The sequence below is a fragment of the Ostrinia nubilalis genome, chromosome 4, assembly GCF_963855985.1.
Source record: "Ostrinia nubilalis chromosome 4, ilOstNubi1.1, whole genome shotgun sequence".
Taxonomy (NCBI): Eukaryota; Metazoa; Arthropoda; class Insecta; order Lepidoptera; family Crambidae; genus Ostrinia; species Ostrinia nubilalis.
Genome location: NC_087091.1, coordinates 12,867,942 through 13,012,120, shown reverse-complemented (window position 1 = coordinate 13,012,120; position 144,179 = coordinate 12,867,942). Strand labels below are relative to the sequence as shown.

Genomic DNA, 144,179 nt, shown 5'->3' with positions numbered 1-144,179 from the left:
CAGTAGGTTTGTAACTTTTGCCTATCTCTTTTATATTATTACATCACTCCTACTCTCCTCTTCTTCTAAGTACTTACAGTTTCTGTTATGTTTTGTTATGTCGTCATCCGTTATCTAATTACAATAAGATACAATATTCAATTAAATTTTTAGTTTCCAGGCCGAAAGGAAATTCGAACTGGATCATGTTTTGCACTTTACGATGCTACGGATAGCATTGACATATTAATTATTTATAACGAAACTTGTTTTTTTTTTCATGCTTGTATTTTCCAGATCTTTGAAGCTAAGTTTCAGTCTAACCCTTGGTTTGTTCGTAATTAAAACACCGGCCACTATTAGTATGCAAATGGCTCGTGTAATGGGACCCTAGCACGACCGGCTTGGCCCTGGGTCCTCAGTTCTATTCTCGGTCGTGTTCCAACGTATCACTTACGAGTATGTTGGTAGAATGTCGTAAAGAGGGTGCCGAACTGTTCGCTTGATTTATGTCTCAATTTATTAGTTTTTTATACAGAAGTTTTTGGAAATTGTATTATTAATTATGTTTTACTGTCCATTATATTTTCTCTCTCTTCCCACATCGCACTTGTAAGATAATATAAATTTTCTGGGGTTTGGCTTCTTTTTTAAGATGGGAAAATATGTAAAATGACAAAAGCTTAAAAAAGCTTTCCTATTGGGCAACAACAATCAACATTTCAAGGCCTATCAAAGTTTAAAGATTTTCCTCTTTATTTTTATTCAGTGCAGCGCATTGGTGTAGTATAAATTTAACAGATGGCGCTGTATAACCTAATATTGTTTTTTTTCTTTAATGCAAAGCGTAGATTTAAATATTAACATTTGAACCGTTTTGTTTTATTACACTGTGTATAACATAACATTTGAGAATGTAATCGGACAGGCCTCAAACGTGATATTTTTTATCATCGTATCACCGAAATCGCAGGGCTACCCTCGTCTCTACAATTTTCACCAATTGACGTAGTCCAGTTAGAGCATTCACAACACAGCAGCCTAGTTAGTGGGCTGCTAATGTATCCAAAAGTACCAGGGCAACAATATTTTAACCTCACAAGAGCTATTTCAATGTTTTTTGGGACTATTTTTTTTTTAGACCAATTTTCAAAAATAGCTGCAGTAAAACCTTACCGACATAACCATGTTGAAAAATTTCATTTAATAACGTCATAAAGAACCAACACATTAATACATTGGCAGCCAGCACTAGACTGCTGTACTATGGATGCTGTTCGTAGACTAGGCTAGGTACTATTCATGCAGGTGCTATTTGGAAGGGTGTTGTAACCAAATAACCTCCTTTACTAACACTTAGTACTAACTCATTATTAAACTACTTACTATGACTAATTGTTGAATGTTTGCAAATTGATCGCTTGCTAGTACAGTCCAACAATGGTCCCTTTCACCGCGTGATTGGACGAGCCGACCTTTGACATGTGGGGAATAAAGAACCATGTGTCCATTGGCCTTCGAATACCGACATGCAGTATTTAAAGCATTGTCTATGGTAGTTTAGGTAGTCCGTTCAAGATGTGGACCAAAGATGGGCTATTAAATTAAATACTCAATATTTGTTGAACTTACCTAAGCTGTGCCTTGCTGCTTGCATTCATCTTTAAGTATTACTAAATTCCTTCGTAGCTTTTGATCTTGAAAAATGGTAAAAGTGCGCTGCGTACTGTAAAGCTACTTTCAATTGACAAGAAATATCGTAAGAAATTAATATTTTTTATCAACTGTTAATTTGTCAACTGATTCAGTTAGGTATCAACCTCCTTTAGGATCAGAGATTATCTTTTATACCTTGATATCTATCTAGAAGATACAATCTTTTCTAGAGCGTGTGACATAGGTTTTAGGCAATTATGCAGTGTCCACCTAAACTGACCTAAAGCATCTTAAAGTAAATAAATAATACTTGATCAAATGAATTAAGTAGGCACACAGACGGTGGTTAATTAAAATCGATAGGTAGAAAATGTGTCATTTTATTTAATTTATTTGGCTCACTAACAGATAATTACACCAATACAATTGTAACATCTTAACAAAAATAGGCTATGTTCAGTGTATTAACTTATTACAGGCAAACACAGCATGCATTTAACGTGAAGACATTAATACAATAGACTTATGTGCTAAGTTTTAACAGAAACAAAGTTGTAGAGTTTTCTTATTTTCGAATCCTTCAGTTATTATTTTCTTATGGAATTACAGTTACAGACAGTACATCAAACTATAGTGTCCGACCGAAACTAGTTTTACGACCGAAACCGAAACCGAAAACGAATTTCGGCAACGGTGTCTATTTCGGCCGAAACCGAAACCGAAACCGAAACTTCCTTACAAGGCTCATATTTTGAGGGAAAAATAAAGAAAACGTTATTATAATCAGACAGTCTTTATTGTTTTCTCTTTAACCTTTAACTATGGACGTCGGGTCTCAGAGGCCCACCACCCTTTTCAATTTCTCGGTTTAAATACCTTCCCACCACGTGCTGCTCTCGACCATCTCAGTAGCTTCAGTTTTAACTGTGTTAGGACCGAGGAGGCATAAAATCGCGTCTTTCGGCACTTATTACGTGAGTAATAACCATTCAAACTTTTATCGGGGTCTGGGAGACCCGATGACTATAATTTCCATATAAACATACTTGTATGGATGTGACTTGTCAACTATAATTTTTTTATAGTATATCATTATAATATGTTGTAAATTGTTTTAGTTTAAGAATACATAATGGTAGAAAGTATCTGAGTACATCAGCTATATTATTAGCCCAACTATCTAAGTAAGATTCCAGAAGTAAGGTTTTACTTGTAGACGATCCTTCTTTTGAGTTTAGATGTCTTAGAAGGTACCATTGCTGCAGATTCCGATTCTGAATGGTGTATATTTTGCCTATCAAAGCTCTCAAAGAAAGATGACACATGCCTGTAGAGATAATTTGTCTTTAGTGTTCTAGGCCACTGTTTATAATTTTTGTAAGTTTAACCCTTGTCAAAATCTTTATTTTATGTCTTTCAGAAATTCTGTTTATGTTTTTATGTTACACGGTTATTAATTAGCAAGGAAAAATATATTTGTTTGATTTATTATTAATCGACTGTAATTAAGGAGCCTATATGTGATGCTAAGTCAATTAACACTGAAAAATGTCTATGTTTTTTAAATTTGCCAAAAAATAAATTAAATAATGATTAAAAATTGATTACATTTACTACTAGATCCTTTATTAATAGTTATTAGATATATATCAACTCTTTGATAAATTCAAATTGGTTCAGATATGAAATTATGAAGAATTTTAGATAGGGGTCTGTGAGACCCGACGTCCATGGGAGTGTGATTATTTTTTCACGACTATAGTTAAAGGTTAAAATGCATTAAAATTGAACTTATAAAGCGCCTTTTTACTCTAAAAGGTATCAAATCGCACCCCCCCTGGAATAAGTATGCAAGTCCACTTGTGCGATATTTTTTTTATTGCACTAAAAAATCAAGAAGGAGGTAATATATATTGTCAATTTTTTTCATAATTTTTCTCTTAAAAATGAAGAAATTATGTACAAATATGTAAAATATTGCAACATTAAAATATCTAAATTTCCATAGCAAAAACGAAGTAAATACATTTGCACTTAATTGTTTAATAAAGTTCCGTATGAATAATAGCATATTAATAGTTACGTACATCTTCCACGAAGACTTTAAAAAATATTTTCGCGTATCTATTGTTGCATACTTATTCTAGGATATTATTTGGTGGGTATCGTGGTGCAAGTTTAGTTGCTTAGTTTTTCCACGAAACTTTTGGGCACATTATGCTGGTAATTTTGTGCAAGTCTAGATGCGTAATTCTTCCACGAAACTTTTATTCGAATAATAATATCTATCAATTGATACGTAATTTTCTACGTACATTATCTTTGTGTAAGTCTAGTTGCCTAATTATTTTACGAAAGTTTTGGCGATGTTGTGTTTTATACCGATATTGATACATTTATTTAGATGTAATTTAGTCATTAACAAAGCACAAATTAACTTAGTTTCAGTCATTTAAGTATCCGAACCACTACTTCTTGCACTAAATACCCTTGTAAGACTATCAGATCCTGTGTGTTTATCAAAAATTCGTACCAATCATGGTGGTAAAACGTGGTAAAATGATCGGTCTTTATGAGTACAAGACACATTTTAAATTCTGTCTCTCTCTTCAGTGAACCGTTATCGTAGTAATCGTGATAAATATTCATCTTTCCAGAGCCGCATGAGTCCATTTATAAGCTTCTGCGTGTATTGCCAGTGTGACAAGGTATGTATCTTTACGTCTTTCAAAGCAGTAAGCAACAATCGGTGCGTCCCTAATTATAAAATGACACAAATTTGTATGTATTTTAAGGAATATTGTCATCAAAAGGACATAATGGTCAGACGTTTAAAAATGCAACAACCTGATACAAAACTATTGCCATCTTTTCGTATGTATGATGAGCAGTCAGTATTCTTTTCAGGTGGTACTTGATCGACCGGACGCCAGCTTTCCGCAGACCTCCACAGATTGGACTTGCCACTGGAATGTAGTGCCATTAAGTGCCTTCTATATCCTAGTGTTGACCCTATTTGTCCAGTAAATTGCATTATTATTCCAGACCTTATGGAACTCCTGGCTCAGACACAGTTTCTATCCTGGTTGCTTCACAGGTCCGGTCACTCTTCAACAAAGCGTATAAAAGCACCTATAAGTTTTGGACCAAATAAAAATAGTTCTTTCTTTCTTTAAAGGTTCAGCCAAACCAACGCAATCACACGCGATCAGCCGGCGTGCAGTGATGGCGATCAGACAAAATGCATCGATCGCCATCTTCATCATCGCAATCGCTGCACGCCGGCTGATCGAGTGTGAAGTGAACCTTATAGGATTCGGAAGTGATGTCACCAACGAGTTCAATGTGGGTAACTTTTGTAGTCATGCAGACAATAAATATCACTATATTATAGGTTTCTATAGTTTTGTTCCCTTGGACATCAACATTTGAAAGGGTCCTTCAAAATCGTCTCCCTTGTTCATGAATTGTCTAGATTGAGTAACTTGCTGTTCTGGTAAATCTCCCATTAGGTACTTACTTTAGCAGTAGCATTCAATTTAGCACAATTGAAATATCTGTGTACTTATTTTCTCACCAATGGTTTCGCCTTGATAATCCAAAATGTGGAGCTGAGTCAGCTTTCTTGTGAATTAACATGATGTCACTATTAATATAAACGTTTTCGACATCTCCACGACGCGGTTTGCAATAATAGATTTCCACCTATTCGTCTCTCCAGACAGCTAGGCGATCACAATAGAAAAATCTGTTCATAGTGTGCGAACATCTGTGAGGTTGGTATTCTTCACATTATTCCTTGTCATTTGATTCATCCAGTTTACTCAAAGCAGCACATAGCTCAAGACGAAGTAAAAGAAAAACAGGTTTCAGAGTCCACTTGAGTTTTTTAGCAATTAATTTCGTTTCAAACCCTTCATCTAGTTCAAGGCTGCTCAACCTTTTGAAGAGTCAGGCCAAACGGTGGATTCAGTCGTTAACGACGGGTCACCGACATTTTTGACAGCTAACTTAAAGTTTGTACTGTGCTCGGCAGGATTTTTTATTTGGTGCTTTTTTTTCAAACTGTACATGCACGGGCCACTTAAAATTCTTTTGGGGGCCACGCTGTGTCCCGCTAGCCTGGAGTTGAGCAGCCTTGATCTAGTTGATCTTATGTGAACGGCTGCAGTATAATGCACTCACAGAGGCATCGCTAAATTTATTATAATTATTGTATTTTTACTCGGCCTGCATCTGGCCTTCCAGCTACCTTTATCAGGTCGTCGGACCACCTTGTCGGTGGATGTCCCAACGCTGCGTTTTACGATACCTGGCCTCCGCTTCATAACCTTGCTGGCCCATCGGCCGTAAGTTCTGCGTACTATGTGCTTCCAACCGTGCGATGTGGAAGTCATTGGGGGAGGCCTATGTTCAGCAGTGGACGTCCTGTAGCTGAAATGATGATGCTGACGTATTTTTTTTCTCTACCCATACCAATCTATATCTGTATTTTATCAATATGAATCAAATCCTGCCGTATCTTAATCCAATCTTTTTTAATGAGTTACTTATCTTTCTATCCTTATTATTTTTTTATCAGCCTAAGTTTTTGTTTTGAAACAAATAAATACTTTCTATTCTATTTCCATTAGAATCTTAGCCATGACTGTACTTGGAGCTAAGCTCCAGCCAAGGGGATCAAAAAGTTTGATCAGATGTATCAGATAAAATATTACGTTTCATGATTGGTTTTGCAATTTGTGGTATATTCACATTGTATTTAAATCTGTAAGGTCTTATCCTATAAGGTCTGGATTATAGTGTTCAGAAGAGAGCAGCAGGCAGCGACCTGTTCGCATTATAGTATTGAAGTGTAACCTGGTGGATGGTCATATCAGATGTATTATTATCTGCTTTGTAAGTTCTCATTAAATTATAGCATTATAGCTTCAATTGACCAGTCCGCTCCTGATAAAAGGGCGTTGATATAAAAATGTTGTTTTATTATTTTATAGAAATCGGTACCCTCGGTAATTCGGTCTCCAAATAATGCACTGATAATCCGAATCATTTTTTGTCACATAAATCTGAAGATCATATTCATAATGTCATCTATGAAGCAAACACGTTTCATCTCATTATAATATTTCTCGGGTCTTCTTGCAGCTGAGAACTACTTGTGGGTTGGTTCACAAGCAGTTCGTTATTCAGTGAAATATAAATCGAACCTTAACACGAAGCATCAAATACAATCGTGCGCGAGTTGTCACCGTATTATTCCAGACAACCGCATGATAAGGTAAGTATTACTGTCATTCTTTTCCTTTTTCTTTTTCAGGTAGGTACCTTGTTTTATAAAAAAAATCTGTGTGTTCGTTAATCTTTTTCAGGTCTGGTGATTTCTGCAACTTTCTTTCTAACTGAACGGACCTCTGTGTGGTTATGTTTTTGGGTTTTTTTAAGGGAAAGGAGGCAAACGAGCAGACGAATCACCTGATGGTAAGTGATTACCCGCCGCCCATAGACACCCGCTCCTCGGTGAGTTACAGGTGCGTTGATTGTCTCTAAGGTGTTAGTCTCCTCTTGAAAGATTGTAGATCGTATTGGTCCGCAAATACTGCAAACGGCAGTTCATTCCTCGGTTTGGTATCTGCAAATGGTGATTGTGGATTTTCTGTTTTAAATGGTAACTTTACAAAATATCTATCTACCGCTTCCGTAAAAAAAAATGTCCTGAAGCAGTGGTTGGGTTAATACTGGGGAGTGTTTAACTATAAAAGTGCTTTATAAAAGCCTACTTGCAAAAATAAAATGAGTTTTATGCCCGTTTTCACCATTAATCCCAAATTTTTAAGTGACCCCTATAAAAACAAAATTCCTGCTATGTATCACCATAGAGGTCACTTACAAATTAGGGATTGATGGTGAAAACGGGCATTAGTCCTTTTGATAGCTTGTCTCTCCCTAAAAATGCAATTTCCGAAAATTTTAATATAGTTATGGAAAAATATTGTAACTTTTTGATTTTGAATAAAGCTATAATTTTAAATACTACCATAAGTAATGTAATTTTTCACAAGGTAAAAGTACGTTATCCTTTTTACGAATTTATTTCAATACAAATAGTTCGAGGAAAAACTACGTAAACTACACTTACACGTTGAATGCACGACTAAATCTGAACGCCAATAAGTGGTTATCTGCAATAATACCAAACAGCATGTATTCCTTTACATGTCAACAATGCAATATTCATAATTACAACAACAAGTGTTAAAATATGTTTCGCGGAATAAGTACGCAACGCTCTTTTTTAAGTTTTTCTGAAAACCTATTAAGTGTATTTTAAATATAAATACATAGGCCCCTCACAGACATTTTTAGCTATCTTTTGATGTATAACACATATTTTTAATAATGGTAATAAATTTTTAGGACAGTTTTTTTACGCTCCTGAAAAGTTGGCATTTTTCACTTGCGTACTTATTCCAGGAAGGGTGCGAAATTATGTTTAAAAAAAGAAAAAGAAGGATTTATAGTCTAGATTTTTTTTAATTACCCGCAATATTCAGGACATCTACATAACCCATCCCATGGTATTGGTCGGGTCTTTTACCTTAATAATTTCTCAAAACAAAATTAATAGTACGTAAGTTAGTATCTACTGTACTTGGCACTTGGATACCTCGGTGATAAATACTAAAATGAACTTTGAAACTCTGAATCCATAATATTATCACCATGAAATGCACTATAGTCATTACTAACTACCTAACTAATGTTTGTTTACGTATAGCATTTGCGAACCAAAAAAAAATTGTAGGTTAGATTAAACTTGATTAAACTTTTATCAGTCATATTGATATTTTTTTTATGTTTACTACCCGCTCTTATGTTATAACGACATAAAACGAGATAAAACTTACCAAATTCAAAATAAATCACTCGAAAACTCGCCACCACAACAAAACTAACAGCAAACAAACAAGCGAGCGAATCACGACATTGGCTCTGATCGAATTTATTCACTCATTCAACGCGCCGAACATGACCGATAACAGTGCGGAAACTCCCGAATGCACATTCGGTTTCGGTCGTAGTTTCGGCAAGTTTACCGCCGAAAACGAAACTAAACCGAAACTCGTGTTTTTACCGAAACTCAACCGAAAACGAAACCGAAACCGAACATTCGGTCGGACACTATCAAACTATTAATATTATTGCAAAATAGCTTCTACTACAACTATAAAAGATGCCAGGGACTTTCTTGTGACCCGTCGTCCTACTCCAAATACCTCCAAGATCCGGACCGCAAACAAATTGTGAAACATGAACCAATCAAATTCCATACATAAAAAGCACAATAAATTTCACAATGCCAACTAACTACGGCCGCGGTTATTGTCTAATGAAAAGTAATTAACTGCAGGGGGCGAGGTGAACATGGGGGGAGGGGGAGGGGGTAGGGTTGCCAGGTGTCCGGCTTTGGCCGGACATGTTTGGCCAAATATTCTCTTGTCCGGCTTTTGTTAGTGCTTTTATGTGGCTGCCGCGCCAGTCGAATAATATTGAGCACACATGCGCATATCAAAATGTTGGGCTACCGATCGAATAGTTGATAGTACTCACTCATGAGCTATGATACTAATTGCACCCCCCCTTCTCCAGACATGGCATGTTAGTAAAAAAGGTATGTCCGACTTTAAGTGGAAAATGTCCGGCCAAATTAAGCACCGAGTCCGGCTTTTGTGTTTCTAGACCTGGCAACCCTAGGGGGATATTGACAGACAATGCCGCACGGAACAATCAGTGGGAAGAGTTAAAGAGACTGCGCTGACTCAGCAAGAATCTGCCGGGACATGCTTCGTAACTAGCCGAGCGCGTGCGAACGTGGAGTAAGAAAATTAGGTGTCTTATAAACAACGTTAGTCTATTGTTATATGAGTATGGATTTTTTATTAAAGGATTTGTTATAATATTGTATACCCTAATAATGTATAGTACCTACCTACTTACGAGTAGCAATGTATTATACTTACGAGTAGCGTAGCACGACCACGATGTCATTGCGTGTTGAAAATATATATTTTTAATCGATTTTCCTAGAATAGGTCATAAATACACAAAAAACAAAAAAACTGCTTATTTTTAAGTCATAACATAATAACTTGCTACTGTTTAATATTTATTTAAGCAATGTTTTGACACAAAACCATTTAATTTCAAGCCTCGTACTCCAATCCCCAAGAGACAGGTGTAATCTAGTTTGGGGACCACTAGCAATACTAAGTTGTAATCTTTGCTAAATAAAGGATTAATTTATTTATTTAAAAACTATTATCTTCACGAATTCATAATATTTTAACGTGATTTAACACGAATATCAATTCCCTGTAGTTTAATAAGCCTCAACATCGGCCAGTTCGATTCCTGCTAGAGCCAAAATAATGAAAAACTTACACAGAATCATTTAAGCGGATGTTTAAGTAAGCTTACATTGCTTATGAATTTCAGCATAATATTATTTTTATCTGTTTTATTTTGCCACAATAAAATAATTGCTTATTTTGTTAAACTATGTTACTTATTGGTCTGAAAGTTCACTAACATTGAAAAAGCTTTTTAGTTTTCTGCGTAGCATAACATTAAGAACCCATGGATCCTCTAGTACATACCTAGATGGTTATATCTAGTATGATAGTTTTTGTCACATCCATAATTCTTCGTAGTTTACGGATTTGTTCGGTTAGTTAAATCGCAAAGACGCCGACATAACTTCATTGATTAAAGTTCATGTTAATCGAATGCTCAGTCTAAGTTCTGTGATTTGTGCATTTCCCTTTTTAATGTCATTTAGGTGCATGCAGTATTTGAAATCAAGCTATAGCTTTTCCTCGGGTATTCATATTAACATTTTCCATTTCTATTGCCGTCAGTACATAGAAAATGGGAATTAGGTACGTATGAAGTTTTCATAGAGTTTTCAGTTTTCTTGCATCAGTCAGTGGGATTATTACTAAACTGCTTACTTATTTACCTACCTACGAATTGGGTAACCGGTCGGTAGTGTAGTGTAGGTTATATGCTGCTGTTACGTTGAAAGATTTGAACGGCGCAAAGTAAAATACATAAGGTGTGGCTGATTCAGTAATTTATAAATGCAAAACAGGTAGTGCGAATGTAGTGGTAACTGCCCAAAAACCGCAAAGCCAGCCAATTTAGCGGTTATAAAAAACACATCAATATTAAAACTGAATAACAAACGCTTGCCGATTTTTAATTCCACAAAAATGGTCATAAAACTGAGTGCAAAAAGCAAATTACATTCCAGGTGTTGTTGCGTGCGCCCGCGCCGGCCAATCGCCGCGATTGCGTCGCTGCGCCGAGGCGTGAAGATCCGCGATACCAACCGCCCCGCCACATGACGCGTACGCACGGGGAGTGTGGTTACCTCCGGAATAGGGGTGCAACCGCAAAAGTTAAGTACGAGTAGGTTTAGGCACATCATCACATCAGAGTGAAAAAGCTTCCAAAAAGTGACTTTCAGGGTGAGGCGTACTCCTTAGAGGTGCCAGCGTTCAAAAAGCTACTTTAAGGGTGGGAAGCGTACTCCTTGGAGGTACCACGTTATGTTCAGCAAGCGTTTGCACATTTTTGCACTAAAACTTACGCCCGTTGTTGTTGTTGCTTGCGTAGTGTCCCTTAGAGCTGTAATTCCCCAAAATCTTTGCGTTTGCGTTGATAGTCAGTCAGGATGAACGATTTTTTTACTCCTTGCTGATAAATCCGTTTCTTTATGATACAATCTATGGCCGTGACCTTGCTTTATAATGCCAAATGCCAATTAATCGTATTATTAGTTATATTCGAGAAAACGGACTGAATATTTATTTATTTTCGCCAAATATAATTACCGTGCTCATGACAGAATGACCGATAGGTACACGTGCCGTCATAAGCATAACTGACCGCGCTCTATAATAGCTAACACAAAAGGCAGTTAAATCTTTTGTTATATAATAGGGTCAATTTAAAGTCAGTTAAGCGACGAGGTTAAACCTAAATCGATTCAAAGGTCACGACCTAGCCCTGCCAGACAAAACACGGTTAGTCTACAGACTGACTTTATATCGCTACTTGAGTCAACTAACAGATTTATAAAGTCGTCTGAACTGCAACCGGGCTTCTAGGAATCTTGTATACCCTTGCACTTTAACATCAGAAGATTTAACTTAATTTTAGTTATATCTAAGTCACTATTAGACTTTCGTAAGTTTACAACCTGCACAAAGGCCAGCCAATACTTCTTCTTCATACGACTCAGTAACATGAATAGCTATATCGATACGACCAAATAAAAACAAGTATCATTATGTTTTAGCGACCGGAGCATCCATCGATAAGCACGTAAACATGGCAGCGATCAAATAAGCCCCGTAAGATATTTTAAATTAATTTAATAACGTAACATCGTCCAACAATCACACGTAGGCGGACGCAGCGCAGAAACGATTCATCGCTTACAGGCACTTACGAAACTTCACCGTTAGAATACAAACTAAAAATTAAAATAGTTAAACGGTGGTGAGACGGCTAAGCAGGGCAATTGTGGCTCGCAGCGGGCGGCTCGACTTTCATTATTTTATAATAACTCGCATAGAGGGATCGAAATACCGCGTCATGGTGCGGCTGCGGCCGAATAGGCGACTCTTACCGATTTAATTGCCCGTTGGGCGGCGACTCGTCAGCGCTCAGTCTCATTGTCGTTTACGCGACCGCCGATATCGTGATCGCGATAAGATTGCCGACTAACACCGGGTTCTGCTGATTGTTTCTTGCAACCAATTTGCGTTATCGTGCCGTGATCCAGCATCGTTCACGGAGCATTGTAGATTTTTATTAAAGTTACTGTGCCCAAAATGATATTTGGTTTTGCCTGAGATTGTTAAAATTATCATCGTTACCAGGTAATTTCTCTAAACCAAATCCAAATTCTTCCGCTGCCTTGGAAATATTGAACCAGCACCTTTAAAGCTAGCTCATTACACTTTTTCTTAATGAACAACAATTTGTATCTCCTACATCCGATCTTAAAGGATATCGCAAGTAAACCGGGCGCCGTATTCCGTCCGAAACATCTGTACTGATCGATATAGCACTCGATCCAAACCCGAGATTATGCTAAAGCGATGTTGAGACGTGTCGAACGGACCTATCTCGCGTCGATATAAATCATCCTATTAACTATTGTTTTGGGAGGTGTGGTGTGAACGAGCTGCGATCTTATCGCGTTCTGATGTGTTTTAAATTAACATAATAGGTTTTGTGAATGGGTATTGCTTTTCTGTGTTTGTTGTTTTTGGTCTTCACGGTGTGAAACGGCTACAGCGTTTCATGCCACTCCTGAGGGATGATAATTAGTATGGTCATGATCTTCGATCGATAAACTTTTTTTAGTTACACTATATTATAATTCATCAACATTTTAAATTGGTTACTCTAGTTGCTACGAGTAGAATGCGCCTCTGTGTCTAGTAACTTTTGATAACCTATGTAAGAAGGGTTTTCCAGAATGCTGAAACTTTTTTCTGAATATTTCAGGTATTGCAACGATGACATTATACCTTGCTTGATTGATTTCTTTCTTTCGTCTTAGCATTATTATTTTTCGGTATATTAGTAATTACTTGTAACTTTCAATACAGATTGACAACATTTTTACATCGAACTCTACCCGAGTTGAATCAACAGTTTATTTTCTAAGGTACTTTCCGGGAAATAAAAAATGTGACCTATTCTTTTTTGTTCCTCAGTCCTCAACCATATCAAGTTTATTAGGATTAAAAGTATTAATAATAGAGGTGAAAACTTAAAGTATACATATAGCCTTTGAGCAACTATGTTGTATCTATGCAATTTGTGTAGGTATTTGTAAGCCGTTTGTTTTCCGAACCCAGAATAATAACTTTATGAGTTCATGGGAAATAAAACAGGAAAATTGCCCCGAAAAGAAAAGGTACAGACGACAGCACATCAAGCTACGCACTGTGGCATCTTATGTACTTGTAATAAGCCTTACTTTGCAATAATAAAGTCTGAAGTACTAGTGACTCTACACCGTATTAGTACGTATAGCAACCGCTGCTGACTCACTGTGACTTACGTTTGGAGATACCAGTTTTAATTTGGGTAATACAGTAATGTTGCAAAAGAAATAGGTACTTAGAATATGTATTCACACAGTTAAGGAAAAAGTAAAACATTTAGTTAGTTTGCTCAACAATTAAGTAATATTCCTCTTAATCATTCTTTACAGAATATCACAACTTTTATATTGACGCAAACTAACCAGAGTTTGTGCTTTGCATCTACTTATAATTTATTTAAGTAAAGGAACGAAATTATTGCTTGGAGGCGTTAGCTTCAGCACAAAACATGCTAGCCGAGTTTAACAACAGAAACTATAAAATAAGTAATCGAATTCTATAAAACGTGCGCTGTCTATAATGAAAATGCACAAAGCTTAAAAAACTGTTTCGTGTATTAATTTAACCGACACGATCTCATGCCCAAGTAAATCCTAAAGTTACGCTTCCAATAACTTTATACATATTAAATTAAACCATATCGTGTGCATTGATCATTCTATTTGAAACGTGAAATATCGCTTGTCGGAAAAAAAACATCCACACTACACTATAGTCTTTTTCACTTAGGATGATCCGTATGACGTTTCGAGTTTGAAAGATTTAGAGATGTCACATAACTAAACCATAGCGATTTATCTATCGATTTTTTTCGAAGAGTTAGTAAAACCTACTTTTAGAAAAATATTTTGTATAGGTGTTATTTAACAAAAAACATGTTTTTTTTAATTACAAATATTATTGTAACAATTTTCAATTCAAATTTCTTGGTTCGTGTTAAAAAAAACGATTCCTAAAAAGTACTGGTTCTGTTTCTTTAAATTAAAAACTATTAATTTATTTTTAATGCGTTTATTAAAGTCAATAATCGAAAAATATAGTTGATTTTTGTGATGTTTTTAATAACTAAGTATTCACTGTGCAATCGATTAATGAACCGCGGAAATAATCGATTTTATTATACAAGAAATACCCCAGCACTAAATCTATTCCGTTTCACACATTGCGTATATTAAATAAAAAATATTTTTATATCGTATTAAATTAAAATATAATCAATAGACTCAGATTTTACTATATATTTCAAGACAAGTAGTTAATTTTTTTTAAATTATATTGCTAATAACATACAAATATTTTTTCAAAAATATTCTGCATATGTAGTATGCGTAATATGGATAACCTTGAAGTGTCATACGGATCATCTTACGTGAAAAAGACTATAACTGCGAGTGAACAGCTTTCTTTACAGCATTGCTATGGTTATAAAATAAGTTATAAACAATAATTAGTGAATTGATTACACAGCCAATAGTAGACGGTGTATTTATAAGTTATAACTTAATTAAAGTTTCTACTCCTATAGCATGTTCAGCAATAAATACAATAGCGCTAATGTTTTTCAGTTCGTTTTTAATTGGCTCAATTTAATTTCTATGTTACCCTGCGGTTGGTTTTTGTGGCAATGCTGATGTGGCCGTTTTGTTTTTTATAACAGTTGCTGTAGAGTTCGCTGGATGAGTCATATATGATTCGTTAATGTGATGTGATGATAGAATATAAAATGTTAATGAGTTTATTGACTAGGTACTAATAGGGGCGTTATTTAAAATTGAAAAAAAAATCTGTAGGTAACCACCATTTAAAAATCCCGAATCTGTATTTACCACTTATATAAGTCACTTGTTTTTTTTTTTAAGTTGGTAGATTCATTAATTTTGTGCTTATAAATTGTCAAATTAATTTCGAACAGTTGAACACATAAATATAAACAGTTTTAATACTTTTTTTTGTAAAAAAACGTATTTATTACTAAAAGATGTCACATGTACAATTTTATTCTAGGGCGGTCTCTACACTAAGCAAGAATATTTTAAGGGCCTGTTTCACAAATTGTTGAATAAACCTACCAGAATAAACCTCAATATTAGATAGGTTTGTAACAGGTTAAGAAGCTGGAATTTTATCAAGAGCCCTTGAAAAAGCTTAAAAAGATTTTTGGTGGGGCACTTCTAGCGCACCATTCTTATGTCCATGTATATTCTTAGCCTTATTAGGGCCCTCCCGCACCGCGTTATGGCGGGAAGTGATTGTCGTAAATATGATTGAACTTAGCCAAGTTACTTGCAAAAACTAGCCCATAAACTACATGTATACAACGCGGGTAAAATATTACCGCGTGCTGTCGTAAAATTAAACATTTTACGCTTAGACATGCGATAGAACAGATGTATAGAAAATGAACTTGCCGGAACCGCAATTTCGCGTAATCGTAACAACTCGTAAAAGTCAACATATTCAAATGCATGACACTTAGGCTGGGTTGCACCACCTTACTTTAACTTTGACAAACGCCAAAAATCTGTGTGTGTATAAGTGCCCTGGAAAGGGCCTATGTACTGAATAAAATATTTGAATTTGTCAAACTCCATATAAAATAGACCGGTTATCGTCATAGTTACGGTTAAAGTTAGGTGGTGCAACTCAGCCATAATGTACACTGGACCGCAAAAAATAGAGTGACCTAGCTTAATGAATTAAAGGCTACATTAATTTAGCTTTTTTTTTATTTTTATTAAATGTAAAATAAATAAAAATGTGTAGTTTTTCAGTATGTTTTGTACGGACCCTTTTTTGCAGTCTAGTGTATTCGTAGACTAGCGGTTAGAAAGTGAGTCTCTCATGGTGCAAAACCTCTTCGATGCCTTGGTTTTTCATTCACTGTATTAGAAGCTTTCCGTGCTTTGGAGGGTAAAGCTCGATTCACACATATCAGTGAAGTCACAGTTCCGTCACAGTGTCCGCTCAGTTCAGTATCAGTGCTACAGTGTTGCGTCAGTGAAATATTTTGAATATTTTAAAATGTCAGAGAGCTGTTTCAATATTCTTATTCAGAAACTATGAAGTAAATTATTTTGTTTTTGATGCCGCGGCGGCGTCCGTGATCCGACAAAAAATATCGTCGTCAACGAATATGTCCGTGATTGCCGGTGTCGGCACTGACATTAAGAGCACTGTGTCGTCACTGACACTGACAAGTCGGAATGCGTTCATAGAAACTGTATGAAAGAATATTTCGCACTGTGCATGCCGGTACTGAGCCTGAACTGTGACTTCACTGATATGTGTGAATCGGCCTTAAGTCAAAAGGCTCACAAAGTCTTGTCTCTGCTTCACCAAAATTTATAAAAACCTGTTTCAGTGGTTCAGAGTTAGATTCTCTCCACTTGAAGATTCTGCTTCTGTTACCAGGTACAACACACAGTTAAATTATTATTTTTTGTATTTTTTCCTAGATTAGTTGCAACTTGACAATGATAACATTAAATATGACCATTTATTAAATATGACCATCCGAAGAACACAATCTATGACTAGAGGGTATGGTGGTAGATAGTGTGATGATAAATACTCCCTTTATTGACCTAACCTTATTTGAAGTAGGTTAATGTTAAATTTATGTCAGAATTATTGAAAGAAAACTAAACCTAATTACTAAATGCGAAGAGTCCAAAACATAATTCAAGTTGCAACTATGTAAGTATTTTGTCATCCATAATGCAGCTGGCTTCTTGGCATTTACTAATTGTTTCGTAATTTATTTGTTCTGCTAATAACTTTGCATTGAATCGTTTTGATGATATTGCTAACTGTTCAAGTAGTTTATTATCTTTGACGTGTATTAAGCAGTCATTGGGAATGTCAGATGTCTCATTATGAACGTTGTCAGTTATCTGCCAATAGATTTTTATCTACTCGTGTTCATTACATTGAGTAAAGTTATATAATTTTGTAGAATTATTTGCCAATCTGACAAAACAGATATGTCTTTCGCGGATCCAGACTTTGGCGGAGCAGAGTATTGTAGTTCTTCAAGCACCAGCAAATCGAATCACAATAGAAATTTTTATCATTTTTACCGCGGTCCCATGCGACCGCGTTCCACGAGATTGTTTTTCCTTTTCAGGGTTTTCTTAATCCTTATCATGTACTATGTAAAAATATACATGAACACATAAATTATAACTTCCTCGTTAAACTACAATCTTTCTTCTTCTATCAACGCTCGTAAGCTTATTTTACAGAATCATATGCCAAGTCTTGCCAATAATGATGGCCAATAAAATATTATACTATACGAGGGAAAAAAAGATTACACATTAAGGGTGGGTTGCACCATCTTACTTTAACTTTGACAAACGTCAAAATTTTGTGAAATTTAATACAAAAAACACCGGTTATCGTCATAGTTACCGTCAAAGTTAGGTAGTGCAACTCAGCCTAAATCTATGATGATTTCTACTTTAATCGTTCAATAATTTCAGCCATCAAACCTCACCAAACCATCGCCATTTCAAAAACAAAAGAGCATTAATTCCGACTGCAGTTCCTCGCTATACGAGATGCTTTCGCTGTTTTGTTCCTTTTTAATAACACGCACTTTAACACTTGCATATAAATTATGGGCGAGCGTTGCTTGGCTGCATATTGCGATGGCTGGATAACCACTCTCGTTAGTCCGCCGTTGGGCGGCGCCGGCGCCGAGCCGGTTGGAGTGCGGATCGCTGGGAATTGAAGATGCTGAAGATTTTATAGAATCCTAAGTGATCCGCCACGAATTTGCTGTCTTTAAATTGTTTGCTGGAGGCGGGGAAAAATGGTCGTGGAATACTCTATACCACTTTTTGACATCGTCATGAGAGAAAGGAAAATTATTTTATACTACCTTCTGCTGTCAAACCATTTCGTAAGAAGTATGTGTACGTGCAGTTTTTCCAAAAATTTAATTTGATAAAAAACCTTATGATTTTGTCCGTGACCGTTAGACGTCTGAATTCTGAATTCCTGAAACCTGTACGAAAATCAAAGTCGCGAACACCACAGCTAATGTACCTACTGGATATTACGATATTCTATTTGTTCTATCCCCATAATTGCATTTAAGTATTACAACCATTTATTAAATCTGCATGTCAAAATGCTACAATCTGACATAACTTCATTTACAACTGTACGATAAGGCATTAGCACTCAACGCCCGTGATATGCCTTGGATAATTTCTCCCAATCAGCCAATGACAGTCTAATAACCGATTGTCCAAAACAATAAGCACTCAAGAGCAAAACAATTGCTTATTAGGCCCACTGTCCAAACTCCTTAGAGATAGCACGTGATGCGTGACAATATCGCAGCACCGGTATGACAACACGCATAATCTTATTGTTATGTCGTGCGATGGTGTTTAATGGGGTCGTATTATCTGGTTTTGGAGAACAACATTGCGTAGAGCGTTAGTTGAAGTGACGCATCCAGTTATGGATTGACTAGCTTAGACTCGTGGCTTCGGCTGCGTAAAATTTGGTCAGTAATTCTTGATGAAAACGTTTGACCCTTTTTTTTATCCAAAACGTAAATACCAAATTTGAAATAAACAACTTGAAAAATCGAATCGAACCCGCGACATTTTGCCTGCCGGGCGACTGATCTTCCAACTGAGGAGAAGAATAAAAGCAAGTTATAATCGCTAAGAAATTTTTATAACATAAATACCTACCTACCAAGATCTTGATAAGTTAGGTTTTCGTGCCAGCCCAGCATGTGTATAGGTACCCATTTCATATTGAACAATCCTACGACAAAACGATATAGCCTAATTACTATTCAAAAGGACATTGTCAGAAACCGCCTTAGATTCCTGGGCACAGCAGTAAAGTATCAAAATTAATCTCTTACTTTTTGAATACTTAAATATTAATTAGATTGTAACGGACACTTGAGGATTAGAAAATGAAATAATAAAAGTCTTTTATATGTATTCCATAATACTATGACGACATCCGGACATTTTAGGGCGTGGCCTGCTCCATATCCTATGAAGTTCCATAATTTGTGTCGATAAAATCTATGTAAAATCGGCACAAGGCAATGCCGTACTTCATTGTTAGGAATCCATGTAATAGTGATGTTGACTGCGGTCATCATAGACAATAAGATACCGATCTTGTAAATAAAATAAATCGTCCATATTGCTACAGTATGACTAGATTTTAATTAAAAGTTAAAAATATATTGCACGATACTACAAGAAGCTATCTAATGTGTCCAACTGGTCGAAGGTTATGAATAAAATAAAAAGAATTGTGATCATAACACTGATATAGACAATGACAACAATATGGGATCATCTTTAATATATCTGTAACAGTTTCAAAATCCGATGAAAAATCCAATGCCGCTTAAAGTGAGAGAAATGTCTAAAGTTCTAATAGAATTGAAAGTTTTATTCGCTCAAAATGCTTATAACAATAATTGGTAATACATTTCAAATATTAAGTACCTTTATAATGTATCGATAGAACCAAAATGATGTCCTCTCAGCTTGGAAAGGGAAAACCCAGGATTGGGGGAGCGCTCCAGGCAATGTTCAGAACATTTCATAGGTAGTAGTAAATAATATTTATTTTATTATTAAAATTGAATATTTTGATATTGATAAAATTGAATATATCTTTCGATTCAAATACCGAATAGTAAATAATATTTATTTTATTATTAAAATTGAATATTTTGATATTGATAAAATTGAATATATCTTTCGATTCAAATACCGAATATTTTTCAATCGATAATAATTATCGAGAATTGTTAATAATATTCAATTAAAAGTTGTTCAATCCCTAGTCATGCATAGACTAAGACGGTAACCATGGAGATAGTTAGTTTGGTAAGTCACGTGTTAAATGTCAAGAGTGGAAAGTAAACATAGGATTCATGTTATTTATTTACGTGCAAAATGTAAGTAATAAATCATAAAAGTGGAACGCCGAGCTATTTCCAAAACCCGTCCAATATTACAATACAATTTGGCTGCGACAACTACAATACAGAACATCTCCCAAATCGATGTGCATAAAATAATATAATACAATACTAGTAAGTAAGAGGTTATGATAACAATATTGCTATCAATAAGTTTATAGAATTGGTCCGCCAGGTATAATTGTTCTTACATAAAGATTTGTGTCATTTAGAACCTAGAAAGTATTTTTTCGGCACTGTTGATCTAACGGCGAACAATGTATGGAGAACGAACATTGTCCTTTAAGAACATTGATTCAGCGGTTTAGCCATGAAAATGTACTGATAGGCTGAAAAATAAGCAAGTTGCTAAGTACATAACATCAATGGTCAGTCAGGCAGTAATAAAGAGGTTTTTTTTTTATCCAGAAGTATAAAATGTTTAAGCCAACTAGGTACCATTTAATGCCTCCACTAAGGCATTAAATGCATTAAATTTACAATAATAAATGTGTTATGCAACTTTATCGTGCTTCAAGAATACTAGTCTAATTTACAGGCGATAGTTACAGGCTCGTTTATCTGGAGCCAGGTGATTAGTGGCAGGATTGTTCAATAAATAACATCTCATTACAATGGCGCTGGCAATGGGATCGCACAGTATTTCACGCGCCCTCCGCGGAGAAGGGGCGCGTGCGCAGGCACGGATTGGAACGGCGGAAAATAATATTTTTAATGGTTTCACTATGCCTATGCCTTTTAAAAAAGAAAAACCAAGATTAGGATTAGTTGAAGTTTGAATTTAAATTAATTATATTATTTTTCATTTCTGCAAATCCCAGCTATTATTATTCTCTTTTCTTAGGTTGAGTTGCACCACCTAGCTTTAAACGTAACCATATTGATAACCGGTGCTTTTGTATAGAGTTTGACAGGTTTTTGACGTTTATTAAAGTTAAAGTAAGATGGTGCAACCCATCCTTACTAGTGAAGTTTTGGTAATTGCAACGAATGGAAAGTATGTTTAGTTTTAGATACAAGTTTTTTTTCTACGATGTGAACTATCTTGCTCTGCCTTTATGCTATTTGCCCCTAATCATTCATTACTCGATAAAGTCAGAATCTTTTAAACACAAAATTAATGTAGGTTAAGATTGATGACGATGCTATATAAACCTACTTTCATTTATTTCAAACCTCTGTTATTAAAGTCAGTCACATAATATTGCGCTACAGCAGTCCGAAACCAACCGCTGAAAAAATTAAATCCAAAATTACCTGCTTATTGTCTCGCCATCTAATCCAAGGTTCACTCGTTTTATCATGTTTAGCAAAATTTCAAGTGGAGCACATTCCCGATCCGTTCCTCAAGGCGTGGCGGGCCGCGGGGTGCGGCGCGATAAACGCCGTGCGAGCCTCCGCCGCCGGCGCAGCGAGCGAACGGTGAGTTTCCATTGCACGACGGGTTTTTGAAGTACGAGTAACTCAAGCTATTATTTAAGTTATACGTTTTCTTAATTTTTTTTTCTTAAAAAATGTGGATTTTGCAATAGTTTGTTACCAAAAGACGACGACGACCTTCCCGTTTGTTAAGGTGTGGCGGCGCTTCCATTGCACGGCGGGTTTTTGAAGTGACGTCTACTGCTAGACAAAGGGGGAGCCCTTGGATGCCAAGGAGCCAAGGATTTTCACAACGACCGATCCTGGGCTGCCCACATTCAGTTTTTGAAGTAGGTGCGTGAAGGTTCTATTTTTGCTTAAAAAGTGTGGATTTTGCAATAATTTGTTACCAAAAGACACTGCTGGATTAAAGACCTTTCCGTTTCTTAAGGTGTGGCGTTGCCTCGGGATGCAGCGCGATAAACGCCGTCCGAGCCTCCGCCGCCGGCGCAGACCGAGCTGGTGAGTTTCCACTGCACGAGCGAGTTTTGAGGTAAGTGATTTTTTAAAATGTTTTTGTTCGTTTCATTCAACCAAACCAAAAAGAGGATTTCCACAATGATCTGCGTTGCATTTAGGTGCCTCTTACGACGTGCAATACGAAACTTTAGAACGAATGGTTTCAGTCTTTTAACTAGAAAGTTTAAAATTAAATACTCAGAATTAACGTGGACAACGGATCCGGACGGATAGAAAAATTTTTGATTTTGAAATTACGTTTTGCACCAGGTAAAGTTTTTGTAGTTCTAGAGTACTTACTTCTATTTCGAAGACCCAGCCTGAACGTGAAGCATGCGTTCTAGTTTTTCCATTTTAATCGTAGGTTTATTTTAAAATATATAAAACACAATTTTTCCGATAAGTCAATATGAAATAAATTATTACAGTGGACACAAGCAACATTTTTTCGTGGCCATTTGAGGGATGGAGGATATCTGTCTTGAAAGTACTGACCATGTTAGATTTAATAAAATGATTTGTTAACCGCATAATATTTTATTGTGGGAGTGCAGTTACGTTGCACTAGTCTTCGGACATTGAACAATGTATATCTAATTCATTGCAATATACCGTAGAATGGGGTTACTTTGAATCACGGGATGACTTTGATCGAAACTTCGATTTTGTATAAAATCACGAATTGCGTAAAACGAAACGCAATTTGGTAGTTTTTTTTTAGATTAGCAACACTGAAGAACTGTCAATTCCTTTTTTGAGAACACGCGGGAAATTCGCCTTTGATTTTAATTAAAAAAGGTTAATAGAATGTTATTCTCTATTTATAGCTAAATAATTGTGTTGCAAAACTTCATGTGTACTTATTTATGTGATAGTAAAATGAAATTTCTAGATATACTCCATCATGTGGCCTATGATCGATTATCTCATACAGTGCTTAATGTTTTTCTAACTTCAAAGATAATGGAATGACTTGAGTTTGTTTGATGCGGGGTGTCATTGATAGGGTATATGGTGTGAGATTGATCAAAAATGAACAAATTATCTCCAGAGACTATACTCCTCTTTAAATGGTAATATCCACTGGTAGTCGAAGGTTTCAAAATTTTGGAATTTAAATAAAGAATTCAAATTGGTTCGCGATGATATATCTGAAATTAGGACAAGTGAAATAATTAATCTACCAGCCAAAACCAAAGCCTTTTGCAATTCTGGATAGTAACGTTGAATGTGTCCAATTTTTTTTATATTGATATTGCAGAACTTGTATGACTTAAGTGAATTTATATGACTTTTCTTATTGTTTTGATGCATAAATTTAATATTATTGATTTTTTTAAGACAAATTATTTTTATAATTATTTTTAAAATTTTATTTTGTAAAGTTTAACTATTTCTAAGTTCTTTTCGTTCGTAAAATCAATAAATAATACTGATTGAATGCTAAAATTTTAATACCAACATTTTAGTAACGAAATACAGTTAATTATTTGATGACTTTTACTAGATCAAAGTTACCCCATATGACAAAAATGTCAATAACTATTTATCCCGTTGGCAGATTTTGATTTTTTAAAATCTATTGGTATTATAATTGTGGTTACTTTCTATTTACGCAATAAAATCTGGGGATATCAAAGTAACCCCATTCTTCTTTTAGCTTTGATCACATACTTTTTATTTTTTTTCTCAAAATTGAGCTATATTTTTTCATTTTTTATTACACGAATCGAGAGTACTATAAAAACCGATTATTAGACTTTTTTTGTATTTTTTTACACCCACAAATTTAAAAGATATGGACCTTCAAAGTTCAAAACTGGCCAAAATAACCCCATTCTACGGTACTCGTAATAACAATATAAATTGCCAATTCATTCTATATTGATGATAGACGAAAATACTTACTTATAGCAACTTACAAGTCCAATTTAGTAATTCAATCGAAAGTTCTAAACTAATTTCTAACGTTTAACCTAGTTAGTTTTTATTTCTCAATTGTAATTACTTATTATAATAACGTTTATCTAGCGGTTGTTTTCTCTTTAGTTATATAGGTAAGATATTTTTGTATTTATTAAAACACTTGCTTCTTATAAATATCTACTTATAACTTGGGAAGTTAAAATCACAATCTTCCCATGCGACTCTCTTACACATGTTTAACTTATGCTGCATATGCAAAACGGTTATAAATAAAAGAACTGAATTGATTTTAGCACCTCGAGTGCATTTTTAGCATTTTTAATACTAAGTCTAAACACACTCTGCCTTTTTTGCATTTTTGGAGTTTTCTTCGCGAAGCCGCCGTATTTTGAGTTATGGCGCGACAGTCTGCATACGCGCATTTTAATGTAAGGCCACATTCCAAAATTCCCATATTTCCACTTATAGCGAAAGAACTTTACCATAATTACTTTGAATCAAAAGTTAAAGAAAAAGGCTGCTTCGGACTATGGAACTAAATTCACGTAAAGCTCAAAACTACAATTTATGAAAAGGCATTTTGATGAAAATTTAATATCGGAATCGGGATTTGCTTTAACAAAAAAGTAGTCCCGTCAAAATACCGTTTGTGTTTTGTAGACAGTATCATTACAATAAAATCATCTCAAATGCCCAGTTGTTTCCGAATAACATTACTTACAATTATGTATTTAAAAATGGAATAATTTTGATTTTAAACTTTTTTTACCTACCCAAGAACCCCGAATTCCCTCCACACACTGCATCATATTTGCTCAGCCTCAGCATTGTCAGTAGGTGTTAATGTATTTTTTGTTGTCGATTATATCTGGCCGGTATACGTGCCGGTTTAATAAAGAGCAATAATTAAATGTTGTAGGTGAGTGGTTTATACGGCACCGCCCCGCCCCGCGCCTCGTTACAAGCGTAAGGGATTAACGACTTACACACTGGCCACTTCGAAATGTGATTGCGATTTGGAATGAAATATCTAATAAATACTGGCCGTTTTTAGGTGCGACCTATTTGAAAGTTGGGGATGGCGAGTCGATGATAAAAACTGTTCGATTTTTGAATTAATGAAATGGGATTAATACAATCACCACAGTTGGCGGGAAAGTGAAGCGTGTTTTGTTTTTATCAATTTTCTTTTGTTTATAGCCGATTATGAATGTAAATGGCAAGCATTGAAATGAAACAAAACTTGCAATATCATTTCTCTCAAAGAGTCCCTGTGAGTTGTCAAAAGTGTCACATCTTTATTAAAACTCAGGAGGAGTGAGGATGCATATTATCTACTTATTTTAATTATTATTTAAATTTTGTACTTAACACTGGCTCAAAATAAAATATATTTAATTTCAAACACCTTTTCGATGTTCTTCTCACCTACATGGTGCTCAAGAGTGCCTATTATTAAAAATACGCTGGTCATGCTATGGTGCAATTTTTTTGTCTTCTAGTATAATTATTTTAGTAATACAAAGTATCATTCAATAGTTATTTATTGGTGGACATGTGGACCTAATGAATGTGCACAAACGTTTCTTATTCTTTGATGATGAGTTTGATTGAGGATTGTTTTATTTATACCTACCTGTATAACCTTTATAAAAAATGTGTTTTGCGTGTCTATATTTTAATAAATTTCATATTTTATGTTTAATTTAGGAACAAAATTAGGTATTTAATGAGACAAAGATGAATTTACGACTGTGATTCTATCACGACTCACGAGACTCGTTTTAAAAATCTTCTTGGAACTTTTCGATGTAAAATCTGTGAATCTGTAGGTATACGCTAGTTACATTAAATTATATCTACGAGAACCATAAAAATAACAAATGAAATAAACTCCACAAGATTAACCGGGACCTTTTGTAATTTAAGTTCTTAATGGATCTACCTTACGCAAAGCAAACGATTTTCAAAACGAATTTCAGAGGCATTCCTGTACCAGATTTCAAGCATATTGCTAACAAATCACAGGCGAATGGGTCGTTTAGCCGCCATTTGTTGCCCCCAGAGACGCGGGTGGGGGGTAATTGTGTTTACAATATACCCCCGCTCCCCTTCCGCTCATTTCTCATCCTCAGCCATCAAGAAGACGCTTAGCGAACCCACCTCGGGAAATCTGCCGAAAACTGGAAAATACCGGTTGTTGTGAATGTCGAAATGGCTAATGTTCAGTGTCAGAGATTTGTGGGGTTAAGTGGCGCGATACGCCGCGCGCTTTGCATTTTTGAGAGCATTATCTTTATGGCTTTGTTAGTTTTAGTGCCTATTAATGTACTTTTTATAGTAAAATTTTTAAACGAAGCTGATGATTTTAATTTATTCAATTAATCATTTGCCAGACTGCAGTTAATTAGATACCTATCGTCATTGATACGGCTTTAAAAAAAAATACAACACGAAATCTGTGCTTAAATTCTAATGATGGTTTCATTTCCTTTAGTTAAGTTAGAAAGCATCTAATTATGCTTTCTTTGCCGTTTCGTGACAAACTTACAATATTAATTGTAGATAACGAAATATTATTATCATTCACAAATCTAAACCACTTAAACAAAACCGTGTACCATGATGTCCATGATTCAAAGGTTGACATTAAGTACTTGCACCGTCTCATGGTAGAGGTGTCTAACGAGCTCTCGCGGAAATCCCATAAAAAATAATAAACAATTTGCGTTCAGTGACACGCGCTCGCTCCATCTTGGTATTAGCCATCAGATTTTTTGCAACACCTTTTAGAAGAAAATCTCCAAGCACTTTTTATGAGAATTTTCACCCTTCACGTATTACGTTGATGGAAAGTGGAGGGATATGGTCCGTTCATAATCTATTTCAAATTACTTTGAAGTATCAATATTTCCGTAGTTAATAGTAATAGTGACACCTTTTTTGCCCTGTGGGCCTATGGTACATTTACTCATATCTCTATGGTTATTACGAGTCTAATGTGTACACGTTTTGAAAAGAAAAAAATTAAAACGTTCTTATAAGTAGAATGACTAAGTATCTGATCCATCATTGTAATATTTTTTTGACATTCTTCTTATTCCAAAAAATGCATCAACAAAATCGGTCAAACTTTTTGTAAGAATGCTCTGGCAACAGAACTTAGGTGTAATTGATTTAAATATACAGGGTGTTTGGCGCATCGTGTGCCAAAATGATTTGACGGATAGAATGGGTCATTTCCTATATTTTCAGCCCCCATTACACGTTCCATGCCAGGCGGCTACTTTTTTAATAATTTTTAGTAATTTCACTAAAATACCCAAATCGCATCATTTAATTTCAATTTAAAAAAAAACTACTAGGCGTAGCCTCAAAGTAAATATTTTGTGAAGTTTTTACCTGCTTTGAACTTATTGTAAAGTAAAAAAAAAAGGTTCAAAATTCAAAATTTGAATATCAGTCCGAGTAGAGTCAATGCACTAATTTAAGGAATTTGTGAAGTTGTTGTTATTATTTAAACAAGATTAGTATACCGTTTGAATGGGGATAGACTAGAGAAGTTTTCATAAAATCCGAAGATCGCTATCTCTTTTAATTTTTTTATTATAGCCATGTAAACTTAATTGTTCAGTTCATTTTTAACTTTTTGGAAAACTTCAAAGCTGAATTAAAAAAAAACTAGATGATATTTGCCAGTAAATTTAGATTTGATGCAACCCTACATCAATGCACGTCAAAACAAAATATTTACTGTGAGGCTACGCCTAGTAGTTTTTTTTTAAATCGAAATTAAATGATGCGATTTGGGTATTTTGGTGAAATTACTAAAAAAATTCATATAAAAGTAGCCGCCTGGCATGGAACGTGTTATGGGGGCTGAAAATATAGGAAATGACCCATTCTATCCGCCAAATAATTTTGGCACACGATGCGCCAAACACCCTGTATATATGAGATAGAGAAAATATTTTAAGGGTGCACGACTTTCAATATAATTTCAGCTACAATAAAAGTAACTGAACAATAAATACCGATCGAGAACCGAACCGTGGCCGTGATAGAAAGCAACAAGTGTACAATTCTCGGAATACCTAACAAATGTAAAGTTTTTTCTGTCGGGGACATGGCCCAATTAAGGGGGACACAGTCTGGTTCTTATAATTTATTCGCCAGCGTTTTAGTTTTGTGCCACGTTTTTCTCCGATCGGAATCTGTATCGTAAACACCTTGTTTAGTCGGGCGGCCGCGATGGCGCGATAAGCCCGTATCATGCGTGAGATATTGGTAATAACGGCCCGCTCAGGTGGGGACGGCCACTCATAATGCACAGAGGAAGTCGGTCCGCATGAAAATGCTGTTCCAAATTTAAAATTCAGATGAGTCAAGGAACCGATTACCGAATCTATGAGATCAATTGATGAATTGAAAATGGGAATTATTATTAACTTGTTAAACGCTCAGGATGGAAAGATTCGTTGCGATGGTAGAGCTCACTCTAATGTTTAACGATGCTAGCAAGATAACAATTTTGACATCACTACTTAACTTTTAATGTGACTATTCGGATTATAAGTAGGTATGGTTTATTAAAGTCTATGCAATTTTTATCCCATAACATCGTTCCGATCTGACCAAATCGTCGAGTGTTAGTCAGCTACATAGCCACAAATCTAACGCAGAAACCTCACACGATTCAACTTCGAGAATTATATCGCGTTATTCGCTGACAATATTGACTTCAGAACCTATTAGCCGACTGAATCGCCTCTGTTTTACGTAATAAGCTTAGATGTTTCCGCTATTTTATCCGCTCGTTATGAGAGTGCAAATATCTTGGGCGATGCCACTGCGAGCGTACTATATTCGTGCAGCGAGCATGCACTCCGGCGCATTCTCGGAACCCTTTAATTGCCCCCACTCGCAGATCGAACGTTTAAAATCGATTTTTTATTCGATTTAGTCCATGTGCGCGCGGACTCAAAATCGTGTTTTGTTTGCAGATAGCGAACGCTGTGTTTATGCAAATGCTACACACATGTATGTACTGACTACTCAATTAATTAAGCTAGTGACAGATGGTGTAATGAGCTGAACTGAGGATGCTCGGTATCGGATGTACATACAGCATTTTACATGCTGCTTTACTTAATTAGACATTTTCTAATTAAGGTAGAAAATAGATGTTGAAGCCTTTTATTAGATAAGCCTATTATTTTAACAAGATTTTATTATGTAAATACCTATTTATAGCAAAATTTTTACTAGAATTTTGCATCTAGAAAAGCTTTATAAGTTCATTTTAAACTGAAAATTAAAATTATCTAAAATAACTATCAGCAGCCTAACCTAACCTAACCTAAGTATTAACAAAACATAAATCCAATTCAACTTCCAAATCCAATTCGAAAAGACCCTTGAAGATTGAAGTTTGAAGAATATTTTAATTGGTAACAGAGAGAATAGCAAGCTAATGCGTGTTGTACTAATACAGCCCGATCCTGAATGGCGATCGCAGAAGTTGTGGCATTCCTGCAAACGATGGCCGTTCTTAACACCTCGACCGCAATAAAATCCAGCAAACCTAACCCCAACTTGTAAACCTTACGATGCAAACAATAAAGACCAATATGGATTGTCCACACCATTTAATAAGCGACGATTCGATATCAAACTATTTCGATACTTCTACATCATTGCATTGAGTCTAATTTTCTTCAAGGATAATTTTCACCTCTGAAATTAGTTGTCACCAAAAGTTACCTTTATTCTATAGTCCATATGGTTGAATTTACTCATTTTCGTATTTGCAGTATTGGTACTGGTATCGTGCGGTAATGAGGTGAAACAATTCAAAATACGAAAGGACTCAAAATAATATGTAGAGTTCTTAGTATATAGTAATTGGTTTGTTATACGTTATCGGGAGCATTTTACCAGGAAAGCCTTAATTCCTGAAATTCCACATTAGTAAATTCCCATGATGGATGATAATTGGGTATCGAACATTGAATTTTTAATATCAGCTCAGGTAGCGCTTACTTTGTTGCTTTATTAGTGGTTACGCGCATAATAAGTGAGCTTTGATGCTTGAGCTTACGAGTAAACTTGTAAAGGGCGGGATTTACATCTTTTTATGTCCTGGCATACGTATAACAACTAATTAACTACATTGTATTAGCATCACATTGATTACCCAGCTTCAAACTACTAGATATTATGATGACTAGATGTAAACTATCATAACTGAGTAATAAGGGATGAAAGATGTCCACCCACAAGGTGGACCGACGACCTGGTATAGGCGCTGGATGCAGGCCGCTACCAAACGTGCGATGTGGAGTCATTGGGGGAGGCCTATGTTCAGCAGTGGACGTGATGTGGCTGAAATGATGATGATGAGGGATGAAGGAGTTTACATTGGTTTTCAACATAGAATCTCTAAACTTACGTTTAGTTATAACCAACATAATTATCTCTTACACTAGCCTCATCGCACCTTATATTAGAAAATAGCTTACGCGTAGTTCAGCCATTCTTATGCTTTATTTTTTAATTGTGCTCGTATCTAACCCTCTTGCTAATCGCTGGCGGCTAACCTACATTTTACTTTCGTCATTAAGGTGCATCCACACCACAGTTAGTTTTTGTAGAGCAACGTTTTTAAGTGGCCCTGTAATAAGCACGTTTGACAAGGCCTAAAATATTTTCAAGACGAGAGTGAATAAGTACTTACAGGGCAGAATGTACCATCCTAGACTGCATCTCACTTAACATCAGGTGCAGAAGTTTGCAAAGATACTCACCGATGAAAGAGAATCTGTCTTTGTCAACTTCGTCTATTTACTCGTATTACGAGTAGTGACAACATTAAAATTAAAGAATATTGTTTTGCATAATACTGTTGCTCCACGAAAAGCAATAGTGTGGGTACACCATTAGACAATCCCGGACTGAGACAGCTACACGTCCCAAGAACGAGTAAGAAGGACAGGTGTACGCGACCCTCTTTATTTGGAGCAAGGTGCAACAACGAAATCGATCAGGTGTATTTGTTTAAACAAGGTGTGCTATAATGTTTCAAGGACTGCGGTAAAATTAATAACGCCCGAGCTTGGCTGACAATTAACGCCACGAGCTTAATTATTGAATGCGACTAGAATTCACAAATAAATCAGTAAATGTCTCTTTTATTTTGGCTCTAGGTAGGCATTTTCTGACAACAAAAAAAGTTTTGTTCCTAATTTCTATTTTTGTCTGTAGATTGAATTGCTCTTGATAACTTTCATAGACAAACAGTCTAAGGCTGAGTTGCTCCACCAAACTTTAACCGTAACCATTTGTATGGAATATGACGGACTTTTAACATTTGCTAAAGTTAAAGTAAGTTTGTGCGATCCAGCCTAAGTATTTTATCGAGTTTTAACAGAATAAAACCTGTCACTAAAATTAGTAATCCTTGCAAATAGAGCTATAGACAATAGTCGATGAGACATAATAATGTTTAGAGTGTTAGGTGATAGTGATAACAGTGACTCCGTCTCCTGAAGAGCTAAGTTTGCGTCATAAACTCCGATTTAATGCCCATTTTACACCCGACGTATGCTGACGTACAGTCCGCGCCATTAGAAGTAAACATGGTACAATAATAAATATCAACTGAAAGAGAGATCGGCTCTACATTTAACATTCATCATCATCATCATTTCAGCCACAGGACGTCCACTACTGAACATAGGCCTCCCCCAATGACTTCCACATCGCACGGTTGGTAGTGGCCTGCATCTAGCGGCTTCTTGCTACTTTATCAGGTCGTCGGTCCACCTTGTGGGTGGACGTCCACGCTGCGTTTTCCAGTACGCGGCCTCCATTCCAGAACCTTGCTGCCCCATCGGCCGTCAGTTCTGCGTACTATGTGCATTTAACATTATTTTATTTTAAAAGATATTTTTGGCATCAGGTTGACACTTCGCCATATTTTTATGAACTGTCCATTTCATAAATTATTCTAACATCACTTATACATGTTCTATGTATCTATCAATAATACATTTATTTCAAAGCAGCTAAAGTCAATTTTAAAAGTTCATTGAAAATTAGCATGCTTTCAGGGAAATCAAGTGGTATTCGTAAATGAAGTTGGCTTTCTGACTAAAACATAGTCACCCTAATTGATTACAGAATTAAAATTTTTAATAACGTTGACTGTACTAACTAAACGGTTTGACAAAGGTGTTACTTAGGTTTAACAAAGCTAGAACTGCTGTTAGTTTATTTTATACCTATACCCAAGCACATATTTTATAAAATTTAATTGAATTTTATTAAATGCGCAATTTATGGCGTTAGAAAAGGTTACGTTTGAAAGTAGAAAACTAGCTAGAGGCGAAATAAAATTATAAAAGATAATTATCAGTGGTGTCCTGCTCGACATAAATAAATATAATATAATATGGTCACGTAAACACTGCCATTAAAAATAGGAGGATTAAGTATTTATTGAAAAAGCTTTCCTAAGGCCTTGTTCACTGCTGAGCCTTTTCATTAGTAGGACCATTTGACTACGATTTCTACGATTAGTACTCAAGTATTTAACAGATTGTTAACCCTTAACTGGTATCGTAAATTGGACATACGTAACTGGTATCGTGGGGGCCGCGCGGCCCCCATACTATGTTTGCTTCTAGCAAGCATGTTTTACCTATTTACTTGAATAAATGCTCATACATGATATATATCAGGCTTTTTCTATGTAATCAATTAGTTTTTATTGTATTAAATCTTCTTACTTATATACTTCAAGACATTACATAATAGTGACAACTTATTACGTAATATTTTTTTAACGTTACAAATATCTATGAAACCTACGTTTAGAAAGTTATAATCAAAAATATTATTATTTTAATTAATCCATAATAATGTGAACTTAATAATAAATAACGTTTTAACGTAATGTTTAGTAAAAATAATAAGCATTTTATAAAAATAAAAATATAAATATTATGTAGACAAATATTAGCAGGTGCTGGTGGATTTTCAGACCACTTGTATTAATTTTTTCATAGTAGCTGGATTGACTAGGTCCTATAACATCTTCATTTTCACTCTCTGAAGAAAAAACTAGAAAATCAGAAGCAGTATCCTCATTATCGACCGAATATTGGTTATTGGGTCTTCACAATGACCTATAATTTTATTATCACTATATCCTTCTTCTGACATGCTACTAATCACTAATTTGGAATCAAAAACTTCGTTCTAGGTATCTTCTATTGTTTTATCACTAATAAGCCATCAATACTGCAAAAAAACTAGAAACAAATAAAAATTGCCATGAAAAAAAAACTAACGTAACTGGTATTGTGGGGGCCGCGCGGACCCCAACACGTGCATATCTTCGTCCTGGTGAATGATACAGTGCTGAAACGCCTGCACCAGACGCGAGTAGCGCCGAAATGAGAATACCAAAAATTTTGGCTGCCCACGATGCGTAGCTTCTTAGAAATCAAAGAAAACGTCATGCGTGGGGGCCGCGCGGCCCCCACGATACCAGTTAAGGGTTAAGCATAACGAGTCCATGATAAGTTAGGAGTAGACCTCATATAAGATAAGGTTATCTTCCTGAACCCTCTGCTTGCAAAGTCAAACTAATAATCTTAAAAAGAAAACGTTTTTATGAATAGTATTCAGAAGCTACAAATCAGGAACACCCTGTATATTGGATGCACCTGCGCGGCACGCGTGCGTTGACATGTCGTGTAATCTCAGACCGGAGACCGCAAGCGATGGAGTTACACCTTTTTGTCTTTCATATTTGGGTATTAATCGAATCATTGCTTACCAGATACGTGGGCGACGTGGTCAATGTTAAAAACAATGTGGATTTATTTGGAAACTACTATAAAGTTGGATAGTCATCAAATAGAAGAATATTTGTGACCTCTCTCTCAACTGGCAAATCAAATTTATGTTTTCAAAATAATTGACAGACAATTAATCAAAAGGCGACGCGGTTCTCGTCAGGCCACGGGTTTGGATTCCGCTAGAGGCAAATATTAGTGTTTACTTATTTACATTTTAAACAGTTCATTCGGGACTAGAAAGGCAACTGGTGTAAACAAAAGTTTTCTAATAAAGCTGTTACAGTAGATACAGTAAGCATCAAATCATAGCCAAAAAGTTCGCAACACGTCTTTTTTTTTTTTTTTTTATTTACGGTCTTTATTACAATTGGAATAAGGTTATATTGTGAACTTTTTAGCCATTTTGGGTGTCACGAACTATTTGACGCTGACTATACTCCAGAACCTAGTCCATACATTCTGTATCACAGTCTGCCCAATAAAAAGAATTCAACCTTATTTATCTGTACTATACTAATATTATAAAGCTGAAGAGTTTGTTTGTTTGTTTACTTGAACGCGCTAATCTCAGGAACTGCTGGTCCGATTTGAAAAATTCTTTCAGTGTTAGAAAGCTCATTTATCGAGGAAGACTATCGGTACGATACGATCACGATACGAGTAAGGGGCCGTCCACATATTACGTCATTTATTTATTTATATTGTTTATTGTTCACGTACAAAAAGATTATTTCTAAAAAGAAATTTCTTCCAGCACACCTAGTAAGTGAGACTGCAAATGTGAGAGGCGGCTAAGGCGCGTACAATACTAAAATAACTAATAATAAACATACATAATGCAACATAGATGTACACAAATACAGTAATACCCTATTTTTCTCAAATCTGCAATGTTTTAATTTTGTCAAACTGGTAATGACGTCAATTTTGGGAGAAGGGGGGGGGGGGGGGGGGGTCATTAAGAAATGACGATAGGATGATTGTAGGGGGGGGGGGGGGTCTAAAATCTGAAAAAATCGATGACGTAATTTATGGACGGCCCCTAATAAGAGCAGAGCAACAATGAAAAATGATGCAAAAACGGGTTTTCACGCGAACGCAGTCGCGGGCACAGCTAGTACCAGTATAACCAAAAGAACAACCCAATAAAATCCAGGTCAAGAACCCATTAGGGTTGAAAGGTGCGTGGCGTCGGAAGTGGAACAATCGCAGCTTTAAGCTTTACATATTCTCGCAGTCAAAGCACCTGTATTTATTGGGGGAGTTAAACTGTATAACGATTCGCATACAGCCTTTGTTGTTGCTGTAAGAGATACCAATACCGACTACGAGTAAATGCGCATGATAATTATATTATATGTTATTGGAACAGCCTCAACAAGAATCAAAACTGTAATCACTACTGACATTTTAGTTCAGTAATCAACCACCAGTAGCCGTATTCACGTAACAAAACCTCAACGACGTACAATCGATTTGACCGCTAGTCACTTTTCGTATTTACGTGTTAATCGCCCGATTTTGTTTCGATTTCGTTTTTATGTGTATTCAATCGCAGCCTCCGCCGTATTCACCTATTTCCTATTTTGAAGTTTGGTTCAAGTGATTAAACGTCAAATGACAAATCGCTGAGTTGCGATCCTATCGAAGTAACATGTACTTAAATACGGATTTAGAACTATTTTTAAGGCTAAGTTGCACCACCTAATTTTGACAGCAACTATGACGATAACCGGTGCTTTTTTATGGGATTTGACAGATTATTGACGTTTGTCAAAGTTAAAGTAAGATGGTGCAACCCAGCCTAAAAATCAACGAGATTTTGACTGTGGAAAAATACGTGAATTAGGCCGCTGGCCAGGTAAATATTTCTCATTCTGTAATGCTTCGTAGACCTGGATGTTTGATCCTCTTAGATATTCCTTCTGTGGCTATTAATAACTAAAAACGATCAATGAAAATATATTAATAAAATAACACTCAATGTAGGTACTATGTATTCATATAAACGATACAAGCGGTATAACTTTATTGTAGGACTAAAACAAAGGCCCCTAAGACTTGTAGTTACTGCACTCATTAAAATCACTAAAAGGTGCGGCGCTAAACTTTAGCTAGGGGCGACGGAAGGCTACGGAGGTACAGTTAACTACAAAATTCCAGAAAGTAGTTAATTGATTGTAACATATCTTTTTATAAAGGCCAAAATTTTCCTGAAAAAGGTCTATAAGTAGGACTTAAACGACTTTGAATACAGTAATGATAAAATTCATACTTACTTACATTATAAAACTAGCTGACCCAGCGAACTCTGTTCCGCCTTAAAGCAATTTTTCCTTATTTGCTCACCGTTTAGACCCTGGACTATGACAAACATTTTAAAACCAAAATCAGCTCAATCGGCCCAGCCGTTCTCGAGTTTTAATCAGACTAACGAACAGCAATTCATTTTTATTTATATAGATAAATTATGTAACTATCATTTACCTATTTTAAATGTTTGATAATACTCGTATTTCTGTTTGACATTTAGAATAATTCCGCGATATTATGAAGTTTTCTGAGGGTATCTACCAGATCAAGAATTCTAGACTTGAGAAACAGACTAGACTTGAAGAGAGAGAGACTTGACCAAAAAATAATTTTATATTAGGCGTTGTCTATCATCCTTTAACAAAATGCTACCCATAACGACTGTGTTTTTTGCGCTGCTTCTTCTCAGCACTGGCCCATTTATTATCCCGGAGCAGTGGTAGGGTTAATACTGGGACGTATAAAAGTGGTTTTAAAAGCCTACTTGCAAAAATAAAATTAGTTTTATGAGTTTTTTTATAATTATAACCCTTTTGCTATCGACTGTACACGCAGTAAAAGGCAGCACACGCTCGTGGGGCTTGCATCTTACTTACGGCGGTCTCATTACATGTCTAATTTTGTTAACAGAGCCTATAAAACGCTGAAGGCATATTTAACCCTAGCATTAAATATTGAAAGCCAGATGTACAGGAAAAAACTTACTTATTGTTGGAACTTAACTGCCAACTGAACTAAAATAAGTAAAGTGCAATTCTTATAAAAATGTTCGAGAAATATTTTCTAGAATGAAATGTCTATGTATAAAAAGACACCTAGTCTTTTTACTATAAAAATATAAAAAATAAATATCCTTGGACATTTTACACTACGCTTCTAGTCCCAAACTAAGCGAATCTTTTACTAGGTATAGGCAGTAGACAACGAATATAAACATACTTAAATACTTTTTTTTTGTAAATACATATTATACATACTTAGTAACACCCAGACCCGTCACAGAAATTAAAATTCATTTTAATTTCAGCCCGGCCTCAGAATCGAACCCGGGACCTCTCGGCATAGTAGTCCGTTCTGAACACCACTACACCAAACGGCCGACTAACATGTGGCTTCATCTCACTAGTTCCACCAAATAATTATAAATCAATAATTTACTTTTAATCTTTGTATAGGATTGTCTATCACACTGGATACAGTCAGTCGTCAGAGTGCGGTCAGTGAATGCAGCCCGCATAATGTATGATTACTTTAACCTGACCGCAGACCGCATCCAGTGTGGCAAATCCTTAAACTTCTTACTTCATAAGTTGATACTTCTTCTTATTTTCCGCTATGGCTATTGTGTTTCCACGTTTGCCAATTTCACGTGAGCAAACTTGGTATAGTTCCAAAATACTGAACTCTGTACCCCCAGTGAAAAGGGATCTAACTCGACTTAGATCAAAATTGACTTTATAACATAATGTGAATCTCTGAAAAATTTGCTATTTTTGTATCTAATCGGTATGTTTCTATGACGTATAGAAAAGAAAATAACTTTGTGCCAAATGATACAAGTAAGGCTTTGTGAACCAATTTTGAGTTTTCTTTCGTGTATATTGATACATGTCTACTTTTAACAAAGTGTACCGGAGGCTTCTTTCACTTTTTTATTGTGTCAAGAGGTATGACTCGTGTTACTACTTTTTACACGATGGAAGTTGTTCAGATTGAGTTTGTGATTAACAATATAAGATGACTCATATTAATATACACAAAAAAAACTATGTATTGTTGGTTAGTGAAAAACAATGTAACTTAATTTATAGCACAAAAAGTAAAAGACAAAAGATTATTTATTTTGTGTATAATGATTCAATTAGACTAATACCATTAACCACAAAAGTTTTGTACATGTGTAAAATGCTATAAGTTACTTAGATCAAAAACATTTGAAAATCGCAACTAATAATTTGGTTAATTATTTGGTGTAAAATGATATAACTTAGCCCAAACGTCAGACTAAAGGAAAAAATAATGTCGTAGTTTTGAAATCAAAGAATTTTAGTTAATAGTTTTAATAAATAATGGTGAATATCTACTAGTAAAACATATCATTGAATTCATAGTGCCTAACGTTGTCAATAAAAGTACTTAATAAGTGCATTATCGAATTCACAAGAGCTTTAACTACCAGAACTCTTTATAAACAAAACTCATCACCTTTGACAACAAATTGAACTGGGCGAGTCATGTCGAGAACAAAATAAAAATGGCCTATATAGCATTCCAGCAGTGCAAGAGACTCATTGGTACTAGATGAGGTCTCAACCCAAAGATAAAACTTTGGCTCTACACGTCGGTTATATGGCCCTCTTACACATATTATTATGGATCACTTGTGTGGTGGCACAGAACACAACTATCCACAGCAAGATCAAAACTCCAAAGCCTGCAACGCCTAGTAAGCATAGCGGCCACTAGTTGTATAGAACCACTCCATCGACATCACTTGAGTACCTTCTGAATCTTAGATCTTTAGACCTCTTCATTCAGGAGGAAGCGCAAGCAGCCGCTCTAAGACTTAAAGGTAAGAACGGCATATAGAAGCAAAACAAGGAGACAGGATATTCCACGATCCTGCACAAAACCCTAATAAAAGAAATACCTCTCACCGAGGCACCCATCGACAGAATTCCCTGTGTTCACATCTTCGACTGGAGATATAATATCCAACTTACGGCGGAAACGCACGATTGCTCTGGAATCAATGAAGTTAGGATATACACTGACGGCTCCAAAACCCAAAAAAGTACGGGAGCTGGTGTCTTCTCGAATTACCTAAATATACTAAGAATATCAACATCACCAGATAAACACAATACAATTTTCCAAGCAGAATGCAATCAGAGCAGCAGAGGTGGTTGCAACCATAGACATCCGAGGTCTGAATATAAAAATAATCTCAGATAGTGCAAGCAATACAAAGCAACTTAATATACTACATTAAAATACTTATAATGGAATGCCATGACGCGCTCCTAAGTCATTGCAGACGCAAATGGCGTTACCCTGCACTCCTGTGGATCAAAAGGCACAGTAACTCCTTGAGCAACGACGCAGCAGATGAACTGGTCAGAAGGGGATCGTACACGACGGTATTTGGTCCGGAACAATAATAATGCCGATACCATAAGCACAGATCAAGACCTGGCTGCGCTCCAAAATAGAAAAATAACACCACACAGAATGGAAAGATTGTGAAAGATGCAGGCAAACAAAAGATGCAGTTGTGCATATATATCGAAAAAATTCTCCCACAGCCTCATAAGACTAAACAGGGACAACATCCGCAAGGTCCTAAGTGTAATAACAGGTATGTTAAATAAACACCTACACAATATAGCTGTTGCAGACAGCCTACTGTGCAGAAGATGCATGGAGGCAGAAGAAAAACCGCAGCACGTGCACAAGGAGTACACAAGCGATCAACAGGCTCAAATTCTCCAATCACCAGGGTCGCTGCAGAAGGCCTGTAGCGACTTAGATAGGCTGCTGCTACCTGGGGGATCTGGAGTGGTTGGAATAGGAAGATAAACTACAAATAGCGCACAATGGTCTAATCAAAAGGCTAAGTGCAATATTCGATTGTCCTGCAAAACTAACTACGAAAGGCCTTATGAATGGATACTATGTATACCTAAAGTGAATAATTATGTAAATGGCATGTGTGGCTGGACTTTATCTGCTTAGCTCGCAAGTATAACATGTCTTGTTATTCATGTCATTATTGATTTAAGAAGATTCCCGCCTTAGGCAGTTCGATTTTTTCAAGTTATTTATGATTTAAGAAGAGGCTGACAAGGGTGGCTAAATTTCTTGCGCTGCTTCTTCTCAGCACTGGCCCATTTATGTCCCAAAATAAAAGTAGGGTTCAAGTAATACTAGGACGTGTTGAAGGGCTTTTTAAAAGCCTCTTTGTTGAAAACAAATGCATTTTATGACTTTACTTTTATATTATCCTTCTGTAGCCAAAAGGAAATCAATATAGCTTGACATCACCATCTCCGGTCCAGAGTTTGATTCCTAATAGGTTAATTGTAGAAAACAAACTTTTCTCTGTCTCCTGTGATCCTGTCTAATTAGTTGATGTGAAACCATTGTTGTTTCTGGTCTGAACTACACAATTGCTTCAGCTATACTTTCTTTAAAATAGGAGATAATGTATGTGATTTAGGCCGATATCATTCATGGAATATGGTGTAATAATTAATAAAATAGTAGTTTCAGATCAGAATAAACATTTAAGGAGTAAATAATTAGAATTCAGTCTCAAATTCTAGCCTTATTCCTATACAATCGCCACTTATATCACTTTACACATAATTATTTGGATACTTAGATCGCTGTTATGTTAGTTAGATCAGTTTACACATTTTTTTTCTCACCAAAAAATTGGTGTATATTGATTTAAGTAACAATTTTTGGACGATTTACCCTAAATAACCTGAAATAATGATTCCTCGTAGTGTAATTACTTACGTTTGTTTTACAACTTTTTCTAAAATTGAAGAAACAAAAAATTATCAACAGATATGGCGGAAAACGTATCACTTTACACTTGATAGCGTGTGGTCAATACAGTGTGGTGTAAAATGATTTATGTCCCATTACATCACTTTACACGAATGTAAAGTTGTCGTGCATGGTGATATAACTGTGTTTTTATTTAATTACGAAAAAACCACATGCTATATTTCCCAAACTGGCACACTGCCTAATTATATCTAACATTACCTTTCACCTAAAAAATATTTCACCAAGTTATCTCTAATAGCGATGAAGCAGGATTTTTTTTAACTTCAAATGCGATTTCCCAAAAATCACCATTTTCGACTTAACTCCCTTTTCACTGGGGGTACAGAACTGTCCTATGCATGACATTGACAGTGGGGCGCCACCGTCAATACCGGATCGCTAGTTCCGATTTTTGCCATGTTGGAAACCATATAGTTGAACGATGGTAGCGCCCCCCTGTCATTGAGTTTGGTGGGACAGTTCAGCGTGAGTCATCTATAAAATAGATGTGTTGACACCACCAATCAATTGACGTACCTACTGTTTAAAACTGTCAAAACGAAACTCTCCCATAGATTTTGTATGGCACTACAAGCAAGTGACGTCACTATTTTGTCAACTCAAATAAACTACTTTTTACAATGATATTGCGACCAAAAATCGTAATTTGCAAGTAATTTAAAATTAATTAGTTTTTAAGACCAGAATGAAGAGTCTTTTTAGAAAAGTTGTGATTTCGAAAATTGTTGGGGAATGGTGTCAAATAGTCTATTAGCAGTTAAGGAAGCTAGTTTGGTAGTAGCATTTCTGTTAGGATATACTGAACTTGCGAAGAAAGCATATAAAAACTTTTTGACTCTACATAGGTTGTAGTAGTAAAGTTTCCAAATATCATACGTTCTCCTCTCCTCCTATATCCATTTCCTTGCGGGTCCAATGACAGTTTAAACCCCCGGGAAAAACTTGACCTTCACTGGTTGTGTTTTTATTGGCGGTCAAGCTGTGAATCCTGGATACACAGGAGTTGCAGCGGTGGGAACGAGAGGTGGAAATAATCCCGTTCCAAATATCATATAGTTTTGGCTGAGTCATACCTAATCAGTATGCACATCACATATGCCTGAGTGACCGAGTTGTAAGTGGCTTCATTTATTTTCGGTGCCCGCATTTGTCTAACAACCAACTTGCTAACAGAATATTTAATCAGGAACAGTTAGCAACAAGCAAATTTAGATTAAAAAAACTACTAAAAGAGTATAACGAAAAATTGGTGTCACTCTACCTACTCTTAATATAAATATTTATACTGCCTAAATCATTCACCCTGTGCGATTTCAATGTCACAGGTCACTTAACTAATACTCTGTATAACTAACTCTTAAAAATGGCTAATCAAACAGTAAACTCAAATCACTGTCCCAAACTCTTAGAATATTTTTGCCAAAGATTCATTCGTTGTATGTAAGTATTGTTCTAAATACCTATTTTCTTTTACATCATTTTCATTACCTTTCACCGCCACGCTTCCATGTACTTTAATGAGTGAAATATTTTGCAAACACTCATTTCCGGAGCACGCGATTATTCTACACAGCTCAGCATATTTATGTTTTACTTTTAATGGCCCTTAGCTTACTTCAAATTTGAATTATGGCTTCATACAGCGTACTTAATCAAAATTCCGTCAGTTTTTCCTGTGTCACCTGCCCGACCCTTGTTTCAGCGACCGTTACTCGATCGCTTTTAGCATAACTTTGGTGCCACAAAAAGATTCCCCTCTAACCGGCCATTCAATACATTTACACCAAATAATAATTACGGCAGTTCGTCTGCCGAATGCATTAAGGTTCGTTTTCTTCGTATACATTATAATTTTAATGCGAGGGCGGCCGACAGGTGCCCAACGTTATTAAGTTACGCCGAAGTCACTCAATACCCACACACTTTGTTTATTATTATGACCTAACGTACGTAAATAATGCATTATAAACTCGTGTGAATTACATATAAAGTTTCGTTTCATAATTTTGGTTTAATATGTTGGCAGCTGATTTCGTGTAATTTTAAGTTTAAGTTACCGACAGCGGTTGTTGAAGGCACATCGTATTAAATTAGCGTGGTGGATCACTAATTTTGTGTCATTATTGCCTCAAAATATTTGGTTAGTTAAAAGCTCAAGCGTCAATAGGTATTATTGATACCGGCTTATAGCTCCTACACTCCTATCGGCCTTTTCAGTTTGCTCGTACAAAATCACGAGAAAGTATTCCACTCTCTCAAAAAAAACTATCTAAGATAGTCAAAATCAACTTAAACTTTAATTAACTCTGGTAACAAACTATCAGACTGAAAATAAAACTATAAGACAGATAAATCTAACTCGGTTACTTACAAATGATATTCCAGAAATCATTCAAGTTGTTTACAAAGTATCGATGTCAACCTGTGCAACACTAGTCCGGAAACTGAAAATATCTATGAAATCTTATTAGCCTGAAACCCATTTCGGCGATTCCTATTGGTTGTCTTTACTGCCAGTTAAAACTGGTATCTCTAATTAAAGTACGAGCAAATTAAATACTAAACGCGTTTTAACGAAGTCCTCAACTGTTAACACGTCCGTCAGATGTCGCCAGCACTTTGTCGTGACTTTCTCGTTACGAGCCCGTACCTAATCGTTCCCGTTTCATTAGAATGCTCAGATCTGTTATCTAATAGGAGTGTTTCACAGAAAACTACCAAAACTTCCATCTCAAAGCAAAGGGGTCATCCATAAAGTACGTCACACGTAAAGAGGGGGGGAGGGGGTTGACAAAGTGTGACATGGTGTGACAAGGGGTGGGAGGGGTCCTAAGTTTCGTGACATCACATTTCAATTGTTTCAAATATTTGATATAATGTAGATTTCATAAAAAGAAAGTACTTAATTTAAATGGAAATAAAACTAATTTCGGAACTGCTGTTAATTTAATAATTTTTCGATGTGAAATTGCAAAACATGTGACGTCACACTAGGGAGGGGGGGGATCTCAGAAATGTGACCACCTGTGACAAGGACGGAGGGGGGGTCAAAAAATTATGAAATTCGTGTGACGTACTTTATGGATGGCCCCAAACGACATAGTACAAATTGATGAAGTAACATCACTTTTTTAATAAAAACCTCACAAATGAAGAGGACATACTAGTTAATTTCCACTTTTGCCTAATGTTATGATAAAATACGCTTGTAAAGTTAAATTGATACAGTTTGCTACTGAAATCACTTTGCTACTTACCATTATAAACACTCAGACTATGCATAATGTCAATTTTCTGTGATATTCGGCCTGATCATCACTTACCATCAGGTGACATACAGGCTAAGAGCTTCCCCGTTGGAGATAAAAAAAATTGAGTACTTAGTGTGAAATGAAAGGAGAACTTTTTTAGTCCAAAAAGAAAATAAAAACTTGAAAATACAAAATGAGACTGCTGTACTATACCTGTAGTATGTAAACAGGTTCATTTATTACTTACTTAATGATCGAGTTTTGAACCGTAAGTTTTATGCTTGTACTCTTGTCACTGAATAAACAATCGTTCTTGATATCACTGATACATATCTATGTCACTGGTTTCTGTTGAAACGGATGATGGTTTTGTAATAATTTCGTTACTTGAATTCGGATGGAGTATCTAATAAGAATCTGGGATTAACACAAATAAGTAGTTTCCAATTTGAAATGAAAGAAAGTTGTGTAACCTTAGATAGTGTAACAATTGAATGTAACAAGTAATTTGGTGTTTTACAAGCTGCAATTCTGACGGCATTTCACTTTAATATTTGTAGATGGCTATCGTTTTGCGAATAACAAGCCTTTCAAAATTTGAAGTAATAATTACAAGCGGTTAACTTAAATCGTTTTCTCGTGAAATGACTTCTTAGATATCTGTAACTTTTTTATCTGAATCTATCCTTCTTCCTAATACATTTCATTGAAGATTGTATTTTTAAAGTTAGAATTATTCGAACTAAATTGTTATATTATTAATTTATCAGCCTCTTTCATATAAATTATAATTAATTATTATGTCTGCAATGTCCAATGGAAACCAAATCCAAGCAATTATGCGTCCAAAAGTGCCTCTACCTACATTACAAAGACTACATGCAACCATCATCAAACAACATAATTCTAACGCTGTGTAAGTATAAATTAGGTACGGAAAAGTACTAAGATCCTACCAAAATCATTCCTTCTAGAAAAGCAAACACAATTTATAAACTACTAAATCTTCAATAAGGTGCAATAATAAAAGTAATCTCGTCCATTGTCATCAAAATCCAATCTCAATACAAAAGTCTTACGATGGCAATAAAGGGGCGTTCACACTTGATCGGAGCGGTCCGGTCCGGGCCTCACCTCGCGGGCAGCGGGTCGGCACTAACCGGACGAGTGATAGCCGGATCACGGGCCATCCCGGCCACTGAATCTAATAGTCTGTTTGGAAGATTTGTGGAAAACAATCTGGATTTCGCAAAGAGTTATGCTTTTATTTCAATGTCCGACGTGTTGGGATGGAAATAGTATTGAATAGTTAATTCATCCCTTCTACTCAATGAATTCCATAACGATATTGTACAAGAAAACCTTTCATTTTAAACGACTGGACATTGTCACAGAAAGCTTTACCTAGTAGAGGTATGTAACATGATTGTACGCTACTGAAAATGTTTGAAAAACTGTTTGGTATAACTTTTTATTATAAGTTCGGTATGTTATGAGCTATATGTATTTGGAGAGCTGGGATAGGTTAAGTCCTATAAAAACCATTAGCAATCATTATACTTATAACACTCATACTTACAATAATACCCAAATATGATACACTTAACTTGACAAATCTCCCAACACATTATCGTTGTAGACACGACAGCGAAAAAGGAAAAGTGAAACGCGTCGTGACACTGGCGGGTCAGCCAGATAACGCGGGCTAAGTCCCAGATTGATTCCCGGATCAACCGGATAGCGGCGCAGTGTGGACGATCCCTTACTCACGATTGACTGCGCAGTATGACTGCCTCCTTATAGGATTTGAGGGTCCGACTTTGAAATGCGATTTATTTTGGTACACGTGTGTGATTTTGAATGGAATAGAAAATGGGTATTGCTATCGGATGCAGCGGTATGGATTCGTCGTTTGTTACTTCGAGTACGTTATTTTTACTGAAGTACTAACTCCAATAGTTTATAGTGTAATAATAATTCTTGCCTTTACCGATTGCATTAGCTTCATTTATGTTTTATGATGATAAATGGAATCTCGTAACTTTTAAATTTTACTTGTTTCAGGATTTTCCATCACGTGTAGGTTGTGATAAGACTTCAGATTCAACCGGTATGTGTTCAGTTTCAGTTATTTAGTTTCTGTAATAAGTACTTTACTATAATATGTATTTAGAAAATAAAAAAGCTCTATCAAAATTAACTACACGTTTTATTTATAAAACTAGTACATAATTATTTCAACTTTGACTAACAATGCTTTTCATTAGCTAGGTGCTTTTGTTTCCTGTTATTTAATTAAAAACAAAGCTTATGCATAGAATTAAAACTGAGAAACTGAGACCAAGGAAGACTAGTGATTAGGTTGCCTAGTTTAACTCTATCACGTAGACTTCCTAGTGTTGTGGAAACCAGAAATGCTCACAATGGCCTCTATAACCGTTCTCAAGCTTAACGGCTAGTTAAAAATAAACAGGCGTCACTGTTAATTGCCTAACATTTAGTGCGACTGCTATCTGAGCTCTCATCGGACTAATTAGAAGTTTTCCAAGTTTTACAGTTTTTTAATCAAAACAAAAGTGACGGACAGACAGGTCAATGCGTCGTCACATAGACGTTGCTCGTTATAATTCCCCTTTGTAAAAGGTTCCCATCATAGTTTTAGTTAATATTTTCTATGGTTGTTTTGTTTGCATTAGGAAGGTGTTTGGTGTTGGTTTCTAATACTTACATTATAATTAGCTTTATGAAGACATTCGTCGCGTCGGCAGTTCACGCTACGCGGTTTAAGGCTAATTGGGCAGTTAGAGCGATGTTTATAAGTGTCTAATTTTCTTCAAATAGTAGGTAAGTAACGAACTTTGAAAAACCATTTTGAAAAACACAAAATCTGTTCTCCTTTTTTTACGATTTCTTTTGTATAAGGCTGCTACTTTCTTTTGTTGCAACCTGATATACCTTTCAGCTTTATATTATCTTGACATTATGAGCTATAAGAAACTATTCCGACAGCCTCAGACAGAACGCATCAAGGATACAGAAGCTCCCAGATCCTAGCATAGAACCTATATAGAAATGGCGCAATGCATTTTAGGCATTGCCCGCTTTATTTGGCCGACAGCTAGATTTAGTGCACAGATCAACTCGTTACGCCTCGGCCATTACTCACGCCGCACAAGAATCCACTCGGTGTCCAACATTCCGAAATACGGCGCTCACGGCTGTAAGTCAGCGAGGTGCGAAGTGCCGTCACCAGGGGGCGCCGCATTCCGCCACACTCCCTCAAGTGCACTCGCGAATATTCCAAACATAAATCCCGTAGACTGATGCCGCTTTTTGTTCGCGACATTTTTTCCCGCGCTAGCCTCCCATATATCACCCTGCGCTGTGACTTATGCGTCTGCCCCGAGCCCGCTCGCACGAATACCCAACCGTTTTTACAAATACCTACAACCACCACGATCAATCTTTGTTCAATAAAAATTGCAAGATCGGGCCCACTCCGCCGTGAGCGAGCCCAAAAAGAGCAATCGCAAACATTAATTGTTCGCTGTAACAATGTGATTGAACCACCCTTGAAATCCCGCCGAGCTTAACCGCAAATAAAACCAGCTTATTAACTAAGGTCTATCGTCGGCCGGGGAGCGTTTTATAGGCACTTTTATCCAATGTCCATTCTTCGGAAATGCGATTAAAATTGAATAGGTCCATATGTCGGCGGCAGCCCCGTTGCGTCACAATCTCACGGCCGGCTGCATTTTCAATTTGCCGCGAGATACCTAAGCGTGACTTTTGGACGACTTTTTCTGCGGAATGGCGGAATTGATCCGGTGACTTATGGGATCGCAAGACGACGTAATTCAATGGTCAATTGGCCTGCCCCAACTAAGGGGCGCTTATCTCGCGCGCACAGGGGACGACAAATAACGACTACTCTTAATATCAATATTGATAATTTATTCACAATTTCATTTAAAATACACAACTTCACAATGTTTTGTTTTAAAAACTAAAAATTTTAGGTACGGGATATCGTTATAGGCTGTTTTGTAGTGATCTCTAATTTACATTTTATTCTGATAGTCTTAAATGATTCTTTCATTTAATTTCTACAACGCTCATTTACATGTTTATGTACATTTTGAATGCGGGACCTTGTTGGTGAATATTGTAACAGCTTAATTTAGAAAACGTATGCTTAATAAAATTTACTATATTCACAAACAGCATCCCTCTAATAATTTATGGCCACTCGATATCTTAATTTACAACGGTAAATAATACAATTTTGAATGACGTGTGTCTACAGACGTGTATGTAATAATTAATCTAAACCAATTAAGTGACCTGTAACAGCGATAAATAAGAAAAATAGTTTTTCGATATCCACAACATCAGTTCTGCATAATGTAACTATTATAACAGCTATTTATTTACAATTCGCAATGATTTTATAACTATTACATAAATTACTATTGCATTTCATTCAATATCATCTACACAAATAAAATGTACAAAAGAAAAACATATCTCTGGGAATAATTTCTCTGAACACATCACAATTCCTATAGCGAACCGAACCGTTCAAAAAATTAAATAAAAAAGAAACAATTTATACAGGAACGGATTATAACTTATTAAGATATGTACAAAATACACAAATTGTTTTTGAACTATACTTATGTATCGTATTACCGACATTATAATAACTATATTATAATACTGTACAATTTCGCTAGTTACTTCTTCATGTAAAACACTCTTACAATAATACTTATAGGGAAGTGATCACGGAATATCAAAGTCTTCATTGGGACGCGTACTGGGTTTGTTCGGGGATATGTCAAAACGTTCAATTCACTGGTGAAGATAAAAACTGTAGAAACATCAATTCTGTTGGACAGTCTTACGGTGTGATGTGTCAGTAGTTCCGGCGGCAACTTGTAAACTAGTGCGGGTAGTGCGTCACTAGTTGCCACTAGTTCGCGTCCGATGGAGCCGCGGGACGGCTCAAGCGTGGTTACACGTGGAACGTGTGGTTATCCAGTAGGGGGCGTTGGTTTGGTTGACTTATCACGTATACTCACTCCTCCAGCCAGTCTGTAAAGAAAGTTGAAAATTAGTTGCAGTCAAATAATATCAAGGCCATGGCCATCAGTATCACGAATAGCAACCGCAATCAAAATAAAATCTAGGTATCGACATTCAGGCATCAGACGTTTTTTTATGTCAAAATTATCTTATTTTGATAGGAGTTAACAGATTGCAATCTCAATGATGAAAAAATGCATTTTAAGCGGAAACATCAAAATGCAGCATGACCAAATTCTGAATTCGCTGATTATATCTTTTAGTGATAAAAAATATGTGACCAACAATACATTTCTATGATTAAAATTGAATTTTAAATAATGCGTGACACTAAAGTATGATGAATCAATCGGTAGAGGGATTGGTCACTACGGTAGCCGAATTGTGGGTCTTCTGATGATGTGTGTCCCACCTGCCCTCACAAGAAACTCGTAGTTATGCAAAATAAAAAAGTGTCTGTTCTTTTCAGCCAAAAACGTCCACTGTTAAACAAAGGCTTCCCCCAAGGACTTCAAAAACGACTCGCTCTGCACTGCCTGCATCCAAGTCCTCTCCACGACCAACACAGAACTTTGCTATACCAAATGGCTTCCTACACTATAGATCGTTTCATCCACGAAGACGCGCCCCACCAATTTTTGGTCGAGGGAAGCTCGGGGTGCGGGGAGTTTCATCCGAGCAATCCGAGCGTCATTATTGTAGTGTGAGTGTGCATTAGCGTGTACCGATAACACTCAAACATTAGCGGGAGAATAATGGGGCGCGTCTTCGTGGATGAAACGATCTGTACGTATCGTTAGTGTCGTGACTCACCATAGAGTTAAGTTGCGCGAGGTGATGGTGGTGGTAAGGGTTGTGCGAGGTCGGCGGAGGGGCGAAGCCCTGGTGCGGTGCTCCGTACCAGTGGGACATGTGCGCCGCCGCAGGGTGCACCAGACCCACTTGGTGTTGTCCTGGAGAAGAAATACAAGGTTAGTAAGAGAAATTATTACCGAAATTTAACTAGTGATAAGATGGTACAGGAAATTAATCGATTCATAAGGTTATGGTCCCTGGTTCTTAGAGAACTTTTATCAAAAAGACAGGTCCTCTATGAAGTTTATTGAAAGGATTTGCTGGAGGAAGTACAAAGTTTTATTTATTTGCTCTAAATTCTACTTTTGCCACTTATTTCTTCCAAGTCACATGACGCTTGTTTGTTTTCTATGATTTTAAGGGCTGATTTTTCAATCGTCAGATAGGTAACTTTTAACCGAAGAATAAACTTGTCATTTTAACATATTTTCCATGCTGAAACTGTCAATGTGCCAAACTTATTCTTCGGTTAAAAGTTATCTGACGATTGAAAAATCAGCCCTAAGATAAGTTGATGTGACCAATTCTCGCTTTTTTGTTTAAACAATAAAATTATAGGATAGCATATTCGTCGGGAGAGGAGGCATGTACCCAGCAGTGAAAATGAGTTGATAATGTTATGCAAAATAAATAAAAAGACTTGCTAAGTCAAAGTGCTTACCAAAGTCCATAGCCGAAGGGAAGGCCGACCCGCCGAAGCCCTTGGTGGCGTCTCCGAGCGGCTTGATCATGTCCCCCATGACCCCTCCCAGCGCGAGTGCGCACGCGCCTCCTCCCCCCATGCCCATGCCACCCTTCTTCTTCTTACTTTTACTGCTCAGTTTCCGATTTCTTGTCTGGATGCCTTCCTTCTTCATCGTTAGTGGTCGGTTCACCTGTTGACAAGGGATTTTGGGTTTTAGATACATTGAACGTAGAGAGAAGAAAAACAGAAGTGTGTAAATTTTGATATTGTAACAAAAAATGTTGGGTCAGGATAGATAAGCACGCCAATTTTGATCCAAGTATCATACAATTATTATGAAGAAAACTGAGTTAGCGTCTGTTTCGGTCTTTCCTTCACCAATTATCAAGTCTAATTGAGACGTCATAATATTCCGCGCTGTTAATAATCGTAATTGTTGGATCGTCTTTTACCAACAGTCGTAAGGCATTTTATTGCTCTGACATGACATTAGTCGGTATGAAAAAAGAGACCGCGGCACCAATTTAGAATGCTAAATAGCAGTATAAAGGCTGGCCGAACCATAAAATGGTACAATAGTCGTGTGCGAATATTCGCTCTTTGGCGTTTGGGGACGCGGAACGCATTCTGATTACTGCAGCGATGCACTAAGAGTGCGTTTGGTGGGAATTGAAGGTGACGTATCGAGGTGAAGGGCCTCACTCGCGGTTTTATTGTTTTTCTAAGCAGTCGTTAATGTGTTATAGTAAACCTTTGTAAACGGATATTGGATGAGTAACTTGCTTAAACTACAAATGCTTCCTGCGGTTAAATATAAATTGGTATTAGTAAGTAGTTTGGGAGAGAACGTAACTAAACTAGTAAGGCAGATTGAGTTCGATTTAACATTAAAAAAACATGACAACAAAAAGTTACCAGAGTTTTGAGGAATTTTTAAAGCTGGTGTTCTTACACATATTCCTAAGACTTGAAACAAGATCAGGCAATATCATCAAAGGTCAGCTTGTATTGCTAAGGCTCCTTTAGTTCAATTTGGCAATCTCATCATCGTGTAAACAAATGAACATTTAATTTTCTCAAATTCCAAAATTCACGGGTCAGATCCCAGTTGGTGTTCTGAGAACGGTGCGTCACGACGGACGGACGACGGACAATGAGTTATTCATCGGCTTCCACGGAACTTGGCGGCATGTGCGCCTGCGCCGATGCGCATGACCCGCTTCAGCTTCTTTTTGGAGATTCGCAATTGCGAGAATGGAGAACAAAGGCGTCGGCTTTCTAATTTCGCCACGACTGAGGCGACAAATGATGCAATTTTAATTGATCAGTCTCTTTGTAAGTACAGTTTGGTTACGAAGCTGCAACTCAAATTATATGACCTTAAGGATACCCTGCAGACTAAGTAGGTACTGACTTTTAGTCGGCCGATAGTAGGGTCAGCTTGAATTTTGTATGACATACATACATGTTCATACTGAGTAACAGCCCGACCCAATCGGCCGACTAAAGTTTGTAGTGTGCGGGGTGTCTAAAAGTGTCTTATGTATGCTTTAGTTCTACAGAAGAAGAGAATCAGTTTACTTCTTGTGACCTGCACAACAAAACCTTAATGCGCCATCACGTGCGCCTAGTTAACAAGGTTCCACTATAAATAGTCTGTCACCAGCAATTGTCCACATCAAAGTACAAGATTTCCTCCCGAGTGCTTAGCAGTGCGTGCCAATTGTCCCCTAATGCGTTACCACGAATCGCCTACACTCGCGCGCATACCGCGCCGTCGCCCTGCCAATTTAACCAATATAAAATGCATTAACTGCAGCACACATGTCCGCAGATTTAGCGAGGAATTGGGTCAGAAGCGTTCCCTCGGTTCGGGTAAAGATTATGCAACATTGCAGTTCTCAGATATGACGTACTACAATATCGAGATAAAGTTTAAAGAGAAGACTACTTATCTAGATTAAAGATAAACATAACGACATATTTCTCAAGTTTAGTCAATTTAGGTAAATTAAAAAACTGTAGCTCAACGTTTTAATAAAATATTAGGCAATATACACCTTATTTGGTAATGCAATGAAAACAATTACGTGGCTGATGCTCAAACAGACGATTAAGTCATTCGCCTTCGTGTGCATTTGTGCAATTAAAATTCAAATAATGCCGTGTCATTTTACTTTATTTCGCTCCACATACATTTAATTATCTCACGATGCAAACGACAATGCCTTTAAAGTCCATTGCCTTAACAGGAGTGGGTAAGTGTTACGGAAGGTGTCGTATGTATAGCTGCCAAGACGCTGCCCATGTCGTGCGGAATTGCTTAATAACTGGCCATTATAGCTGGCTTAATTACTGTCTAGCTGTTCTCACTCCGTTGCCTCAGACCGCAGATAATAACGCATTCGGTAAATTGGTACAGCTTGACCGAAATAACATTGCAATGCACATAACCTAACCCAGCAAAAATAAAATCAATCTTCAAGCGCATTTTGATACCAAACATAGCCTTTAAATACTGTCTCAGAGACTCAAGGCATGCCATTAGTAACATCGAACGTATTTCCAACTCGCCAAACCTTATCAATGAAACTTTAAGCCAAAACAGGGAACAGTCATAATTACGAACAGAATTACAACAGTTGTATGGCAATGAATTCACTTCCAACTTCCATATATGCCCTTCGCATGCAACATTCCAGTTCTATGTTAAGCTGCGCCAGATTCTTGCTCGAATTTGTGTTCTATGATTATATCAATAAGGTCGAAGATGGTGGTTTGTGGTGATATAGGACGTGAACAGCGAGGAGGCACGTAACATAAAGCAGTGTTATTGCCGCCGCTTGTAAAACCCGTAAGTTTAGCGCTGCAGTTATTTGTACTAGGGTGCGATTCAGGGAACTTTACTTTTTTCCAAAAACCGCAATAAGTTACAGTTATTATAATTACTAAAGTCAATAGAAATGGTTTCACGTGGTGACTCACACTTTCATGTTTACACTGAAGTTGAAACTACTAATTTGACAAATTGCCTTTTTAAAAACTCTCAAACGGTTTTCCCAGTTAGGGGTTAATTTTCTTTTTATTTACTTTTGCTCCTTCCAAATTTGATCTTTCAAAAATAACCAAGGATCTGGGTTATTTAAGTCGTTTGGTTCTGAATAAGGTGTCATGCCGTGCCACATTGTTTAGGGTTGCGTGGCGTGCATGACTTGCATTACTGCACCCTCAAGGATGGTATGAACTGCACAGAACACTAACTCGGAAACCACGACTTGTTTATAACTCGGCTTTCCTTAATAAATGCCTGCACATGCAGGTGCTACCTCGGGAAATGTGCCTCGAAAGCTAAATTTCCTTCGCAGAATTATGACAGACGTTTCTAGGTTTCTTTCATCCTTTGTATTGCAAAAAATAATGTCATTTTCGTAATTTTAAGTAAATTACAATGCTGTTTTGCAACGCCGTGATTTTAGCACAAATCACAGTCATAGTTTCATTATAACTGCAGGCTAGTACGTGCGAATGCATTCATGGCTCGCAGGAACACTAGCTAATTAAGGCGTAAATTTTACGTGTTCATTAACAGCACGTACGGTTACATTGCTCGGATAGTGCGTTTAAAACTGTGTGAATCGGAGACGGCCCAGAGATGGGAGCGGAACTCAGTGAAAAAACGACGCAATGCATTTATGCGTGCGAATAATTGTGTTACGTTTCTAGAACGGAGAGTGCGCAAGCTATTACGCTATCAGCTGCATCTGGCCACAATACTAACACACCCATAAAACCGCTCAAATGGGAAAATAACAGGCTCGCTCTACAATGCCATAGAAAATTCCCCCGACGATTTTTCTGCATAGAAAGCTCAATGCGAATATCATTAATTATTTCAGAAACAATACCAAGACTGATTTGCCTGTTAATTAGCAAAGTCAGTTTTAATTTATAGCCCTCGTAAAAGATACAGGATTACTGCTTAATTACACACTACGTGGCTTGTAAGAACTTCCAGTAGGTAAAAACTTCCTGCACATATTTTACTTATCGTCCGAGATAGGTACATCCATTTATAACCGCTCTTAATGTCACTTTAAAATTTATGAACTAATACATGCAGGTAAATTAGTATGATACGTATTTTTAATATATTTCAATTTTTAACTTGAAAATATTTTTTAATAAGCATGCATTCAGTATTTGGTCGTGGGTTAGCCATGTTGCAAGGTAAGAAAGACCCTTAGTTTAAGTTAAGATCTCACACATCGCAGATTTTCAGCCGGGCTTTATTTTCTTGAGGTGTTAAAAGAGAACAAGCGTATAATAAAATTCTGTATCAAACTTCCACCGGCAAGAATTAAGAAAGCAACAACAATGACAAACAATTAAAAAGTAATTTATTGATCCCATCATGTCGCAGTTTAATTAAACTGGCAATTATGAAGAAAACATCACTCGATTAAATGGTAAAAAGCTGACTCTTTGAAATAGATACTTCCATTAAAGCCACTTAGTGCCACACTTAATGAGCGCCTGTCAATATTTGACTAAAGTAACGCAATTTACATTAGTACATTCATAGAATATTCATAGGTTAATTGCTGATTATTATTGCACACTTTAACGCAAAGCAACTAAATGGTGTTACATCACTAATTACGAAAAAAAATATTGACTTTAATGCAGCTAAACACGTGAATATTCCTTATAAATGGGGCAGTTACGGATTAATCGTAAAGACATTAAAAGATACCTGCTGATACTAAAAATGTCCTACTCATTGATAAGCATGTTTGTTTAATGATTTTTAGTTTTTCAAGCTTTCAATGCTACTTGATATTGACTATACTTAACTTTGCAGTAAATTAGAATTCTAGAAATTATATTTTTGGACTTTCAAATTTATTGCGCGAAATTAAATCTTGTAGAGTCATTAGGTATATTTGTTTTATAAAAACCATTTTGTGCTACAAAGTTGCAATCGCAAATGTTGGCTGACAAGTACATCTTATTAACTTTATAAAACAGGCAATTTCTGAAAATCTGCTGACTATTTTCGTAAGCAACCTCTGGCATTGCGTGCGGTGTCATGTACTCTTTTTGCCACGGGCCGTTTTATATTTCAGCTCATTACTGACGATGTAACACTGACAGTACGTTTCTGGTTCGATTTCCAGCCTGAGTTGTGGGTGCAAGTGTCAAATTGACACCTCGAGGCCTTAACACCAGACTGTAGTGAGTGCCCATGTTTATTTATCATTTATGAGACTAAAAATAAAAACAAAGTAATGATACTTTTTTGACGTTCATAAAACTATAAAGATAAACCAAAGTAATTCATTATGCAAGCTAATTAACACTTTCACTCATCAAATAGGCATAAATATTTACTGTTTTGAAGGTTGCATTAATTAAATTTATCGTTTTACGTTCTTTCTTGAGGAAACTCTTTGATGTTTATTATTTACTTCAATATAAAGCGGTGGAGCGTTTCGTATTATATGGCCACCTTGCAGCGAAAGTATTCTACAATTATTCAAATCATCGTTCCGTGCGAGGCGTCCACTTAACTGGCCATCGTAAAATGTTTCACCACAAATATTTTCAAGTTTTGTTTTACTTTTCTACACATCGATTACTCTAAGTTTGGTATAACTAAATAACTACGAGTACTTATTTGGAATTCCAGGAATTTCAGAGATTCTTTTTGTGCTGAAAGCCTGGAAATGTTTCTATTAACCGATTGAGTCCCAGACGGCATTAATTAATGTCATAACAATTGATTATCTATTGTGTCTAGATTCGCGGAGCTTGAAGGATTAAGTGTAGGTATGTTGACAATACTTCGATATTCTACTCTTTATCTAAGCGTCAAATCTACTCAAATGTCGACTAAAAATTGAAATTCACACAGCTTGACATCACCTAACATTGACATCATTTTCTAATGCGAGCCATAATAAGTACTTAGTTTGACAAACATATTAAACAAACTTATTGCCGATGCTTTTAAATGCGTTAAATTTTAAACTTATACAAATTAATACATCTCACTACGTCTCCCGCGCATCTGCGTCCACGGACGATTGCAGCGCCCTCTAACAACCCGGAACTAATTCACTAACATGCCGCTTTTTACCACCGGCCGTCAACGCCGACGTATTTTTGACTTACGTCGCGACAGTTTTTTGTCTTTTTTTGTGCGCTGGCTCCTTCAACCCCTTTAGTGATAGTCGGTTGAATGTCGCTCGAGCAAAAAGAACGTCATTTGGGGACTACACATGCGTGCTCAAGGTGTATTTTGATACAAAGAGGCAATTGACTTTGAAATGACTTATTAAAATTTGTCTTTTTAACGTTTTAAACTCGTTTAAAATCGTTTATGAAGAAATTATTTTGAGGGGACCTAAATTTTGGCTTGTTTACCATATTATTAGTTGCAATTAAAGTTGTTTGAGATCAAGTTTTCAGACATTTGACTTCGAAAAGGATGACTGAGAAATTAAAGGTACCAAAAGATTACTTAATTTATATTACCTTATTCCTATAACCTTAATTTTGAAATTCCAATGCAAACTTTAAATGCTTTTAAAGGAGCATAAACTGCTCATACATCAACAAAATACCTGCATCGTGCAATATCAGCATCTTTATCTGCCTATCTAAAACTTATCTGTCACACAAACTTCAATTTTATCATCCGTTATGTCAGGCAACAATCTGAAACTTAATCAGGAACCTCTGAAACGGACCATTAGCTTGATGCTTTCAAACAGAGGCTGTATACAAAATTAAATATAGGTCACGTCGGGTTCCGCGTAGCCGCGTGTGGGCGCCGCCCGCCCGTCGCGGCTCATCGCCGCCCAAGTTTATTTGGGCGCCACGCCACATCGCGGACCCCCAGAGCAGACTTAATTGCGACTTTCGACACTCAGCTGATTTGTGTGAACTACATTTGGGTCGAAAGTTCGTGCAATATTAATTGTTAAGAGACTTTAAAAGCGATTTCGTTTGTGTTTTGATTAAAAGTATAGTCCAATTATTACAGCATAGGTGATAATGTTTAAGTGTCATCAGAATCTTTCTGGTGGTTTTACATGAAAGATTCAAACACTAATGAATCTACCTGAGTATGTGTTATGTCAAATTATTTTAAAATAATGTGACGAGAACAATATGACCACCAATTTAATCAAAGTAATTATACCTATTCTGTTAATACCTAAATATCCATTATGTCGCAATTAAATAAAATACAGATAAGACATAATCCGATTATTACGTATTTACTAGCTTATACGCATATTTTTGCAGCACTTTAATCTGATAAAATGTAAACATCAATGATTAACTCCACATTTTACTTCAGACACTGTTAATGAACTTTTTTCATTAACACAAAAGTAATAAATATTTCGTAACGTTTAAATGCATTAAGTTTGAAGATTTATTTTATTCATGAAAGGTTGAGACTAAAAAAATACACGTACTATTGATTAAGTACTTGTAATAGTAAAAATGTTATAATTAGTGATGTGCACAGCGCAGCGGTATGTTGATAAAATATCGAGGTTGTTTGATGTGTACGCGTGATTAAAATAAATACTCGGGGCAGTAGCCGGCGCGCCGACAGCTGCTTCTCTGGGATAATTGAAACGACGATTTATACACCCGCCAAATTTATTGATACACTCGATTTATAGCGCGAATGCAACCTCAACCGACGCACCTTCTTTATTAACTCCACATTTTTCATAATCAGCTAAATATAATTGGAGAAATTAGATAAACCGTATCAGATTGTGCGGATGCAATTAAAACGTCATAACTCAATTATCATTTCAATAGGCTGTTAGTGAAGTGTAATTATTGTAAGACAAATGGATTGACTATCTACTTAGTAAAAAGTGATCGGTTAGTGAAATAATTAATTACATTGAATTTCTTTACGTTCATTTTATCGATAACTAAGTTACCTATTACTAGTCTAAATATTTCACGAGTCAAATATTGAACGAAATGCTCTGCTTTGTACCAATATTGTGATACACTGTAGTTTTAAACAACTGTAATGAAGATGGTATATGTGGCAGGGCATCACTTAGTTCACATCTCAAAAACAATTATGGAAAACAATAAATTTGAGCGTTTCGCGCCTGTGGCGTCGAACCCGGTCCAATTAGAGAGGCCGCGTCTGCACTAAATCTCGTGCGGCTACTACGCTACACTAATTCATACACGGCCGCCACCGCGGATGGTAAGGGAAGACGCATACAGGATCCAAACTTGAAATATACTGGAGTAAATATTGATCTGTAGAATATTGACTATTTAATTGATACAATAACAAGTGTCAGTAATTTCATTTATGCGCCCATCTTACCCATGCTAATAGAACATGACAGTCGTGCAAACAATTAAGGTCGATCAGCAATGATATTAAATGGTCTTCTGTCCTGGTGATGTGAATAAATCTATCTTTGATTACTGAGTGCAATAATGTTGAAATCGTTGTCCTGTCGTTGACATGAATTCCTTAATCACCTGCAGCAACCTTCCTTTATAAATAGAAGCGAAATAAAAATTGAAAGGAAAGCTTATGTCGTGTGTTTAGTGTGCGATCAGCCTAATTCATAAGCGGCCGCCAGGAGCTCGTAACTGTCGACGTCGACACAAACTTTAACAGCTTCTCGATTATCGATGATTCGCGTGAACAGCACTATTCGTGTACCGTTTACACGTCTCTGACATTGTTGGGTGGTGGTATTGGTATAATGACACCAGTGTAAACTATTAATTCCTAAACAAGTAACTTTGACATAAGCCATTAAGATAATACGTACACAACAGCGATTCTTATTTTTTCAAGATATTTTTAAAATTGTTTTCTCTTATTACTGGTAAAATACAGAACTCTCCGTTCATCGAAGTCAAACAAACTTCACTATCATTTGAAAAAAGAGGTATTCCTTATGTAGTTTTAATACTCTTCCAAAAATCTTTATTCTTCATAAACATTAAGATAGCACATTAATTTTGTAAGCACCCGTTTCGTAAGAGGTAATAAACAAAGAATAACTATAATAACGAAATAAAACAAACGGAGTGTATAATTATTGAGTATTGCGTTATTATGGCGCAGCCTTGCAATCCGTTTGCACCTTTCGTCGAAATATTACTCATTTAAAAGTTTTAATTAAAAATGTGGATCGAAATGTTAAAAAAAATACAGCCGAAAGCTGATCTAACCCACAGTGACAATTTTTTTTCAATTGTATTACCTACTTTTAGACTGAGTTGCACAACCTTATTTTAACTGTAACAATGCCATTAACCGGTGCTTTTTGTATGGAATTTGACAGATTTGACGTTTGTCAAAGTTAAATTAAGATTGTGCAACTCAGCCTTAACCCAGATACTCCTGAAACTTTTTATCCTTGTCAATTTTTATAAATTTTTAGTATGTTTCTAAATAGAGGTCAAGTATCCACAGAAAATTTTTAGAAAAATTCTTGGTCAACTGGAAAAGCCGGAAAATGGGTGGTGTTTTAACACCTGGTCGGAGAATGGACTACTACTACGTGAAAAAATTATACTATGATTTTGTTAGGTTTAAGAGTTAAAAACGAGTTGTAAGTTATACACATTTATTTAAAAAATACCAAAATCTTATTCAGAGGAGGTAGGAGGATGGTGGAGACATAAATCATAACCCAGGATACTTTAGTACGTGGCGCATTTTTTACACCAAATTGATTTTTTCTTGCAAATTTTACATGTCGGTTGCATGTAGTACTCGTAAGTACCTACAGTAGTACGAGTATGTACTCGTCTACGGGTCTACCGGGTCTACCTACGGAGTTTACATCCCTATGTATGTACATAGGGATGTAAGCTCCGTAGACCCTGGTTGTGGCGTCATTCTTCATAAATATTGTTTGGCACAAACTTTAACAGAAGGTACTTGCACTATATTGCATTGTTGTAATAATTGTGATTGCGGTAGGTACTTTCATGGCAGAAGAACTAGCTGCATTGGAGGCATCATTAGATTCATTTCGTCTTACTTTAAAACAATTCAGAAAGCGGGATGTTATCCTCTTTGTCTGAAGAAGACTTGTCGTACTGTACTTCTGCCTCGGCTCTAAGTTGAGAACCTGGTAATTCACGAAAAATAGCAATAGAAAACTTACACGCTATAAGTAACTATAGTTAGATAAACGGAAGCAGGCTAACCTGGAAGATTTTGTAAGGTAACGTGGTCTTCTTCACCAGAATCTTCATCTGTTGCTTCTGCATTAGCATTTTCTGGTGGTAAAATTGCTATGTAATTCGGTATCTGATCATTGTCGTCAATGTTTTCTAATATTTCCACTATTTCGTGAAGTCTTAGCGGTCTTTTATATCGTGGCCTAAACTTTTAATTAATATACAAGTTAGACGTCGATTATGCGACCAGGTGTTAAAACACCGATCGTAATTTTGTCATAAAAAGTCTCAAAAATGTAAAGCTTTTCAAAAACATAAGTTTATAGTTTTGTAGCTAACAGTAGTACCTAAAATAATAACTGGTATAATCTGAGGTATTACTAGCAAGTTTATGAAATATCTTAGCTTTTATATGACGTTTTTGCACAAAACTAAATAACAGAATTCAAAATAGTAAAATACTAACAAAATAAAGCAAATATGCGATATCGAACATACTCAATTACAGCTTGATTCGTAATGAAGAGAAAATACAAGGAACAGTAAATTAATTCTCGATATTTTTATAATTTATCTGAGGATATTCCGAACTACTTTTTAGCGGTGTTATAACACCTGGTAGGAGTAAGTGGGTTAAAGAGCTCACAGTGAATTGGAGAAATTCTATCGAGCTGATGTAATGTCATTTAACGTCGACAGCAATTTAAAAAAAAACCTACAGTTGTCAAGATTTAAAAAGTGAATTGGCGAAATGAAAGTCTTATAAGAGTTGAGACTAAAACTTTTTTACTTTCGCAAATGTAATGTCGAACAGTACCGTCTTGCCAAATCTTTTTGCGAAGTAATCTTGTGAACCATCAATAGAAAGTACCTACTTAATAACGAATTGAAAAAGCAAAAGGCAGTGGCCACTAAGTATAATCATTTGTCTTTTTCTTGGGGGCAGTAAAAGCCGCCTGTGAGACGCGTGCGCACCGCACCTGCTCCTAAGCCGGTAATTATTCCACCACTTATTATATGATTATAAGACTTTTTTGGTGCTTTCAATCAAATTACACCTTGGCCTGGCCACTTTGTACGAGTGAGATGTCATAAAGTTTTTTTCTTCTCGAAGGGTGCGTGCGTGGCAACGGTGTAAAACGGAATTTTATCAATTATTTTCGGCTCCTATTATTATAATTCAAATTATGGTGAAGTAGATAAATTCCTGTCATAAAAACACCTGTTTCTGAGTGTTCAAGTGCTTAGTTAGAAATTTGAGTCACGAAAGAGTATGTTTGGTTATAAGAAAGTCAAGGAATACCATGGTACAATTATTTTACCAGCTTTTACCCGCGTGTATTTTGGTCTGCCACAGAGAGACATTGCCGCATGTAGCACAAATTACTTTGAACTAAATAAAATAGAATTACATTTCGACTGAAAGATTTATACGCGAAGTCCGTTAAAAAGAGCATTTCATACTGTCCCAAGATCGCCGGTGATAACGGTTTCTAAATTTGAATTCTGAGTCTGAGTTAGCTCACGCGCGTCGATGGTGTGATATGAGGACGTAAATAAATAATTAGACGGCTAGAGGAAGTGTGGGGGATAGTTTTGAGATAGTATCGCGGCCGCGCTTTGTGTCAAACGTCAGATGGTTATCTAGGAGATGTTTACAGATGTAAGGGGTACACCACGGCATCGCGCGCAATCAGGCGGCACTCTACTCTGCCGCTGTCAGTTAATTACTTGCTTTGTCTCGGGCATCATGTTAATAACCGACGGTGACGAGATTTTTTGTGATACGCTGTGTTGTAACATTCGTGATTTTAGTTCGACTCATTGAATTATCTCACCATATTTAGGTGGGTACTATAATAATATTAGATGAATAGATATACACTTAGTGTAAATACGATCTTGCCTAATGGATGACATTAATTTAATCTAATGATCGTTGCTTACCTACACCAAAATAAATATTTTTTCTTTCTTTTTTTTCTTTCTTTCAAAATATGTTTATTTGGGTTCAGGTCATGTAGTCTCCATTGCAGGAGTTTGACCCTCTCTAAACCTCCATTTGCCTCGGGTAAAATGTGTTTAGGTATAAAAATCATTATTTAGATCAATGTAGAGCAGAGCAGCTATCAATATAGCTGCTCATCTATTACCAATTCATTTTAACCAATATTGTGTTACAGAAAAACTACTAAATCATTAGCTATCATTAATGCAAAATAACTACCAGTTGACATTACCAATTTACCATCAACAAAACTTCATTATTCTTAAATCCTAACCGGCCAGGGACTTCATGCGGCCCATAGATCACGGCAGATGGCGCCGATAGCGTGGCGCTGCGCCAGATCCTCGATGTCTCAACGCCTAATTACTGCGCTTGCTAACCTAAACGTAGTGTTTCAGGTAGCAACGTGGATCTTAATCTTCATTACTCATCATGAAAAAATCTTCGGTGTCAACGTAGAGTTCATCATAAAAAAATACAACCGAATGGAACCTTTTTTAAGTCGGATAAAATACTACAATAGGTCACTCACGCGAAAATAGGAAAACATTTACATGTTGTTGTGACAATTTATTTTCGTGCACTTGCATAATTGCAGACGGAGCATGAATATCGTCACGATTAAATTTATTAGTACAATATGTTGTTTATTGGCTTTTAAAGCTGCAAAAGCTCAGAACAGGAGACTTTAATAGAGCCAAAAAATCGTATTTGATTGTTAACTAGAAATATGTAAGTTTATATGTTTTTCATAACTGACACCTGAAAATATCTGGTTTCGAATACTGTTTCTAAAGAAATCATCTAAAAATATCAACGCATTGTAAAATGTTTCTCTGCCAATTTCATCACATTGTGATGAGTAACAAACTTATCTTGAGATCTAACCTTCTATTGCTGTGGAGTCAAGGAAATGTGTAAATTATATCATTTGTTTTATTTTACAAAGAAATAATGATGTATGTACATACATAATTGAAATTAGAAGTACTTACCTACGTGATTTGGAGCGTGCAAATAAACAGCACGCAGTGGAGACAAATATTAATAAAAAAAAACGTGACAAATGTCCCTAATTAAGTTGTATATTTTTTAATTAAATTACTTTTTATAACTTGCGCAATCAACAATAAAGTACCTATGTGATAAATCGATACCAAAAATAAGCGCATAAATAAATAAATAATAAATAAATAAATAAATATCCTTGGACATTTTACACTGCGCTTCTAGTCCCAAACTAAGCAAAGCTTGTACTATGGGTACTAGACAACGGATATAAACATACATAAATACTTTTTTTTTGTAAATACATACATATTACATAGAAAACACCCAGTCCAATACAAACAAATATGTTCATGCACACAAATGTTTGTACTGTGCGGGAATCGAACCCGCAACCTCCGGAATAGTAGTCCGTTTTGAACCACTACACCAAACGGCCGACTAATGGTAACAAATCATAAGATCAAAGTGTTCCATTTAATTTATATAACATAGAGAAAGTCAAATCTTTAGCCAGTCCAGTAACAAACGCTAAATATAATTCATTTAAAGCCCGAACAAATCTGATGGCGGCTAAAGGTACGTTTGGTTGCATAAACGAAATAATTGTTTTGTAAAAGGACAGTGGCGCAATGGCAGCTGCAATTTTAAAACTGAACTCACAGGTAAATACAATAGAACTGCATCTCGAGTGCTGCATTAATAACAAAACTAAATTGACTTTAACTATATTTTACACTATGTACCTGGTCAATTAGACATAGATCACATAGTTTCGTTAGTGTATGTCTATTTACTGACACTAAGTAGGATAGCTTATTATCGCGTCTCTACATAATGACATTATTGTCATCAAGTATGAATGATACTCGTAACTACTCGTAAAGTTTAATGATTAGAATTATTATAGAGATATTTACATCATAATTATTTCAAGTTGACGTTCTAATAATGAAAATGTATTAACACTGAAATTTAACGATAAAATTGAATTGAACTTTATAATGTAACTGTGGTAACAACAAAGTTGAAAATTAATTATACCCTAAACAGAAAGTATCTAAAGTGTTTTTAATTACATTTCGGCGATTTCGTGAATACACCCGACGTTTGCTCGAGATTTATTACGTGAACCGTAAATCAGCTGGCACTCACTAAACAGAATGGGAGCTTAAGGCCTCATGAATAAAAACATCCTATTTAGCGCTACGCTCACCACTTCTTCGAGCCTACCGAAATGAATCGGACCCAATAAAAAAAAGAAAATTGACTCTTAACACCAACAGACACGAACGAATATCGCGTATAAAGCCCATCGAATGTATTCGGCAACACTGGGCAGTTATACGCAAACGCATTTCCGGTCGAACTATGCCGGGAAAAAGCTATTTAAAACAAAAAAGAAAAAAATAGTAACGCGCCGCGCGCTCGCTCGGACACTTCCGGTGGACGCCATTTTTTCTGTATTGCCAACAGATAAAATCTTTCCGGTCTGCTGCGCGGACGCCCGTTTTTATTCCCTTTATTTTATTTATACGATCACATTTTGGCAAAATTAGACGTTTAGTGCGCACAGTAGTAAAAGCAAAAAAATAATTATGTTTTTTCACAGGAACCTTTAGTATTTGGAAAATCATTATTTACCTATTCATGTTAGAAATTAACTTTTAATTGTGTTGCTGAAAACTCTTTTAATATAATTACTAAAATTCATTGATGTTACCTAAATAAACAATTTGGACTAAAAACGTTAAAATCAGTAGCGGCCACATAGAAAGCGAATTCCGCACCGAACAATGGCTACGAAAACAATCATTTAAAACGAAAAACAATGCTCACCGGATATCGCTAAATAGAATAAAAATGTTTCAAAGTTTTACACGAACAATGAACAGCACAATTAGTGTTGCCAGCGTCATTTGCATCGCACAAAATTCAACGGCCGAACTTATGCAAATGTGCCCGTTCGATGTGAATATTCAAATTGATGTCATTATAACGTTCGGCCGGCAGCCGTTTGGCCACTAGCCAGTTCGCTGGATATAATGTAATGAGTAAATTAAAGTTCTTTTTTCACTGCGCTGTAAAGCACTTGGGACTTGCGAGATCTGTTTTACTGATTGGTCCCCAAAGTACAGAACTATCTTCTTTTCCACTTGTAATATTCCTAATTCTTATCCTTGATTTTATAAACTTTAAACGTGTTACATGTATAATAATATTATAATAATATTATTACTTTACATTACCCAAACTACAGTGAGTAAACACAAAACAACCCAAACAAAAAAGTAACACGGCACTCCAGTGCTAAGTACGGACGCGTTGAAAAAACATTTTGTATCAATAACCTAACATTAAGGTCTAACTGCCGAAGAAAACTGGCCAGAGAAAAAACGGTGACTGTCAAATTCCCTCGGATGTCGAACAAAACAGCACTTTAGCCGAAAAAAAAAGAAAACTAGAGAAGCGTTCTCGATTCAAAAATTGAATTGATCGTCCCATTGTATTCGAAATGTATCATTTGAGATGTGTTATTATGGGCGCTCTCTAGAGCTCTATACAAGCTGTAATCCAATACCTTTGTATAGCAGGCACTTAACGGACGGAGACAGATACAAAACGACGTATGTGTTATTGCTGCTTAATTTATTTACTGTTTTATTGTGCCACTTAGTAATTTTTATTTATTGAAAAGTAACAAAAAATATTTTGGTTATTATTTAGAAATGTAATGCGAACTTTCTTATACAAATCGAAATACCCAAATAAAAAAAGTTGTCAGTTATAAGGGCAAAGAAATCGAAAACAATCGGAAGACCGCAAAAACTTACCAATTCATTGGTAGATTAAAGGTCGGCCCAAAAAAATTGAATACAAACCACAAAAACCTAATCGAGTATAACAGAGGAAGTAACGAATAAACGAGCGTGATAAATTAAATAAACAAATTCACAAAAACGAATAGACGGATCGATGCGGTCGGCAGGTATGGTCGGGAATCGAACCCACGCACTGGCGTAATCCTATTAACGATTGTGGCTAAATAAATAATTTATTTTCGATCTTATTCAATTGTCCCGAGCCGAGCGTTCCCAAAGCGAGTCTTAATAGTTTAAAAATTGCCCAATCATGGATAACAATCGTATGGAATAACCTCACAGGGGATTATTCGAATGTTTTTTTAATGTTATTTCATGTAAAATATCGTTTTGTTGATTCGATATTCAAAAGTACATCATGATTAACCCTTCCCTCGCTGACTTTTCACAACATTTTCGTGAATACATTACGCACACATTACCTTAAAAATTATAATCATGACTCGACTAATGAATGCTCTACGCTAATATATTTAATATAAACGATGTGAGTGTTTTTGGAGTTATTAACAAAATTTCTTCAAAGATCTTATCGGAGGAGATTGATCGCCACCATTCGAGTTTTACACGAAGTTTTTAACTGAAACAAAAGTCGTTACACATTCCGGGGCAAAAACTTTCCCATATCAATCAAGTGGAAGGAACTGTATCAGAAACAGCCAATAAAATGTTTTTATTATAAACAATGATACAAGCAGTTACGGACCAAAAGAACACGATCCGAGCCACTTGAGCAGCCTTCGAGGGCAATTGGAACGTTTGTGGACATTCATACGGCACATAATCGAGGGTCTGATTGTATATTTTGAGTAAACATACTTGAAGATTGTTCGTGTATACTGCGCTGAGAAAGTTTTGATACTATAATATTATTTTGTTTGTTGTTACTGAAAATGGTTATGTAGTCACTCATTTTAGTTTTTGATGAAAATATTTGAAAGATGAACGTCAACATTTGACTTTTAGAAACTTATTTATTACTCTTGTCATGTCAGGTAGCAGGCTTGTAAATTAAACTGAAGTTATTTTCCAAGAGTGGATTTATTAGTTGTGTTGTTAATTATGTGATCTACATTTTACAATGTTAACAACATGAGTTTTAGGTTTGGATTCTTTGGGACGTAGCAAAGCAAACATGATTTCAAATCAAAAGTTATATTTATCTACAGGTAAGTATTACAGATGATATAAGATACTAGCATACGAGTCGTATTTAAAATTTATTTTGAATAAGTAATGAGAAACTAATATGTATTTATGAAAGTACCAAGAAAGTCCGTCGGCGTGCAGGAGGGTGACGTCGGTAAATCACAATGCGCTCGTGCTTTGTTGTATGAATTGCGTTTTTTGAGTGAAATCGATCACGAAGGACCGCCTCGGCCCGCCGACTATTATACAGCGTTTATTTACACATTGTTGCTAAAGCACCAGAACTAGCAATTTTGCTTACAATTGTATCGGCCTATCGGCATCGGAAACAGATGCCTTGCATATTTTAACAAGATAAATGTTTTAACCGCAAACAATTGAATAAAATATGGGTCAATTTACTACGGAAAATAATTTTGACTTAATTCTATGAATATCTTAACTTTACATCGAGATAAGAGTAATTATGTTGAGATAAAAATCACATTTTATAGAATACAAAGCCTCCAAGTGTCTTGACCTTTGAAACTGAATTAGCACAAACAGGGGTCACGCAGCGCTACCGGCTACATTTACAGCCAAATGTCATCGGCCGAGACCTTAATCTACTTTTTTATGATCCTACGAACTGTCATCGCGTTGTGTCAAAACAAGATAAAAGATCATCTCATTAATTCAAAAAACCTGATTTTAGTCAATGAATTGAGATAAATAATTTGACGATGGAGTCTGCGCACGGCGAATATGATACATGTATATGTATGAGAGGGCGGGATCTGGCCCTTGACGACGCTACCGCCATGCCGGTATTGTGCTCCCGTCTCATGCTGCCGCTCCAGTGGCAGGCACTCCCATGTCCTTTGTCGCTCCTTTCGAATAATTAGAACACACGACATTGTTGCTCGAGCCTTAGAAAAAGTATACATTTCAACAGAAAAAAGTCTCGAGTGCCCTCCACGAGGGTCGCTTTGACTGTAATTTTTGTCATTGTTGTATCCCCGGTTTATAAAAGCTTTTTTTCCGATACGAATGTACCGCGGAATGAAGTCGCGGGTTTTTTCTGCTTATTGTTTTGCACGGGGCCGTAAGAGGCGTGAGAAACGTTATGAGCTTTATGATGAAACAATACATGAAATGTATAAATGACTTTAAGAATACACACCGAAACAATTTCGCGTTCTCATGTTTGAGTAGCTTTAAATATTAAATCAAAGGCTATTGTCTAGACTAGAACCATAGAATAATAGTGTGACATTGATTACACCAAAACCTAATTTTTGTAGAAACCACCAAATAAATTGAATTACACAAGGTCAATATTTACTGCTCAAACACATCAATAACTAAATCTATTTAAGAGTCAAATAGCGGTGTCCATCAGAACCATTTGAGCCCGATGAGATTTTTAAACGTTCATGTCCCCCTCGATTTGCTAATCTCGGTCCCCCGGGACGTCACTTGTGATCCCCCCTGGAGAGATGACAGTATCTTAGTGACAGATAACTTGGGGTCTCTCACCCCAGAGACCAGCTAATGTGTCATAAAACCAAATACGATTGTCTCAAATAAATTATTGGCCGCACGATAGCATCAGGAGGTTAAATGAATGATACTATCTCGTATACGATTTCGCAATAACCAGTAGTCGGTTCAGATTAGATCAGTGTCCTCTAATGTCTTTACAAAACTGTTTGTACTTGTTCAATCTGTAGGCTTTGATCACAAGGCTAATTTCGAAATGTAACCCCTTTTTGTTACGTTATAACAGCGTCAAAACCTATTGGCCTGTCTTAATTTAGCATAAAATGAGAAAATTCCACCGGGTATGTAAATTGGCCTAATTCACATGTCAATAAAACTCACCGCGCTAATGGAAATTTTAATAAGATCACGCAAGACTATTGATACGCATAAATAATTATCTCCCAAAGATTTATTGGATATCCATTCTAATTTGGTCCAAATCATGTAACTGTGGTTTCCAAAAATATGACTTTAACAAGCAACAAACAATTGTAGACTTGTAAAGCTTAAATATGAATTACATAATTAAAAATATTTTATGTTTAGGGTTGCGTGTATTATACCTTACTCTAAATCACGTAGATTGAGATTTTTTTTTACATAAGTAGATAGAGCTTTGTGTTAGTTCCTTGTAGAGTCTACGTTGCAATATAAGATAGGTAGACGCTGAAAAGTTTGGTGCCGCGTAAAATTGATGTTTTTATCAATCATTGTGTAGTGTATATTTCATACAAATAAAGCGTAGTACTCACGTTGTGTAGTTTGTAGTAAAGCCCGCACGCGTTGCACACAGGCTCCCCGTTCTGGTTGCGTCGCCATAGCGTCGTGGTCGTCGTCTTGCAATTCGCACACGACGTGCCGGCTCGTCTCGCCGCGCTTTGCAGCGACTGAGGACAAAAGACAATCGCTTTAGAACATGGCAAAACAAGTGACGGTGTAGCAGCTAGAGTCGGACTAAAGCGCTCTCTGAACCAGAAAGATGGGCCATGAGATCGTTAAAGTAATATTTTTAGTAAAAACAACAGCTTGTTGACTATGACAGCTCATAGTCTGCAAAATGAATAACGTAGGTAGGTATAATGTAAAAGCGATTTTAAAGCTATTTTGCAGAAAATAATGACTTCTAAATTTTAACTATCATGAGATCCAGGAGTCAATCAACAACATACGTTATGGTACCCTTCACAGATGTTGCAAATAAACATGTCTAATAAGTATGTTTGTAACTTTTTCCTCATTACTGACCCTCCCTTTCAGCACAGAATAATACGAAAGTGCGTTCGACTTTGAAAAAATCTAGTGAATTGGTAAATCAATTTTACCGCGCCAAGACGCTTCCGATCGATCGTACGGTTCGATATATTTGCTATTTTTCATACAAAAACTTTCAATGGCGTTCAGTCGGTGCTGTGTTGAGTGACAAAGATGGACGTGTACCTGACTACGGGAGGCGTGAAAAGTATTAATTTATTTAAATTACTTCTTTTGTGGATTTCAATGAATTTTGTGCGTATTAATTTAAATTATATCCTTAAAAAATATAATTCGCTTTAATTTTATAAAAAGTTAGATGAAGCCGAGTACCAGGTACTCCTAAAGTTCTACAGCACGAGCGTGCATGTCGGGACGATGTTTGAATTTTTGGTAATGTAAGTAATGGAAACCTTTCGAATCTTTTAAAGGCCTGAACATCAGATTTACTCTAGAATAAACTCAAGAATATCTCCGAGATACATTACCACCAAATAGTACAAATCCGCTGTAGAAAATACAGCCACCAGTGAAAATATCGAGAGGATACCAGGATTCTAGTACCAATAGATGAACCAAAATGATCCCTTTTATGAAAATATCTAATCCCATGTGTTATTGAAAATAGCCTCGACATCTGGGATTCAAAAAAAAATAAGTTATTACTACTAACGAAAGCTCATGTTCAATTTTATGATGCTACTACCCCCAAAATTCAGGTTTTGACAGAGTTCTAGGTTAGGGCCATGAGCTATTTTTGAATTTTTTTGCAGAAATTAGTATCTAATTACGATATCATGTCTTTATGAAGAATAATAAAGCTCCTTATATCTAAAATGTCTTTTTTTAATTAGTTTTAAATTGTAATTGTAATGAAATAGCTATTCATAGGTTCATGACGGATTGATACGATCGTGCGGGGGGGTTTAGGGGGGTTAAAGTCACCCCCTAAATTTTTTCGCTATTTTTCTCTATTTACTAAGATCCTGAAGACCCCAGAAACTAACGCGATTTTTTAGAAATCGTCAAATTTTTCTCTCGTGCTGAAAGGGTTATAAGGCTGATTAAACTCTACCATTTCAAACAAGTATGTTACAAAGGACGTACTTTTTATTCCGAACGTGTCACATTACAAGACATTATAGGCATTACCGTCATAATAAATATTAAAAAATTCACCTGCCGCGTTGCGTTTTTACATTTTGTTAAAACAAACGCGCCCGACAAAAACCACGCAAGTACAACCGCCGGTGAAATTTAGTGGGCCATTAATGTTCGGTACAACAATCAACATAAAACATGACAAAATCGAGTCGCGAAACGAGGCGACACACAAAAAGTGAATATTCGATTCGAAAAAGCGAGGGAGCTATCGGCAGACGTCCTACGCACCTGCCTTCGCTACCCGTCAATCAAATAAAAAATATCCACGGCACGCAGTGGCCGCTCTATACAGTGCCTCACTCAATTAAAAATGCATTCGTCCTAACCCGCCACGAGAAAAAGGAACGAATCAGACTCATAATAAATCCATTAATTTGTCATGTCATTTGCCAGACAAAAAGCATTGTGGTCTTAAAACATTACGAGACCAACTATTCGGTTTCGGTTCTCGGTAACTAGAATCGAACTGGCGAGTTATCGGGCCCGAATCGGCGTATTGTCCGATTTAATATCGTAAGTAACTGCGCTGAGCGACGGACGCTCGCGCACGACACCATTAAATTCAATTTAATATAGTGGCGTTGACGTTTCTAGCAACACGAGTTCAATATTTAATTAAACATAAAAAAGGCCATTTTAATAAAAAGCTGAAAATTATGAGCTTTTTAAATTCTAGTTGGTTGTAAAAGTCCAAAGCTTTTAAACTCTTGTAATCACAAAAATGATTGCTTGTCCGCTATTACTCGCATTATAATTGAAAAGACGAAATATAGAAAAATAAATTTTGCTAATTAAATGTAAAACTATATTATAATAACTAGTAGGTATGTTTAAAAATGAAAAGCAAAATCTGAAATGTCAAACGACAATTTAATTTTCAATGTAATAAATTACGTATTTCGTTATCATATCTGTGATCACCAGTACCAACATACCTGAATACCTAAACATTAAATGGTTCGCGCGAACATTCGCCGCGTCATGCGGCTTTGTGTTTGAGATTAGTGGCCATATTAACCGGCCTTTTTTTCGACTCTACTCCATCGACTTCCATATCTGTCAAAAGTGACATATTTTGTTTGTTTAAAAAAATGCAGCGAGTCGATGTCTTTTTTTGATGATGCAGCTGAGTATTGGGTTAAGTTTGAAATGAAGTAGATATAATGTAGTTTGTATTTTGATAGACTTTGAGTATTGTGAATTAATACTGGTAGTCGTAGGTACCTATCTAAACCCAAAATAGATTTTTAGTAATGTACGTTTTGTACGTAGGTGATTGTCTCTTCCTTATGTAAATATTTTATTTATCAATGTCTGGACCTTAACCCGCCATTTTACTGACCATAACACCAAAATAACGACCCAAGATCCCATGCACGTACACATTGCTCTGTCCACAAGCGGCACAAGTAAACTAATTAAACGGATCGCGGTATGACAAACGCACCGCACGCCAAAATTAACTCTGTGCTTTACGACTCAATTACCCGAATCCGATTTTATAATCTCTAGATAAGGCATCCCATAAAGTCATAGCGATGCATCCCTGTTCCCTAGGGAGAGTTACCCAAATCGGAGGGCTCAAATCCGATTAGAGGACTCACCACCCTTCCAGGGTGGTTTTATTTCCGTGGAAAAACGGCTGTTTATTCGTAATTTTATGAGAGAATTACTTTCGCTCCTCAAACGCTGAAATGGCTGGAAAAACTCGTAAATTTTACGAGTGGGATTATTTTTTATTCGGGTCATTCGCTGGAGTCACGGACCTGAGATTTGTTGTTGTAGCGATTCTGACAAGATTAATAAAGCTGCTGAAAGTACTGTACGGTAATATTGAGTAGCAAACGCGAGCCTTTGAACTTTACTTTCGCAAGCACGACATAGATGGCGCTACACGACACGACTGTAAATTGCGAATAAGGCTGCCTTATACAATACTCTCACTAATTGAGTAAATCGACTATTTATTTTTATTTTACGTTTTTTATCGATATACCCGACTAAAACAAACTCAAAGGACTCGTTACAAAACACCAACAAAAAACGTTTCGATTAGAATGCGAAGTATGCGTTCACTTGTACCGAGGGTTTTATTAATTGCTAACCCATTTCACTGTCACCGACATACCGATCGATATCAAAAAACTAACATACAGAAAACACGTCGGCGAGATAAAAAAGCGCGTTTACACAAACAGATAAATATTATTCCCTACATATTGTTCGTTGGTACTTCAATTTTCAGTGTGGTGTAAACTCAAAGAGAGTGCGCTGTGACAACATCAAGAGCCCCTTTGTGAGCGACAACAAAAGTGCTTTGTTGTTTTTGGCATGAAAACAGCCGGGATGTATCTGCTGACCGTATTAAGCGGACAGTTTATCTACGTAAGCAACTAATTCGGCTCTGAATAGGGAATTTACAATGGAAATAATGGCAGTAAGAATGTAGATGACAAATGCAAAGGATAAAAGCTTAATTGCCTTTGAAGTAGAGGCCTTTCTTGATCTACGAAGTAAGAATGGACTTTACATATTATTGGGTTTTAGTAAGTGGATACGTAAGTATAGAATGCTAGTGGACCTACAATTGAACCTAGTCTTAAAATGCTGAAGTTTTCTGTCTTCTGTATAACTCGCCCTAATGTTGACTTATTTCAATAATTTTTGGTTGTGTGAATCACATTTAAAGGGGAATCAGAATCTGCTTTCATAATCCCATTCAGTGATTTACAAAGTTAAACACAACGTTAATAAGCGAATGAACACAGTTAATTATCAACAACGAACACATCAGGCGGATTATTCTCGCGTCACTTCACAAACTCGCTAATTCAATAAACCACCCACATTAAAAACATATTTCCATACACCGCTCCCCGATCCAATCAGTCTTATCTCCCCTCCCAAACACCTCCTAATCAAATCAAATCACAGCCTCCGTCTTCCCTAATCTATCCTATCTACGCTTAAACATAAAATTATATTACAAAAAGGGATGGCTACCTACCCCTCATATATTTGCAAACACAAGCAAAATTCAACCTACCCGGAAACAGCCCTCTACTTAACATACCTACACAACTTTAGCCGGAAAATACAAACCTATACGACGCCACACAAGCGAAGGGCTGTAGCCACGCGCACGCACACACCGCCGCCTATCAGCATATCTACGACATCTAGATCCCACTATGAGAACCCCCAAGGGGGAGGCAATCCATTTACAAGGGCCACATCGGCATCGCAATATACCTCTTACCCGCATAAGGTTAGAGATGACAATCGCGTGGCAAAACCGGTGTTTTTAAAGGTTTACGCGGCCCCTAGCAGTGAAAGCGCGGAATCGATGTAGCCTTTACTCCTCGCCCCGCGCCAGTTTTTCCGGCGCTCCGTCCTTATCTGACCGGGGCGATTAGATAAAGAGAGATAGAGCGTGAAAATAAAGATTTTCATCGTGTTCACTCACACCACGGCAGTTTCAGCTGTAAAGCGATGAAGCGGTTCTGTGTGGGTGCATTATGTAGCAGCCGGCGCGGTATGTATGCGGGGGCTCCTCGAATAGAGCAAGGGTCGACAAAACTTTGATGTAGTGGGTAGGCTCTTTTGAAGCTGTTATCGTAGTTTATTTATTCATAAAGCCACAGACGCTTTATAGAAATCGGGTTACACAGGTTCGTGTAATCTATTCACGCGGGAAGTAATAGGGTTTCCCGGTAAGAATTTCGGTTTTCAGCCGCAAGGTAAAGTATGGAATATTAAAAATGATGTTGCAATTATTATAATTAAGTTTCAGAGATGAACCAGCTAAGTTGGGCAGCGCTGAGTTATTTACGCATGATCGTGTATCGCTGAAAGTTTATCACCCCGTCGAGCGGCGAGCGCGAGGCATCTCCGAAGCGATCATAAAAATGAATGCGATGCTCGTAATTTTTTAAATTTTCACACGAAGATGCAGCGCCGGCCCCCGCCCCGCGCCGCCCCCTGCCTCCCATTGGCCGTACCCGCGGAAGCCATGTTGGGAAATTCGCGTAACGATTTATTTGTGTGCGGATCGTAGCAGCGGCCGGCCGCGTATGACTCGATTACCGTGTAACGAGAAATGGAACTCGCGTGAAAACCGAGACCTTTAATTTGACGGCCCGGCTCTCCGCCTCGACCGCGGAAACGCAGAGGGACGGATCCATTCGTTTTCTCTTCGTGGCCGTCATTTTTTAAATTCCGTTAGGATAACAAAGCGTGTCGGTTGCCCAATAGGAGCTATCGAGCGATACCGATCGACGCACGGCTGGATTGACACATCAAACCGCCAGTCGCTCGATCGAGATTACCATCGCAATACATTCGCCTCGTAATCGACACGCCGCCGACGTCACGCCGCTCCGTGCCGTGATGCCAAATTTCTTTTCTTGGCTATTCAAACAGACCAAGGAATAGAAATCCAACTGCACACGCGTCTCAAACATAGCATCTCACGACTATCGACGGCAAAAATAGGCTTTCACCTAAAGAAATAATTAGCCCGGCCCGACGTTGATCGATGGGGCTACCATTCGCGTTTGTAAAGCACGCCGTCACATCGTAGATATCGGCTTAGCATGAAAACTTTACTACTATACTTTATAATTATTATTTTACTTACTTTTACAGCACTTGCCAAATGTTGGTCTCGAAGCGCTGGTAGGGTAAAAAGATTATGAGACATGTAGAGGCTCCTTAAGAGCAAAATGACGATTTGTAAGAACTATTTATTAGTCTAAACAAATAAAGAAATTTTGACTTTGACTTTACTTTGTTGAAGACTTAGTATTTTATTCGTGTGCAGGAGTTAATTTAATGGCGTGATAATTTAATGGATGAGGTACGACAAGCTAGGCTTGCAAAAAATTGCTTGGTTTGCTAACATTCCATAAAGCTAATGAATAATGTAGAGTCCAGTGTGTTGTGAAAAAGCATCGTTAATTGATAAGAGCGGCACTAAGTACTCGGAGGCGTTATTTTCTAAAGCTGTTGGCCTTTGGAAAGAACAAACGTCAGTCGAACAAGGCGCGAGTTCGGTGAAATTACAAAGCAAGTCAAAATTATGTACCGGAGGCGACTAAACGTTGGTAATTCTGGCTCGGATCGCTTCTTATACCGTGAGAATTTGCATTGAATGGCGAAGGACATCGGGCGACTCCGCCGGGAGCGGAGGACGCCCGCGTGTCGCACAACGGCGTTACCCATTTCAGGGTTACTATCATCGCGATTTTACCCGCATGTTCGGGGGAAAATGTTGGAAATGGAACTGCTTTAACACCGCGTGATTATTCAATGTTAGTTTCTATGATTGGGTTAAGTTTCCTGAGTTGTACTACACGTTCTGAAGCCCAATCTAGTTCACTTCAGCCACTTCGATTCATCAATTTACCAAGCTTGACGTACTAATTAATGTGTACATTCGATATACATAACAAGTCATCACATGTAATTAAAAACACTTGATCCGTGCATCCGACAGTCTCAATATTGTTTCACGTTCATATTTTGTAGAGATAACAATCTTATCATTAGGTAATTCAAATTCTGTGAAATGATAGCTGATGTTAACCATATCGCACTTTTTACAATGTAGTATTTTGATTATTATCATTAAATGGTAAAAGATGTTTATAATATGGCAACCCTGCATCCACTGGCGGTACAGATAGACCACTGTGTCGTTAATTGGAAATGGGTGATTCCGAACAAACGCTGCGAGCCCGCGCATTGTACTCATGTCCGATACAAGTTCACGGTCCATACCTTTTGCTCTTGCAACGAGTGATTTTTATTCTATAAATACATTGTAGGCATAGACAGAAGTTCTGTTTTGTTGATATGGTATGATACTTGGCAAGAAAAAAGAAGACTAAACGCTTCTACAAAAACCAAGCAGACAAAAGCCTATCCTCCACTGAACTAACATTGGTTAGGCTTCAGCCATTATACAAGAAAGCTAGTGAAAAAAAGCTTCTAATGGATTAGAAGCTTTTTTATCACTTGTTTACATCTATTCACATACTGTACCTACGCTTATGTAAGACGAACTTGTGTATCTTATTCCCAATTTAGTTAGGATTTTACAGAATTGAGTCAACTTGATTTAAAAAAAAATTGAGTCTATGATTGATGCATGTGCTCATCTCATTTATGAGCTCAGTTGTTACAATACAATACAAACATAAGATAGAAGAATAATTATAATGTGAAACTTGCTTTTGTCTCTACCAAATGCCTCTACAGTCTACATACAGTCCTTGTCGCACTTTACGACGAAACCATCCGACTGAAACCTCAGTCTTAGTTAATCCCACACTACATTAGCCAATTCGCTCCACCACCAACTCAACAATTCTAAATCTGAAGTACTTAAATATGTAAATTAAGTAAAATAATTTATTATGAAGCGGTAAACTGTAGGATGCATAAATTAAACACAATCGCTATTCTACAAAGCTAGTCTTTAAACTGACAGTGAAGTTTAGCTTGCAAGCTTTTTGTTGCGCAAACGTCTGGCATTCAGTTTTTTCGAACATTTCAATTATTCCAAGAATTACATTATAAGTTAATTTGAGTCGTTATCGGAGAAGGCGGCGGTAATGGTACGATTATATGACATGTTGATAGTCCATTTCAATTCATCTCTTATGATAGCAGGGGAGCAAGAGATTAAACTTTAAGTTAACTTGGGTAGACTTTTAACTTATTCTTTAACAATCTGAAGTGGTGGAAAACTCTAGTCAATTCGTTGTTATTTCAAGTAACTTATAACATGATAATTAATAGTACGTATACTTACTTATTTCTAGATGCTACTTAATTAGGGTTATTAAGTTGATCATTATAAGCTTGGCAAAAATCTATCATTATCACAAAAATATGTTTGATATATTTAATAATACTCAGTTGAATACATTTGAAATTATACGTCAGTGTATGTGTAGAAAATACCGACACAATACAATAAATACAATATTTGCGCTCTCTTCATTTCCAGTTATTAATTAAGTGCCTCCACAAAAATGACTGGCACCTCCTAGTCTATAACAGGTGTGTGAGCCGGAGTGCCAGTGCATTGTGGCAAAGGTGCTTGCGGGGAAGTCGTAAATACTGCACCAAGCACAGCTGCCTTTTACCGAACCACTTAATATGCAATTCTAGTGTCTGAGCGCCGATTTCCTACCATTATTCCAAAATAGACGCTACTAAACGTTGAGTAATTAATATTCAGCCAAGTCGAATGACTCATTTTATAACTTATTTCCAGCTGCAAGCGGCAGATTGACGGTTTTCTTTTGAAGTCAGCTTTATTTCAAAAAGCTCATAACCAAGAAAAAGTATGAAAACTCAAATATCATGAAATACGATGATTTGTTGGCAATGTGCAATTAAATACGTCGGGCATAACGATTAAACTGCGCTTTTTATAAATAGCATTGTATGATTGATCGTTTCATGAACTGCGGGTAGAGCGACTCCAATTATTTACGTACGTGTTGACAGTTCGCATGGCGATGATAAGCTTGCATTCTCGATAAACACACACTAGAGGTTAGTCCCGACGTGCGCAGGAGTGGAAGGATTCTCGCACGGGGTCGGCGGGGTCAGTGCGCACAGTTTAGCACCGCGTCATATTTATAATTACCGCGGGCGAGCGCACGCTAGCCTTACCCGTGCGCCCGCGCCGATAAATCAAAATTTTAAATCACCGGTGGGCGTTACGAACCGCTCGCCCAACGCCGAATAAAATGAATTAAAAATAAAATAACTCGAGGGGGCCGTGCGCGTCCTGAGAAAATTTAAAGATATTTTCGCTTTAGTTTTTTTAATTAATACCTTGTTAAAATTTAATATTGAGGGCGCATGCGTTATTACAATGGGTGTGCGCGAGATTTTAAACTCTCTGTAACATATTGTTGCTTCGAACGTTTAATTGGATCATTTTTTTAACGAGAAATGATAAGCGTCGATGAAGGGTGCGACGGAGAGGACGTCATTATGTGGGCATCTCTTTCGCACAAATTAATTGCGGTATAAATTTGGTGCCGTTAAATGAGTTGGGAAGAATATTGCGGGGGTGTGTGACCCGGGAACATCAAACGATCCGGAGTTCAGCGGTTTAACCGGAAATTTTACAGCCCCTTTTTTGAATAATGTAGAATCGAAAAGTGTCCAACCACCAAACTTACTAGTAGTCGTGGATAATATTATTCATCATTAGTTAGGTAGGACTTTTTGTACCATTACCAACATCCATCAAATAAAAGTATGTATTACAAAAATATTTTCAGTTAAACTTTTCTTAGGAATGTAGAATGAGAGTGTTACCTAGATCCAATACTTATCAACTGAAACTGTGTTAGTGATAGTTTGAGACCTTATTGGATATGCTAAATGAAGTGCAATTTTCATGTGACATATCAATCAGGTATGAAATTTAAGTAGCGTTGTATGAAACTGTTGAAAAAAATATCGTAGGTAATTAAAATTGCAGTAGCCAAGTCGTTTTAGTTGGCTCGTAACATACAGTTGGTAGATCAAGCTAAACTCTCAAGCATCTTAAGTGGTGGTAATAAAAGCGATTTTGCAACAAAAACTTATACAAGTAGGCATTACTCAGGCTATTTATTTTTGAACGTCTAAGAATGTGATCTACACATTCCTGCGTAGTTCGTCAAATTAGACAAGCGTGAGACGCAGCTCCAGCGATCTGCTGTCACGGCCGTCAAGCTGCCGTGATGCCGTGAAGCCCGACTCGAATCAACTAATATTCAAATCGTAATCAAACAGCTCCACGGTAAACTATGATTAATTTGATTAATTATTCCAAAAGTAATCTACACTGTTTACTGATTCTTATCGTATATTTTGAACTAAATTGCGATTTAAATCGTAATTCGTAGTTTTGATTCATGCTCGTATCATTGCAATTTGCACTTACTCACGATTTAACTAGAATTTAATAATTTTCAGCACAAATAAATTACTTCTGAACAAAAGAACTGTCTGTAAATACTCTTGTCTATTTAAAGTGCTCTTAATAGGGACTAAATGAGCTAGCACCAGCAGCAACACGATGGTAAACTAAAAATCAACGTAGCCAATACTATTATTTCATTCTCAGTTTGAAATTAAAAACAAAAGAACACACATTCGAAATTTCGAATTTGTTCTTTTCCAAATTCGATTTTCAAATAACACAATCAGCGTACAGTAGATTAACCCGAAGGTCGGTCGGTCGGGTGCGCGTACGCACGTCGCACGGTAGTTGGCTCGCACGCGTCACTACCCTGACAGCTCTTCATATGTTCGGACGTAATGTTGACTTGTCCGTTTTTAATCATTCCCTGTGCCGCCGACACCGGTGACCTCTAAGTATGCGATGTGAGTAACCGTTTCTGACGTTCATTTGGTTGAGAAATGTAAGCTTATTTTTAAATCTTAAGGATTGCCATGCCCGATATTAGATGTACTTATGTATGTTCTCTAATATCGCTTTAATTTTAAAGGAAAACATAAATTATGACTGAATTTTTAGTAGTCTGAGACACTGCCACTTTTTTGGTTTTTAAAATGCAACAAAATATATTCGACTCTACTTTATTTTTTGTTCATTGCTTGAACAGACAAAGCTATATTAATTGTATAATGATCTTATATTTTACTAGCTCTTCTGAGAAATTATGCGTTCATTCAATTCGCGCACATTACTCCATAAAATAAAGCAGGTGTCTGCGTTGTTGGTACTTGGTATCCCGAGTGAATGACATTTTGGTTTATTGCCCCCATTTGGACCTTCTTACCGGCTATAAAGCGAACGAAAGTGATACCACCGCTTTATATTAGCACACATTTATTTCAAACAGGTATTTTCGACCGACTATGTTTGTTTTACTTTGCAAAAACATCTTATAAGCCGACGAAGGAAATGTCAACGCTACTGAAATACGGAGCTAAAGGTATAATGTTGCGCAGTCACTTTAATTCAGATTAAGGAGACAATCCTATAAAAGGCTAAGTAGTGCTAAAAACACACATCACCTGTGCTTACTATTACCCCACAAAAACCACGTTTCCATTTACGCACGAACAAATTATGGTCTATTTAACAAATAATGAGAGGATCGGTTGTTTCGCAAATGAAAACGCATAAACAATCCGCGCATAGATTACATAACTCAAGAGCCTTAAAAAAGCCGCCAGTAGCGACGAGCCTACGCGGAATTAATTGCGAACAACTTCGCAGGCCTTAAGTGACCGTGAAACGACATTCAACATCGGTAATCAGCTAAAGATTTTTTCTTAAACAAACATTACGTGCCTACGCTTTTTCTTCATCAAGACACGTGACTGATAGCAAACTCAATTCTCAAACGATCGAAGCATTAAGCTCGTTTAATTTCCCACTTTTTGTTGTTAATTAAGAATAAAAGATGGGGTGCTATTCAATTGAACTTGTACTTTATACGATTGCATGCACCGAGTGCCTATTCATAAACCTTAATGCTGTGTGAATGGCGGAATATATCAGTTTTAATTGAATAATAATTGCGATTGTATTCTTTTGCCAGATGTGGGCTATTGCGATACTTTACGATCGAATTAAAGATGCGGTTCGATGTTATTGAATATACGTACTTCTTCATTAGAAGTGGATTGAAGAAAAAAACTACAACCTTGCTTGTCGGGTGTTAAATGATTCAGGCCCTCACTCAATAAATTAAATTGTTATTTCTGTTTATAGAACCAAGAAACTAGTTTGAAGATCTGAGCAACTATTTTATAGGTCTGCAGAAACATATTTGCGTTACACTTGGCTGGCTCTGTCTTAAGGCCTTATTCCCGCTCTCTAAAGCTATAAACCCTTTATAAAGCCGAGAACACATTCGCATACCGAACACAGCAAACATTCTCAGCCGTTCCACAATTAACATTCGAACGAATTAAAGTAGCAACGAGATAAAAGTGGATGTTCCGCGGAACAAGGGTGGGCCTTTCTGTAACAATACGGATTAATTATCGAACGAAATCGACGACTCAAATATACCTGTCACTGAGCGACGACTGGTCCAATTTATATGGGCCCCGAACAATGGTAAACGCGGTAAACACAATGCGAACGGCGCAAAATGAACAAGAACGCCCCGGGAGCTGACGTATTAACGGCCGGATCGCTGGTACTACCCGTACGTTAAGCACGCATGTGACTTTAAAAAATATTTAGCGACAAGCAGGTGATTACCTATTTTCAATCATTGTAGAAGCTGTTTTCTTTCATGACGTAGGTACTTAATTACTGATGGATGGATGATCGACTACGGATATCAAAGACTACGAATTAAATCTATACCGTTAAATACGGGGTTTACGAATGATGGAAAATCCCTTTAAGAGTTGCGAAATGTCCAAATGAGGTAAAGGACTCTACCGCGTCTCATGTATCTATGACATTTTATACAAGAACTCAGTCCCAGCAGTTCAGTGTATTATAAAGCCAGCCAGCCTTTATAACCACAAAGAACTCTAAAAAACTAAACCTTTTTTCTTTTTTCCAGTAAATAAACGCTACCGTACCCGCTAACTAGAATGGTAAATCAATGTAATAATTGCATTTAATGTTATTATGCAAATGGACACGCTGGAACACATTGGAACAGCGCTGCGCGCGCGGCGGTGACGCGCGGACCACCGGGTGGCGGTGTCAGCCCTGATTCACGGCCCTGCTGCTCAGGGTTGGTACAGAGAACTTAATAACTTCTAAAATTTTAAAAATAATCTGCCTTCCAAAGTTGTGATATGATTTGGATGAGCATTTCCAAAATCGCTTCGTTTTATGTGACAAAAGTCATTTATTTTCTGAAAATACGTTTTAAAAAGCGCTTTGCGCGATGTTTACGTAACACAGGAACAATGAATCGTCAGTAGTCCCAAAAAGAAGCAAAGTAAGAAAGAAGAAACTCGGACATCTTTGACTTTGCTAAGGCGAAGTTTTCGATCAATGGTATTGTTGATCGAAACCTGAAGGAATAGACGACTTTATCGCGAATATCACTAGTTTAGTTGGCATGAATTTTATTAAATATCGCTTTTAGCTAATTCAGCCCATATTGTACAGCTCTATCTTTTTGTCAACTCCTCGGTCTGTATGTAAACCATTCATTAAACGAAGTTACTCAAAACATTGCTGTAAAACTGTTTATCAGATCTAAAACTGGAATAATAGGTAAACGTTCCAAATCCTTCACGCCTGGCTCAGCGTTGCCTTACGTCTGACAAGAGATGACTACAATAGTTCCTCGCCGACGACGTGACAACCCTGCGCGGCGGCAGCGACAAGCGTAGCATTGTTAGCTCCCAGCCCTGAATAAATACATTCATATTGCCACTCTAAATATCAGACCTCTTTAATACTATCTAGCAATATTTGCAACTAGTATTCAACTTTAATTTGTTAACAAGCTGACAGATTTCCACTCTAATTGCTCTTAAAGCTTATTTATGGTCATATAATTGACCACTATCAGCCATATTAAGGAAATACGGTTCGAGGTTTGACGAAACAAATTCAAATCACCGCGTATCCCGGAGAGATCACGTCAGGGAAAGTGTTAACTAAATGTTAACACTAACAACTCATTCTATGGACCACCACTGTTTAATCGCACAAAATCTACCGCATCGTCGCAGTCGGCGTGCCAAAATGTGCAGAAAATGGAAAAAACATGGCGCTAAACCGCGAAACCGTATGTATTTAAACGCCGATTCCGAGATTCCGATTCACGAAAAAAGGCGGCCAGCATTCGGTCATTTAAATTTTTCCAAAACGTGAACACAATGGAACAGAATCAAATCTTTTTTGATCTATTTATAATTTTTAAATTTTAAAATTGGAATTCGGTTCGGCAAGGGCTGTCACATCATTCCAGCGCTACTAAGTGACGCCGGACGCGCGTCAGTCCGGTGGATATGTTTTATTTTCATACGAATCAGCTCTGACGGACTCGCCGTGTTTTTTCTTTATCATAGTGGTTGTAAACGAGTATTGTATGAAATGGAACTATTTTTATAGACTTCTTATAGTAAAAAGTTTAAAAAAGTTAGAGACACTGTGAAGAATAATATCAAGTTATTTATCTAATAAATAACAATTTCTCTGGAATTTAGTTTCCTATTGAACGTCTTTTTATACTGAGGTGCTATGAAAACTTTTACCTTGCAAGCACATAAAGGCGAACGCAAACTTTCTTGCAACAGGATTGACATGCGTCCGAATGACGCTAAAAGGTCCATTGTATACGACGCTCGTTACAACCAGTCTTCAACACGCTCGCAGTGTAGGGACAATGATCACTTGTATATCTACAAAAGCTAGTAACCTCACACTGAAAAACAAATGCAAATAGGTAGGAGCTATTTAAACTTCGAATTTGAAATTTCATATCAGAAAAAAGTAAAGGCAGTCGCTCACAGCAACGCGATTGACGCGCGTCCGAATGACGCTAAAAGGTCCATTGTATACGGCTTGTTACAGCCGGCCCGGTCTTTAACACGCTGGACAATGATCACTCTATACATAGCGAGTTATCTCGCGCTAAGAACAAAGTTAGACATGTTACTGGCCGTGGACCTGTTTTCATATTATTAAAACTCCATTCAATATTTTATTTTACGTTTTTGTAGCCGTTTACTCGAAGAATAGCGTTCAGGTAACTAGTAATTATAAATAAAAGCATAGGCAATCTACCGGTTATGTATAAATATGTATTAATATGACTAAGTAATTAAAATCAATACGTCATCTATTAACTTTGAATATCATTTTTAGTCACGGAGATGCTTCTTTTGGTTACTGGGATGATTTAAGTTTATCATAATAACCAACGCACAATGTGCCCGATTCAGGCCTTTTGCTATGGTTTAAGTTATATGAAATTATAGATTAGACAGTGAAAAAAAGCAACAAACTTTCTTTCAACTTATCATAAAATTGCAATGAAATGAACTATATCCTATCAAAAGCACCCAACACCATAAACACGAGCAATTATGATAATAAAAAGACCATTATACATTTAGCGTTGTTAAATATTGTCACGTCGAATAAGGCTATCTGGGCGATGCGTGATCTTACACCGCGGATAATATCGGGTGCGTCAATTACGCGACTGATCGGGCGATGCGCGATCGCGCGATACATACAAATGTGTTGTGTGCAACCCCCTTTATTATTTGACTATACGCCATTGTGGAAACGTCCGCAAAGGCATCAAGTAGACGTGCTGAGATTCGCCGTCAACTCGCATTCCTAGCATAATGAGTTAAATGACCAGTAACTGTTCCTAGCTATACAGACGTCTTAAATAAGAGTAATTGGACGAATATTAGTCGAGATCGCGTAACGTCACTAGCTCGAATAGGAGGCCAATAACGGCAGAGTTACCGATAGGATTGAAGTGGATCCAATTGGATCGAGTCTCGTTTGTTTGATTTAGCAAACGCAAGACACGGAAGCGGGATCGAAATAAGGTCCGGCATGTTGCGCCGGCGCGTGGGCCGCTACACCGCCGTATGGATGCATCCAGTTTATTTAACGTTTAATAGGCACCGTTAAATAAGGATTATCCACTTTGAGAAATGTTAAGTATAAATCTTTCTATTATCGAACATCGGCTTCCTCAACAAACAATGAAAAACGTGACCGTTTGTGCTTGTAGTGCAATTTTTAGCAAAACAACTTGTATAGAAAGGTGCGATGGTCGGTACGATCGACACAGAAACAATTATCAGCGATCGGAGATAGCCATTGCAAAAACCAGCTCGTATTTGTTTCCGGTTAGAATAGCTGTTTTGATTACGCAAATATATTCTTCGATTTGTCAATAGCTAGAAACAAATATTTCATTAAATTTTTGTAGAGCCATATCGTTTTGTTCAAATAAAACTTTTTTGTTAAACTTATATAGATATTGCTTTCGATAACATGTCCTCTTTGCTGTTGCAGAAGAAAATTCCACACACCAAAAATTTTTGACAATATTTCCTCCTGATTTTATTATGCCTCATCAAATATTCTGTTTTTATCAAATATCCTATCAGTGCGTAATAACAGTGCCAGCCCGAAAACCACGCACCGCTCAGACCGGTACTTATCTACAAAATCGGACAAATGCGTTGTACAGTTGACCCGCGGCATATGTTCCCGATATCAATAATTGAAAAGCTTAAATATTATGCTTATAACACGCTATTCGCTGCGCAGGAGTCGCGTCATTAGTCAGAGACACACCGCACTGGAACCCGACAATTTGGCCGCCGTACGCGGCTAAATTGCAGCCTGCCACCACTCCTTTTATTTATTTGTATTTATAAAGCATTCTGATCCTAATTACATCGGCGAATGTGATTTAGTTGATGTAACAGTGATGGTAATAGGTTTAATATGATGTAATTTTTAGAATTTGCTAGAGTTAATCATAATTATTTCTTTAGGTTTGATGTCATGTGTTCGATTTCCAAGAAGTTGGTCAAATAATTTGTTGAGATTTACATTGCAACATTCGAGAGCAATGAATAAATTAATAACTTAGTTATTTCATACAGATTCTTGAAACAAACTCGCACGTAAATCGGTCAATCATAAATTATGTAAATAAGTCCTATTCCTTATCTAAATATGTATTTTAGTTATTTGATAATTTCCACAATTTTCTAGCAGTTTCATCATCACTGGTCCTAATTTAAGATATTTTTTCAGAAATAACATCACAGCTCTACATATTGAGTGTATTTCCAAACGGTTGCTATTTCTTGCACTGTTGATTAACCCACGCGTCTATTAGCAACTCAAATCACAGGTATTTCACGTAACCAATAAATCGCAGCCCTAGTATCGAGTGCTTTTGGAACAGTTGGCGTCGCCGCCGCTGACGGGTTAATGACAGACCGCGCTTCCTGCTCGGTTAATTGTCGGAGGAAGTCGATAGGTGCGCATCACGATTTACATACTTTTTGTTTTCTTTTATAGGGTTCCGCATGGCAGCGCGAAAGTTCGGTTTTTGCTACGCCGAAAATGTTTTACTCTATTCAATTATTGTAATTTTGCAGTTTAAAGCCCGGTTTCTAAATTAAGATTTTTAGTGTGTAGGTCATTCTCTACTTAAGTATGAACTCATCATAAATTAAGTTTATACTTAAGTAGAAAATGCGCACGATCAAACTAAAAATTCAAATACTAAATCAGGGAAATAAGTTTAGTAATTGTGTATGTAAAACACACACGGTGTTATCTGTTTGAAGTATGACTATTTGACTATGACTTAGTTTAGCTCTATAGGTTCGACTTAGTAACAACTCGAATTTAGATAGTGTTAAGTATAGCTCACAGTTTTAGTTTCTCTAAGTAATATGACATTTTAACTACAATTACACTAATATGAATTCAATATTAAGTATTAAGGCCAATACTTAACTCTGAGTCTACACATATTATTATTATACATTGATCACTAAAATGTCAAAACACTCAATTTTAAATTCGAGTTTAATTAAGTTCTCTGCATATATCAAAAGTATCACAAATGATACATGAATATAATCAAATTGAAAAGCACCCTTCGATTTCAATCAACCCACACTTGAGCATCTTTTTTGTCTGAGTTTAGCAGTTACGTCATGTTCAGTAGCCAAGCACTTACTGGCTGTCAGTCCAGCCTTAATCCAGATTAGACGTAGCACGGTAGTTGGTTGTCTCCGAGACGTGTTGCCCAATGTTTAATTGCTTCGCTTTTTATTTGGGAAACTGCAACTAATGTGTTCGGAACATTCCATTGACACTTCGATGTGTCTTTTTTGTTACTTGAGTTTTTTATTCAGACATGTTGAAGAGGTTTCAGGCTAACACAGAGGTATGTTACATACCTAAACATTACTCTGTGTGTCGAATGCTTGGTAATATAAAAACAAAATCTGTTATTTTTCATATTTTCATGGTAAACTCTACGACACTACGTTATGGTACGACGATATAGGCTTTTTCTGTAAAGAAGGGTGAGGGCGCTAAAAGTTTCAATGATCTCTACATTTCTAAAAATGTTAATGAAAAATCTTCAAATAAATACAAAGTAAAGGTATTGATTAAAAAGTATACTCTTTGATGTTATCAGTTTTAAATTCATCTCTGCCTCTGAACGAATAAATAATGTCAACCGAAACTGCGAGCCGTAATTTCAATTCCGTTCTCAATGCTCCCATTACTTGAAACGTGCCATAAGAAGCGGGACGTGTTGAATGCACATTGCACATGCAGTCAGCTCTTCGTAATCTCAGGTGTGCAATTTGAAGCTCTAAATCAGCTGCTGCAAGACAGCGGCTACCGATAAATAACTGCACCTCCGAACGATTAGTTTAACGAGAACCTTCGTAACGATTTGATTGAGCCATTATGTCAATGATCATTTGTAAAAAAAATGTTGAATAGTGCCAATTCTTCTTCTTCGCAGCTTGTGTGATTTATATTCAATTTTCAGGTTTATTCAAATGCGGTGATTAGAGCACCACAGGCTTCTGTTTAGGATAATCTTGTTAACCAAAACATTTTAAATACAATACATAATATTTACTTTTATGTCAACAGTTCAACTATGTATTTTCGGAATTATTAGGATTAGTATAATTATGGTGTTTCTAATTTTATCTTCTATTCGATAAGACCATTAACCATGTTTCACGATTGAAAGCTTTTGAGAATCTGATAAAGCTCCCAAGCATGAAAAGGCTAAGACTTAGATATTCAATCTTATTTTGGTGAAACCATACAATTTTAGAGCGTATAGTTTATTAAGCTCTACCATTTTCACACAATCCATCTTCCTACGGTAATTTCATAAATGTTAACGTAAAATCCTTTAATCGAATCGTAATAAGATTAGTTATTAAGTCGTGGAGTGACTCCCAAGAAAGGTAACACGTACTGCGCGATGAATCGATTTGCCCCGCTCGCTCGCGTGAAATCGAGCGCGCTCTCATTCGGAATCGATCGTTAGTGGCCGCCCTATTCGATTAACGCCTACCCTTTTTAATAAAGTTAAATATATTAAATGACGTTCAATTAACAATAAAGTGGAAGCGGATATCATGCGAGTCGTATTCGCAACTCGACACGTTTCTATTTACGAGTAATGTTGCACTTATAAAAGCAATTACGTTAGCACTTGAATGTATTTAAACTACTTTTCAAGATGCTTATTAGCAACAAGATAACGTGCTTATCCAATTATCGGTTCTAAAGCTTAAAAATTATTTCCAATGCCATAAAACCATAATGTAAACAATCAAATATAATTCTAAGTAGCAGAAAATAAAAAAAATATGAGCCCATATTTTGACACAACAATAAAATAGGCCCGCACCACTCCATCAACCGAATTTATGGTCTCCCACAAAGCTTGTTTCCTCATTATTAATATCGACATTAATGCTGTGTCCCAATATCCTGGCCATAAATGTCACAGCCACCGGCGCCTAGCACAGGTAGAGCACACTAAAAAACAAGTACACAAAAACATTCAATTCCCTACACAATGAACGGTGACTCGGAGAAAAAAACACTAAAATTTATAACACCTCCCGGCCACCGGTATAAAAATCTTCGGAATAGTAATTTTTCTTACAAAATTTAGTGATATGTCAAACCTGTTCGACGTGGCAAATAAAAATGTACGAGAGGACGTTGGGAAAAAAATCAAAAGACTGTGGGTTATTGCTAAAACAAGGAAAGGTTACCATATCAATCAAGGCGTTGACAAAAGTTGGATTTTTTCGAGCTGCCCGGCCGTGGGATGAAAAAAGGGTCCGTGTTTATGGAAATGCAATAAAAGCGACGCGCGCGCAGCGGGCGAAGGTATCTTCGCCTTTCAATTAATTTGTGCTTATTGCAGTTCTGGCATAGAACAATTTCTTATCTGTGAATGTTTCGCTGATCTAGTTCTCAATTTAAAATAATCAAATATGTATTAATTTTTAATTAAAACTTTAGTGGACATGCAAGCAATAAAGTACACTGGGAGAGGCTACCTTTGGGATAAAATAAAAATTAGAAGAAGCTGAGAACTAAATAAAATCTTTGATTGTAAGACAAAAGTTTCCTTCACAAATCCAACATTCATATGACTCATTCAAAACAAAAGAACTCAACCCCGGAATAGACCTATTTCTCCAGCAAGAATTCCTTATTCAGGTAGTTCCATGATCTGAGTGCGAGAATGTAAAAATTTCGTGCCCTCCCGCGGCGAGAGAGCCGTGTCACTCATTGCAGGGTCCCCGTGAGAACGTTCCGGAACTAGTAGACACCCGTGGGTTTGTCTACTATTTTAAACTTAATTAGATCCTTATCAACGACAAAAATCGTCACACAAGAATCAACAATGCAATGGTTATATTAATTTTATACCAATAAAGTCAATGGTAATTATTTAAATGCAAACCTTTAATAAAAGTGATCATCGTCAGGTCATTTAGTCGCCACTGCAGTAGCAATAACTTATTTTTCTCATACGAAAATCTATGAAAAATTACCAAACATAGGTAAGTATCATAATCTAGAGCAGATTAAAGAAACATCAAGCTCATTAATTTCTGTCAACCACATGTTTGCATTATGACTCATATACTTTAATGGCAATAAATAAAAATATAACAGTCTGAAAACTGATAAGAACGGCTGATTATATTTTTCCGAGTATTTCTCTGTTAAGTAATCCATCCATTTATAGAGAGAGTAAGTCGTTATAATGTAAGAATTAATATTTCAAAACAAATGTATCCTTAAAAGGTCACACATAAATAACAGTTAAATTGTACCTAAGTATAATTCTCAGAAACTAAAACAAAACAGTAACGTATGTAAAAAGTAAGAATTGAAATCATTTTTCCTTATTTCAATCTCATTTATGTAGTTCTGAACTTCTCTAGATATATGGAATAACTTGCGAAGATTTAAGGAATAACTCAAATAAATCACAATACGTTATAGAATCGCTAAAGTCTGTGGAACACGCCCAACCGTCACGCCCATTCATTAATATGGAAAGCGCTTTCCATCAGCGCTGTCCATCCATCAACGGACTCCCGATAAATCAATTCGAAAAACGAATCCCATTTTTTTGCAAGTCTCGTGCAAAACTTTTAGGTAAACAACTAAAAAACAAAATCGCATCGCTAATACTCGTATGTCAGTCATGTGATATTTATAAACAAATTAATGTAACAGAAGCTTTAACACCTACACTCGTGAATATCTCTTGATATTTATATCCGATATTATTACCATTAATAGAAGCCATGTTATCGTTTATCTATCATGAATTGTAGCGACAAATTAGTCGTAATATGCGATTGGATCATAAACAATAGAGACATATCAACTAATAGACTGTGACCGCAGAATGTGAGTGACTGAAGCATGCGAAATGTTAGTACTAAATGAATTCATACATAATTACTGTCAAATTCATTCTATTGAAACAAAGTGAAGGGATGTAAACTTACTGTTGGTATAATTAATTAACAATGGTTAATGATATTATCTACAATTATTAAGCCTCGTTTCATATTAATAGACTTTAGCAGTACTTCTGAAAAATCATAATAAATTCTTCTTGCAAACACGAAAGCATACCAAGAGTTAGTTGCTTAATATGGAACAAGGTTTAAAAAAAATTCAAATCGCGTTTTGTCTATGCCTTGCACCAAACGAAGTCTCAGAATTTATTCGACGGTCCGCCGTGATCGATGGCCGCGAGAGTTGTCCTGGCCACCGAGACAACGACACTACCGTTCCGATCTTAAAAAAAATATTTTCCACGTTCCACGTTTGAAATTTTTATTAATTAACTCGTTGCTCTTCTTTGCTCTACGTTTTACATTTTTAATTAGGTAGGGAAACTTTATGTTGGCTACTTTTATAAAGAGGACTATCCATTTAATTGTCGTCTTAGCACACTCTATGTGTGGAAACTAACATACATTTTTGTTTTTTACCAAAGAGAAACACTAACTAACTTTGAAGAATTTAGTTTTGAATTGTGAATTATTTTTTGTGTTTTAAAATTGCTCATAGCTCTACAGCCTACCACTTATCTATTCGCGAAGCATATCAAATTCATCCGGGCCGCAACTTCAAAGGCCCTAAATCAAGCAGATAGAATTAATTCCTGCCCAACTTACGTTTACGGCCATAGTAGCCTCATTGTGATAGTTTATTTGGCACTAGTTCCAATCGTGAATGCCAAGTAGGCAGGTTCCTCGACCGCCAGCTAAACAGGAGTTCAACGCGTATTAATAATGTGACCTCACTTTTGCGCTAGTGTTATATTTTATCTACTATTTTACTGAATGCTAAAGAGCTTTTCTGCGATCTTGTTTATTAACGCTTTTGTATAGTTTGCTATCGTTACGTGGTATATTAAAAAAATGGTTTCTAGTTAACAAATTACTAATGAGGTAAGTACTACTTAGGCTGGGTTGCACCATCTTACTTTAACTTTGACAAACGTTAAAAATCTGACAAACTCCATATACAAAAAAACACCGGTTATTGTTATAAGTTAGGTGATGCAACTCAGCCTTAATCTGTGTTAACATGGCCACTAACTAAGCTAATTATTGGAATAGGCTAGGCTTGTGTTAGCAATGGGTTCAGCAAACGAGGGAATCTAAATTTTTATAAGAATTTTGAAATGTTAATAAAATTATGTCTACTTTTAAGGGAATAAACGAAGACCTCAAAACGGATCCCAGCTTATTCATACAAGCCTTATTGTTTGTATGCACACGTGGGCTATCGCGGTTCTATATTGGCTCACATAAAATTCTAAATCCGGGGGGGGCGGTCCGCCCCGGGTGCCAAGCATCAGGGGGTGACAACAGTCGCGCAGGGTAACCCCAAAATTCTGGGGGGTACCAGGGGGTGCCTTAGGACTTATGACGGAGGGGGGGTGGGGGTGATCGCCCCGGGTGCCAACCCATGCTACGCCGCCACTAAATAATTATAGACATCATGATTTTCAATAATATGGATAAATACACTTATGAGTACCTAATAAATTTATGAAAACAAATATTAGGATACATCACATTTATGAATATTATAGTTATTTATTCGAATGATTATGAGTTTCGATCATTAGTATAGAAAAATATATGAAAACAAATATTAGTAAAAACTAAGTGTATGATTAGTGATATTATGAATATCAATGATTATGTTTTTAAATATGTAGGTTTTAAATTTTTTATGAAGAATTATCATTATGGTATCAAATTGTATGAGAAATATTTTCGGATCTCCAATGATAGGAATTGAAAAGTTATGTAAGAAAATGCGCTACCGCTATCGCTAACTTGTCAAGTAAACAGCACTAAAAATTTATGTGCGTAAATATTAATCGCAATAAAATTCGAATGACACCGTCTTGTATGGCAATTTGTGCTTGTTAAAGTCGACCGGTACCTACTCGTAGTACTCGTTCTGTTTGCATATACAGGGTGGCCAAAACAGTGAGGTCTAAAAGAAAAATTTAGATTCCTTACATCAAGGTGTACCTAAATCACCCCCATGTATATTATACGATTGTGCTTAGTTTAGGAGATAGAGTTAATTTTGTGATATTTTAAAATTTTATGACCTAGTAGGCTTTAAACATTTTTATCTTTTTTTTGGGTTGACTTTTTTCAGATTTCTTTTTTTCGAGAGATTTGTTATGAATTACAGATGTTTGAAAAAAATAATCACCTTCCTATCTTTGATTCAAGATACAAAAGTTTTGATAGAAACATTAAAATTATGCTTTTATCAGAACACTATCAAATTTTCAACTTAAAAGTTTAAGTAAAAAAAAGAACTTCCATAGGTCCAAAACCATTTTAAAAACTGCGCCGTTTCCTGAACATTCATAATAATACAAAAAAACATGTACTTAATAGGCCACTATTTCCTGTAATCGGTCCACTAAAGTGGTAAGTCGGAGATTTCGTTACATGTTTTTGACTTTCTTAGAGTGAATTAATATTGGGAATCCTCTAAGTTTACATTACGTAGAACAGATTTAAAGCAGTAACTGGACAGAACATGTTTTTATTCTCAACGAGGAAGCTCTTGCCCTTCATCACACCTGGTGGAAACTGATGATTATGCTCAAGGTGGAAGGGAACTTCAACTACAAAGGAACTATGGCTTCCTACCTCCAAATTCCGGAACACATTGTTATTTCAAGTAAGTTTTGATGAACATAAACCAAATATCCCTCCTTCTTCTTCTCACTGTAGTAGGTATTTCAAGAGTAATAGTAAAATGTAACAACTGCCTCTGTCTTCAAGTGGTAAGAGGTAAGCTTCAGAGGTCCCGGGTTTGATTCCCAGTGGAAGTGAAATTTCCTGCTCGGTTTGGTTGGTGGTAGGGTTTGATCTAAGTCTGCCTGGCTAGCAACTCTATTTTCCTAAGTCTGTCACTAAAACAATAATGTTAATAGCATTACTGTATTCCGGCATTTGGAGGTAGGAAGCCATAGTTCCTCTGTAGTTGAAGTTCCCTTCCACCTTCAGCCTAATCATCAGTTTCCACCAGGTGTGATGAAGGGCAAGAGCTTCCTCGTTGAGAATAAAAACATGTTCTGTCCAGTTACTGCTTTAAATCTGTTCTACGTAATGTAAACTTAGAGGATTCCCAATATTAATTCACTCTAAGAAAGTCAAAAACATGTAACGAAATCTCCGACTTACCACTTTAGTGGACCGATTACAGGAAATAGTGGCCTATTGAGTACATGTTTTTTTGTATTATTATGAATGTTCAGGAAACGGCGCAGTTTTTAAAATGGTTTTGGACCTATGGAAGTTCTTTTTTTTACTTAAATTTTTAAGTTGAAAATTTGATAGTGTTCTGATAAAAGCCTAATTTTTATGTTTCTAGCAAAACTTTTGTATCTTGAATCAAAGATAGGAAAGTGATTATTTTTTTCAAACATCTGCAATTCATAACAAATCTCTCGAAAAAAAGAAATCTGAAAAAAGTCAACCCAAAAAAAAGATAAAAATGTTTTAAGCCTATACTAGGTCATAAAATTTTAAAATATCACAAAATTAACTCTATCTCCTAAACTAAGCACAATCGTATAATATACATGGGGATGATTTAGGTACACCCTGATGTAAGGAATCTAAATTTTTCTTTTAGACCTCACTGTTTTGGCCACCCTGTATGTAAAGTAATATTGGAAGTTCGAGTTGTTTAGAAATATTGGAACGTTCGGAATGTTTTCCGTCAAGGAATTTCTTGAATATTGTAGATTCGAACTTTCGTTTTTGTCAATATTTCAGAATTGTTAGGTATAATTCAAAATATGGGCACAAAAACTTAAGTACACAGTGATTTAGAACGTAAAAGCGTTCAAATATGCAAAAAGTAGAAAGTATTTCAAGCTCTATCACGTTACACGAAAGCTCTACAAAAGTGACCATAATCGGTTTACGCTCGCCTCTCTTGTTTGTATTTTAAAATTATGAAAATCGTAAATCACTTGCATAGAGCGCACATTAAATCAGCAGAATAAAATCCTGACATGTTCGCACGTATGCGCGTTTATTTTGCCGTCTGCTCCCGCGCAGCGGATATATGGCGCGCGCCGCTCGTAACGCATACCGGGTTATGCGCAACCATGGTTTTATTGCTGGATTATAGGAAGCGTCCATATTGAGGGTGATGGGATAAAATTATTGGATTAGATAAAAAGGTTAAGTGTTATTTGAACGAAGTTTCGCATGGATTGTTGTATAATACGTTTTTTCTGATGCTAGGACCTGTTCAAGTTGCGGGAAAAATTATACAAATGATTTTAGTTTGACAATAACGAGAAATTTGATTGATTGACCGGAAAAACGTACGCATATAAGGCAATTTTAAAAATCGCTATTTATTCTGATTAGTGTTATTTTACAAAAACTAAATAATTCTGAAATCGGCTTTATGTTCGTCAGACCAGCACTTTCCTAGTATAGTCAATTGCCCGTGCGAAATTTTATAGACTAGCTGGAAGGTGTAGCTTGTCATAGCATATTAAGCGCCGACTCTCGTAACCGCGGTGAAAGAACGGGTTTCTGTACAGTACGGCTAGCACGAAAAACTTTCGAGTTCAAATCGTTTGCGTACTCGAATCGCCATCAAAAGATTTAGTAAGAAAACTACAACAGCGCCCTTGTGAACGTGTCGTAAAGTGAACTTAGTATGAGATGTGGTTGCACGAAACTTATTTTGAGAAGCAAAATTGTCACGTTATCGTTTAATTCGAAGATTGAGTATCGAATACGCAAACGATTCGAAGACGAAAGTTGTTCATGCTAGAGGTACAGACCATTTTTACTTCATCGACTAATTTTAGCCTTGCTAAGTTTGATTTAGAAATATCTACAAACATTTTTACCACCAATACGACTAAACCTTTTCAAATATCAACTAGAAAATTGCGACTTTCCACCTATTCACACTATTTTGTCCCCTTAACTACACATTAAATTATACAGTGCGAAACAAAAGAAAAATATTTATTTCAATTATGATTAGAATCTGTGAGAAACGCTTCTTAAAAATTAACCAGACAATGCCAATTTAAATATGAAATATTGTAATGATCTTAAAAATATACTGTCTCCTTCCGTATTATAATTTAAATAATTTTCGTTTAATTCGCAATAAATATAACTAATATGCTATTCATAAAGTTTTAGAAACGCAACTGACATACACCCTAACAAAATGTGGATTTTTTAAATATATTCGGAGTACGGTAAGTCTTGACTCTTGTCCAAGTAATAAAATTTTATCTGAGCCATCTTCATTCGGAACAACGTCGTGGCAAAACGCATTATAATTACAAAGTTTGCTACCGACGCAGTTATTACTCTATTTACCTACATTTATTAGTTAAATATTTAACTTTTTGTGAAGGCTACACATTTTTTGCATGCCGTTCTCACAGAAATCGAGATCATCTAGTCAGATAGCGCTGCGCTTGAATATTTTGTATAATTTACGACAACACACATAGTTATTGAAAGAATGAGAAACTATAGATCGTAAGATCGAGTTATGACTTTGGTTTATTACAATTTTATATCTTTATGTAAATTAATAACGATGTTTAACATTTTATGAATGAAACTGTTGGTAATTAAAAAGTTACTATTTTATATTTTTAACTGAAAATAGTAAATGAGTAATACATATATGAATTCCAGAAGTTGGTAAATTGCTCATTAGCAATTTACCAACTTCGGGAATTCATATTAGGCCCATTGGCCTAATATTTTATTCTCAAAACATTGAAAAGACAGACAATAAATAAAACTAATTGCATTAACACATCGGCGGGCGCATTGTGCATAAAGGTCATTGCAAATTATTTGAAAACAAATTTTTAAATGCAAGGTTAATAGTTATTTTTATGAAGTGAGACGGATTATTTATCAATTGTTCCACACAGAGAGCCGAAGTACCTAACGAGCAATTTGTATTGTCAGAATATTCCCACTTCTAATCGTGTCAAGTGCAGCAGGGTAATTGTAGTAGTCTAATTATTATGAATTCGAATTAAGTTTTAATTCATTGTTGTAGTTTGGTGTTTTGTCCAATTAGACGGCGGCAGAAGGTCGTGGTTTCTTAATGGGCCCGCTAATTGCCATGCACTAGTTTGGTCAATTAATGTTCAAACGTACGTCATGTTGCCAGATTGTCGTAATATTTTGATTTATGTGTACGAAATCAAATTAAATCAAATACACCTGAAGTAATGTGGATATATTATCATATTTTTAGTGGGAATATTGATGTGTTATGACTTTTAATTTGCAATTAATTCTATAACAGCGACAAAATGTAACTGTACTTGTGCATAAAGGTTATTCGCTCATTTACTTAATATGTTTGTTATGTAAATATTCGATTGTTATCATTTCTTTGAGATCTAAATAATAGTCTACTGAATGCAAAAAATGAACGTATAAATACGGTAACGAATACCAAACTAAAAAGCGGCGAAGCTAGTTCAGGATTAGCCGCGTCCGAGCGAGCGAGCGCATTGTCTCACATTTCCCACAGTGAAAATAAAAGTGAGAATTCAATTTTTCCCGAGCAGCATTAACGGTATCTCTATACAGTACAGTGAATCTTAATATTAAAACTGCTACGCCGACATCCGGGTTTAAAAACCATGACTCGAGTAGCGGCGACGCGCGACGTGAAATTATTTTACAAAATCGCTCCTATTACAATTATGTTAATTTAAACATAAGATGCATTTTATTAAGTTTGTAATTTGAATCGTGTGTTCGAATAACGACGTATGGTAACCGCTGTAACAGGCGGAACGCTGCAATGAAACCATAACGCGGGCATTACGTAATTTGGGCAACAAAAGCAAATAATTCCGTGCCATTTCGCTAGTTTATGTCTGTGAGGCTGTATTAAGGTAAATTGTGGGTACAATTGCGCGCACGGGCCACTCGTTAGGCGACATCGGCGACGTGACGCGCGGCGAATGTCGCATTGTTTCAGTTTTATGCGTCCGACCTTAGATTAAACGTTAACTGGAAGATTTATAGCGGTCATGGAGAGGCTAGTTTAGTGGACGCTGAGCGCTTTCGTCGAAACGTTCAAGTTTCATAAGTGCCCAATTTGTGGCAGCGCTTAGCGAGTGTCGTGCGGGCGTGCATGCTCCGCCTTTTTATTGCTGCCCCTTAACTGTAAACAACACCCATTCTTGTTGGGATTGTCTCGAAATCCTACTTTAACTGTTATCTCGGACATAAATGTCTGGTGTAATAAGCGTACCCACCCATAACGCAAACCAGTGTCATTTTTGTGAGATGCGCCATTACAAATTAAGTTCAACGTACCTATGTATCCCTGACTTCCGCATTCTTAGGTTGATGTAATGTCACCAAAAACAGACAAAATGACAAACTTGAACAGCCATGACTTAACTACCAAGAAACTCGTCGTGTTTAATTCTATCTCCAAATAAAGCATCTGTAAAAGCAAAGACAAAATTGGTCGGATTCTTACACTCACCAATCTTCGCTTAGGCTTGATGAGGGGCCGGTTCTGGCCGTTCATCTTGTAGTAGAGGCCGCAGGCGTTGCAGAGGTAGTGGCCGGTGCCGTCGCGCCGCCACAGAGGAGTGCTGGTCGCTCCGCAGTTCACGCACTCCCGGCCCTCTGTCGCATAAAAGTCGAGTCAGAAAACGCACGCTGTATTACCGATAGTAGGCAGCTTTATTTTTGATATGAAATTATTTTTGCTGTGAGTAATATTTCTACTCAATATTGCTTGTACAAAAAATAATTCTTTAATTTTTAATTAAAACAAACGAAGCGAAAATAACCAACACCAATTAACAATAGTGTATAACAACCAAATTATGAAAGCGAAATAAAGCGTTAGTCAACTGTGATTACCTGTCTCCTGGCAGGCTGAGAAAGATGAGAGAAAATCACATTCAGAAACATTACGGATCAAGTTTCACTAACAAACAAAGCATGCGAGATACACAAAACAAACACATTCACAATTACATAAAGTACTGCATCATCCTTTACGACTTAGTCGGAGTCGGCGTAATTGCAATTACTACGAAAAATAGTAAAATATTTAATTAACTAGGGAAAGCGGCGAGTGAAACTCGAAGAAAAAATATCAAGATTTTTTACACGCAAGGAAAATCCGGAGAAAGTGCGCGGCGATGGAAGAGAGGCCGGCGATCGCTGGACTGCAGTTGGTATGCAAATGTTAATCAAGTGTTAGACAGCTCGTCGTATAGCGAACATGGGCCCAATTGATTAATCAAACAATCTGAAGTTACATCTGCTAACTGGATGTGGTGAAATTGTAAGTTACTTTTTGATAAAACTACGTTATGATGTGTCTCCTAAAGTATAAGTAGGTAATTACCATATTTTTTTATCATGCATAGGTTTATCAAACTTATTCATATAAGTTTCAACTTTCCCAAAAAATATGTAAAACGTTTTTCAAAAAATAAATCAATAACGCAACGCATTACCGCGGAATGGTATTTAACAAGCAAAAGCGAATCGCTATAAAAATAAATGGTTGTTGCAAAAATATTCGAGAGCGTCTAGCCGCGAAACAGAGCAGAACAGAGCTATAAAGTAAAATATTACCTACATGCTAATTTTCGCTATATGTAATTCTATACACATGTATGCGTGTACGTCTCAAACAATCTTCAACGCAAGCATACCACCTCATCCATGAACCGTGTTGAATTGCTAATCTCTACCATTTTACGTATAAATGCTTAGATAAACTCATCTTTTGTCACCTAATAAATCAAACTACTCAAGCGGCGTACATGAATAATGCTCGACATACGATTTACATGCGATTAAATACACATGCGAAGAAATAATCTTAGATCCTGACCCCGAGTCGAGCCGCCCTCCAGGGATAAACGTTCCAAAAATCACTTTCTCCTAATTGATTTCTTTTGAACAAAAAAAAACAAAATTTTCACATGGTTAGTCAGAGGATGTGTTCACATATGGGAAGCGCGTGCGCCGCCCACAATCTCTCTAAACTCGATTACACGATCGATGATTTACAGTGATCGAATTTGAGGCTCGTTACACCTTCGCATCCTTTTTGAGGTTCAATGTATCCTACGCGAGAGACCGCTGCTAAAAGTCAAATGTTACGTCACTGGCAGTGTAGTAGAGTCGTCTAAAAAGAGCAGTGTAGAGCTATTCCTGCACGATCGGAGGAATACGTGCCGTCCATCGGTGCAGAATCGTTTAGGTATCTCGATCTGATTATCGAGGTCCCCCGGCAGACGCGCGGTGAACGGTTTGAATAAATAAACGAACGGATCGCAACAGGAAGGTGAAAGTGGTCGAATATCCCATAGAAAAAACCTCATATCGAACCCAAAATGTTTTACAAGCTTCAGGCGATGCGGCCATTCATCTTTTTTATGTAAAACCAGATCACAACCGGCAATTAAATCGCCCGGACCTTATCGAAAACTTATTGCGATCGAACCGACGACTCACTTTTTGGACTAACCCTTTAAATTTTTTGTTCCGTCGATAAAGCCTGTAATTTGTTTCGAGTTTGTAATAAATAAACACCAATAACGATTATTAGTAAAAAATAACAGGATATTACACTGAACACGATGTTTTATGATAGTGTCTCTAGCTCGTACTGATTTAGTTCAATAGTAACATCTCTATTGGTAAAAACGCTTGTGAAAGTCGGCGCGGCCGCGGGCGGTGGCGTTTTTGAGATTTACAGTCACTCGCCGCTCATATATCGACATTACACGTATTATTAAGGGGAACAACGTCTCTGATTAATAACCACACGTTATAATTGTTCAATCCGGTTCAATCACAGTGATAACTGTGTTTTAATACGTTCGCGCTGAGTTATTTCTTCATTTCCCCCGAAGTTTGGGCTATCGAGCGATCTCGCGCGCGGCGACGTGGTTTTGACAAACAATAAAGATATATTTTAGAGCGCCGTTACGGTACTCGTCCAGTGCCTATCCTGAAAGTGAGTCGTTTGAGCGAAAAATTCTTGTGTTTGTTCAAAATTAGAATGCGGCTCGGTCTTTATAGCCCGGAGTGACGCGCGGTCGTGACGCGGCGGCGCTACGTGACCGCGATAAAAGATTTTCATCTGCCATATTTACGTGGCCGAGTGGGCGGTTTTTATGTTTCGAGAGATCCTCAGCCGCACTCGGCGAGGACTCGCGAAGTTTTCACACGCGGCGTTGGGAAAACAACCCGCGCCGATTCAGCAGAGGGTGCATCGAGTGATGTTGACCCTAGAACTATCGATGCGTCAAAACAAACGCCCGTTACTCCTCAATGAAACCGCAACACAAAAACACGAATACAGTCACGTATAGCGCTAATGTGCACTGGGGTAATGTAATTTAAATGAAGGACTAATTCGCTCCCGTGTACCGTGACGCGCTCTCTCGGCGCATCGGCCCATCAACACGTAACGGTGAGGCTATTTTGCATACAAACCATTAAATTATTGCTCAAAACTTATTCTCTGTTGCGCCACAGAGGCTGTTATTACGCCTTAATTATATGCCCGTATGCAAATAGGAAATTTTAATGGTAGCCGATGGTCTCGCGCGGGTCCCGATGCTCTTCGTTTTTATTGAGCATTGTGTTGTTCATAGATTGAGCAAAAAGAGTTGAGTCGTTGACTCGTGATTCCTTTGTTTTTCCGTTTTAATGAGAGTGACATGGGCTAAGCGGGGTCGAGGAATGAAGCCATTTTTCACGGATTGCGCCCGCGACCGGCCAGTCATATTTGCATTCTGCATTTGCATGCGCCGGATAATTACGTGACGATACACCGCTGCTGTTGCACTGAGCCCAGCGTAATTACAGTACCGCGCAGAGATGACGCCAACATACTATGCCATCCTGTACTGACCAACTTAGGGTTGCCAATACTAATCTCTACCTAATTTCCCGTCTGAGCACAGCAGCTTAGTCATTCATGTGTAATTTCCGAAAGCCAACATTGAATGTTCAATCTCCACTTAATTTTAACCAGGCAAATCATTCTGTTCGTGATTGTAACCCATGAGTTTGTTTAGCTTGACATCGCGGTGACTGTGTCCTATTATATTTTATAATCACGGACCTAATGCTTGTTTAATAATTCAATTAATCACCACGGCTCGGACGTCCAACGTAAAATGCAAATTTCGAGTGCAATTGTGCCAGCAGACCGTGACGAATTTAGTATACCTACGTACAGTGTACAAGTACAGTGTGGTCAGGGTTGTGATTTTTATTACGCTTCTATGCATCGTCTAATGCTTTGTGTATAGCACACAAAATTGTTTTAAAATGTTGCTTGCCTAAGCCTTTAGTTTTAAAATATCTATGTACCGTATCATTGTTCCATCTGCTTTGGAACTTGCTTTTTGAACTATACAAGTGGACTCTAGAATATAGTGTTTTTTTTTTCAAGCTTTTAGCAACCCTAAAGTCGTACCAAACTGGTTTTAAAACAAACTGTACGCACCTAAATTACTGTGGTCCCAAATGTTGACAACCCTACTAACAGGATGCAAAAACCCAACGCTCGTATCCAAACGCTACCACTTTGTGTGTATTTTTTATTGTTATTAAAACCTGTACAACATAATTAAAGATTATATTAATATTCTATTTACTTAGGACATCAATCACGCTACTGTGGCTCTTTCAAAAAATCGCCTTGGACAAAAACCGGACGCCGGGACTTCATTCCTCTTACTCGACAGCCCGTATCGCATTCACTTAGTAAAACTAAGCTGATTATTTTAAAATATACCCTATTCGTATTGTAATTAAGACCACACATGAATACCTGTGATCTAACTCGAGTAGAAGTTAATTGGTTTCGTAAGTGACATCACGCAAGCGTATTGTAGTAACAGTACAAACTAAATGCAGATAAAAATGTAGAGAGAATTGAGCTCGGCTGTATTCTGTTCATCCTTGCTTCACACGTTACACGACGACGTGAATTTTAAGTTGTTATTGCATACTTTTAACATGCCATCAGTTACTTAATTTAATATGACCCTGTTATGTAGAGGCTTCCGGCGACTAGGACCGCAATCGGTACAGTACTAAAATCCATGAGTGGTCCCAGTCGCCGGAAGAAAATTATTTAATTTTTACGCATCCGGCGACTGGGACCGCGGTCCCAGTTAATTGCGGTCCCAGTTGACGGAATCCTCGTTATGTATTTTAACTGGCGTTCAACTCAATCTCAACTATTTTTTTTCTGGCAAAAAGTTTGACTTCGTCTGAAAACATCTGATACTTAAAACTTTTTTCGTAACGGCATTTTAACCTATTTTGCAAAAGATTTACTATTTTATACGCCACATAGTTGAATATACAGACGTCTCGTAAAGCAGCATACCTTCCAGTCGTATCAGATACAGAATTGAAAATTACCCTCGTATTAGTCCGATCAGACAATGCGGCGGTTCCAATTGTTAATCGAACATAAAACTATGGAATAATTTAAATGCCACTTAAAGTGAACGTTGCATTGTTTTAGAAAGTGTTGAATGGTGCAGTTAGTTAAGAAATAGCCCGTACGATAACTATAAAACGGGTCGAGAATGTGCCTGACCGCGTGCTATTTCAATTGCCCTTTCCTTGGCATTCTTCTAATATTGTATTTGTGTACGAAATCTTTGGATCACGACTTTTTAGACACGCGTAAATCTTTGTTTTAATGTTTGAACTAAATATAGAGTTAATACAAAACGTTCAGATTTTGTGCTCGATACGCTAACTACGGGCTCTGTGGATGGTAAATCTCTACACAACGTTACATTGTATCGCATTTCGCGTTACCACATCCAAAAGTACCTATCAATTTTGTCATTTGGAAACGTATTTTGGAACGATTCCATTTAACATCCGAATGATTTCTTCGAAATTACTTTCTCTCCATGAAGAATAATTTACTAACCGTGTTTCCCAATGTAAGTGAATGTATGTTCTGTTTTGAGAAATAAATGTCATAAACCATAACAAATTATAAAATTATTACCTACCTCATCTAGGATATTGTACCTAGCTACAAAATGTAACACAACGTGCTCATATTGTAATTTAGTTTGAAAGTCCGATTTAAGTTCCAAATAATAAACTGTTAGTTTATTTAGCTCATAATCGATATGCATTATTACATAACACCATTCAAGGAAGACATCAAGCCCCCAACGTTGTCTTTGACACGGTACCTGCGTCCAAAGGATGATATAACGTGAAATCTTAATTTGTTTTTAAATCCGTTTGTTTCATAGAACAGAGGCGGAGGCCCGAGGTCAAGCGATCGGCAACAATGGAATGGGCCATATCCGGCCGGCGTATTATCATAATACAGTTTCCACCAAGGAACTGCTACCTCGACACGTAAGTACTGTGGACGCTGGTTAGGTTGGAAAAGGTGTAAGTACATTTAATTGCAAAAGGAAAATATAGTTAGCATTTTAGAGCTTGTCATTTTGTCATTCTTGAAAAGCAAGTTGCATATTAGTAAATCAGAAGGAAAGAAAATCGAAAGTCGTATAACTCATTTTAGTTTCTGAGATACCTAAAGACCTAGGTCTACGAATTTAGTTATCACGATGTGTTAAATGCGATATCTTTTGCCCCTTATCGAAGATCAAAGTACCTACATGACTTATTTATTGAGACGGTTGTTATTACTGTTAAATCTTAGAATATTTCAAAACTTCGCGTATTTCACAATTAATACATCAAAAGCAATACTCGTAACATACAGAGAAACATCGCCATCAATTCCGCGCCGTTTTGTATTCTTATCATTGTAAACACAATTAGCAATTAATTAAATAAGTGAGCTAATACTCAATTTCCAATTACACACGCGTATACCTAAGTCTATTAAGTTTTTACAACAATTAACGAGTACACGATGAACAAAAACTGGTTAACGACGCGTTACACAAAGTTGAGCGTACGCGCACGTCGATCCGGCAGTCTTTTACCTCATTGTGGAGCTAACTCGATAATGCTATTAGTTTTCCAGCGCTTCTTTTAATCACTATCTACATTGCTATCTCGGGATTGATTGATTCCATCTTTAGCGTTTAACGACTCATAAATCTTCTCACGAATTGCGGCAATTCGTTTCGCTGCTATGATGCGCAGGCGCAATCTACAATCGCTTAATTAAGGGTCGCTCATTGTCCTCGCCTTCCTTAGTGAAAAGCTCTTTGGGAATACAACTATCAAGTGCCACTTTCATTCTTCGCACGCGGAACTCCGCAATTTGACATATAAATGTCTACTTGAAAGACTTCATCCACAGTAATTAACATCGTCTAGTTTTTCAATAACTTATCTCCTGAGAAATCCGAGCGATCCGCCGACCGCGTGAGATTGGAACATGTTAATAACACTTAAAATTTCACAAAATATTGAACAAACATAATTGCAACGGCAACTTTAATTCAATGCTAATCTATATTAACAGTCATCCTATTTAATGCCGCAGATTCATTATACTAATAAGAGACAATACACGGGCCGTTTTTAGTTCCCGTCCATTGTCAAAGTTTAACTATGAGAGTCATAATTACATTTTTAAATATAAAATAAAGCGGCATTATGTGGTGTTAATACAATAACCGTTGAGTAATTCTCTGTTGTGTTCGTAATAACTGGTATGTTCTTATTGCGAAAACTTGCATTTGCAGCTGTAACAATGTTCACATTAGTATTAAAGGTCACGCGGAGCTCCACAAAAGAGTCTCTGTCTGGAACTGTATTGATATTTGCTTTGCCGGTAATGTTCCGCTTACTGGATGCGTTTGCTTTTATGAAAATGCTAAGTTCAACGCTATCGCGCAATTGTTATTAGGTACTTGACGTCGTAACAACACTCCAAAACTCTATTCCAGTTATTGTAGAGCCATTATTTTGGTCTGTACCATTTCATTAATGTACCCAACATCCTAAATTGTGTCGAGTCACCGCGTTCATTTCGCTCCGAAACTTAACAAGAAAATTAACAGAAAATTTTAAAGCATTTGTTTAATTACGCAACTAAAACAATAGCGCCTCGAAAATAAATAATGAGAAACCACTTTGGTAAGTTTGGTCGAGATCACAAGGCCCGCGCCTTCGCGGCAACAATGAATGTTGCGCCCGCGCACCGCGCACCTACGTAAGGCAATAATAGTTAACAGTGATTAACCATGAGAAACCGACTCGGACATTTACTTAAAACAAAATCCTATTATAAGATAAACGGGACGTACAAATAGATTTATCTCGCCGAGGGACGTCAACTGTAAAATAGTCAATAATAAATCGTTAGTAACACCTTCACCAATCGGAATAGCGGTTAGTTATAAGCGGTAGTTAACATTGAAACCATCCCAAGCCCAGAACAGTAACGGAGCGATGCCGTGAACAGATAGAGAACGTGTGGCGCCACAACCCCCGTGCAAGGACCACGCTTATCCGACCACATCGCACCGTCCCGGTTGCAATTATTCGACAATGCCATTTGGAAACACCAAATGAAATATTAATCTGGCTTCGTTTATCGAATTAATAAATCGCGATTGTCGATGAGACAACTGGCACTGAGATTCTAATTACGCACTGACTATCGTGGCAGCCTTTTTGTAAAGGCTTTGATTAACAAGCCTCGAAAGGCTCTCGGCGCATTTGATTTATTAACTGATTAGCCGGATGGATCGGAGTGAAAGCTGTTAGAATGGACGTTCTGGTGGTGGTCGGTGGTGTTATTGTCCTGGGCTCGTGCGAGAGGCCGTGTTCGGGAAGCGCTGGTGGCGTGATCGGATAAGCGTCGCGTGAGTGCCGGTGCAGCGAGAGCGGTGCAGTGCGGGTCCCGCGGACTCACCGGCGCTAGTTCGCGTCTTGTTCGGGCGCGGCTTGCTCTGCTGCTGCGCCCCACTAAACCCTTTCCCCTGGTAGTTGTAGTAGTCGCCGCCGGCGGCGTTGTACTGCGCGTTGTACTCCCCGGAGGGCTGGCTCGACTCCTGGGGACACGAGTCCGGCTGCGCACCTTCGCGTTGCTTCGAGGGGGGCGCGCCCATCATAGGTTTGACGTCGCCGCACAGCGGCAGCTCCTGCTGCTGCTGCATGAAGGCGACGCTCATGGCGGTGGCGTGCGCGACGGCCGCCTGGTAGTCCTGCTGGCCGAGCGTGGCCGCCGCCACGGAGTCCGGCGTGGAGTCCTTGGGCGGCGTCGGCGGGAAGGAGAACAGGGGGTGCGGGTGGTGGTGCTGCGCCGGGGACAGCGGCTTGTCCGAGGGCGCGGCGTCCTGCTGGAAGCCGCCGCCCCACGCGCCGCCGCCCAGCGCCTTCGACTCCAGCCACGGGTGCAGCGGCGTGTGGAAGTGCGGCCGGCACACCTGCCCGCTGCCGCCGCTCAGCGTCCGACCTGCAAACATAAAAAGGTAATTAAAACCGAAACAGTTTTCGAAATCAGAGCACCATGCCGGATTCCGTAACCATGAATTTTAATGATACCGTAAAACTTTTCGTATTCATAACGGCGATGACATTAGTGTCATTTGATTCCCTGAGCCTCTTAAAGTTTACGAGCGTTTAAGTGACCATTATCATAGTTGACGGAGATCTGCTGATACGCGAGTCATTGTAGCGCGAGTCCGAAACATCGAAACGCCATCATTAGAGGGACAATTTGAAGGCGTTTTGTAGCCACGCCTGCGGTTGTCTAAATTAATATCATTTTATCTAACCACCGCTCTTTCACACGACATCTTCATCCCGGAATACTGTAATAGCCTTGGATACAGGCGGTCTAATGCGTATTTGATAAACAAATAATGGCTTGTTATTCCTCGGATGTCGGTTGCGTCCGTGAACAAAAGGCCGCTCTTTTCCGAAATGTTTCAAAAGTGCCATGTCATAACACCAGGCAATTAAAATAGTAGGCCAGCTGGAAATTTCATTAATTATGTGCATAGCAGTGTCAGTTTTGATGATACACTACGTTGATTTGTTTGGTTACCGTACTAATGTGTGTTGTGATTTACATAGCACATTTTATTACTCAACGGATTTGTTTTGTGAAATATAAAAGTGCTCTACAATTTTATTGTTATGGGGTTGAATGTTAATAGTAATAAATAAATAAGAATAGATGTCTGTGCGTATTTCAGACAATTGCGAGTATATGTACTGGGCATCCTCGCTCCCCTTTTTAATTCCCCGAACTGCATTCGACAATTATTATTTAAAGTGAAAGCAAACATATGTACGTGGGGTAGGGTGTGTGGGTTAATGGTGTCGTTGGGTGGTGCGATTGGCTGGCATCCCTCGGGCTGGGGTCCTGCGGGGTCCTGCGGGGCTCTGCGGGTGCTAATAACAAGTTAGCAGTGAACTTGCACTAAACCTACGGTTTATTACATTGGATTCCGATTTAACAGCGCGGAATCGCTGTGGGAACGTCAATATAAGAATTGCTCGAACGCCGGGTGGGTAATAAATAAATAATTATGTGCTTCTAGTAATCTAGATTACGTATCTTACTGTTATGTCATGAAAAGAATTGGCTTTTGAAATCTCTTATCTCTTGAACTTCCTTAGTTTCAACCTATAATACCTAGATAATAGGTATTCAAGTAGATGTGTATCTATCTAGTCGTCATAGTACCTTGTTACCTACTTACTCCACTTTGTGAGAGTAGGTAGAGAAATGTATTGAGAATGAAATGGTAATGAAAATTACAAAATTTGCGATTTGGCAATTTTGAATGTCAAGTAACACGATATCTACAATTTATAAAGAATTTCAATACCAAATATCAAAAACCAAACAAACATTCAAGAATTCGTAAACCCAATCGAATCATTATTCATATACACCTTCCACAGCAATTACAAACAGTGAATTCCGCCCACGAGTTTACGTGAAATAGCAGCCTCGATGTAATCTGGAATCGCAATCCATAAACAAACGTAAACGATTATCGATACGACACACACTTTTTGCATGCCGACATTCGGTAGAGCACGCATGCACTTACAAACTGCTTTATGTATAATTTGAACAAATATGTACCGTGTCTCTTACGCAAATAAATGATTTCTATTCTATTCTATTCTCAAAAATATTCGTCACAACACAATACACGTGTGGATACGTGGGCTTAGCCCGCACCGTCCAGGTGGCGATCGTAGACCAGATAGCCGATCTTATCGCAGCACCCGTATTGCGACCCGGCTTAGAGGAACCAGCTGGAAGAATCTAGCAAGAGGACCACTGCCGAAAACTGATTTAGTCATATGAGATGTAAGTAGAACTAGATCCAAAATGCAAGACTCTTCAGGCAAAGAAAACGATCAAGGTTGTTGACATAAAAAGACTTGAGCCTGTAGAATTGTCTACATTCGATCTTGATTCTAAATCGGGATCCCTTACTGTTACAACCCCTACACTATTAATCCGACTGTAAGATAAAATACATAGTAAAATTAAAGAACTATTTTTGGTAGCATCGGAAGCGATATAATCATTTAATACTTGTATTTTACCTTGATAGATCAAGGGTTACAGATCGGATTGATAAAAGGCTTACTATCGGCTGGTCAGTAACCAACACGAAATAAAACAATAATCAATCGAGCTGGACACATTAGGCCGCGCACACAGCGCTGTGACAGCGTCTGCGAGCGGGAGCCACCCCTCGCGCATTAGGCCGCGTTCACAATAGCCCCCGCGATGGCAGACCGATAACACGCGTATGAATAATTCCTGTTATCGCACCATCTCGCCACATGCCCTACCTGCCCCGCTACCACGAGCCCCGAAATCAACTACCAACGAACGACAATCGCAAACATCAACACAAAAACGATAGCCAACTCTTTCGTCCATCGGTTCAATAGTACCAGCCGACCACCGGCGCTTTTTATTCATTAGAGGGCTGCAAGTTTCGGCCATTGTACTAGATATGTCGTTTGTGTGCCGCTAAGCCCTGATTGTTTGGGGATTTCATGTTTTACAAGCACCGGGCTAATAGAAAACAAGAACTATAATGTGTTCGGTGGTAAATTAAATACGACGGAAATTGAATTAGGATTCGTCAAAACGTTATCATTGGATCTACATTATTAACGAAGCTTTCGGAAATAAAGGTCGCTTTGATTGGTTTTGTCAGTAATAGTGGTTGAGTGTCAAGAAGATTGTGTAAAGGCTTCCGCAATTTCTCACAGTGAAGAAACAAAGCCCCGGAATGGATCCCAGGCCCCTATGAGGCACCCCCGGCAGATGCAGCTCGAGATCTTATCATCAGGCGCGCCACAGGGCACTGCTAGTGTTGTAAAATTGACGATACACCGCTACACCCGTCTTGTTTACTCTTTGTAACGGTTTCACAACCCCTTTTTCGTACTTTTTTTAGATTTACATTGAAAAAGACACAGCTGCCAAATAAATTAAATGCAATAAATTTTCAGTTGACAAAAAATAAATGAGGACATTGAAGTGTCATAATTTAGTCAAAAAAGTCTACCATCTTTCGACGAATTTTTTGCCCGGAATAACTTGACTTAAAGGTAAACATTTGGGCTTGACAAACGGAAAGGCATTTCTTAATATACCGATTACGTCTTTCCATAAACTTGGACGTCAAATAACACACTCCCAAATGTCCGCCCTACACTTATTCCTCACATACCCACAATGCAAGGCGTGGTTACACCGAAAGTGAGCTCCCACCTTTTTGTTCCTTAGCTAGCGGCGAAAATTGCCCCTTTTGGGACTGGTAACTGATGCATATGTACGTAATAAACGTGGGCATGCCGTTCGCAGCATGACGTCTTCCGGCGACAGTTAAAATTATTCCCCCCCAATAAAATTTGTAACAACATTCGCTGGTTGAGCTTCACCACATTTTCTCAGCACCCCTCGGAATAGTCGTCAAATATTTTCGTGAAATATTTACTTGGCGACTCTCTTCATTAGTCATATCGAATGGTAGGGACGCATGGAAATAGTGTGTAGAGTTGTCTAATATTTTACTCTTCATCAAACGACTTTAGAAGACGAATCTAATTGTTAAGGATTGAAACAGTTCTTGCGAAGAAAACTTTTCTGAGATAAAAGCTACTAGCATACCTGCCTGAATAGATGCTTCTTGCCATGAGTAAGGCTCGTAGGCAATAAATTAGAGGTAACATATCCAGTGGAAAGGCTGAGGGTACATCGTGAGAAATTGGCTGGACCTCGCCAAGGTCAGGCGTCCAGCGTCGCCCAGTCTGCCGCGTTTATTTGCGCGCCGTGACATCAGCATCCGCATGCGCGCTGCGTGCCCGCGCGTGTGTCGACGCCTTTACAACGCAACGTACGCCAACTTATCCCTTCCACCCATTGTCTTTAGACGTGTTATCCTTTGTTCCCGCGGTGGTTCATTACGTGCTCAATCATCCGCGAGCCCGTAACCTCTACAGCTATGAATATAAAGATTACATTCCCCCGACACGCGTCCCCTGTGAAATGTCCGACGTGTTAGCGAATGATAAATGTAGGCGTCGGTATCGCGTATCGGATCTCGCCGTTCGCACGCCGAATTAATTTTAATTTATTGATCGTCGTATCGACGCAGAGTATTTTAGGTGCCTAACGCTGCAACGCTGGTTTGCTTTTAAAGTGTTTGTATACCACCTTTTTGCTTTGCGACCGGCCGTCGTCGAAGGCAAACCAAACGTTCGCGAAGTCAACGTATCCTCAACACGCGGGATTGCGTCACCTCGACTTCTATGAATGAAGCCGGTCTTCCTTATATCCTATAGTAATAGAAGTCACAGCGATCTCGCCATTAAAGCCTAATGTATTCAAATATAAACGCTTTTAACGTGGGATTATTATGCAAGTCGAAATTCCTTCGGAGCTTTTTATGCGGCCTTAATATGGTTCACGAAAGTCGTTGCATTACGATTTACGAGTGTGGGTTTAGGTATAAAATTGGCGTATTAAAGAAGCAATATAAAGCGGAGCGCGCAAACGGAGGCGAATATCTTGCTAATTAGGCGGATTTCCCGCCATATTCATTGCACCGCTCGTTATAAAAGCATGCAAATTGAAATTCGGTGCAGTGTAGCGCTTGCGCAACTCTGACAGTTCTCACACTTGAAATGAATCACTTCCTATCAACAACATTGCATTTATACTTTTATTTTAAAACAACCTCGTAAATGAGATGCAATACTTTATATTGGTGAAGGGCTAACGATTGACCTCAATATTACCTTATCGCGCTCGCGAATGGATTTCCATCATAATGCACGAACAGAACAAAACAGTTAAAATTGAAAATTAAGAAATAGACTTATCTTTAGCTAAGTTTCTAAAATACTGAACTCTACATTATTTAAATATGAAGTAAATTCATAAAGTTGAGGCAATTTAAATCGCAAATCGAAATGGTCAAATATTCCTAGAACAATGTGTTTGAGACTCAACGTGTGTGTCTTGCACCGGCCATTTACTAATTCTTTAGAGTTCTACAATCCAGTGCATATCACACTTGACATTTGTAGCTCGATTGTGATGCTTATCACATAGGAAATAAGAGTGGTCGTTTTTTTAAATTGACGTTAGTGTACATCCAAAAATACTTTACGATTCTCCGCGCTCGGAATGGTAAACGCGCTCTTGGGCGGCCAATGTTACTTCTGATTGGATTATAATGTTTTATATTACGATTCTTATTGTCACGGGTGGCTACCGTGGGTGCCGGGCGGTGGCTGGAATAACAACTAGTTGTGTATTGACTTGGAATAATCGGCGACTTCGAAAATCAAATCGAGAATCTGAGAATCTCTTTGTCCAAATTGAGGAATTTTCTTATCTTAATGTTCAATGTGTAAGGAAATAATAAAAGATCTTAAACATGTAACAAAAAATTTTGATGAACTTGTACAAATAGTAAAGACGCCTGTTATGCGAGAGAAGCGTAGGTAGAGCATAGAAAATATTCAAAGTATCTACATTTTTGACCAAAATCCTCAAAGCTTACCTCGTAGAACACCTACTATGAAATTATCATTAAGCAATATCTAGGCAACAGTCATCATCAAATCGTATTACCAAATCCTTCAATTCTCGGAACTAGTTTCGGAATGAGCTAAACCGGGCATCGGAAAAGCTGTCTGCAACACCGACAGCTGCAGCTAACGGCTTTTCGAAATAGCAGAGCCACAGATATTCGGACTAAGCATTGCTAATTTAATTAAACCGATGTAGCTTAGCGTTATGTAAGCGAACGGAGCGAAAGCGCTCTGCTAGAATGAGCATCGCGCATGCAAGTGTGCCAGAACATTAAACTTTTTCACTAAACTGGAGACCTACATTTGAATTATTTATACTAACGGTTGGTTAATCTGTTAACGTACGAGTATTTCTTATCGGTGGAATGGAAAAGAGGCATCGATGCTAGCACAAAGAACGCCTTTTTGTTTTTGTAACGTAAAATGTATAGATTAATTCAATGAGGTAATGTTCAACCAATCAAACGAAGCCTAATGATTTTGTTCAGATTCTATTTCACATGTAATATCCCATACATTTGGATAATAATTAGAATTCGAAGATAGTTTTTGAATCATTTTTAATTGACAAACTGGAACCTGACATTGTCAGTCATCGTTACGACGCTCGTGTCGGATTAACCGACCAGTTGGGGAATCGTCGTGGGTGTCTGATTCATGTGCTCCACCCGGATCGATTACAATTATAAACGCAGCCATTACAGTGTGAGATGAGTTATTGTAGTGCCAAAATTCAAGACTAGATAGAGGCCAGCAAATTAGTGATGTATAATGTGTCTAACAAACAATCTAACGTAATAAGCAACTATATTTACATACTTAGCTCTATGTAGGTACGAGTTTAACCCGCTCAAAGAAATTATTATATTCACTCGTTACTGCTGAATTGCCTTTCTTTCATATATGAAGATGACAGTCAGCAAGCAATAATTGGAATTGGAAGCTTGTGATATATTTGATCTTTACAAAGCTCGAGTTATAAAATTAAAAACCGATATTTCAATAATAAACATCAGCCGACAATGAAGCATAATATCTCCCGATAAAAAGCACCATCAAATTAAAGGATTCCAATTAAATTGGAAGCAAGCGTCGGCAATTATGCTAAACTATTTATATTTTGTGTAAATCGCTCCATTGTTCAGTGTTATGACGTAGGTATTGAGATGTTTGCGGCTGCCAATTGCCAGTTTTTTGCCAAAATTCGGGCACAAAGCGAGCGCGAATATTCATGTATGCCAGCCGAAATGTATAGAATGCTGGGAATAAATTCTGCGGGAACATTGAATTGCACATGCGGATGCCAAGTGACTTTTGATTTGAGTTTGATTCTATGCATGAGAGCCCTTCGGCCAGTCTTGGGCTGTCACGAAGCAATATGGTACTTAGCATTTGAATTCAAATGCAATAAAACGGTAAAAAGGTTTAGCAATATTTTAAAACTCTACATTTTAGTTTTTATCGCAATGTATTTAATGTAAATTCACCTGTGCAAACTGGTTGGGACTTTTTAGGATGCTGATGGAACGCAAAAGCAATCCCTAATCACTTCATAGAAAATGATTGAAAGTCATTATGTGTAGGTACGTAATAAGAGTCCACATTTTGAATACCTAGTACAGGGTTGGCGAACCAATGGCACGCGTGCCAATGATGGCACGCGACATAATATTTTGGGCACGCCACCAATTACAAATTCAGTAATTCAATAGTAAATAATGTGTTTTGATTATGAGCTATCGTATTTGCCGTCATCAGTTAGTGCCACTGTAGAATAAGGTCGTGTCACTCACCAGTGGTGCCACTTGATAGCATTAGGTGTTAATTTAATGGCACGTGTCTATGACTACTTCAATTTTTTTTTTAAATAGTGGCACGTTCAAACATAAAGGTTCGCCATCCCTGACCTAGTATCATCTTTAAGAAGAAAACGTATGCAAAAGTTTATAAGTAGTCGTAAACTATCATCTTTCTACGAGTAGGTATGTAGAAGCTAGATAAGATCAAAAGTCTCTATATCACTAACGTAAAAGTAATCTCCTAGGTGGCGCTCCATTCTCATGCCCAATGAATATCTAATCAAAAACTCGTTGTCATAATGTTAACAATAATTGTTGGACGTTACGATTCCGTCGACCATAACAGATTCGTAAGAAATTTCTTTGCATACGGGACATGAAATTTCAACGCATGCGCCCCGCATACGAAATCGAGGCAGCTCGTTGGAACCCGGGGTGGGTACATTGTATTTTTATTTTCTTACGAACCCATCACTTCTCATTAAGTGGCGTTTGGAGAATAACTTATCATCACTAATGTCCGGACACGAATTTTATTGTTTATTGCATTTTAATAAAATCTCATTGTTCCATCGTCCCAATACGTTTCCGACTGTGCAGGAAGGAAGCTCACACTGTTATTGGTTATTGATTCAGATTTAGGTAGTCTTCACTGAATAAGAAATATGCTAATAGACTATGATTCCAAGTAGTTTGAGTTCATCTGCATACTAAATGCCTATGTAAATTACTAAAGCTAGGCAGAGACGCAAAGAAGTCAACGAATACTACCGCCAACTGCCCATATTTGTATCTGGCCAACGTGCTAGTTTATTCTATTCCATTCAAGATCATTGACCTCATGTTACAGTACGTACTTTCGGCCAAAACAATGAGGATAAAATTTTAAATCCGGAAGATGGCAAGACCGCAGGGCAGTCGGTATGCCACGCTACACTTGTGATTCACCCGATCAAAGCCGCCGCTCTTTGCTATGCCCGCAGCGTACGCGCAGCTGACAAGGAAATTTCCACCACACTGACTTGACAGTCGTGTTCAAATGGACTAGTTGCGATCAGTTAATCGAGCGGTATGACAGATAAATAAAAAGAAAAAGCACTAAAATCGTTTGTCGATTGTCTTTTATATCATATTGCATTCTGATTTGAGCCCACCAACGCTATAGCTAATTTACATACAACGCGGTTTCTGTGGTCGTATTAAATCATAGTTACGTTACCAGGAATATGTATGATGTATTTGTGGTGTAAATGAACAAAACAATTAAATCTATTCAATAAAGTTGTATAATAATTTCGAAATCTGCTATCTTAGATGGCTCTATTTATTGATAATTACGTATGAATTGATTACAGATAACTGGAAGTAATTTTTTACTGCGTAAAGATTCACTAAATGTACCTATACGATAACGATAAACCACTCGAAAATATATCTGTTAGTCCAGTCAATAAAGCATTATAGATGGAAAACTGTAGAACACAATTTCTGACTTCAGGACTTTATTTAGACTAGTTAGGAGGTGAACATAGCAAAAGTCCCCGCCCTTAGCCCTTGAGCCGGCGGGGAAAGGGGGGTTTAAAGTTGCCACTTTTCGGTTTTTCGCTTAATCCTCGGAAACTAAGCGTCCTAGTGACATGACTACTATGAACCAAAAAAAGCTTATTCAATTTGCTACAGGTGAGACCGTCAAGTTTTTCTATATCTTGTATAGTTTTTGCGGCATCTGCTCTAGAAGGTCTGTAAAATTGGAAATTTTATTGTTGTCTTACATGTTCCTTTCAGGAGAAAATCGACTAAATCAACATTGAGCAATCATTCTAGACATGCGGGAGCATGTTAAGCCTAGTTCCAGGGAGGGGACTGCACCGTGCGTATATTTAGACGAACCACTTTGAGTCACTTTTGACTCCTCATCACTCAAAAACTACTGTGCATTAACACTTCAAATTTGGCTCATGTGTTGAGACTTGCAAGATATACATCAGTTTCAAATTTCATAAATATGCCTCAAACGGTTCTTTAGATATTGACGTCCAAAAATCTACATGTCTGACCTATAGACCAAATTCTAACCACTTCCAGATGACCTCGAAGGTTAAAATTTGGCATCCAGAAAGGTAGTTATGTAAATACAAAGGAACAAATAAAAAACCAGTAAATTTTAACATTTCACATGTGATAGATAGATTTTAGTGCTCTAAATATCGATTTTTGAACGTCAATACCTAAATAACCGTTTGAGGTATATTTATGAAATTTGAAGCTGATGTATATCTTGCAAGTCTCAATACATGAGCCAAATTTGAAGTGTTAATGCACAGTATTTTTTGAATGATGAGGAGTCAAAAATGGCTCTAATTGATTCGTCTAAATATACGCACGGTGCAGTCTTCTCCCTGGAACTAGGCTTAACATGCTCCCGCATGTCTATAGTGTTTGCTCAATGTTGATTTAGTCGATTTTCTCCTGAAAGGAACATGTAAGACAACAATAAAATTTCCAATTTTACAGACCTTCTAGAGCAGATGCCGCAAAAACTATACAAGATATAGAAAAACTTGACGGTCTCACCTGTAGAAAATTGAATAAGCTTTTTTTGGTTCATAGTAGTCATGTCACTAGGACGCATAGTTTCCGAGGATTAAGCGAAAAACCGAAAAGTGGTACCTTTAAACCCCCCTCTCCCCGCCGGCTCAAGGGCTAAGGGCGGGGACTTTTGCTATGTTCACCATCTAACTAGGCTAAATAAAGTCCCGAGGTCAGAAATTGTGTTCCACGGATTTCTCTCTACACCGTCGTTAAGGCATTCATTGACTGGACTATGTGCCAATAAGTGATAGATAAGAAAACTTCTTTTTAAAACCCTCGCCGTCCACTAATAAAGATAAACTAAGAAAAATATACTTTTAACTAAAATCAATTGAAAATGGATCTAAAGTCTTATTGTACATTTTTCCACGTGTAGTTCGTTATGAAACATCTTAACAAAGCAGGCATTATTAAATCATCATGTGTCTAAGCAAAGGTCGCCTAGAAACCTAACAAATGCCCACACATCACATAATCCTGATTGGCCACACGAGCACAATACGCAGACGATCATTACCATAATTAATAACCTCAGGTCGGTCACGATGCCTATCATTAGGCGTGATCTAGGCAACAGCTTCTCTACGGTTTTCATCGGAAATTGTTTTACAAGCAGCGATTTATTGGGTTATAGGAATGGCGAAATTACAAGTTGGTTAGGTTGGCCAACGTTCCGGGGTCTGTCTGACCCCACAATCTTGACAATGGGCGAGAGACGGAGTGTTCCTGCAGTAATGCCTATAATGACGGCCGGTCGGCAGCTTGCTTACATAACCGCTCGTGACTTGCGCATTACGGTATCGGGAGAAAAATACGATGGCGGCGATGACAGGGAGGGATTGGAACCTGCGTTTTGGTTTACAGAATGTATGGAACATTGAAACTTTTGCCAAATGTGGCAAAAGGACAATATTGTCGACATATTTGACAATATTTGGCACAATATCGGACGTTTCGGATTCACCATCTGACAAATTCCGAAGTAAACAGTAACAGAAAATTATACTTTTTTGTCTATCAATGGCTCCGTAAGTATTCAGACAATTTACAAACTTTCGGTGGTTTCACGAAATGAAGCTGGAATAGTCGTTGATTTAACAGAAATACTTAAATCTACGTAGGTACCCTTGTGGCTTTGTTTCAACCTTTGATATTTATCGTGAATGCGCATAGATAACTACAGCGATCGCGATCTATGGTTTGTGTACTTGATAGTAAATCTGGCCGCAGCGTGATTAATTTCAAGGCCATTCGTCTGCGCTATTTATTATGTCATATCGGACGCTAATGATATTCCTACACGATAAATGTAATTCTACTATGTATTGTTCGACCTTTAGTCTATCAGTATAGACACCAGTACTCTTAGTAGTAGGTAACCATTGTAACCTCTAGTTAACCATTATAAATTTAAACCTTTTGGATAGCTTTAAAAAAATAAAAAGTTATTATTAATTTAAACCTAGTTAGAGTCACACTTTGAAAGTTAAGTAATTATTTTTCGCTTGCAAAAATAACGAAAGCAATGACTTGTTTTATTCAATTAATTTGTTATTTTGATCGTTACAACAATCCTTTTGATACAAACAAGCTACGACATACGTAATTTGTTTTAACAAATAACGCGTACTGTATACAATCAGCCAATCATCGGGAAGCAGCGCGAAGGTATTAAATTGTTGAATATTAAATTAAATTAGTAAAAAGCATGATTTCAATTATCAACATGTTAACCCAAGCAAGACACAGCACGCGATCTGCCGGTCCTTTGACCAACCAACAAGAAATTCTATCACATAATTCAAAATAATGTTCAACAATATAGAAAAAACTTGTTAAGTACCTACATTATTAACATTCGTTCCGCATTTTATATCGACTGTTACTGGATTAACTATGTTTAGTTTGTAAAAAATATATTTTTAGATTAATTTTATTCTTCGTTTATGTTAAAAATAATCAACACTCGTGTTATTCGTTTATTAATAGTTTCTATCTTTTAGTTTAAATCAGAAGTTTACAATTCAAGTATAGTCATATTCTTACTCAATCATAAATATTTAATCATTTATGTCTTGGGATTTTCTTTAATATAACTTGATTATTTTATAGCCAGTTAATCTTTTAAACTAGTATTCCTTAGTCCATCCCTGGTCACGCAGAGTCTAATCCGTTCACGGATCGTCAACGAGGTATAGCTTAATCCGTACATGACCAGTGAAGTAACTGACCTTTAGTTACCAACCACTAATCTCTTCTATCCATTTGGATTAGTCCTGCTTACCTTTTTAACACCTCTCACTAGCCATCAGCTCATTAAGTTTGACTCACGTTCAATTAATCGAACAAATTGTAACCTTAAAACTAGTTTAGTTTTAATGCCTGCTTAAATAATTCGACATTGCCTAATAGCTACAGGCAGTAAACGTGCAAAATATCATAAAATGTAACACAATCTGTTACAATGTGCAAACATTATTTAAAAATGGTAATACATGCGAACATTTTATATAATAGTCATATAAATGCTTCTGTAGCGTCTGCCACCTAAATTGTAGAGTTAAAATCAGTAGTTAAAATTAAATTACTAGTTTTAATTGCAGTATTTTGTGAGTGGACGCAAGATGGCCCCGTTATGTTACTAAATTAATAGTTGTATCTTTGTTAATACCCGTTTAAGCTTCAGTGATCTGATTACGTGGGTTATAAAGTAATAATCTATTTCAATTATGTCCATAATAAAGCATTACCGTTTAACGATTAAATTAAAACATTTTTTACTACATGATATTATGACATAAAAATGCTACGAACTTGAACATTGTCATAAAATGTTAGTTAAAATTAAATATAGAAAAATATAGAGTCAAAATAGTATATTTAAAAGGTCACACATAACTTTGTAGTTATTGTAGTTTGAGGCACTTAATTAAAATTATCTAGTAGAGTATGCAAGGCATTTCAAAAGTAAACTTTATAATCCAAATACACACTGACTGCAAAGATAGTATAAGACAGAAATTAAAAATAACTGCCAGCGACTTCACGCTAGCGCTCTTTTATTTTGCTCTATCGCAAATAGAGTTGGCTTAATCTTAAGGAAATTAATTATCGTCATGGCCCATGGGGACGGCTTTCGCGTAACATCGTAATCTAATATAATAAATCAGCCGCATTATTGCTTACTTAGCGGACGTTTTAATCGATGTTACTGCTGCGAGGTGACAGATCGTGGTCGACGCTTGCGCAGCGTGATCGATATTGTGTCTGTCCTCTCACTATGCCCATTACACAAAGGGTATGCAATCCAATCTACGATTACACTTATTTTTCGTTCGGTAACAGTCGTGTACGTGTAATAATGATTGCTTTTATTTATCGGCGAATGACTTATCTAAAATCATACGTATACAGACATTATTAGAACAGTGGATTGCTTAACTAAGATGAATTTTGTAGTGCTTTTTACTATTATTCTTCAAAATGTTTTTAAATATGAGTAAATACAGGAAAAGCGTTTCTATATTAGAACGTTTTCTTATTATCTACGTATAAAGAGTGTCATTATTTTGAAATATTATCTCGTTATTTTATTTAGATCAGTAAGAAAAGGTTGGATACTTTACATGACAGGTGCATGACAGATATGTTGTATCGAAAAATTCGGGATCAAAAAACCTGTGCAATGTTTTGAGTGGTGCAGGTCACAATAATGTGATCGCCAGACAAAATCGCATCGTCAAATCGCAGAGAATCAATGCACCCGGCGCCTAACTGCACCAAGGGCACCTGCACCGGCCTGATGACGGTTATTTTGTGCGCCCGCGCAGAACCGTAAACTATATCCACTTATTATCCGCGCACACGGCTTGTTACGCCTTGCGCAGTGAGCACAGGGTTGCCAAGATATATTTATTTATTAATAGACACACCGAAAATATTACATATTATTATATTATCTATTTATTTTAAGTACATATAGGTACTATGTATTCCCATGATAGGTACTAAAGTTTACCAGTATAGTTTTAGTTTAATACTGAAGTCGATACCCACGCAAAATAATAGAGACAAACAAGTATTTCTTGGCTGATTTCTTAGATTTTTTCATGAATTTTTTCAAGAAGATTCCATTACAAAACTCCCACTTTTTGTGTCTCTACTACTTGATATCGATATCGAGTATCATTATTTAGTTAGTGATGAAATGATTGTATAAGTAGGAGAGCATATTGAATTAATCAATATGACTGACGTACACTAGTTAATAGTGACGATACTTATTCATTCACCACTTCTTATGAAAAGGGCATCGGAAAAACTCGACTCTACCTTTTACGTTGAAGCTTATAAAAGCTCAACTCTTTGTCTTAGATTTTTATTTCTTAATCCAACATGTGGCAACCCTATCGTAACTCGCAGGTGCATTGTGGATAACGCGATTTGTTCAGTATAGTATAAAACACTGCGGGCATTATGACCAAATATAGTGACACAAAAGGCGTTTATGTCAGAGCACCTCACACTTAACTTACTTTATTTGTTTTGTATTAAATGATCTATCTATGACATACATATACATGAGAGAATAATATGTGACTTATATTACTTTGCCCTTAGGAATTAATTATTATTTTAGTGTTATTAGTTGATACCTATCTACATGTCAAGTATTAGTACAATTAAGATACTAATATACCCTTCTAGAGTAAAATAACTAAAGAGTTATTCTAGGTGAAATAAGAAAATTAAATTAATTAATTTTAAAAAAATATTGCTGAGGGATAACTTTTGTATACATACGTTCGGATAGTTCAGAGAGAAAAACAGAATATCCATTCGATTCTTTGTACTACATAATTTGTTGCTATACAATTCTGTCGTTAGACAAAAGGCCTGTCCGGACCCAAAAACAAAGTATCAAATGCATTAATAAAGAGGTATGCCACAAACAGAGATCCTTTAGCTCATTAACTTGTCTTTGTCCAGGGCAAGCCATTTGCTTCGACTAAATGCGTCCTGTGTTTTAATTCAGTTAATTTAAATACATTTTGGTAGCAAACGCGGAGGGCAAACGGACACACTTCCCTAACATGACAAAGGTTATTTATGTACAGAAGTATCATTTGAATTAAATTATAATATGAAAATTCATAATACGTCTTTTCAGTTTTAAAAGTATTGTCAGGTTACAAATAAGGAGTAAGTTGGAAAAGTATTCAAGTTTATAATAGAGTTATTTTATTTTTTTAAACAAAAGGTATTTAAAAAATAAAGTAACTCTAAAATAGTCATAATTAAGATTGATTGCGTAGTTTAATTGTCAGTAACAAAGGACAATGAATAACGTTCAATCAGGTTATTTTTTTAATTAATTTGCCGTGATACAAATTCTATAGGCAGGTCATTGCACTTCCAATCAGCAAAAAAAAACAACAGACAATTAGTAAGCAAAACAAATTGGCAAACTAAGGTGCCCTTCAGGAGCTGATAGAAGTTTGATAGCAGCAGTAGTGGCCGCGATAGCATCGCGGGAGAGTAGGTAACAAAGAAAGACAAATGCAACAATTTCTTTACACAAAGGAGTGTCCATTCTTCACGCGGCTCCGTAATAGCTCTATGTCGTTGGCGGTAGCCTATATTTAGGGTGACCAAGCTGAGGTTAAGTCTCGTGGAATGTCTACAATTAATGTGTTATTGTGCTTGTTGCTGTTGTGTAAGATTTATTCGAAGTGGTAATGAGTACCTACTACCTACTTTAAAAAAGTTAATCTTGTTTTTCAATAAGCGGTTATAAAATAAAAAATCATGTTCATCTATGCAAGTAAACCACGGAGAGATTAAAACTTCAGATTTACATCCATTAATCATGAATTAATTTCCTGAAAAATTGATGCTCAATTTGAATTCTCCTCTTTATATGATCTGCTTGTGTCGTGGTCTCACAAGATTTTCTCAAACAATGAGAAGACTTTCCTATAAACCTAACGAATTGTGACCACCCTACATATACGGCAGTACGCGGCATAAATCATGGGCCGCCAGGAAATTATTCATTCTCGGTAATGTGCTGCGAAAATAGGCTTCCACGGGCGGCGCCGACGCCCTCTGCCCTCAATGTTTTAAACTAAAAATTACGGTGCTAATGAAAATATAAATCGTGGTTAACTTAGCGCTCTGAAGAAAACGTCTAGCGCGAAAACGCAACACGAAATCGCCATATTTTACAAACAAAATGCCACTTAAATAAATCATTGAATAGAATAATTAACTTTCAAGATTTCTTTTGCCAATTAGTTTTTAGCACATTATTAGTAATTACTTGTTTTCATGTTACATTCATCATTATACATTGTTCATTTAAAACATGATAAACTGAACACGTTTTTCTAAAACAAACAAATATTTCTTAGATGTTAATAAAATTAATAGATGTGCAATTCAATCCTTGTTATTGAATATTGAGCATGTATATACGTTCCTAATACATTTGAAATTCCTAAAAACAACATTTCGGACACTGCTAGTCCAATGCAGAGACTCATACTTTCTAGAGTTCTATTGTATGCATGTATCGATATCGATACCAACATCAATCAATTAGGAACAAAACCGGGTTCAGTTCAACGGCCGTTCCCACGACATTTTTGTCATAACTTCTGCTTAGTCTGAAGCTATAGCTATTCCGTAACCGCATCTCGATATGACAAATCGTGACAAAACCACCGACTCATCTACACTAGGTCAGAATCGAGTTATTTTGTGATCATTAAAATGTTCTATTGTCAACCTTATTTGAAACGTTATAAGAGTTCTAATATAGAGTTAGTGGAGGTATGTTAGGAGATGGGTACACGGCTGAGCCGCGTGCCTGCGTCCGCGCAGCGCCATCCATCACGCTCGCCGCGCATCACTTTCAGCTGGGCAACCGTCCGGAAAGACCCTACACCCTCACCTACCTCCAAATTGGACTGAGACGGTAATTAAACAACAAATATTCGATTTCGTGACCACAGTGTGACGTACACTAACAAGTACAGCCATGCTGCTTATGATAAAAAAAACAACACATACCTATGTTGCAAGAGAACATTCATATATCACAGGCTCGCTTCCGAACACATTAGACCTCTCACTATTGAATATTATGCAAATAGCGACAAAAAATAACTCACCGATTCGCTTAATCTTATTGTCATTTGACTTCGTCTCCCTCACACGCGCCGGTCGCCAGATTTTAATATCAAATATCAATATTTGGATGCAATCAATCAAAGTTAATCACGCGAAAGATACAAAAGCAAAATGAATACATTAAGTTCTTTAGTGAGCGGGCGTCGGTGCACTCGACCGGGGACCTTTTTTATAGCAAGCCTAATAATGAACGATTAGAAAAAAACTCGCTGGGAACTCGTGTGCCCGCCGTATTAACTACAATGTCATGACGTAAGCAACTTCAAATGTTAATTAGCCCGGATTATTGGGAGGCAGAAAATCGGACAACAAATGTTTGGCCAACGTCGTGCAATTAAAAAGTTAAGTAATTGGGTCAACTCGTCCCGTGCTTAGAGGCAATACGATCGATGCAGAGGGCAAAGTTGGAACAGCGGCAAAGACCGGCAATAAAACTAAGCGTTGGTTCTGTTCCACCTAGTTGTTCGTGCTCGCCACAATCGATATTTGTAATTGTAACCGACACACTGCTCTACGGAACTGGTCGCTGTTCGCTCAATCGATACGATAAACGTATGCAGTCGGTATCGTGACTAGTAACCGTTTGTGTACAATAATTATTTGCCATCATGTCCGTGCTCAATTAGATCTAATAAATTTTATTGATGTTTGCTTATTTCGACGCTGTGACGTTTATACGAAACGGATAATTCATTACACCTGTCCTACCGTACTTTACGGACTCTACGGTAGCAAAATCTAAGATTCAAATAGTTAAAAATTCCGATACTTGTTTTGTTGTTATTTTTGTTTAAAATTTCGCTCTTTCAATGTCTGCCGAAGATTCGGCTCTAAAACTCCCACGATGCTTCTTTACGAGCTTTTTATTATTCTCAAAAAAGTGTTTATTTTTTAACGTATGATACCTCAGCGAGCATTACAGTCGTGAGTATAGAAAAATCGAAAGTCAGTACACCAGCAGAAGCACTTCACGATTAATTAAGTCAAGTGGGCCGTTATTCATCAGAGCGGCGTTTATTAGCCGTCACAATACATTTAACAGGCGGCCACTTAAAAGAGTTTCAAACTGACGCAATGGTGGCTAAGACAATCACCTGGACCCCTTCACCTATGAAGACGGTTTAATTGCTCATTGTGACTCGTACTTTACCTAATGATAGGGCTTGACAGCCTATTCCATGGCTTACTGTTCTGATACGACTGTTTGACGACCTGTCCAATGACTTACTGTTTTGATATGTCCATAAAAAATGTTGTTCGGCATGTAAAATTTTAGTTAGAATATTATTAATGCGATACAGGTTTTTACAGAACATACCTCAGGCACCAGTCTCTCGCAAAACAGGTACAAGATTTGTTTAAAATTAATGTTTATAAACCTAGTGTAGTTAGATACTTAAAGTGGCTTGTTAAAAGGGAAAATAAATGTAAAAATTACAAATTTTAATAATATTTTAAATATTTCATCCTGTATCAGCTTTTTACTTGCAAATTGTATCCTAAGTATAAAACTTATACTTTGACTAAATAAAATTTCTAGTTTCTGGCGTTTTCAACTAACTGCTCAATGGGTAGGTAGGCTATAAACTTAGCCGTATAAATTGTACAAATAAATCATCGGTCAATTAAGATATATTAATGTTACTTTACTAAGCACTGCAACTACACTACTTTGTCCAGCAGTGGACGTCTTTCGGCTGAAACGAACGAACGAACTAAGCACTGCAATTAAGTTAACTCTTGACTCTACACCATGCACTGCTTGCAACTACCTAACTAGGCCCTACTAGACACACAAAGAAATTATAGAAAGGACACAAATTGATGATATTATTATGTTTTTCTTTAGATTTAAATCTGGTTAGACCTGACCTAACCTTCAAAAAACCAACCTTCAAACAGGTCAATTTCTTAAATAATAATAAATAAACCTTCCTTTTTACGATCAATGCCGCGATAAATTTGTTAATTGTTAGACCGACAGTTGCCTAAATTGGAAACTTGTAATTGGCATCGTTTGCTATTTTTCATTTTAAGTACCTAATTTGTTTTGTTTGCTTTCCCAATTAGTGTGAAATATATTTTTTCCTGTGCATTTAAAAACCGATCGGTCGCTAAATTTTACGTTCACGGACAAATTGTGAGATAGTTAGACAGTTTTGTATCGATAAATTGAAACGGCGTGTCTCTGACGCGGAAATGGATTACTGCTCAACTTTCCAGACGCGATTCGGCGTCCCGTCGCGTGTGTCTCCTGCGAACAGTATACAATACGCAAGCATTGCTCGTTGAATATGGTCCTTATGCGGTTATAAATAAAGTATCACAAGTGTTTAAAGTATTTCCCAAAGACGGCTATGGATAATGTAGAGTCGTGCTATCACAAATGTAGCATTAGGAGCTTTTATGCTGATTTTTTCTGGTACATTTTGGTTTCTAAATGCACCAAATCATATTAAATAATTGTCATGATAATTACTATCTTTAGGACAATTTAAGTGACCTGATAAAATCTTTGAACATTTTCTTTACAATTGCAGAATTTCTTTATCATATTCTAATATTAGGTAAAGAAAGGAAAAGTAAATGAAAATCTAAAATATAAAGCTTTCATATATTAAGCAGGTAACTCTACCACTTACGTCAATAACGCATATGGTTCTCTGAGGTATTATTCACAAAAAAAACCTCTCTCTAAGTAGACACATGATACAAAGAACTAAGCGAATCGTGAAACTTCCAACTACATCTAGTGAAAATAAAAAGATGAGAAAACGGCCATTAAGCCATGCGCAGGCGACATAGTTTAGTGTAATTTGCTCAGAAGCAAAAATAATTAACTGTTCATGGTTATATTATTTTTATACGCTAAGTATTCTTAGGGCTGCGATAATGGTTTTTGATACCATTTTTGAAATCATTTACCGGTTAGTGCCACCAAAAGCGTTGATAACATCACAAATTGAAGTAATGCAGATTCAAATTTCGTTCCGCCCTTATGTAATGTTCCAGAAGAATGTCATTAGCAATTCGATTTTAAAAATATTTTCCAAAAATTATAATCAATCCTTAGTAATTTTCAGCTTATCGCCATCACACCGCAGCACACCTTAACCAAATCGAGGCTATTATAATAAATATTAGCTGTTTAAATTGCAATTTAAAACCGAAAATACCGGTAATAAGGTCCCAGTTATTCAAGCCCTAGCCATTGCGGTGTGCGTCTGGGTGGAGATGTCGCCGCGTGCGCAGCCGGCCCCGCCCCCCGCCGCTAATTGCACCAATCAGCGGCCGGCGTCGCACGCACACTTCCAAATGCACGCATCCCAACGCGTACGCGTGTGTGCGTTTCATGCGTGCGCGTTGCTGCGTTTGGCAAATGCACGCATTTTCATATTCATTGTCATTAAATAATACGGTGCAGTGGTTAATTGTGTGGCGAAAATAATTAACCGCGCTCGAGCACTAGAGTTGTGGCTCTAAAAAGAACAACGGGTAATGTTAGTAATAATATGTTACAGAAACTTAATGGTGATTGTTTTTGTTTCAACTGAGCATTGAAAAAGCTATGTGTAAACCTGTATTACAACTTCTATATAAAATTCTAACAAATATCATCAAGGTTACTAAGAAACCAGTTATTAATAACTCTTTAATAGCTTCAATCAACTGTAAAGTAAAAGCAAAGAGAATGACAATATGCTGGCTGAATAGCAAAACGAATGCAGAGCTTATTAAGTGGGGCTGTGATGAACCAGACACTGTCACATTCATTTATTTAACCGCAGGAAGCGGTGGGTAATTGAAAAAGTCTCATTTCCCCCCTCTTGTGACGTAAACTTGTGTTAAGGGGCAAAAAACAAATGAGCGTCTGTCTGGCGGCATAGTGTAGTTATTTAGATATACCTTATGCCTAACCCATTCATATGGTATAGTGAGCCTCATATTTTGGTAAGCATTATGACCATCGCATTTATAAAATTTCGACACTGAGATTACTAAGTTAAATTTAACTTTTCTTGTTTTTGTACTTCAATGTTACATGCTTGGTACATTAATAAACCTTTGGCATACTAACAATATTCGCTTGCGAAACAAAGCAATAAGTATGTCTTTAGCTAAACCCACAAATCAAATTGGAATCCACCGCCAATGGAACGTTAGTAGAAGCCACTCAAACAATTAGATAAGTATCTAGACAAAAATTCAACCGTGCGATCCGCAGGCGGCCGCAAAAAACAGACATCTATAATACATTTGCCGTTCAATAGATCTGTACTTAAAATTGCATAAGTACACTTCCAATAATTTAAAGTAACGTATAACGATCACGCCTATTGCCTTTGGTTAGTTGCGTGATTTTGTGTTTTATTCCAAGGTGTTATGGTTTGTTGTTGAGGTGTGGCGAGGTGATAGGAATGGCCCACGTGTGTCATTGCTCAATAGGTGTGAAATGGGCGATGAGCAGCCGATACAGGACGTGGCTGTATTGAATAATGCGTTTGTTTTGTTGCGATCGCCGCCTTGCGCTCGGCGGAGCGTGGTAGAGTCGCAAAGCAACACGATATGAGAGAAACATTCTGAAGAACCAATAGATTATAATCAAGGTTATGATAATTATCATTAAGGATGAAACAGCTAACTACGTTGCATTTTTTATTTGATTTAAATTTAATGTCATTTAAAAAGTATCCGTCCTCATTATAAAAAAAAAAAACATAAGTTGTAAAAATTGATGATTTTTGCCCTCATAGTACAGAGTACAAACGACGGTACATCAAGCTAAACACTGCAGCATTTTTATTTATTTTTGCAACATAAATGTATGGTCTAATATTACGGCGGACTGTACCTATATTTTAAAACAACAGTCTAATAGTTCATTAGAACTCTACCTTTTCAATTATTGTCTGGCTGCTTGTAGTAAACGCTTAGTTTTTGTTTTGTCTAGTAATTAATTAACTATCGACTAAAAACAACTGAGCTGGATTGTTATTCGTAAATTAAAACATTTATCACTCTACGTTATTTATTTTGTATTTTGCATTCATGATTTATTTATTTTTATACGTTTGCTCTAGCTTGTTATAACAAGCCTATATTATTTTTAGTAGTCTATAAACTACTTCTACTAACTTAAAGCACTATAATTACCATAACAATGATGGAAATATGAATAAAAAGTCCATTTATTAAACAATTGTCACTTACATAACGTATATTTATTATCATATCGTAGACATTGTAAATTAATATTGTAGAAATCAATTTATCAACAATATTGGATCAATAAGTCCATTTCCATAAATGCATATTCATTTTATCTCCAACAATTCTGCGGTTTGAATTAAATACATATTAAATTATGGTTTAGTTCCGATTTACAAGATTTTTGGAACAAAGTTTAAACATTGACCTATTGAAAAGGTAAATATAACTTCCACCCGAGAAAATGAAATGACAACTCCATTTAATTTTAATGGTTGCATGGTCTAGTGGTGTGCTTAACGGACTATAAAACCAGTTCGCGGGTTCGAATCCTACTTAGGACAAATTTTAATGAGATAAGTTTTAGGCTTAGTTGCATCATCTTATTTTATCTGTGACAGTAACAATAACCGGTACTTTTTGTATGGAATTTGACAGATATTTGACGTTTGTTAAAGTTGGAGTAAGATGGTGCAACTCAGCCCTAATGTGCATTGCTTACATCTGACGTCATTGATATCGGTGGATGGATGAATAAAACCAATACACCTGCATGACCAATAATAAAATTCAAATGTAAAGTATTCCGATGGACTATAGGTGTAATATTACAGAAGTTAAATATAAAAGTCAGTAAGGTCCGATCGGGTTGACATAAATAATGGAGGCCACGTCATCAATCGCATCACAAGGCCGTAAATTAGGAGAAGACTCAAATGCGACCCTATCAAATTACACGGCCGTCGCCATGGCAACCTAGCTGTCATTTTAAAGCTAACAAGGTTTATGGCTAAGCCCCTAAACCCTTATTCCAAGAAAGCCTGTATTTTGTATACCAAAACTTAGTTATAATTCCTAAATGTTATTTTATATGTAAAGCCTTTTTGTGACCGCACTGAGTGCACATGACCAAGTCAGCATCCTTAAAATGCAAATAAACTTAACGTTCAGCAAACTTCAAAAGAGATCATTATTTTTTTATATTCCTAAATAAACGTCCAATTATCAGAGGATAACAGTGTTGTATGTAAGACACGTTTTGCATTATATTTAATAAACTAGGCAGGTAACGCACTTCAGGCAGATGCCGCGGACGCTCGTAAAACGACCGACGCGAAAACGATCCGCCCCGTCATCGTACCCACTTTATTTCCAAGTACCAACGTTTAAAATACTTTTTACAACTCCTTGCCACCGCAAAATCCACGGTAAAACAAAGAAAAGACATTCATGAACTCAGATAGATCGCACTAAAACTTTATGTTTTCATAAACAGTCGGGTGACCGTGTAATAACAAAGTCGTACCAAACGAGTTGAAAGCCAATTCATATTTTTACACAGTTATCAGTCCACACGGATCGGTGTATCACATAATTTTATGTGTAAGTAACCTAATCGAGAGGCCTCCGTGTGGCGGCCGATGAGTTTACCAGATCCCGATATAATCAGAACGACAAGAAGCTACGCTGAGCCGACTACACGATAACAGAGCTTACGAGCCAAGCCCGAGCCCGCCGCGCGGCACGCACATAAACTACATACGTAACTGCTGTGAACCCGACGAAATCAATTCCCAGTTCCGATTCCGAGAAGTGACACAGTTTCTTAAGTGTCACATCACTACCGAGGCACCTCCAAATAAATTCTAATCGTCCCCAGCGCGCCCACATGCCAATCTAGTCCCTAAGCACCTCTCTCTAGATGAACATTTGTGCGCACCGGCCGAGTAGTTAAAATATAAAGGAGAGCCACCTGTCTCCACGAAAAACTTTATTGCCGCCATAAAATTTAAACCTCAAAGGAAAAAACAAAAAGATGGAATTATTTTTTCTTTTACGGCCGAAGCCCATTTTAGATGCTGTTTACCTAACCTGTCACCTTACAGAATGGCGATTTTGAGTGGTCGGGTGGGTTGAATTAATTGTGGAGTTTGGGAGAGATATCGCCCGATGCGCGATAACGTCGCTCCCGCCGGCTGCCGGCAATTTGCTTCGGCTGACAGTCCACCTGACCGGCTCCACACCGATTTTACATACTTAATCTTGGCTAGGTTACATAGCTACAGGTTTACGACTATATTTGAAGTATAGAGTTCGACATTGTAAATTAGGTAATAATAGAGATTATCTTTGAAGATTTCAAACAAGTCTTTTTAAGTGAATTTATTTTTATGGCATATGATTATCTGAAAATCTAATTCGTGAGAAACAAACTCTTGTCACTTTAAACATATGCCAGCTAAGCTTCGAAACCAACGAATTATCGATGACAGAAGCTTCTGTTCCATTCAATTTACTTAGGTTAGGATGGGATGGCCTTTTGAGATAGTCAAACAAGACATTATGAGCGTCGAACCTAAGTTAATACCATCATACCACGCTAACAGCTACCGCAGACAATTTATTTTAATTATTAGATGCCTAGGTTATGGTTAGGATGTAGGTAGAGTTTTAATCAATTAAAAGGAAATGACCTAAAAAAACTAAATGGAATCAAATACTGATATAGTTAACTTTTATCAATTATGTACGAGTAAGTTATCATGCTATCACGAATCGACGTCATATCAGGTCATGTAGAATCACGCGGAACTTGGCGGGAAGCTCTGGGCGGAAAGCTACAGGGCTACCTTCTAATCCTTTTCCAGTACTATTATAATATTCTATGTTTTTAGCTCTATCAGCAGCTTATTTAGAAAGAGGTGAAAATATCCGAATGATCGAACTCCTTTGATGGAGCGTGATGGAGTGAACTTTGCAGAAAGCTCCGTTAGTGTGTAAAAGAGCATGGAGACGCCTATAGCGGCTCATTAAGGATAATTATTTTTTTCTTATAATCCATCGCATAGGTTATGGGACAAGAGAAGTCACAGCCCTGGTATCAGAGTAGAGCCACCATAATAAGGTATAGGCATAATATTCCTTCCATTTATCACATGGTGGGCCTTTTCAAGGCGAGATTGAATAGGCACTTACAGGGCAGATATGTAATACCATCCTAGACTGCATCTCACTTAACACCAGGTGTGATTGCGGTCAAATACCTGCCTTGTCTTGCATAAAAAAAAACAGAAGTCTCAGTTGATATCAGACTAAAACCACTTAAGCAACTCCATGTCCGTTTACATACCTAATAGAAGAAGAAGTGAGAATGAGTGTGAACGATAATAAAAGAAGAATGAAAAGAAATAGTGACTCACCATGCGAGCTGACCGCAGCTGAGTAGGGGGCGTGCATCTGCTGGTGGTAGTAGCGCGCGCGGCTGTGGTGGCCGCCCTCCAGCGGCGAGTGGAAGAAGTCGCCGTTGGCCTCGTTGACGTCACCAGCCGCCGGGCTGCCGTTGACGCGGCTGTCGTACCAGCGCTGCTGCAGCGCGCTCCCGCCCCCCGCCCCGCCACCCTCACCGCTCATGTCCATGACCGCTGAACCCACCTCACACACCATGCATCGCTCTTATACACAACCACTATGAGTCCCACCGTTTCCACCTATCCGCATCTCAGTCCAGTCCACTATCGGCGGCCGCACTCTAACCTTGACCGGCTCATATTGCACGTGTCTGAAAACAGATAAGTCCGCGCTACATCAAAAAGAAAAAACAACCGGCGAATAAGACAATCAATTAAGATAATAGTGGTGCGCTATCGAAAGACGTCGAAGATATCGATACGCTCCCAATTTGATTAGGTGATACGGTGCGAACTACACTCGATACCGCCGCGATAAGCGATAAGCGCGCATTAAGCGATGTTAGCCAACCGAGTCGTGATTTTTATTGCTACTAAACCACCAAATATACCGTAATAGACATACTGGCTGCTATGACTCTACACAAATTGCCTTGAATTCGTGTTTTTTCTGTTTGCTACTGTATATTAGACAGTCATAACATAATTTAAGGTGATTTACCACATTTACACCTAGTTTTTTAGTTTGCTATTTTGAGGACAGACACACATGACATTATTTAATAACTGTTTTACCTTTTAACATTCCTGGTAAAACAGCAGCTAGACTTCTAACGACGATTTGAAATGTATGTGAGACAATTTTTATACCCACATTAAACGTTACATACCTACTTGTAATATTAATATTTAATTGTATGTAAAACAATTTAGGCTAAATTCTATCTTTTCAATTCATTTTTGTAAAGGACAACTTAGAAAAAACTTTATTGAAACAATAATACGTATAAATGTTACAGTCAAAACTCATAATCGGTCAAGACCGCTTTTGACTGGAAAAATCAGTCTAAAGTGGTTTTGACTGATTTTTCCGGTTAAAAGTGGTTTTGACCAAGCGCATTAATCAAAACCACTTTTAAGTGCAAAGATTTTATTTATCCAACGGAACAAATTGATAATCTACTTATCTTTTACCTGACGTGTACCCAGATATCTTAAAAGTAGTACCTAAAGTAGGTGTGATCATTTTGTATGCACAAATCTCAAAAATGGTACATTTTAAAGTGGTTCTATAACACATTTTTATGATTTCCAAGTAACTTTCACTAATCATAACACTGTATGAATTTTGACTGTTTGTTAAAAATCAGGCGAAACCGCTTTTGACTGACTTTTTGCACTCAAAAGTGATTTTGACTAACGCCCTTGGTCAAAACCACTTTTGACTCTTTTTACCAGTCAAAAGTGATATTGACCGATTATGAGTTTTGACATAAATAACAACAACACAGCAAGAACAAAAACAATTACTGAACAACTTAGGCAAAGTACCTAATTGAAAATGTCATAAAAGAAAATCTACATCAGGGATATTTAAAACTAATAAACTGCATTTGATTATGTAGAGCAACAAATATTATTACCGGTTCGTATTTTTAAATTTAAAAACCTTATAAGTATAAATCATTCCAATAAATTAAAAACTTGAGTTAGTAAAATCGTACCCTTTTTTAACTAACTAAACTTTACATGCACATAAAAACGGTTCAAGTTATGTGTTTAATTGACGTGTAGGTAGATGTTTTTTATTTGTATCAAAGTATGTTACTTTTAGAAATATTAACATTCTTAAATATTTTTTAAAATTTTAAGAAAATATTAAATTGTATTTTTGTAAATGTATGTCAATTTATTACTTACGTAATATGTGATTTTAAATTTAATAAATTAAATAAGCACTCGGTTAAAACAGTTTACAATATTATTCACTAGACTCAACAACAACTGCAACAACACTCAAACGATGATATAATTTTATCACATCTCATTAATAGTTTTTTATTTTGTAATTTCAGCTCAAGATCATTTATTTGAATTCTAAATAGGTACCTATCACAACTTAGTAACAATTCTAGTTTTTCATTTTATTTTTATTTATTGTTAGGGAAACAAACAATTTTGATATACAGACAAATAATCATTAAAAAAATAGGACAGAAATCAGCAAAGTTTTTTTTTTAATTTTGTTTAAAAAGGTTTAAATTCAAGATGTAATTTTATTAAAATGAAAGCTCTAGAAAATTAAATAGATATTGAAGATCTACTACCATTGACATTAATGGTTTTAGTTATGGTTTCATATTTTATGATACACGCGATACCTATCTGAAAATAGTATTTAATGACTTTAACAAATGAAATTAGTTTTCTATCTATACAAGGGCAGGCAATAAATCTTTTATTTATTACAATATTTTGAACCCGATACACAATCTTTGTTCAACAATTAATTTAAGAGAATTAATTTCAACATATAATTAATTATGACAATTTGATTACGTAACAGTTGTAATTAGTTAAGTCAAAATCAGAATCTCCTAGAATCCAGATCATAGACGTGCTTCTTGAGATAATATAACGTCAAGTGAAGTCTCACCAATAAAACGTTGATAAGATGAAATCTCGAATGATGACAAATTGATGAATTTAAAGCAACTTTGATATATCACAACCGACGACGCCGCTATCTGAAAATCGACTGAAAAGGATTTTTTTGATAAAATAAAAAAGGAATCACACGGCTTATCACAAATTACGCTGATTTCCTCGTAATATCTTGATGATAACGAGTGATACGGGCTCCACAAAGAAGTAAAATAATCCGTGATTTCGCTATTTCACGGCTTTCGATGTTATCTGTATTTAATTTAGGGTTCACACGGTAGCACATCGCTTAAAACTTATATTGATTCTTCACTACATATGTATTAATACTTTATGGTACATACAGATTTAATATTTAATGCCCAAGCTAGTGTAGCCTTCGCTTTATTTAATTTCAGACTTGATTCAAAATTATCGATAAAAATAATAATTGATTATGTTTTTCTTTCTATTAGATCTATATCTATTAAATCCTACAATATAGTAACCAGATAGTAACAGTTGCTCTACATATTGTCCCCTCCGCACAACACTATTCGATAATGTATTTAATTAAAACAAAACGACCAACTTAGATGAACGCTGGCAAAGACTGCATGTAAAATAATATCTATTTAAGCACCGAAGTATTTATCGGGAGGAAATTTTCATTAGAGATATTCATTAAAGATCGACGTAGCTCGCATAACTTTATTTGTGGCGCGCTCAGAAACAGGTCCACAATTGATCCATGATACCGGCGGGTGATGGATGCGCGGGCGCACGATAATGCGTATACTATCAGGATTTGAATCACGATCGTGTGATCAACACACAGTAGCGTATCCACGCTATAAATCACCAGTGATTGCCTATGCCCGGCACCAATGATAAACATTGTGATCTTACACCCACTGGATTATGAGTTATTTAGTATTTTATGGACGCCATTCCTGTTTTGAAGCGATTTTCTCCGATTTATTTGCACCTGCCACTTGATTTGCGTTGTGGGAGAACCTGACGGCTCGGCAAATATTTACATTGTACACCCGATGGTTTGTCATTGAGAATTATGGTGTTTATTCATATCTTCAAGAATTATTTTCTTGACGAGAAAGATGGAAATAAATTAAAATTTACAGAAACTATTTTAGTTGTTATACAGAACGAAATCTATTTATATGTGCATTCATAACCTTGTAGGCCTAAGTACACATACATAGTTAAAAAAAATATTTAAAGTCTTATGAATAACACATATTCAAATGAAAGAATAGTAATGCGAGATATTTAAATTAAATACTATAATCATTGTAAAAGTTAATGAACGCTGTTTAAAAGAACTACTTAGGTACATTGAATTCAAATAATGTATGATGAAAATTCATAGTACAGTCGTAGCAATATCCAATACAATCAACAGGCTCTACCAACTTTTTTTCAGTCCATCTCACAACAACCTTGAAACTAAACCTCACTAGTTCCAAAAGATAAACAAATTAATGTAACACTCATCGTCTTGTTAAAGATACGTTGAGTCCAGCAGGCTTGCTTATTAAGATTAGGCCAACTCCCAATTAAGATAATTGATTCCCTCAAAGACCTCCCGGCCTGAGGAGGGCCCAAAAACCCGTGTCCAACACTATCAGGCCTTTAATCGGAGTAGACGATACCAAATTGATTGACCCCAGGGATGTATTTATTAAACCACGAGAAAAATTTGGAAAGCGATTTTAGAATTTTTAGGGGCAACGGCCGTTATGGGCGGTTTTTGAACGTTTTTATTTTCAGGTGATGCTTTTGTGATTCGAGATAAAACGTTCGTGCATTTTCGTGATGCAACGATCAGTTTTGAAAAGCATTGTTCATTTTACATCTTTTTTTTGTTTTACAGAGCTTACTTACAGTTATTTTTTTTCTTATTTTTGTAAGCTTAAGGTTAATATTTTAGAATAATATAATGTAGAGTTATATTATTTATAGTTATATTTTTCACATCTTTTCATGGTTTTGATAAAATGACAATCATACATTTTAGAATGACTCTACATATTATCATATCAAATTAAATTATACATAAAGTATACATACTTACTTTAAAATACACAGTTCTGAAGTCGGTTAAAAATCCGAAGAACCTCTATTAAAACAAGCTAACAACAAAGGGATTGCACGAACCTCCGATCTCGGAGGCACAAAACAAAAACCTTCTAAACTCTACAGATAAAAGTTAATCTGTGATGGGAGTACAGACTCATTTTAGTTTATTTCCGAGCGTGTTTGATCGATGCCCCTTAAAGTGAACCATGGATTGAATAATTTATTGATACTTGATTTATTTTTCACTAAGAAAAAACCCTTAATCCGATTTTGATTGGTGTTTATCGGTACGTTTAATATTTATTAGTCATTTGCAGCTGGGTTTATTACTTTTTAAGATACTGAATCAGTCAATGAGTTCATGTTTGGTAGTGTGGTCTGTCAAAATTAATTTAGTGTAAGGCATAGATTCTAGATAAAGATTAATTTGCTGAACATTTAGTACTTTAAATCTAAAAGTAGTATTTTTGTGTTCGCTTTATAAACTTTTTCGTACTATGTTACCTTTGGTTGAGCTACGGCCACATCCAAACTGCATCAATAATAATTACAATGTCTTTCAATTAATCACACTCAACAATTAATCAAGCAAAACTCATACCTTATGCCTAATTCATTAATAGTGCATTTATTTAAAAAAATGGCTATTGATTTGCCACAGTCACCTCGTCACAGTGAAAGTTATGTGTAAGCTCCTCATTTTATATTTCTTATGACAAATTCACATTTAATTTTATGATAAAACTTTCAATGTCATAATAAAACTAAGAATTGTGACGATTTGACTTTGTGGCAAGGTGACAATAACCCGTGAAAATCATACTGGAAGTTTTCCATATTTTCCGAATTTATGGCCTACAATAAATTATTTTACAGGATATCTACATATGTACCTCCGGCGGAAACGTGTGCGCACATACACCGCTTATCGACGGATCATCGGCGCCCGCGCATCTCGGGCCGCATTCAAATTTCGAACAAGCGTCATGGCGGCCAAAGATATTGTGAGGTGACATTGACATTGATTGGTTGCCAATACTTATTGTATGGAAATGTATGTATGGTTGCATGTGATTTCTGTCGCAGACTACAGTGTCCTTCAGTAAAGTTTGCCTACCTAACACTGCGCCACATAAGTGTTGCATACTAAAATATCTGTGTTTAACTTATCTATATTTGGTAGGTTTAACATTTTATTGTAAGTTATAAAAATTCAATGTTTTCTCTATAACGTTAATAGCACATAGTACACATACAAAACAATTAACCTGTCAATTAAAACATTCCATTTAGCTCTATTGAATTTAATTTTGTAACTACATTATTTTTACTATAGATGTTAGAGCAAAAAATTGTACAACCACGTTGATAATAATTATCAAGAATAATGAAATTCTCTTTTTACTGCGGCAAGAACTTTGAAGTGCTAGTTTGACAAGTGTTTTGTTTTTTTTTAAGTAGGTACCACCTATCTCTAATTGTAGTGTCAGTATTTTTTTTAATTAATTTATACAATAACCAACTATATTAAAATTGACAGCCATTTAATTTAAATATTATTTTCTAACTAATTAAATCAAAAATTTAAGGCCTATTTTGCCAGTGCAAAATAAATAGATTATAATCTATAAATCTCTACATAAACATATTCTGCTCATAGAATACCGTTACCGAGTTTTACTAATTATGTATATGTACATACAACTATAAACGTTGCATTGTTGAATAAATATACATATTTAATTATGAGAAAATCACCATAGTAAGGTGTTAAGGTATTAAGGAAAATCGATATTGATCTCCAAAACAGTATGGAACTTGTTTCTTTTATGACAGTAATTAGATTAGATAGTTTACATTCATTAAATTGGACGTTGTACTAATGTAAAAATACTGTTGGATTAACATAAAACAAACACACCTACAACACACACTTTTATGTGTGTTGGTTTTAATATGTGCATTTTTCCTATTATAATAGGGTAACTGATATTTACCAAAAGATAAAGTACCTACCTACCTAACTCCTGTACTTAATGTATTGAAGACCGTGAAAGAATCAAATAAAAAATTTTGGCACAATAACAAAACATAGTTTTTAAGTCAAATGAGGAAAGTTCAAACAATGTTATTTTTTGCAGCCGAGCACTAAGTTGGTTTTGACACTTGTGATGTAAAGCAATAACCATAACAGCCAGTATGAATATTTGATTATACAACAATTAAACAGATTTGACAGACATTGTATAATTAATTCAAACGTCATGATATAATTATTAATTATGAATAATATGTAGAGCTGAGAAATTTTCACCTTGAAATTTCGTTTATGTCTTTTACATGAGAGAATGAGTTAGGTGGCCGTAACGCATTTTTTCCATATTAATAAACATCTGAGTCATATATCAATATGTCTTTTCTATAGCAACAAGATCTTTGTTTACACATACAATAAATCATTTTGAAATATATGAATTTTTAATTAAAAGATCTTAATCATTTCTAATCAGATTAAACTTAAATCAGATTAAAAATATTATACTTAATTAAATTAGGGGCATATCCATATTCTGACATTAAAATCACAATAATTTACATAATTATTATTGTGATCCTATTTAATTTTCTGGAACAAACTATTTTCCGTACTCGCCCGCGCAGTTTTCCGACGCACGGGCGCGGTAGAGTCTTGGCGTTCTAATCTTAATATTTCTTCATAAAACTAACTTTGAGTGGAAAATATGTGACAATATTACTCATAAATCATTATATTACATGATTGGCAATATTTCTATTGTATTACCTTGATGGTTAAATTAATATTTGCGTACGATTTTTTGACAAATATTTGCCGCCACAAATGGCAATGTTGATATGTAGAGCTTTGGTGATGTTTCACATACTAAGTTTGTTTATTGTTTATCTGAATGGTTAGAAGCGTATACGAATGGAATTATTTAATTTTTCACAATACTTCTATCATAGTTGATATTGTTTACCTATAGATTTGATAGAGTAAAGATAGGCACCACTATGTTATGAATGTAGGTTATCTAGTATGTTATATAAAAAATGTCTAAATAAGCAAAGATGTAAATACCTTAAATGTCCTTATCAGATGTGTATCACAATATTCACTATCACTATGTATCACTGTTAATACTGAGATAGAAAAACACACTGTAAACATTTGCTCCATGCCGTTCTCATTTTCGCTGAGTATCTTTATCACAGGTCACAATCATGTGTAATGAAATTAAATAGTTGCGGTTAGTTAGATTTAGTTGTTACAAAAACAGTTCATTGTTTGAGCGCAAGCGCAGGTCGCTCGCACGTGATGCGGCGTCGATGGGACGCAACCCGACACTAAACCAGTCGTGTGACTTTTTGTTGTGAACCGCGATCGGCCACGATCGGCTATGTTCGGCTTTGCCGGCCGCCGCTCGGAGTATACGCGGCTGTGATTGGCGCATACGCGAGCAGGCGGTTGGGAGGCGGGGCCTAAAAGCGGAGGAGGGGTTTAGTTCTTTTTTCGTTTTGGGCGGTGCGGTGGTGTGCGTGCAGTCGACGCGCGCGCGCCGCGTGTGATGGATGCCTGCGGGGGAAATTTTAATTAATTAGCATCAATAACTTTGGAATTTTACATGTTTATTTTGAATGAAACCGTAAGTATTGGCAGCGTCCTATGCTGCTTGAACGACCTAGGTATTTTATGTCGTCATCAGTGTTGGGCGCCAAAATGTAGCGCTTGGAATTTATTTTCCGGTGTGCAAAACTGAATCAACAATTGTGGAAGTAGTGCAATTTGCAAAGTAATTTTAATTCGCCGTACAATATTGGCTTTAGACATAAGACAGGACTGAAAATAGCAACATGAAATTAATACATATTACTTATAATGATTAGCTGTTTAATAATAGGTATGTAGAGTCAATTGATGTGTAAATAAGTTCTGAAACTAGGTGATATTTATTGTAAAGAAATGCTAGTCACGATTAAATGCAAATATAAAACTTTAGTTATTTTATATTTTAGAATTTACTCACCTCAGTTACAATCATGATACGGAACATTTTAGAAAACATTAATAGATACTTTTCCACTCAGTCAATAATGTAGAGATATGTAATACTTTAAAGCATTTGTAATAACAGCATAAAATAATAAAATGGCACTCTACTTAACAGCTGGAATAGGTATTCTTAGATCTATATTATTCAGTAGAGCATATCACTAAGGTAACTCATCAACAATCACCTTGGTTACAATTTGGCAGCAATTCAAGCAACTTTAAAAAAGCCTTTCCTTTTTAAAGTTGCTTAAATTGCAGACAATTTACTGTTTTTTATATAAAATTAGAGATAGGAATTGGAACAGCTACTTAATAAAGCTCTGGGTACCTAAATGTTTCCTTTTTTGTCGGGTTCGCACCTACACTAACACTTATTACACAGCTTTATGCAACGAAAAGATTTATTTTTTATTTTATGTAAGGGATATTTTTTGCAGGTAGGTATATCTTTGTAATA

The 144,179-nt window shown here is 36.8% G+C and overlaps 1 protein-coding gene across 4 annotated transcripts; it reads right to left on the bottom strand.

The window, feature by feature from the left end:
- Positions 1-49,465: 49,465 nt before the first annotated feature.
- Positions 49,466-143,010, bottom strand: LOC135071198 (GATA-binding factor C-like). Of its 4 annotated transcripts, none has more exons than XM_063964969.1 (8): positions 142,751-143,010; positions 134,920-135,278; positions 108,748-109,290; positions 100,351-100,502; positions 70,559-70,693; positions 51,003-51,216; positions 50,300-50,439; positions 49,466-49,495 (listed from the first exon to the last, which is right to left on the bottom strand). In XM_063964969.1, exons 2-8 carry the CDS (start codon positions 135,161-135,163, stop codon positions 49,469-49,471), a joined length of 1,455 nt encoding a protein of 484 aa, XP_063821039.1. In that variant the 5' UTR covers positions 135,164-135,278; positions 142,751-143,010; the 3' UTR covers positions 49,466-49,468. The 4 variants fall into 4 exon arrangements, with proteins under 4 accessions (XP_063821039.1, XP_063821038.1, XP_063821042.1 ...); XM_063964968.1 differs by lacking the exon at positions 142,751-143,010 and adding an exon at positions 137,564-137,680; XM_063964972.1 differs by lacking the exon at positions 142,751-143,010 and adding an exon at positions 137,564-137,680 and having other exon boundaries at positions 51,150-51,216.
- Between the last annotated feature and the right edge of the window lie 1,169 nt (positions 143,011-144,179).

Coding starts and splice junctions, on each gene's coding strand:
- LOC135071198 (XM_063964969.1), bottom strand. CDS start 135,163: ATGGTGTGTGAGGTGGGTTCAGCGGTCATGGACATGAGCGGTGAGGGT. Junction 100,503..108,747: donor CAAGACGCGAACTAGCGCCG/GTGAGTCCGCGG, acceptor TTTATGCGACAG/AGGGCCGGGAGTGCGTGAAC. Junction 70,694..100,350: donor CTAAGCGAAGATTGGTGAGT/GTAAGAATCCGA, acceptor TTTTGTCCTCAG/TCGCTGCAAAGCGCGGCGAG.